General features: G+C 45.1%; 1 protein-coding gene across 1 annotated transcript; it reads left to right on the top strand.

Moving 5' to 3' along the window:
- The first annotated feature begins 28,823 nt into the window (after positions 1-28,823).
- On the top strand, positions 28,824-107,902 carry LOC110516643 (nociceptin receptor-like). The gene is made up of 4 exons (XM_036989001.2): positions 28,824-29,285; positions 33,955-34,185; positions 88,574-88,929; positions 106,309-107,902. The coding sequence occupies exons 2-4, from the start codon at positions 33,962-33,964 to the stop codon at positions 106,833-106,835; spliced, it is 1,107 nt and encodes a 368-aa protein (XP_036844896.1). The 5' UTR covers positions 28,824-29,285; positions 33,955-33,961; the 3' UTR covers positions 106,836-107,902.
- The last annotated feature ends 36,277 nt before the right edge of the window (positions 107,903-144,179 follow it).

The following is a 144,179-nucleotide window of genomic DNA, read 5'->3' as shown; positions in this document are numbered from 1 at the left end:
CTCTGTCTGTATGCTACGTCTTGCTTGTCCTATGTTGCTCTGTCTGTATGCTACGTCTTGCATGACCTATGTTGCTCTACATGTGCTCACTGCTCACTGATTGTCTATATTGTAATTGTTTTTAATAACCTGCCCAGGGACTGCGGTTGAAAATTAGCCGTCTGGCTAAAATCGCCACTTTTACTGAAACGTTGATTAATGTCCCTGTAAAAATAAACTCAAACTCAAAGGTGAATTCCTCTTCCTGTGTCTGTTGGAAAGCAGACTGAACCACTTTTTCCCTCTAGGATTTGGCCTGTGCTTAGCTCCATTCTGTTTCTTCTTATCCTGAAAAACTCCCCCAGTATTTTCCGTCACCACCATGCTTGAAGAAGAGGAGGCAGTTACTCAGTGATGTTTTGTGTTCGATTTGCCCCCCCCAAAGGCTTTGCATTTATGCCAAAAAGTATATTCCTTTTTTTTAACAGTATAACTTTAGCGGCTGATTCAAATTTCGGAATTGACGCCTTTCTTACGTACTTTTCAGTATTTGGTGTTCAGCCTTACATTACTCAGTTAGGTAACGCGCTCTGCGGGTGTGGCTACCTTGCGTGATCTGAATAAATGTAACTCAACCGCTGCTGAAAACCCTCCCACTTGCTGGCCAAAATATTTTCTCATGGGAGTTTTCATTTCATAGGGTTTTCATTACATTTATTCTTAAGGCCTAACTATAGTGGTGACTGCCTGTGAAAAGCCAGGAGAGAGCCCTCCATAACATTTCCACAAGAATCAGCTTACCAAATGTCACTCTTTTCGAGTGAAGTTCCCAGTTAATTGCAAAAATTCCTATACAGGTGCAGAGAAATGTATTTTATAAGATGTATCTGTGATGCTACCCTGATACGGGTTGCAAGTTCAAATCCCCAAGGTGACAAGGTACAACTCTGTGGTTCTGCCCCTGAACAGGCAGTTGACCCACTGTTCCCTAGGCCGTCATCGAAAATAAGAAATTGTTCTTAATTGACTTGCCTAGTTAAATAAAGGTAAAAATGTATATATATATATATACACTGGGAAACACTAAAATAACACATCCTAGATCTGAATGAATGAAATATTCTTATTAAATACTTTTTTCTTTACATGGTTGAATGTGCTGACAACAAAATCACACAAAACATTTCAATGGAAATCAAATGTATCAACCCATGGAGGTCTGGATTTGGAGTCACACTCAAAATTAAAGTGGAAAACCACACTACAGACTGATCCAACTTTGATGTAATGTCCTTAAAACAAGTCAAAATGAGGCTCAGTAGTGTGTGTGGCCTCCACGTGCCTGTATGACCTCCCTACAACGCCTGGGCATGCTCCTGATGAGGTGGCGGATGGTCTCCTGAGGGATCTCCTCCCAGATCTGGACTAAAGCATCCGCCAACTCCTGGACAGTCTGAGGTGCAACGTGGCATTGGTGGATGGAGCGAGACATGATGTCCCAAATGTGCTCAATTGGATTCATGTCTGGGGAACGGGCCGGGCCAGTCCATAGCATCAATGTCTTCCTCTTGCAGGAACTGCTGACACACTCCAGCCACATGAGGTCTTGCATGGTCTTGCATTAGGAGGAACCCAGGGCCATCCGCACCAGCATATGGTCTCACAAGGGATCGGAGGATCTCATCTCGGTACCTAATGGCAGTCAGGCTACCTCTGGCGAGCACATGGAGGGCTGTGCGCCCCCCCCAAAGAAATGCTTGACCCACTGCCAAACCGGTCATGCTGGAGGATGTTGCAGGCAGCAGAACGTTCTCCATGGCGTCTCCAGACTCTGTCACGTCTGTCAGGTGCACAATGTGAACCTGCGTTCATCTGTGAAGAGCACAGGGCGCCAGTGGCGAATTTGCCAATCTTGGTGTTCTCTGGCAAATGCCAAACGTCCTGCACGGTGTTGAGATGTAAGCACAACCCCCACCTGTGGACGTCGGGCCCTCATACCACCCTCATGGAGTCTGTTTCTGACCATTTGATCTGACACATGCACATTTGTGGCCTGCTGCAGGGCTCTGGCAGTGCTCCTCCTGCTCCTCCTTGCACAAAGGCGGAGGTAGCGGTCCTGCTGCTGGGTTGTTGCCCTCCTACGGCCTCCTCCACATCTCCTGATGTACTGGCCTGTCTCCTGGTAGCGCCTCCATGCTCTGGACACTATGCGGACAGACACAGCAAACCTTCTTGGCACAGCTCGCATTGATGTGCCATCCTGGATGAGCTGCACTACCTGAGCCACTTATGTGGGTTGTAGACTCCGTCTCATGCTACCACTAGAGTGAAAGCACCACCAGCATTCAAAAGTGACCAAATAATCAGCCAGGAAGCATAGGAACTGAGAAGTGGTCTGTGGTCACCACCTGCAGAACCACTCCTTTATTGGGGGTGTCTTGCTAATTGCCTATAATGTCCACCTGTTGTCTATTCCCTTTGCACAACAGCATGTGAAATGTATTGTCAATCAGTGTTGCTTCCTAAGTGGACAGTTTGATTTCACAGAAGTGTGATTGACTTGGAGTTACATTGTGTTGTTTAAGTGTTCCCTTTATTTTTTTGAGCAGTGTATATACACTCTATACATCTGTGCTAACACTTCCTGGTTGCCTGTGCTACCTATCTACCTAAACTATATATACAAAAGTGCCTGCCAAACACCAGTCTCAACGTCAACAGTGAAGAAGTGACCCCGGGATGCTGCCCTTCTAGGTAGAGTTTCCCTGTCCAGTGTCTGTGTTCTTTTGCCCATCTTAATCTTTTATTTTTATTGGCCAGTCTGAGATATGGCTTTTTCTTTGTAACTCCGCCTGCAAGGCCAGCATCCTGGAGTCGCTTCTTCACTGTTGACGTTGAGACTTGTGTTTTGCGGGTACTATTTAATAAAGCTGCCAGTTTGAGGACTCAAACTAGACACTCTAATGTACTTGTTCTCTTGCTCAGTTGTGCCCTGGGGCCCTCCCACTCTTCTTTCTATTCTGGTTATAGGCAGTTTGCGCTGTTCTGTGAAGGGACTAGTACACAGCGTTGTACGAGATCTTCAGTTTGTTGGCAATTTTTCGCATGGAATAGCCTTCATTTCTCAGAACAATAATAGACTGACGAGTTTCAGAAGAAAGTTCTTTGTATCTGGCCATTTTGAGCCTGTAATCGAAACCACAAATGCTGATGCTCCAGATACTCAACCAGTCTAAGGAAGGCAAGTTGTATTGCTTCTTTAATTAGCATAACCATTTTCAGCTGTGCTAACATAATTGCAAAAGGTTTTCTAATGATCTATTAGACTTTTAAAATGATAAACTTGGATTAGCTAACACAACGTGCCATTGGAACACAGGAGTGATGGTTGATGATAATGGGCCTCTGTACGCCTATGTAGATATTCCATTTAAAAAATCTGCCGTTTCCAGCTACAATAGTCATTTACAACATTAACAATGTCTACACTGTATTTCTGATCAATTTCATGTTATTTTAATGGACGAAATTTTTTATTTTCTTTCAAAAACAAGGACAATTCTAAGTGACTCCAAACTTTTTAAAGGTTGTGTATATGCATACTCGTCTCCATTTTAGCACCAATTGATAGATTGATAAATACTGTGATCTTGTACATTATTTAGGAAAGTATTTCTGAATCATTTAAAAATAAACTGGTTTGATAATAATAATATAATAATAATAATAATTTTGAATAATTTTGCACACCCAATTTTTCAGTTTTTGATTTGTTAAAAAAGTTTGAAATATCCAATAAATGTCGTTCCACTTCATGATTGTGTCCCACTTGTTGTTGATTCTTCACAAAAAAATACAGTTTTATATCTTTATGTTTGAAGCCTGAAATGTGGCAAAAGGTCGCAAAGTTCAAGGGGGCCGAATACTTTCGCAAGGCACTGTACACACACTTAACTCTTGTTGTATACAACATGTTTTGGAGTATTACGAAAGAAAGAAAATGGTTTTCAACCCATGGGAATGTTGGATGATTGGTGTACATATATTTAGAATAGGTAGAATTTTTTTATTTATCCATTATTTTACCAGGTAAGTTGACTGAGAACTCCTTCTCATTTACAGCAACAACCTGGGGAATAGTTACAGGGGAGAGGAGGAGGGATGAATGAGCCAATAGTAAACTGGGGATTATTAGGTGACCGTGATGGTTTGATGGCCAGGATTTAGCCAGGACACCGGGGGTTAACACCACTACTCTTATGATAAGTGCCATGCAATCTTAAATGTCCTCAGAGAGTCAGGACATCTGTTTAATGTCCCACCCAATAGACAACACCTTACACGGGGCAGTCTCCCAACGACTGCTCTGGGAGGCATACAACTGCTGCTGGCAGTTATTTATTTTAGACCAGAGGAAAGAGTGCCTCCTACTGGCCCTCCAACACCACTTCCAGCTGAATCTGGTCTCCCATCCAGGAACTGACCAGGACCAACCCTGCTGAGCTTTAGAAGCAAGCCAGCAGTGGTATGCAGGGTGGTATTCTTCTGGCGTAGTGTACATAGAATAGTGTACATGGAATTACAAGAGGGAGAATAGTGTACATAGAATTACAATCTCAAACGTCACATTTTGAAGTGTTTGGAGGAATTTCAAAAATGTGACGTTTGAGATTCAAGGATGAATGTTTAATTCAGACGTGATACTGTGAGAGCTTGTTGTAAATGGAACATAACTAACTTTTTATGCATTTTTCTCTCTATGCATATTCTGACCTTGAACTCATGCATAAATTCAAGGTCATAATGCCACCACTTTAAACGCATGATGGCATTAACTCCAAAATCCTAAGGTTAGGTATTAACTCTGAAGTGGTTAAGGTAAGGGTTAAGGTTTGGGATAAACTTTAAAACAAAAATCTCAAAATGTACATTCTATTACAGGATTCAAACGCGCAACCCTTGGCACCAGAGGGAGATGCTTACACCAATCCACCATCCCCAGCACCTTTGTAAAACCTAAATCTAGAAGAAAGCTGACAGCTCTCACTCTTGCCCCTGGTTGCCAGTTTACCAACATCCTCAGACATTGACGTTGAATACTGACTTGTAACAAGGGTGACCTGGCTGCCATATACACACACTTAACTCTTGTTGTATACAACATGTTTTGGAGTATTATGTATTCGATATATTTGTATTCTTCTCACTACAATGTTGTTGATCCATCCTCATTTGTTCTACCATCACAGACATTGAACTCTGTAGCTGTTTTAATTTCACCAATGTCCTCGTGGTAATGGTCCCTGTTTCATTGCTGTCCTGCAGCTCGGTTCAAAAGGACAACTTTGAGGAGTCTGGGTGGTTTAACCCATTACAGCCTAAGCTCTGTCTATCTATCTAATATGGAATTGTTTTAAGAAGGTCATACCAAAGGATCATTTTGCTATTTGATTTAGAATTTTAAGACCCCTCGAAGTATAAAAAGTATATAAATTGGTGAACATTTTATTTGGCTCTACTGCTATTAGCCCGGGACAAACACATTGAATAACACTACGACAACAACAGATAGTCCCCCAAACAAATCAAAAGGAAGTTTGTTCTGAAGTGTCTGTCCTATATATAAGATATATAATAAGGATCAGGACACATTTCATTTTTTACATGTGTCTAATCCCAGATTTCTCGCACTAAATAGTCTCCATATATACTTCCATTCATCTTTTCAACGGGTACCGGGTGACCTTCAGACGAGTCAACTGGTACCGGGTGACCTTCAGATGAGTCAACTGGTACCGGGTGACCTTCAGACGAGTCAACTGGTACCGGGTGACCTTCAGACGAGTCAACTGGTACCGGGTGACCTTCAGACGAGTCAACTGGTACCGGGTGACCTTCAGACGAGTCAACTGGTACCGGGGTAACTTCAGGCGAGTCAACTGGTACCGGGGTAACTACAGATGAGTCGACTAGTACCGGGTGACCTTCAGACGAGTCTTCTGAGGCCTGTGGGCGTCCTTGCCCAAAACATTTACTTGTTTGTGAGAGTCTCACCTCTCACATATTGATGAGTATAGTGTATATTGATGAGTATAGTGTATATTGATGTATATTGATGTGTTTAGTGTAAATTGATGTGTATAGTGTATATTGATGAGTATAGTGTATATTGATGTATATTGACGTGTTTAGTGTATATTGATGTGTATAATGTATATTGATGTGTAGCTGCTGGGATGGTGTAAATATAATTAGGCTGCATTACACATCGCAATGGATATTCCAACCCTGAGCCCTTGCCTCTCTCTCTCTCTCTCTCAGCTCAGTTCATCTCTCCATGTCTGCCTCTAGTGCTGACACAGCCCCACCCCCTCTCAGAGAGAGAGAGAGAGAGAGAGAGAGAGAGAGAGAGAGAGAGAGTGAGAGAGAGAGAGAGAGAGAGAGAGAGAGAGAGAGAGAGAGAGACCCCCCTGTCACTGGGCTCTCTAAAAATCTATCAACTGTCATGCTACTGGCCATGCAGGTAGACTATAGACTGATAGACTATTGTGGACCAGAAGTCAGGTAATACTGGAGGCCTGGATCAAAACCGATAGGTTAAAACTGTGGCTCACATACTTTTCTCTCTCCGGCTTTCCTTCCCCTTTCTCTCTGAATCAGTCTTACTTCCCCTATAACTGCCTGTTCCGGTTATCCCCTGAATTCCATTTAAACTAGAGTCATCATGGTTACTCAAACACTCCCTCTTTTTCTTATCCTTTAAGTTTCCTCTTCTCCTCCTCTCCTCCTCCTCCTCCTCGTCCTCATCTTCTCCTCCTCTCCTCCTCATCTGCTCCTCTTCCTCCTCTTCTCCTCTCCTCCTCTTCTCCTCTTCTTCCTCTTCTCCTCCTCTTCTCCTCCTCATCTCTTCTCCTCCTCCTCCTCCTCCTCTTATCCTTTTCTTCTCCTCCTCCTCCTCCTCCTCCTCCTCCTCCTCCTCCTCCTCCTCCTCCTCCTCTTATCCTTCTCTTCTCCTCCTCCTCCTCCTCCTCGTCCTCATCTTCTTCTCCTCTCCTCCTCGTCTGCTCCTCTTCCTACTCTTCTCCTCTCCTCCTCTTCTCCTCTTCTTCCGCTTCTCCTCCTCATCCTCTTCTCCTCCTCCTCCTCCTCCTCCTCTTATCCTTCTCTTCTCCTCCTCCTCCTCCTCTCATCTCATCTCCTCTCCTCTCCTCTCCTCTCCTCTCCTCTCCTCTCCTCTCCTCTCCTCTCCTCTCCTCTTTCTGTTCTCCTCCTCCTCTCCTTCTTTCCTCCTCCTGTTCATCTCTCTCAGTCTCACAGGGAATCAGAACTTCACAGCAATTACATTACCACTCCATCCTCCTCTTTCCCTCCGCCTCTCCTCTTCCCCTTCTCCCTCCCTTCCTCCTCCACCTGACCTCAACTCATCATAAAAACAACCCCCTGATTTGATTAGAAAGTGCATAAGGGCCAGACTGTGGATATAAAGTAGCCAAGGGCCGTGCGGTAGAGTCCACTATGGTGACTAAAGACTATAAGGTGAATGGTCCTTTCATTGATGGATAGAATGAAGGGCTTTCCAGCGCTGATTAGACCGAGCTATATCTAAGCTTTCTTTGTTTGATATGATTAAAGCTTTAATCAGGATTGACAATGTGTGGTGATTGCGAAATAGCATGAGGTCAGGCTCATTGTACAGACATCGAGCTGCTACTATAGCATATGCTTCGGTATGTGAGAGAGCAGATATAGGTCAGCTCACTGACTAATTGTTGCACAATCAGTTATTCGACCATGAAAGCATTGTCAAATGCCATTCTGATTCCTGACTTCCTCCCGTGTGTGTGGTCGAGCCAGCGTGAGTCATTTAGCCCAGGTCATCTAGCCTGGGTCATCAAATCAAATCAAATCAATTTTATTTATATAGCCCTTCGTACATTAGCTGATATCTCAAAGTGCTGTACAGAAACCCAGCCCAAAACCCCAAACAGCAAGCAATGCAGGTGTAGAAGCACGGTGGCTAGCAAAAACTCCATAGAAAGGCCAAAACCTAGGAAGAAACCTAGAGAGGAACCAGGCTATGTGGGGTGGCCAGTCCTCTTCTGGCTGTGTCGGGTGGAGATTATTACAGAACATGGCCAAGATGTTCAAATGTTCATAAATGACCAGCATAGTCAAATAATAATAATCACAGGCAGAACAGTTGAAACTGGAGCAGCAGCATGGCCAGGTGGACTGGGGACAGCAAGGAGTCATCATGCCAGGTAGTCCCGAGGCATGGTCCTAGGGCTCAAGTCCTCCGAGAGAGAGAAAGAAAGAGAGAAAGAGAGAATTAGAGAGAGCATACTTAAATTCACACAGGACACCGGATAGGACAGGAGAAGTACTCCAGATATAACAAACTGACCCTAGCCCCCCGACACATAAACTACTGCAGCATAAATACTGGAGGCTGAGACAGGAGGGGTCAGGAGACACTGTGGCTCCATCCGATGACACCCCCGGACAGGCCCAAACAGGAAGGATATAACCCCACCCACTTTGCCAAAGCACAGCCCACACACCACTAGAGGGATATCTTCAACCACCAACTTACCATCCTGAGACAAGGCTGAGTATAGCCCACAAAGTTCTCCGCCACGGCACAACCCAAGGGGGGGGGGGGGGGGGGGGGGTGCCAACCCAGACAGGAAGATCACATCAGTGACTCAACCCACTCAAGTGACGCACCCCTCCTAGGGACGGTATGAAAGAGCCCTAGTAAGCCAGTGACTCAGCCCCTGTAATAGGGTTAGAGGCAGAGAATCCCAGTGGAAAGAGGGGAACCGGCCAGGCAGAGACAGCAAGGGCAGTTCGTTGCTCCAGAGCCTTTCCGTTCACCTTCACACTCCTGGGCCAGACTACACTCAATCATATGACCCACTGAAGAGATGCGTCTTCAGTAAAGACTTAAAGGTTGAGACCGAATTTGCGTCTCTCACATGGGTAGGCAGACCATTCCATAAAAATTGAGCTCTATAAGAGAAAGCCCTACCTCCAGCTGTTTGCTTAGAAATTCTAGGGACAATTAGGATGCCTGCGTCTTGTGACCGTAGCGTACATGTAGGTATGTACGGCAGGACCAAATCAGAGAGATAGGTAGGAGCAAACCCATGTAATGCTTTGTAGGTTAGCAGTAAAACCTTGAAATCAACCCTTGCCTTGACAGGAAGCCAGTGTAGAGAGGCTAGCACTGGAGTAATATGATAACATTTTTTGGTTCTAGTCAGGATTCTAGCAGCCGTATTTAGCACTAACTGAAGTTTATTTAGTGCTTTATCCTGGTAGCTGGAAAGTAGAGCACTGCAGTAGTCTAACCTCGAAGTAACAAAAGCATGGATTAATTTTTCTGCATAATTTTTGGACAGAAAGTTTCTGATTTTTGCAATGTTACATAGATGGAAAAAAGCTGTCATTGAAACAGTCTTGATATGTTCTTCAAAAGAGAGATCAGGGTCCAGAGTAACGCCGAGGTCCTTCACAGTTTTATTTGAGACGGCTGTACAACCATTAAGATTAATTGTCAGATTCAACAGAAGATCTCTTTGTTTCTTGGGACCTAGAACAAGCATGTCTGTTTGTCCGAGTTTAAAAGTAGAAAGTTTGCAGCCATCCACTTCCTTATGTCTGAAACACATGCTTCTAGCGAGTGCAATTTTGGGGATTCACCATGTTTCATTGAGATGTGACAAGGCCGAGTATGTGTGTGTTATCAACATAGCAGTGAAAGTTAGCATCATGTTTTCGAATGACATCCCCAAGAGGTAAAATATATAGTGAAAACAATAGTGGTCCTAAAACGGAACCTTGAGGAACACCGAAATTTACAGTTGATTTGTCAGAGGACAAACCATTCACAGAGACAAAATGATATCTTTCCGACAGATAAGATATAAACCAGGCCAGAACTTGTTCGTGTAGACCAATTTGGGTTTCCTATCTCTCCAAAAGAATGTGGTGATCGATGGTATCAAGAGCAGCACTAAGGTCTAGGAGCACGAGGACAGATGCAGAGCCTCGGTCTGATGCCATTAAAAGGTAATTTACCACAAGTGCAGTCTCAGTGCTATGATGGGGTCTAAAACAAGACTGAAGCATTTCGTATACATTGTTTGTCTTCAGGAAGGCAGTGAGTTGCTGCGCAACAGCCTTTTCTAAAATGTAAAAAAAAATTGAGAGGAATGGAAGATTCGATATAGGCCGATAGTTTTTTATATTTTCTGGGTCAAGGTTTGGCTTTTTCAAGAGAGGCTTTATTACTGCCACTTTTAGTGAGTTTGGTACACATCCGGTGGATAGAGAGCCGTTTATTATGTTCAACATAGGAAGGCCAAGCACAGAAAGCAGCTCTTTCAGTGGTTTAGTTGGAATAGGGTCCGGTATGCAGCTTGAAGGTTTAGATACCATGATTATTTTCATCATTGTGTCAAGAGATATAGTACTAAAACACTTGAGTGTCTCTCTTGATCCTAGGTCCTGGCAGAGTTGGGCAGACTCAGGACAACTGAGCTTTGAAGGAATACGCATGCTATTTTCCTCAAAGAAGTTCATGAATTTATTACTGCTGAAGTGAAAGGCATCCTCTCTTGGGGAATGCTGCTTTTTAATTAGCTTTGCGATTTTCCTCAATTAAGTTGAAAAATAGGATGATCGAGCAGCAGTAAGGGCTCTTCGATACTGCACGGTACTGTCTTTCCAAGCTAGTCGGAAGACTTCCAGTTTGGTATGTTGCCATTTCCATTCCAATTTTCTGGAAGCTTGCTTCAGAGCTCAGGTATTTTCTGTGTACCAGGGAGCTAGTTTCTTATGAGAAATGTTTTTAGTTTTTAGGGGTGCAACTGCATCTAGGGTATTGCACAAGGTTAAATTGAGTTCCTCAGTTAGGTGGTTAACTGATTTTTGTCCTCTGGCGTCCTTGGGTAGACAGAGGGAGTCTGGAAGGACATCAAAGAATCTTTGTGTTGTCTGTGAATTTATAGCACGACTTTTGATGTTTCTTGTTTGGGGTCTGAGCAGATTATTTGTTGCAATTGCAAACGTAATAAAATGGTCGTCCGATAGTCCAGGATTATGAGGAAAAACTTTCAGATCCACAACATTTATTCTATGGGACAAAACTAGGTCCAGAGTATGACTGTGACAGTGAGTAGTTCCAGAGACATGTTGGACAAAACCCACTGAGTCGATCACTATTCCATGTGAATATTGAAGTCACCAAAGATTAGAATATTATCTGCTATGACTACAAGGTCCGATAGGAATTCAGGGAACTGAATGAGGAATGCTGTATATGGCCCAGGAGGCCTGTAAACAGTAGCTATAAAAAGTGATTGAGTAGGCTGCATAGATGTCATGACTAGAAGCTCAAAAGACGAAAACGCTATTTTTTTTTGTAAATTGAAATTTGCTATCGTAAATGTTAGCAACACCTCCGACTTTGCGGGATGCACGGGGGATATGGTCACTAGTGTAACTATAGGTCAGGCCTCATTTAACACAGTAAATTCATCAGGCTTAAGCCATGTTTCAGTCAGGCCAATCACATCAAGATTATGATCAGTGATTAGTTAATTGACTATAATTGCCTTTGAAGTAAGGGATCTAACATTAAGTAGCCCTATTTTGAGATGTGAGGTATCATGATCTCTTTCAATAATGACAGGAATGGAGGAGGTCTTTATCCTAATGATATTGCTAAGGTGAACACCGCCATGTTTAATTTTGCCCAACCTAGGACGAGGCACAGACACGGTCTCAATGGGGATAGCTGAGCTGACTACACTGACTGTGCTAGTGACAGACTCCACTATGCTGGCAGGCTGGCTAACAGCCTGCTGACTGGCCTGCACCCTATTTCATTGTGGAGCTAGAGGAGTTAGAGCCCTGTCTATGTTGGTAGATAAGATGAGAGCACCGCTCCAGCTAGGAGGGAGTCCGTCACTCCTCAGCAGGTCAGGCTTGGTCCTGTTTGTGGGTGAGTCCCAGAAAGAGGGTCAATTATCTACAAATTCTATGTTTTGGGAGGGGCAGAAAACAGTTTTCAACCAGCGATTGAGTTGTGAGACTCTGCTGTAGAGCTCATCACTCCCCCTAACTGGGAGTGGGCCAGAGACAATTCTTAGAGAAAAATGTTCCAACAGGGTTCTGCTGTTGTTCTGCTGTTGATCCTCTAGCCTTGGTCATCTAGCCTGGGTCATCTAGCCTGGGTCATCTAGCCTGGGTCATCTAGCCTTGGTCATCTAGCCTGGGTCATCTAGCCTGGGTCATCTAGCCTGGGTCATCTAGCCTTGGTCATCTAGCCTGGGTCATCTAGCCTGGCTCATCTAGCCTTGGTCATCTAGCCTGGGTCATCTAGCCTGGGTCATCTAGCCTGGCTCATCTAGCCTGGGTCATCTAGCCTGGCTCATCTAGCCTGGGTCATCTAGCCTGGCTCATCTAGCCTGGGTCAGCTAGCCTGCGTCATCTAGCCTGGGTCATCTAGCCTGGGTCATCTAGCCTGGGTCATCTAGCCTGGCTCATCTAGCCTGGGTCATCTAGCCTGGCTCATCTAGCCTGGGTCATCTAGCCTGGCTCATCTAGCCTGGGTCTGCTAGCCTGGGTCATCTAGCCTGGGTCATCTAGCCTGGCTCATCTAGCCTGGGTCATCTAGCCTGGGTCATCTAGCCTCGGTCATGTTGATGCTAGCTACCACATTACCTTGTGGAAGGACACTTCAGTACAATGGTTGACATTCTAATGCCAGCTGTCATTGTATTCCTATAAATATTGTTTGCACTGTTGTCCAAGGCACGTAGTGTGTGTCTCCCAGGCTGTCAGAATTGGAATATCGAGGTGCTAGGGTACGATGACCCCTGTCAAAGTGGTTCTGGTTCTCATCAGGATAAGTGGAACGTGGCGTTTGAGGAATCAGAGCACGTGGCTCGAGCCCAACAGTGGAGGCACGTGGTGTGCAATCAGAGTCTTATTCATTATGCATCCAACGAAGGAAAACGGATTGCAACAGGAAGGGACCACCTGAACTTGTCCAGTAAGTCACGCTCGTTTCCGTTTTCTGTTGCAAAACATTTTGTAGCGTTTTTGTTACGTGCAATAATGAATACCACCAATACTGGCATATGGTGGGAGAGCTGTCCATCTCTCTGGTGCTGCTGACAACAAACTGTCGTCAATTCAAAACCTTCTCTATTTCTGTCCGATTCTCTCTGCAGCCAATGTACTTTCAGTTGATTAGTCTTGAAATTGAAATACACAACAAGTTGAGCTGTTTAGATTTTCACCACAGAGGCCATATTTCATAAAGGATTTGAGTTCAGACATGAATCAACAAGAGGCATTGTGGAATCTGGCCTAAAGCCTTTAAATGATTTACTGCCACATTATCAGTCATAGCCTAGTCAACTGCATTATCAGTCACAGCCTAGTCATCTTCATTATCAGTCACAGCCTAGTCATCTTCATTATCAGTCACAGCCTAGTCATCTTCATTATCAGTCACAGCCTAGTCATATGCATTATTAGTCATAGCCTAGTCAGCTGGATTATCAGTCACAGCCTAGTCACCTGCATTATCAGTCACAGCCTAGTCATCTGCATTATCAGTCACAGCCTAGTCATCTTCATTATCAGTCACAGCCTAGTCATATGCATTATTAGTCATAGCCTAGTCAGCTGCATTATCAGTCACAGCCTAGGTGTCTGCATTATCAGTCACAGCCTAGTCATCTTCATGTTCAGTTATAGCCTAGTCCTCTTTATTATCAGTCACAGCCTAGTCATCTTCATGTTCAGTTATAGCCTAGTCGTCTGCATTATCAGTCATAGCCTAGTCGTCTGTATTATCAGTCACAGCCTAGTCATCTTCATTATCAGTCACAGCCTAGTCATCTTCATTATCAGTCACAGCCTAGTCATATGCATTATTAGTCATAGCCTAGTCAGCTGCATTATCAGTCACAGCCTAGTCATCTGCATTATCAGTCACAGCCTAGTCATCTTCATGTTCAGTTATAGCCTAGTCCTCTTTATTATCAGTCACAGCCTAGTCATCTTCATGTTCAGTTATAGCCTAGTCGTCTTCATGTTCAGTTATAGCCTAGTCCTCTTCATTATCAGTTATAGCCTAGTCATCTTCATGTTCAGTCATAGCCTAGTCGTCTGTATTATTTATTTTATTTATTTTTATTTCACCTTTATTTAACCAGGTAGGCAAGTTGAGAACAAGTTCTCATTTACAATTGCGACCTGGCCAAGATAAATCAAAGCAGTTCGACACATACAACGACACATGGAGTAAAACAAACATACAGTCAATAATACAGTATAAACAAGTCTATATACGATGTGAGCACATGAGGTGAGATAAGGGAGGTAAAGGCAAAAAGGCCATGGTGGCCTTTATCAGTCATAGCCTAGTCGTCTGTATTATCAGCCATAGCCTAGTTGTCTGCATTATCAGTTATAGGCTAGTCATCTGTATTATCAGTCATAGCCTAGTCGTCTGTATTATCAGTTATAGGCTAGTCAGTTATAGGCTAGTCATCTTCAATGTTAGCTTAAGTCAAATCAAAGTAACATTCTAGAGGCACATGCGCGAACCGGTTACATGCATGGAGTGTGAATAGCTCCGTTTTGTACTGACAACATTGTGGTTATATTTAGAAACCAGACAACAAAGTTTAAACTAAGCCTTTAAAATTCTTAAATCAACATATGCCTAAGCAACTGGGAGCCTCTGCACAACAGAGAACCAATCAGTTGGTAAAGCGAAGTGGCGACACAAATCCAACAAGCCATGGCTTCCCGCAGACATAAAGACTGGGGAGCAAACGAGGGTAATGAACAGCTGTAGGATATCTAGGAAAACATCGCTAAAATGCTCTCAATGCTCACCACAACCAACTAACTGCTATGATCTGTTGTTACTAAAAAAAAGTAGATTAGCTCTGAAAGAAAGTAGAGGCCATCATGTCAGATGTGCACAAACAAGGCGTTCGCCTGAACGAACAAAACATCAAAGTTAAACTTTTGGAAAGAAGATGAATTGGACCAGCATGAAAACAGAATAAAACTAAGCAACATAGGAATATTGTCCTTTAAAGATGGGGGGGGGGGGGGGAGATGAGACCTTTTACAGCTACGTTGTCAAACTAATATCAGAGGAACTTGACGTAGGTACATCGCCAGTGGATCTAGGACGATGCCATAGGATTGGTGTGAAACAGAATGCTAAATAACCCACACATGGTAAAATGGTCAAGCATGTGAAACTATCAACTATCAAAGTCAACATTCTGAAGGCACAGTGGGGGAAAGGAGATCAAAATCCACGGCCAGCCCATTTGATTCGTCCAGGACCAGTCTGCTAGGCTGAGAAAGAGATGCAAGGAATACATTCAGATCAGACAGTCAGGACTTACAGCTGCAAAAGGTGGCGCTACAAAGTATTAACTTAAGGGGGCTGAATAATTTTGCACGCCCAATTTTTCAGTTTTTGATTTGTTAAAAAAGTTTGAAATATCCAATAAATGTCGTTCCACTTCATGATTGTGTCCCACTTGTTGTTGATTCTTCACAAAAAAACAGTTTATATCTTTATGTTTGAAGCCTGAAATGTGGCAAAAGGTCGCAAAGTTCAAGGGGGCCGAATACTTTCGCAAGGCACTGTAAATACACAGGGGATAATGGACAAAATAGGAGACACAAGACAGGTGAAACAGATCAGGGTGTGGCACACACAACATATTAACTTCTTCGGGAAGGTTCGAGCTAACGTAGGCTAATGCGATTAGCATGAGGTTGTAAGTAACAAGATCATTTCACAGGACATAGACATATCTGATATTGTCAGAAAGCTTAAATTCTTGTTAATCTAACTGCACTGTCCAGTTTACAGTAGCTATTAGAGTGAAAGAATACCATGGTATTGTTTGTGGAGAGTGCACAATTTTGAACATGAAAAGTTATTAATGAACAAATTGGGCACAGTTGGGCAGTCTTGATACAAAAGTTTGAACAGAAATGCAATGGTTCATTGTATCAGTCTAGAACATTGCACATACACTGGTGCCATCTAGTGGCCAAACTCTAAATTGGACATGGGCTGGAATAATACATGATGGCCTTTCTCTTGCATTTCAAAGATGATGGTACAAAAAAATACAAAAGTTTGTTTATTCTTTGTATTATCTTTTACCAGATCTATTATGTTATATTCTACTACATTCCTTTCACATTTCCATAAACCTCAAAGTGTTTCCTTTCAAATGATACCAAGAATATGCATATCCTTGCTTCAGGGTCTGAGCTACAGGCAGTTAGATTTGAGAATGTAATTTTAGTTGAAAATTGATTTAAAAAAAAGGGCCTAATCCTTGGGATGCTTAATAAGAGACAACAAACAACAAATATATAAAGATAACTTTATCCCATTTACTCAACAATATGAAAGCGGATCTAATTAAATGGAACATTCTCCCCATAAATCATACAGGTAGAAGAAACATCTTTAGAACGGCATGGCTCACTAAGTTTCTAGATTTATTTTTGGTAATACCAATATCCTAAAGCAAAAATAAAAAAATAAAAATCTTTAAATGTTCAAGAACCTTATGCTTTTTGGGGGGCTATCAATGAAGCCTGTGCACATTCCATGTAATAAGTTGGGTTTTGTTGGCCTGTACTTATAGAATCAAAGACATTCTTTAAAAATAAATACTCAGTCATTACACACTTCATGTGGTCAAATAAAACTCCTAGATTAAATAGTTTTACACACATTATTTATTTTTTTTACCAGGGGCTCAACTTTCACTGGGATGGGGGAGGACATGTCGTGTGTGTGTGTGTCCCCCCACACACACACACATTCCGAAATTGCATTTGCACTCCTGGTTTTGGAATTGTATCAACTCACCACCCAAGGTCTTTACTTGCGATATACAGTTAAATAAACTAATGGGGAACAATGGGAACATATTGAAAATCCGTAGGATCCTCACAGAATATTTTCTAGTGTCTGTTTTTAAAAGGAATGACACTAAGAACATTAACAACTTCCTAGTTTAGAACACCATAGCAACAGGAATGAAAATAAAACAGATTCTACAAGAACCAAAATCACACCCCATAAACACACCCCTATTGAACAATCCTTGAATAGCTTTTCACAATTCACTGATCAATTGGAAATTCTAAAGGCATAGAAACCGTAAATGAAGCTTTAATAGGAAATACAATTATTTCAATGACAGAAGTAGAAAGCAATTTTGGACTGACCAATTTTATATTTTATAATGACATTTTATAATATATACAACTTAAAAGTTTTGTAATCACGAAATTTCGACCTGAAAGTTTTTGGACAGAGCAATGTTGAGGGAATCCTATTTGTGTCAGTAAAGGATACTCATATGATAGGTAAGATATACAAAACCTTACAGAGAGCATATCACACTGACAATGTCGTAGAAAAAATATGTCAACTATTTGAAAAAAAGACTTAAAAAGAACTGAAATAGGAAGAAGATGGAGGGAGTGATGGAACATATCAAACAGAATGGGAGTGTTGGAACATATCAAACAGAATGGGAGTGATGGAACATATCAAACAGAATGGGAGTGATAGAACATATCAAACAGAATGGGAGTGATAGAACATATCAAACAGAATGGGAGTGATGGAACATATCAAACAGAATGGGAGTGTTGGAACATATCAAACAGAATGGGAGTGATGGAACATATCAAACAGAATGGGAGTGTTGGAACATATCAAACAGAATGGGAGTGATAGAACATATCAAACAGAATGGGAGTGATGGAACATATCAAACAGAATGGGAGTGATAGAACATATCAAACAGAATGGGAGTGATGGAACATATCAAACAGAATGGGAGTGTTGGAACATATCAAACAGAATGGGAGTGTTGGAACATATCAAACAGAATGGGAGTGATAGAACATATCAAACAGAATGGGAGTGATGGAACATATCAAACAGAATGGGAGTGATAGAACATATCAAACAGAATGGGAGTGATGGAACATATCAAACAGAATGGGAGTGTTGGAACATATCAAACAGAATGGGAGTGATAGAACATATCAAACAGAATGGGAGTGATGGAACATATCAAACAGAATGGGAGTGATGGAACATATCAAACAGAATGGGAGTGATAGAACATATCAAACAGAATGGGAGTGATGGAACATATCAAACAGAATGGGAGTGTTGTATCATATCAAACAGAATGGGAGTGATGGAACATATCAAACAGAATGGGAGTGATGGAACATATCAAACATAATGGGAGTGATGGAACATATCAAACAGAATGGGAGTGATGGAACATATCAAACAGAATGGGAGTGATGGAACATATCAAACAGAATGGGAGTGATGGAACATATCAAACAGAATGGGAGTGTTGGAACATATCAAACAGAATGGGAGTGATGGAACATATCAAACAGAATGGGAGTGATGGAACATATCAAACAGAATGGGAGTGATAGAACATATCAAACAGAATGGGAGTGTTGGAACATATCAAACAGAATGGGAGTGATGGAACATATCAAACAGAATGGGAGTGATGGAACATATCAAACAGAATGGGAGTGATGGAACATATCAAACAGAATGGGAGTGATAGAACATATCAAACAGAATGGGAGTGATGGAACATATCAAACAGAATGGGAGTGATAGAACATATCAAACATAATGGGAGTGATAGAACATATCAAACATAATGGGAGTGATAGAACATATCAAACAGAATGGGAGTGTTGTATCATATCAAACATAATGGGAGTGATAGAACATATCAAACAGAATGGGAGTGATAGAACATATCAAACAGAATGGGAGTGATAGAACATATCAAACAGAATGGGAGTGTTGGAACATATCAAACAGAATGGGAGTGTTGTATCATATCAAACAGAATGGGAGTGATGGAACATATCAAACAGAATGGGAGTGATGGAACATATCAAACAGAATGGGAGTGATAGAACATATCAAACAGAATGGGAGTGATGGAACATATCAAACAGAATGGGAGTGATGGAACATATCAAACAGAATGGGAGTGTTGTATCATATCAAACAGAATGGGAGTGATAGAACATATCAAACAGAATGGGAGTGATAGAACATATCAAACAGAATGGGAGTGATGGAACATATCAAACAGAATGGGAGTGATAGAACATATCAAACAGAATGGGAGTGATAGAACATATCAAACAGAATGGGAGTGATGGAACATATCAAACATAATGGGAGTGATAGAACATATCAAACAGAATGGGAGTGATGGAACATATCAAACAGAATGGGAGTGTTGGAACATGTCAAACAGAATGGGAGTGTTGTATCATATCAAACAGAATGGGAGTGTTGTATCATATCAAACAGAATGGGAGTGATAGAACATATCAAACAGAATGGGAGTGATAGAACATATCAAACAGAATGGGAGTGATAGAACATATCAAACAGAATGGGAGTGATAGAACATATCAAACAGAATGGGAGTGATGGAACATATCAAACAGAATGGGAGTGATAGAATATATCAAACAGAATGGGAGTGATAGAACATATCAAACAGAATGGGAGTGATGGAACATATCAAACAGAATGGGAGTGATAGAATATATCAAACAGAATGGGAGTGATAGAACATATCAAACAGAATGGGAGTGATAGAACATATCAAACAGAATGGGAGTGATAGAACATATCAAACAGAATGGGAGTGATAGAACATATCAAACAGAATGGGAGTGATAGAACATATCAAACAGAATGGGAGTGATGGAACATATCAAACAGAATGGGAGTGATGGAACATATCAAACAGAATGGGAGTGATGGAACATATCAAACAGAATGGGAGTGATAGAACATATCAAACAGAATGGGAGTGATGGAACATATCAAACAGAATGGGAGTGTTGGAACATATCAAACAGAATGGGAGTGATGGAACATATCAAACAGAATGGGAGTGATGGAACATATCAAACAGAATGGGAGTGATAGAACATATCAAACATAATGGGAGTGATGGAACATATCAAACAGAATGGGAGTGTTGTATCATATCAAACAGAATGGGAGTGTTGGAACATATCAAACAGAATGGGAGTGATGGAACATATCAAACAGAATGGGAGTGATAGAACATATCAAACAGAATGGGAGTGTTGTATCATATCAAACAGAATGGGAGTGATAGAACATATCAAACAGAATGGGAGTGTTGGAACATATCAAACAGAATGGGAGTGATGGAACATATCAAACAGAATGGGAGTGATAGAACATATTAAACAGAATGGGAGTGATAGAACATATCAAACAGAATGGGAGTGATAGAACATATCAAACAGAATGGGAGTGTTGTATCATATCAAACAGAATGGGAGTGATGGAACATATCAAACAGAATGGGAGTGATGGAACATATCAAACAGAATGGGAGTGATGGAACATATCAAACAGAATGGGAGTGATGGAACATATCAAACAGAATGGGAGTGATAGAATATATCAAACAGAATGGGAGTGATAGAACATATCAAACAGAATGGGAGTGTTGTATCATATCAAACAGAATGGGAGTGTTGTATCATATCAAACAGAATGGGAGTGATAGAACATATCAAACAGAATGGGAGTGATGGAACATATCAAACAGAATGGGAGTGATGGAACATATCAAACAGAATGGGAGTGATAGAACATATCAAACAGAATGGGAGTGATGGAACATATCAAACAGAATGGGAGTGATAGAACATATCAAACAGAATGGGAGTGATGGAACATATCAAACAGAATGGGAGTGATGGAACATATCAAACAGAATGGGAGTGATAGAACATATCAAACAGAATGGGAGTGATGGAACATATCAAACAGAATGGGAGTGATAGAACATATCAAACAGAATGGGAGTGTTGGAACATATCAAACAGAATGGGAGTGATAGAACATATCAAACAGAATGGGAGTGATAGAACATATCAAACATAATGGGAGTGATAGAACATATCAAACAGAATGGGAGTGATAGAACATATCAAACAGAATGGGAGTGATGGAACATATCAAACAGAATGGGAGTGATGGAACATATCAAACATAATGGGAGTGATGGAACATATCAAACAGAATGGGAGTGATGGAACATATCAAACAGAATGGGAGTGATAGAACATATCAAACAGAATGGGAGTGATAGAACATATCAAACATAATGGGAGTGATAGAACATATCAAACAGAATGGGAGTGATAGAACATATCAAACAGAATGGGAGTGATGGAACATATCAAACAGAATGGGAGTGATGGAACATATCAAACATAATGGGAGTGATGGAACATATCAAACAGAATGGGAGTGATGGAACATATCAAACATAATGGGAGTGATAGAACATATCAAACAGAATGGGAGTGATGGAACATATCAAACAGAATGGGAGTGATGGAGCATATCAAACAGAATGGGAGTGATGGAACATATCAAACAGAATGGGAGTGTTGGAACATATCAAACAGAATGGGAGTGATGGAACATATCAAACAGAATGGGAGTGATGGAACATATCAAACAGAATGGGAGTGATAGAACATATCAAACAGAATGGGAGTGATGGAACATATCAAACAGAATGGGAGTGATAGAACATATCAAACAGAATGGGAGTGATGGAACATATCAAACAGAATGGGAGTGATGGAACATATCAAACAGAATGGGAGTGATAGAACATATCAAACAGAATGGGAGTGTTGGAACATATCAAACAGAATGGGAGTGATGGAACATATCAAACAGAATGGGAGTGTTGGAACATATCAAACAGAATGGGAGTGATGGAACATATCAAACAGAATGGGAGTGATGGAACATATCAAACAGAATGGGAGTGATAGAACATATCAAACAGAATGGGAGTGATAGAACATATCAAACAGAATGGGAGTGATAGAACATATCGAACAGAATGGGAGTGATAGAACATATCAAACAGAATGGGAGTGATGGAACATATCAAACAGAATGGGAGTGATAGAACATATTAAACAGAATGGGAGTGATGGAACATATCAAACAGAATGGGAGTGATGGAACATATCAAACAGAATGGGAGTGATGGAACATATCAAACAGAATGGGAGTGATGGAACATATCAAACAGAATGGGAGTGTTGTATCATATCAAACAGAATGGGAGTGTTGTATCATATCAAACAGAATGGGAGTGATAGAACATGTCAAACAGAATGGGAGTGATGGAACATATCAAACAGAATGGGAGTGATGGAACATATCAAACAGAATGGGAGTGTTGTATCATATCAAACAGAATGGGAGTGTTGTATCATATCAAACAGAATGGGAGTGATAGAACATGTCAAACAGAATGGGAGTGATAGAACATATCAAACAGAATGGGAGTGATAGAACATGTCAAACAGAATGGGAGTGATGGAACATATCAAACAGAATGGGAGTGATGGAACATATCAAACAGAATGGGAGTGATGGAACATATCAAACAGAATGGGAGTGATGGAACATATCAAACAGAATGGGAGTGATGGAACATATCAAACAGAATGGGAGTGATGGAACATATCAAACAGAATGGGAGTGATGGAACATATCAAACAGAATGGGAGTGTTGGAACATATCAAACAGAATGGGAGTGATGGAACATATCAAACAGAATGGGAGTGATGGAACATATCAAACAGAATGGGAGTGATGGAACATATCAAACAGAATGGGAGTGATAGAACATATCAAACAGAATGGGAGTAATGGAACATATCAAACAGAATGGGAGTGATAGAACATATCAAACAGAATGGGAGTGTTGGAACATATCAAACAGAATGGGAGTGATAGAACATATCAAACAGAATGGGAGTGATGGAACATATCAAACAGAATGGGAGTGTTGGAACATATCAAACAGAATGGGAGTGATGGAACATATCAAACAGAATGGGAGTGATAGAACATATCAAACAGAATGGGAGTGATGGAACATATCAAACAGAATGGGAGTGTTGTATCATATCAAACAGAATGGGAGTGTTGTATCATATCAAACAGAATGGGAGTGATGGAACATATCAAACAGAATGGGAGTGTTGTATCATATCAAACAGAATGGGAGTGATGGAACATATCAAACAGAATGGGAGTGATGGAACATATCAAACAGAATGGGAGTGATGGAACATATCAAACAGAATGGGAGTGATGGAACATATCAAACAGAATGGGAGTGTTGGAACATATCAAACAGAATGGGAGTGATAGAACATATCAAACAGAATGGGAGTGTTGGAACATATCAAACAGAATGGGAGTGATGGAACATATCAAACAGAATGGGAGTGATAGAACATATCAAACAGAATGGGAGTGTTGGAACATATCAAACAGAATGGGAGTGATAGAACATATCAAACAGAATGGGAGTGTTGTATCATATCAAACAGAATGGGAGTGATAGAACATATCAAACAGAATGGGAGTGATGGAACATATCAAACAGAATGGGAGTGATGGAACATATCAAACAGAATGGGAGTGTTGGAACATATCAAACAGAATGGGAGTGATAGAACATATCAAACAGAATGGGAGTGTTGTATCATATCAAACAGAATGGGAGTGATAGAACATGTCAAACAGAATGGGAGTGATGGAACATATCAAACAGAATGGGAGTGATGGAACATATCAAACAGAATGGGAGTGTTGTATCATATCAAACAGAATGGGAGTGTTGTATCATATCAAACAGAATGGGAGTGATAGAACATGTCAAACAGAATGGGAGTGATAGAACATATCAAACAGAATGGGAGTGATAGAACATGTCAAACAGAATGGGAGTGATGGAACATATCAAACAGAATGGGAGTGATGGAACATATCAAACAGAATGGGAGTGATGGAACATATCAAACAGAATGGGAGTGATGGAACATATCAAACAGAATGGGAGTGATGGAACATATCAAACAGAATGGGAGTGATGGAACATATCAAACAGAATGGGAGTGATGGAACATATCAAACAGAATGGGAGTGTTGGAACATATCAAACAGAATGGGAGTGATGGAACATATCAAACAGAATGGGAGTGATGGAACATATCAAACAGAATGGGAGTGATGGAACATATCAAACAGAATGGGAGTGATAGAACATATCAAACAGAATGGGAGTAATGGAACATATCAAACAGAATGGGAGTGATAGAACATATCAAACAGAATGGGAGTGTTGGAACATATCAAACAGAATGGGAGTGATAGAACATATCAAACAGAATGGGAGTGATGGAACATATCAAACAGAATGGGAGTGTTGGAACATATCAAACAGAATGGGAGTGATGGAACATATCAAACAGAATGGGAGTGATAGAACATATCAAACAGAATGGGAGTGATGGAACATATCAAACAGAATGGGAGTGTTGTATCATATCAAACAGAATGGGAGTGTTGTATCATATCAAACAGAATGGGAGTGATGGAACATATCAAACAGAATGGGAGTGTTGTATCATATCAAACAGAATGGGAGTGATGGAACATATCAAACAGAATGGGAGTGATGGAACATATCAAACAGAATGGGAGTGATGGAACATATCAAACAGAATGGGAGTGATGGAACATATCAAACAGAATGGGAGTGTTGGAACATATCAAACAGAATGGGAGTGATAGAACATATCAAACAGAATGGGAGTGTTGGAACATATCAAACAGAATGGGAGTGATGGAACATATCAAACAGAATGGGAGTGATAGAACATATCAAACAGAATGGGAGTGTTGGAACATATCAAACAGAATGGGAGTGATAGAACATATCAAACAGAATGGGAGTGTTGTATCATATCAAACAGAATGGGAGTGATAGAACATATCAAACAGAATGGGAGTGATGGAACATATCAAACAGAATGGGAGTGATGGAACATATCAAACAGAATGGGAGTGTTGGAACATATCAAACAGAATGGGAGTGATAGAACATATCAAACAGAATGGGAGTGTTGGAACATATCAAACAGAATGGGAGTGATGGAACATATCAAACAGAATGGGAGTGATAGAACATATCAAACAGAATGGGAGTGTTGGAACATATCAAACAGAATGGGAGTGATAGAACATATCAAACAGAATGGGAGTGTTGGAACATATCAAACAGAATGGGAGTGATAGAACATATCAAACAGAATGGGAGTGTTGTATCATATCAAACAGAATGGGAGTGATGGAACATATCAAACAGAATGGGAGTGATAGAACATATCAAACAGAATGGGAGTGTTGGAACATATCAAACAGAATGGGAGTGATAGAACATATCAAACAGAATGGGAGTGTTGTATCATATCAAACAGAATGGGAGTGATGGAACATATCAAACAGAATGGGAGTGATGGAACATATCAAACAGAATGGGAGTGATAGAACATATCAAACAGAATGGGAGTGATGGAACATATCAAACAGAATGGGAGTGATAGAACATATCAAACAGAATGGGAGTGTTGGAACATATCAAACAGAATGGGAGTGATAGAACATATCAAACAGAATGGGAGTGTTGGAACATATCAAACAGAATGGGAGTGTTGTATCATATCAAACAGAATGGGAGTGATGGAACATATCAAACAGAATGGGAGTGTTGTATCATATCAAACAGAATGGGAGTGATAGAACATATCAAACAGAATGGGAGTGATAGAACATATCAAACAGAATGGGAGTGATGGAACATATCAAACAGAATGGGAGTGATAGAACATATCAAACAGAATGGGAGTGATAGAACATATCAAACAGAATGGGAGTGATAGAACATATCAAACAGAATGGGAGTGATGGAACATATCAAACAGAATGGGAGTGATAGAACATATCAAACAGAATGGGAGTGATAGAACATATCAAACAGAATGGGAGTGATAGAACATATCAAACAGAATGGGAGTGATAGAACATATCAAACAGAATGGGAGTGATGGAACATATCAAACAGAATGGGAGTGATGGAGCATATCAAACAGAATGGGAGTGATGGAACATATCAAACAGAATGGGAGTGATGGAACATATCAAACAGAATGGGAGTGTTGTATCATATCAAACAGAATGGGAGTGATGGAACATATCAAACAGAATGGGAGTGATAGAACATATCAAACAGAATGGGAGTGATAGAACATATCAAACAGAATGGGAGTGATAGAACATATCAAACAGAATTTACAGCACAAAGACAAGAGTCAACGAACAATGAGTCAATAATTGATGCCTTCTGGGAGTAGTATCAAGTCCAAACTTAATGTGTAGCGTTAGAAAGATGGCTGTAAGAAGTTTTACAATGGCACTGAACGTTTTTAATTTCTCCATATTTCAAGACATGTGGAGGTGCCGTGAAATCCCCAATGAGTTGGGCAATACTATTTTCCTCATACATATTGAAAAAAGCTATTGCTTTAATACTGGATTTCAAATTATACTCCAACATTATAAGAATGGAAGAATCAAATGATTTACTATTTAATTAAATATTGAAGACAATCTAGCTACAGACAGAAACAACATGACACAAATGTGCAAATCATGTGGGGCAGAGTTTTGCAGGCATTTAGAGACGACACTGGGCGTGGATAAGAGCGGAACATGGTGGTCTGAGCAAGCGTGATGTCATTAACATTTTGTGGAAACGTATGTAACTGTTCAGTTGTCTATTGTTTTTTTGTCCATTTATGTTTTCATTTATTATTTTTAAAAATCTAAAAGTTGTAAAACATATTTTAGCTTCAACTTGTTGCAGAGGAGAGGTAACGGTAACTTACCTGTTCTGTCCAATGACAACGATGAAACCTTGTGGATTCTACCTCCTCTGAAATAATGCCGTTTTTATTAACGCTATCACACCTCTTAGACTATGAGCAATTAAATGACTACGTGTCCCAATTAAATAACACCATATTAGCTATACAGTGCACTACTTTTGAAGGGAATAGGGTATTAGCTATACAGTGCACTACTTTTGAAGGGAATAGGGTATTATCTATAGAGTGCACTGCTTTTGAATGGTGTATGGTACTATTTGGGGCGCAGCCATTCTGTTCTGGATCAATCCACTAATTGGCATTACATTAGTAACGTCCCAAGGCTATTATCTTGCATTTCATTCTGGACAGTGACTAATTTCACTGTTTTGGAATACTGTTAGACCACTGTGCTTTGACCTAGCCGAAAAAAATATATATTTAGCTCTGTTGAATCTGACAGTGTGTAGCCTAAGCCTATATCACTGACGTAATGAAATATAAAATGTCATGGCACTGATAAGTTAGGCTACCTCCAGAAATAATATATTGATTAAGTGTCCTTTGTGTCAAGAGGTTGTTATCGTTGCCTTTCTGGTGACGCACAGTGCAGAGCAGACAGACCACAGACACACAGACGGCGGCTGTTTTGAGAATCAGCACCATGGACAACGGTAGACGCGCGGCGCTCACTGGCTCCATCCGTCGTCGGATTGAAATTAGAACACTCTGTTTTATCGACAAAATTGCATCAGTGTAAAATGATCCGAATAGCCCACTTTTCAAACAAACACACCCCAAACCAACAAACAAAACCAACATCACAGGCAGGCTTTACCATATAGCATAAACGTTGGAAAGAAGAGGAGCCTAAAATAGTTGTGAAACGTACAGAGTGCCTGGTCTGCAACCAACTTTGTTTAGGTGATACAAACACGAGAACATGTGATATAAACAATATGTTAATGAAATATACATAAACAACAACAAAACCTGTAAACATTCTTTTAACCTCTCTTTAATACATTATAATGTAAACACCCCATGTATACCCCGTGGAGTGCCGGAAATAAAGCGAGAGGACTGAAGATAGCCTCATACAACATAATGGACTAAAATATAATAGAATAGGTTAATTGTACTTCCCCACAGGGAACTTCAACTATAAACTTTATACGGATACCCATGGTCTGGCCAGCCCAGCCTTTTCGGGGGCTTAAGCGAAATGTGCAGGTGCCCTGTCTACCTGGTCGGTAATTCGACTGTGACTACTACGAGTTTATATAGCTAGCTAGACTAATTTACCCATTCTAAAATATGTTAGCTGACAAGGGTTAGTTGAGTGACTGTCAGTGACTGACATAACAAGATAAAAAAAAAAGCAGATGCACAACTAAATTTAGAAATGACACCATCTATATTCTACTATTGTTACTTTCAACAGTCATGTTGTACACCCTGTCTGAGTTGTTTTTGTCGGCGGTGGTTTACGCCGCTTATGCCTACGGCCGGGCCTCAAACATGTACGTTTCAGTTACAACGGCATAGACCTGAGGAAGAGAGTAACTTCAAAATCCCCCCCAAAAAACGGCCTTGACTAAATTGTTCAAAATACTAACGAAATTGGTTAGAGGCAATGGTTGTTGTTATCTGTGTAATGTATCTCACCTTTGGTAGCCTATAGCCAGCCATTCAACCAGTTTTGAAAGGAAAAAACGGAACATTCTGCTCCATTGCATTCCATTGTATATATACTCCGATATATTTGAGATTATCTGTAAAATCACTTTTGGACTCTTGCTAACGGAATTTACATGTTTCCAGTGACCGACAGAGGTTAGCAAGACACATCATGTCGATAGGCTACAAACAATAAAACATCCGCATATCTCCAGACACACAGAGCTCGTAGCCTTACGGTGCGCGAATCTGATAGAGGACGCAGGAGGAGGGTATGGACGGAAGGAGAGAAGAGAGAGGAAGATTAAAAACAGGGTGAAGACGCCGAGAACTATATCTCCACGCCTGAGAAACGAACCTGTAACGAAAGAATCGGAGGAACCAGCTACATTTAGACCACTCCTCCGCATCTCTTCATAGTTCATCTGTTGGTTAATTAAGGGGGGGATATTTTCTCTCGTCCTAGACCTACACCAACGGAAATCTGTACCGCTGGCAACTATGGAAAACAGGACAACCAGAGACTGAGATACCTAAACATAGGAACGCAGGCAACAACCCAACAAAACCTAAATAAACAACTTTATCGGAACCGTTTGGGAATGCACAAGGGGACTGCGCTAGGAGAGACTCATAACAGACCGTTGTAATAGCGTCGTGAATAACCGTAAGGTGTTGTATGTTACATGAGGAGAGGAATGAGGAGAGGCTGTACGTGTGAGACTGCTTTCCCTGCTTATAAATGTAGCCTATTCATGGGTTCGTCACATTCCGCAGTTCAGTCTGTGTAAAAATGTATGGTGATGTTATTAAGGTAGCTTGTATGTATTATATTATTCTGCTATGATCGATCACACACATACTTTGGACATTGGAACTGTTGCGGGTAAAAAAAAAAAAAAAAAAGATTTACTAAAACCAGGCAGCCCATGTTCGCGCATCGCATCAGTATGACACAAATATTACGGAGTGTTGGCTCGTCAACAGCCGTCTGTGTGCCTGTCTGTGTGTTGTCTCTATCCACAGACATACAGACCAGACCTGTCTGCACTGAATATAACACACACAACTCACACTTCTGTCTGTGATGTCTCTCCACCTGATGAAGACATCTGTAAAGTTTAAATGATATGTTTGGGTGCACTGGGGAGCAGCAAAACTCTAGTGTGTGTGGGCCTCTCCACATGCCTCTTGTCATTCCTCTCCACCTGCCTCTTGTCATTCCCCTCCTCATTCCTGTCCTCATTCCCCTCCTCATGCCTCTCCTCATGCCTCTCCTCATTCCTCTCATCATGCCTCTCCACACGCCTCTTGTCATTACTCTCCTCATTCCTCATTCCTTTCCTCATTCCCCTCCTCATTCCTCTTCTCATGCCGCTCCTCGTTCCTCTCCTCATGCCTCTCCACATGCCTCTTGTCATTACTCTCCTCATTCCTATCCTCATTCCCCTTCTCATTCCTCTCCTCATGCCTCTCCTCATTCCCCTCCTAATTCCTCTCCTCATTCCCATCCTCATGCCTCTCCTCATTCCTCTCCTCATTCCTCATTCCCCTCCTCATGCCCCTCCTCATTCCTCTCCTCATTCCCCATTCCTCTCCTCATTGCTCTCCTCATGCCTTTCCACATGCCTCTCCTCATTCCTCTCCACATGCCTCTCCTCATTCTTCCCCTCATGCCTCCCTTCATGCCTCTCCTCATCTCATTCCTCTCCTTATTCCACATTCCTCTCCTCATTCTTATCCTCATTCTTCTCATCATGCCTCTCCTCATTCCTCTCCTCATTCCTCTCCTCATTCCCCTCCTCATTCCTCTCCTCATTACTCATTCCTTTCCTCATTTCTCTCCTCATTCCCCTTCTCATTCATCTCTTCATTCCCCTCCTCATTCCCCTCCTCATTACTCATTCCTTTCCTAATTTCTCTCCTCATTCCCCTCCTCATTCCTCTCCTCATTACTCATTCCTTTCCTCATTTCTCTCCTCATTCCTCTCCTCATTCCTCTCCACATTCTTCTCCTCATGTCTCTCCTCATGCCTCTCCTCATTCTTCTCCTCATTCTTCTCATCATGCCTCTCCTCATTCCCCTCCTCATTCCCCTTCTCATTACTCATTCCTTTCCTAATTTCTCTCCTCATTCCCCTCCTCATTCTTCTCCTCATACCCCTCCTCATTCCTCTCCTCATTACTCATTCCTTTCCTAATTTCTCTCCTCATTCCCCTCCTCATTCCTCTCCTCATTACTCATTCCTTTCCTCATTTCTCTCCTCATTCCTCTCCTCATTCCTCTCCACATTCTTCTCCTCATGTCTCTCCTCATGCCTCTCCTCATTCTTCTCCTCATTCTTCTCATCATGCCTCTCCTCATTCCCCTCCTCATTCCCCTTCTCATTACTCATTCCTTTCCTAATTTCTCTCCTCATTCCCCTCCTCATTCTTCTCCTCATACCCCTCCTCATTCCTCTCCTCATCACTCATTCCTTTCCTAATTCCTCTCCTCATTCCTCTCCTCAATCTCCTCCTCATTCCCCTCCTCATTCCCCTCCTCATTACTCATTCCTTTCCTAATTTCTCTCCTCATTCCCCTCCTCATTCCTCTCCTCATTCCCCTCCTCATTACTCATTACTTTCCTCATGCCTCTCCCCCTTCCCCTTCTCATTCCTCTCCTCATTCCCCTCCTCATTCCGCTTCTCATTCCCTTCCTCATTCCCCTCCTCATTACTCATTCCTTTCCTAATTTCTCTCCTCATTCCTCTCTTCATTCCCCTTCGCATTCCTCTCCTAATTCCCCTCCTCATTCCCCTCCTCATTCCCCTCCTCATTACTAATTCCTTTCCTAATTTCTCACCTCATTCCCCTCCTCATTCCTCTCCTCATTCCTCTCCTCATTACTCATTCCTTTCCTAATTCCTCTCCTCATTCCTCTCCTCAATCCCCTCCTCATTCCCCTCCTCATTCCCCTCCTCATTACTCATTCCTTTCCTAATTTCTCTCCTCATTCCTCTCCACATTCTTCTCCTCATGTCTCTCCTCATGCCTCTCCTCATTCTTCTCCTCATTCTTCTCATCATGCCTCTCCTCATTCCCCTCCTCATTCCCCTTCTCATTACTCATTCCTTTCCTAATTTCTCTCCTCATTCCCCTCCTCATTCTTCTCCTCATACCCCTCCTCATTCCTCTCCTCATCACTCATTCCTTTCCTAATTCCTCTCCTCATTCCTCTCCTCAATCTCCTCCTCATTCCCCTCCTCATTCCCCTCCTCATTACTCATTCCTTTCCTAATTTCTCTCCTCATTCCCCTCCTCATTCCTCTCCTCATTCCCCTCCTCATTACTCATTACTTTCCTCATGCCTCTCCCCCTTCCCCTTCTCATTCCTCTCCTCATTCCCCTCCTCATTCCGCTTCTCATTCCCTTCCTCATTCCCCTCCTCATTACTCATTCCTTTCCTAATTTCTCTCCTCATTCCTCTCTTCATTCCCCTTCGCATTCCTCTCCTAATTCCCCTCCTCATTCCCCTCCTCATTCCCCTCCTCATTACTAATTCCTTTCCTAATTTCTCACCTCATTCCCCTCCTCATTCCTCTCCTCATTCCTCTCCTCATTACTCATTCCTTTCCTAATTCCTCTCCTCATTCCTCTCCTCAATCCCCTCCTCATTCCCCTCCTCATTCCCCTCCTCATTACTCATTCCTTTCCTAATTTCTCTCCTCATTCCTCTCCACATTCTTCTCCTCATGTCTCTCCTCATGCCTCTCCTCATTCTTCTCCTCATTCTTCTCATCATGCCTCTCCTCATTCCCCTCCTCATTCCCCTTCTCATTACTCATTCCTTTCCTAATTTCTCTCCTCATTCTCCTCCTCATTCTTCTCCTCATACCCCTCCTCATTCCTCTCCTCATTACTCATTCCTTTCCTAATTCCTCTCCTCATTCCTCTCCTCAATCTCTTCCTCATTCCCCTTCTCATTCCCCTCCTCATTACTCATTCCTTTCCTAATTTCTCTCCTCATTCCCCTCCTCATTCCTCTCCTCATTCCCCTCCTCATTACTCATTACTTTCCTCATGCCTCTCCTCCTTCCCCTTCTCATTCCTCTCCTCATTCCCCTCCTCATTCCGCTTCTCATTCCCTTCCTCATTCCCCTCCTCATTACTCATTCCTTTCCTAATTTCTCTCCTCATTCCTCTCTTCATTCCCCTTCTCATTCCTCTACTAATTCCCCTCCTCATTCCCCTCCTCATTCCCCTCCTCATTATTAATTCCTTTCCTAATTTCTCACCTCATTCCCCTCCTCATTCCTCTCCTCATTCCTCTCCTCATTACTCATTCCTTTCCTAATTCCTCTCCTCATTCCTCTCCTCAATCCCCTCCTCATTCCCCTCCTCATTCCCCTCCTCATTACTCATTCCTTTCCTAATTTCTCTCCTCATTCCCCTCCTCATTCCTCTCCTCATTCCCCTCCTCATTACTCATTACTTTCCTCATGCCTCTCCTCCTTCCCCTTCTCATTCCTCTCCTCATTCCTCTCCTCATTCCCCTCCTCATTCCGCTTCTCATTCCCTTCCTCATTCCCCTCCTCATTACTCATTCCTTTCCTAATTTCTCTCCTCATTCCTCTCTTCATTCCCCTTCTCATTCCTCTCCTAATTCCCCTCCTCATTCCCCTCCTCATTACTAATTCCTTTCCTAATTTCTCACCTCATTCCCCTCCTCATTCCTCTCCTCATTCCTCTCCTCATTCCTCTCCTCATTCCTCTCCTCATTCCCCTCCTCATTCCTCTCCTCATTACTCATTCCTTTCCTCATTCCTTTCCTCATACCTCTCCTCATTCCTCTCCTCATTCCTCTCCTCATTACTCATTCCTTTCCTCATTCCTCTCCTCATTCCTCTCCTCATTACTCATTCCTTTCCTCATTCCTCTCCTCATTCCTCTCCTCATTACTCTCCTCATTCCCCTCCACATTCCTTTCCTCATTCCTCTCCTCATTCCCCTCCTCATTCCTTTCCTCATTCCTCTCCTCATTCCTCTCCTCATTCCTCTCCTCATTCCTCTCCTTATTCCTCTCCTCATTCCTTTCCTCATTCCTCTCCTCATTCCTTTCCTCATTCCACTCCTCATTCCTCTCCTCATTCCTCTCCTCATTCCTCTCCTCATTCCTTTCCTCATTCCTTTCCTCATTCCTCTCCTCATTCCTCTCCTCATTCCCCTCCTCATTCTGCTTCTCATTACTCATTCCGCTCATCATTCCTTTCTTCGCTCATCAGGTGGCACGTCACACACCTAGTGGTCTTTTCTCACGTGTCTGACTGTTAGTATCCCGTCTCTGTCACGGCAGCATTGTCATGGAGTTCCTAAACGACTCGTTGGTCGGTGGATCAGACCTGGACCTGAGAGCCCTCCACTTCTACAACGACTCTCTGCTCTTCCAGAACAACTTCAGCGGTGGGTTCAACGAGACCGACGCCTTCCTGCCTGCCGGTGTCAAGATCACCATCGTTGTGGTCTACATGATGGTCTGCGTGGTGGGGCTGATGGGTAACTGCCTGGTTATGTACGTCATCATCAGGTAAGGGTTCATGGTGGCCTCCTCCTCTCTCTACCTGGTCGGATTGGAGTCCTCACCTGTGTTGATTGGTGACACCGTAATAATGGAACAAAATGTGTATAAGGACTATAGGGGTGTGAGTGTGTGTGTGTGTGTCCATATGTGTGTCTTCCTGTCTGCACTGTGTTGGGGTTGTCTGTGCTGTTATTGCTTCAGAGTGACCGCAGGTTTCTGGTGATGCTTTAAACCAACAAGTTGTTGCCTCCATCTAGCCAGCGATTGCCTTCACTCAACATTTATGGTTAGAATAACAGTTGGCTCTCACTCAGACAAACCAAATAATTCAATCAGAAACATTTGTACAATTGTTTGTGTTTGTGTGTGTGTGTTTGTCTGTCTGACTGTGAGAGAGAGAGCACTAATTGCAATTCCTGAGTTAGAAATCAACATATATGCAGCTACCGAGTGAAGAGGTGGCAGGTGGCCTAGTGGTTAGAGTGTAGGGGTGGCAGGTGGCCTAGTGGTTAGAGTGTAGAGGTGGCAGGTAGCCTCGTGGTTAGAGTGTAGGGGTGGCAGGTGGCCTAGTGGTTAGAGTGTAGAGGAGGCAGGTAGCCTAGTGGTTAGAGTGTAGAGGAGGCAGGTGGCCTAGTGGTTAGAGTGTAGAGGGGGCAGGTGGCCTAGTGGTTAGAGTGTAGAGGAGGCAGGTAGCCTAGTGGTTAGAGTGTAGAGGGGGCAGGTAGCCTAGTGGTTAGAGTGTAGAGGAGGCAGGTAGCCTAGTGGTTAGAGTGTAGAGGTGGCAGGTGGCCTAGTGGTTAGAGTGAAGAGGTGGCAGGTGGCCTAGTGGTTAGAGTGTAGAGGAGGCAGGTAGCCTAGTGGTTAGAGTGTAGAGGGGGCAGGTAGCCTAGTGGTTAGAGTGTAGAGGAGGCAGGTAGCCTAGTGGTTAGAGTGTAGAGGGGGCAGGTAGCCTAGTGGTTAGAGTGTAGAGGTGGCAGGTGGCCTAGTGGTTAGATTGTAGAGGAGGCAGGTGGCCTAGTGGTTAGAGTGTAGAGGAGGCAGGTGGCCTAGTGGTTAGAGTGTAGAGGTGGCAGGTGGCCTAGTGGTTAGAGTGTAGAGGAGGCAGGTGGCCTAGTGGTTAGAGTGTAGAGGTGGCAGGTGGCCTAGTGGTTAGAGTGTAGAGGAGGCAGGTGGCCTAGTGGTTAGAGTGTAGAGGAGGCAGGTGGCCTAGTGGTTAGAGTGTAGAGGAGGCAGGTGGCCTAGTGGTTAGAGTGTAGAGGAGGCAGGTGGCCTAGTGGTTAGAGTGTAGAGGAGGCAGGTGGCCTAGTGGTTAGAGTGTAGAGGAGGCAGGTGGCCTAGTGGTTAGAGTGTAGAGGAGGCAGGTGGCCTAGTGGTTAGAGTGTAGAGGAGGCAGGTAGCCTAGTGGTTAGAGTGTAGAGGGGGCAGGTAGCCTAGTGGTTAGAGTGTAGAGGAGGCAGGTGGCCTAGTGCTTAGAGTGTAGAGGAGGCAGGTAGTCTAGTGGTTAGAGTGTAGAGGTGGCAGGTGGCCTAGTGGTTAGAGTGTAGAGGTGGCAGGTGGCCTAGTGGTTAGAGTGTAGGGGCGGCAGGTAGCCTAGTGGTTAGAGCAGGTAGCCTAGTGGTTAGAGTGTAGGGGTGGCAGGTGGCCTAGTGGTTAGAGTGTAGGGGTGGCAGGTAGCCTCGTGGTTAGAGTGTAGGGGCGGCAGGTAGCCTAGTAGTTAGAGTGTAGAGGTTGCAGGTGGCCTAGTGGTTAGAGCGTAGAGGTGGCAGGTAGCCTGATGGTTAGAGTGTAGAGGTGGCAGGTGGCCTAGTGGTTAGAGTGTAGAGGTGGCAGGTGGCCTAGTGGTTAGAGTGTAGAGGTGGCAGGTAGTCCAGTGGTTAGAGTGTAGGGGTGGCAGGTAGCCTCGTGGTTAGAGTGTAGAGGTGGCAGGTGGCCTAGTGGTTAGAGTGTAGAGGTGACAGGTAGCCTGGTGGTTAGAGTGTAGAGGTGGCAGGTGGCCTAGTGGTTAGAGTGTAGAGGTGGCAGGTGGCCTAGTGGTTAGAGTGTAGAGGTGGCAGGTAGTCTAGTGGTTAGAGTGTAGAGGTGGCAGGTAGCCTGGTGGTTAGAGTGTAGAGGTGGCAGGTGGCCTAGTGGTTAGAGTGTAGAGGTGGCAGGTGGCCTAGTGCTTAGAGTGTAGAGGTGGCAGGTAGCCTGGTGGTTAGAGTGTAGAGGTGGCAGGTGGCCTAGTGGTTAGAGTGTAGAGGTGGCAGGTGGCCTAGTGCTTAGAGTGTAGAGGTGGCAGGTAGCCTAGTGGTTAGAGTGTAGAGGTGGCAGGTAGCCTGGTGGTTAGAGTGTAGAGGTGGCAGGTGGCCTAGTGGTTAGAGTGTAGAGGTGGCAGGTGGCCTAGTGCTTAGAGTGTAGGGGTGGCAGGTAGCCTGGTGGTTAGAGTGTAGAGGTGGCAGGTAGCCTAGTGGTTAGAGTGTAGAGGTGACAGGTAGCCTAGTGGTTAGAGTGTAGAGGTGGCAGGTAGTCTAGTGGTTAGAGTGTAGAGGTGGCAGGTAGCCTAGTGGTTAGAGTGTAGAGGAGGCAGGTAGCCTAGTGGTTAGAGTGTAGAGGTGACAGGTAGCCTAGTGGTTAGAGTGTAGAGGTGGCAGGTGGCCTAGTGGTTAGAGCGTAGAGGTGGCAGGTAGCCTGATGGTTAGAGTGTAGAGGTGGCAGGTAGTCTAGTGGTTAGAATGTAGAGGTGGCAGGTAGCCTCGTGGTTAGAGTGTAGAGGTGGCAGGTGGCCTAGTGGTTAGAGTGTAGAGGTGGCAGGTAGTCTAGTGGTTAGAGTGTAGAGGTGGCAGGTAGCCTGGTGGTTAGAGTGTAGAGGTGGCAGGTGGCCTAGTGGTTAGAGTGTAGAGGTGGCAGGTGGCCTAGTGCTTAGAGTGTAGAGGTGGCAGGTAGCCTGGTGGTTAGAGTGTAGAGGTGGCAGGTGGCCTAGTGGTTAGAGTGTAGAGGTGGCAGGTGGCCTAGTGCTTAGAGTGTAGAGGTGGCAGGTAGCCTAGTGGTTAGAGTGTAGAGGTGGCAGGTAGCCTGGTGGTTAGAGTGTAGAGGTGGCAGGTGGCCTAGTGGTTAGAGTGTAGAGGTGGCAGGTGGCCTAGTGCTTAGAGTGTAGGGGTGGCAGGTAGCCTGGTGGTTAGAGTGTAGAGGTGGCAGGTAGCCTAGTGGTTAGAGTGTAGAGGTGACAGGTAGCCTAGTGGTTAGAGTGTAGAGGTGGCAGGTAGTCTAGTGGTTAGAGTGTAGAGGTGGCAGGTAGCCTAGTGGTTAGAGTGTAGAGGAGGCAGGTAGCCTAGTGGTTAGAGTGTAGAGGTGACAGGTAGCCTAGTGGTTAGAGTGTAGAGGTGGCAGGTGGCCTAGTGGTTAGAGCGTAGAGGTGGCAGGTAGCCTGATGGTTAGAGTGTAGAGGTGGCAGGTAGTCTAGTGGTTAGAATGTAGAGGTGGCAGGTAGCCTAGTGGTTAGAGTGTAGAGGAGGCAGGTAGCCTAGTGGTTAGAGTGTAGAGGTGACAGGTAGCCTAGTGGTTGGAGTGTAGAGGTGGCAGGTAGTCTAGTGGTTAGATTGTGGAGGTGGCAGGTAGCCTAGTGGTTAGAGTGTAGAGGTGGCAGGTGGCCTAGTGGTTAGAGCGTAGGGACGGCAGGTGGCCTAGTGGTTAGAGCGTAGGGACGGCAGGTGGCCTAGTGGTTAGAGCGTAGAGGAGGCAGGTGGCCTAGTGGTTAGAGTGTAGAGGAGGCAGGTGGCCTAGTGGTTAGAGTGTAGAGGTGGCAGGTAGCCTAGTGGTTAGAGTGTAGAGGAGGCAGGTAGCCTAGTGGTTAGAGTGTAGAGGAGGCAGGTAGTCTAGTGGTTAGAGTGTAGAGGTGGCAGGTGGCCTAGTGGTTAGAGCGTAGAGGAGGCAGGTGGCCTAGTGGTTAGAGCGTAGGGACGGCAGGTGGCCTAGTGGTTAGAGTGTAGAGGTGGCAGGTGGCCTAGTGGTTAGAGCGTAGAGGTGGCAGGTAGCCTGATGGTTAGAGTGTAGAGGTGGCAGGTAGTCTAGTGGTTAGAGTGTAGAGGTGGCAGGTAGCCTAGTGGTTAGAGTGTAGAGGAGGCAGGTAGCCTAGTGGTTAGAGTGTAGAGGTGACAGGTAGCCTAGTGGTTAGAGTGTAGAGGTGGCAGGTAGTCTAGTGGTTAGATTGTAGAGGTGGCAGGTAGCCTAGTGGTTAGAGTGTAGAGGTGGCAGGTGGCCTAGTGGTTAGAGTGTAGAGGTGGCAGGTGGCCTAGTGGTTAGAGTGTAGAGGTGGCAGGTAGTCTAGTGGTTAGATTGTAGAGGTGGCAGGTAGCCTAGTGGTTAGAGTGTAGAGGTGGCAGGTGGCCTAGTGGTTAGAGCGTAGGGACGGCAGGTGGCCTAGTGGTTAGAGCGTAGAGGAGGCAGGTGGCCTAGTGGTTAGAGTGTAGAGGTGGCAGGTGGCCTAGTGGTTAGAGCGTAGGGACGGCAGGTGGCCTAGTGGTTAGAGCGTAGAGGAGGCAGGTGGCCTAGTGGTTAGAGTGTAGAGGAGGCAGGTGGCCTAGTGGTTAGAGCGTAGGGACGGCAGGTGGCCTAGTGGTTAGAGCGTAGAGGAGGCAGGTGGCCTAGTGGTTAGAGTGTAGAGGAGGCAGGTGGCCTAGTGGTTAGAGCACTGGACTTGTAACTGAAAAGTGCCTGAACAGGCAGTTAACCCACTGTTCCCCTGAACAAGGCAGTTAACCCACTGTTCCCCTGAACAAGGCAGTTAACCCACTGTTCCCCTGAACAAGGCAGTTAACCCACTGTTCCCCTGAACAGGCAGTTAACCCACTGTTCCCCTGAACAGGCAGTTAACCCACTGTTCCCCTGAACAAGGCAGTTAACCCACTGTTCCCCTGAACAAGGCAGTTAACCCACTGTTCCCCTGAACAGGCAGTTAACCCACTGTTCCCCTGAACAAGGCAGTTAACCCACTGTTCCCCTGAACAAGACAGTTAACCCACTGTTCCCCTGAACAAGGCAGTTAACCCACTGTTCCCCTGAACAAGGCAGTTTACCCACTGTTCCCCTGAACAAGGCAGTTAACCCACTGTTCCCCAGAACAAGGCAGTTAACCCACTGTTCCCCTGAACAAGACAGTTAACCCACTGTTCCCCTGAACAAGGCAGTTAACCCACTGTTCCCCTGAACAAGGCAGTTAACCCACTGTTCCCCTGAACAAGGCAGTTAACCCACTGTTCCCCTGAACAAGGCAGTTAATCCACTGTTCCCCTGAACAAGGCAGTTAACCCACTGTTCCCCTGAACAAGGCAGTTAACCCACTGTTCCCCTGAACAAGGCAGTTAACCCACTGTTCCCCTGAACAAGGCAGTTAACCCACTGTTCCCCTGAACAAGGCAGTTAACCCACTGTTCCCCTGAACAAGGCAGTTAACCCACTGTTCCCCTGAACAAGGCAGTTAACCCACTGTTCCCCTGAACAAGGCAGTTAACCCACTGTTCCCCTGAACAAGGCAGTTAACCCACTGTTCCCCTGAACAAGGCAGTTAACCCACTGTTCCCCTGAACAAGGCAGTTAACCCACTGTTCCCCTGAACAAGGCAGTTAACCCACTGTTCCCCTGAACAATGCAGTTAACCCACTGTTCCCCTGAACAAGGCAGTTAACCCACTGTTCCCCTGAACAAGGCAGTTAACCCACTGTTCCCCTGAACAAGGCAGTTAACCCACTGTTCCCCTGAACAAGGCAGTTAACCCCACTGTACCCCTGAACAAGGCAGTTAACCCACTGTTCCCCTGAACAAGGCAGTTAACCCACTGTTCCCCTGAATAAGGCAGTTAACCCACTGTTCCCCTGAACAAGGCAGTTAACCCACTGTTCCCCTGAACAAGGCAGTTAACCCACTGTTCCCCTGAACAAGGCAGTTAACCCACTGTTCCCCTGAACAAGGCAGTTAACCCACTGTTCCCCTGAACAATGCAGTTAACCCACTGTTCCCCTGAACAAGGCAGTTAACCCACTGTTCCCCTGAACAAGGCAGTTAACCCACTGTTCCCCTGAACAAGGCAGTTAACCCACTGTTCCCCTGAACAAGGCAGTTAACCCACTGTTCCCCTGAACAAGGCAGTTAACCCACTGTTCCCCTGAACAAGGCAGTTAACCCACTGTTCCCCTGAACAAGGCAGTTAACCCACTGTTCCCCTGAACAAGGCAGTTAACCCACTGTTCCCCTGAACAAGGCAGTTAACCCACTGTTCCCCTGAACAAGGCAGTTAACCCACTGTTCCCCTGAACAAGGCAGTTAACCCACTGTTCCCCTGAACAAGGCAGTTAACCCACTGTTCCTAGGCTGTCTTTGAAAATAAGTGTTTGTTCTTAACTGACTTGCCAAGCTATTAAATAAAGGTTAAAAGTAGTTGTTTGTGTTTAGGATATGAAGATCAAAACACTTTATTGTGGCAATATGAGGGCCTGAAACACTTTATTGTGGCAATATGAGGGCCAAAACACTTTAGTGGGGCAATATGAGGGCCTGAAACACTTTAGTGGGGCAATATGAGGGCCTGAAACACTTTAGTGGGGCAATATGAGGGCCAAAACACTTTAGTGGGGCAATATGAGGGCCTGAAATACTTTAGTGGGGCAATATGAGGGCCGAAACACTTTAGTGGGGCAATATGAGGGCCGAAATACTTTAGTGTGGTAATTTGAGGCCCCAACAATTTAGTGTCACCAGGGAAGCCAAACAGCCCTTAAAATAAGTACATTTTACAACCTATGTGTTGTGATAATTGTGCTGTTTGCTCTATAACATGTTAGGTCATATGCCTTGACACTGCGATATAGAGGCCTAAAGGCCGAGACAATAAGAAGACACATTGACACCGTGATATAGAGGCCTAAAGGCTGAGACAATAAGAAGACACATTGACACCGTGATATAGAGGCCTAAAGGCCGAGACAATAAGAAGACACATTGACGCTGTGATATAGAGGCCTAAAGGCCGAGACAATAAGAAGACACATTGACACCGTGATATAGAGGCCTAAAGGCCGAGACAATAAGAAGACACATTGACACCGTGATATAGAGGCCTAAAGGCCGAGACAATAAGAAGACACATTGACACCGTGATATAGAGGCCTAAAGGCCGAGACAATAAGAAGACACATTGACACCGTGATATAGAGGCCTAAACGCCGAGACAATAAGAAGACACATTGACACCGTGATATAGAGGCCTAAAGGCCGAGACAATAAGAAGACACATTGACACTGTGATATAGAGGCCTAAAGGCCTAGACAATAAGACGACACATTGACACCGTGATATAGAGGCCTAAAGGCCGAGACAATAAGAAGACACATTGACACCGTGATATAGAGGCCTAAAGGCCGAGACAATAAGAAGACACATTGACACCGTGATATAGAGGCGTAAAGGCCGAGACAATAAGAAGACACATTGACACCGTGATATAGAGGCCTAAAGGCTGAGACAATAAGAAGACACATTGACACCGTGATATAGAGGCCTAAAGGCAATAAGAAGACACATTGACACCGTGATATAGAGGCCTAAAGGCCGAGACAATAAGAAGACACATTGACACCGTGATATAGAGGCCTAAAGGCTGAGACAATAAGAAGACACATTGACACCGTGATATAGAGGCCTAAAGGCCGAGACAATAAGAAGACACATTGACACCGTGATATAGAGGCCTAAACGCCGAGACAATAGGAAGACACATTGACACCGTGATATAGAGGCCTAAAGGCCGAGACAATAAGAAGACACATTGACACCGTGATATAGAGGCCTAAAGGCCGAGACAATAAGAAGACACATTGACACCGTGATATAGAGGCCTAAAGGCCGAGACAATAAGAAGACACATTGACACCGTGATATAGAGGCCTAAAGGCCGAGACAATAAGAAGACACATTGACACCGTGATATAGAGGCCTAAAGGCCTAGACAATAAGAAGACACATTGACACTGTGATATAGAGGCCTAAAGGCCGAGACAATAAGAAGACACATTGACACTGTGATATAGAGGCCTAAAGGCTGAGACAATAAGAAGACACATTGACACTGATATAGAGGCCTAAAGGCCGAGACAATAAGAAGACACATTAACACCGTGATATAGAGGCCTAAAGGCAATAAGAAGACACAGTGGCAAAATAAATTCAACCACACCTTTGTTTAATTTCAAAACCGGAGAGCAATCTCTTTCTGGTGAAGTCCACATAACATGTTGAGTGTATAGTAACAGACAGTTCCATGTCCTACTGCAGGGTCAAGCAAGTTCATGTTTCCGACATTTTCGGACAACTAAACAACAAGTGATTTATAACCACTGAGATTTACTGCAGGTCGCAGAGTAAACAGGAGCTGCCTTCACAATTCCAGCACCATTTCAACAACAGGAGCTGCCTCCACTATTCCAGCACCATTTCAACAACAGGAGCTGCCTCCACTATTCCAGCACCATTTCAACAACAGGAGCTGCCTCCACTATTCCAGCACCATTTCAACAACAGGAGCTGCCTCCACTATTCCAGCACCATTTCAACAACAGGAGCTGCCTCCACTATTCCAGCACCATTTCAACAACAGGAGCTGCCTCCACTATTCCAGCACCATTTCAACAACAGGAGCTGCCTCCACTATTCCAGCACCATTTCAACAACAGGAGCTGCCTCCACTATTCCAGCACCATTTCAACAACAGGAGCTGCCTCCACTATTCCAGCACCATGTCAACAACAGGAGCTGCCTCCACTATTCCAGCACCATGTCAACAACAGGAGCTGCCTCCACTATTCCAGCACCATTTCAACATCATCAAATCACCTCTGCTTTGTTTAATACAGTGACAACTAAAAGATACCAACAACTATTTAGTCCAATCAACAATAAACCAAATAGGATGTGACTGTCCATGATACTGATTTCTGTGTGCAAGTAGAAAACAACATGTTGACTCATCCTACTGGTTGAGAAACGCCAATGCCATCTTCCTCTTTCATGGTCTATGACTCTGTCATACAGTACACGCTTAGTTTTTGCTGTGCTAGGCTACCTGGCTAAAATGCTTGCTCACTAGTGTAACTTCCTTTCATGCGGCCTAAACGGTCTATGACTCATTTCAGTTAATTGCTCTAACCACTAGGCTACCTGCCACCCCTGTGATGTGGCTGTCCATGATACTGATTTCTGTGTGTGTGTGTGTGTGTGTGTGTGTGTGTGTGTGTGTGTGTGTGTGTGTGTGTGTGTGTGTGCGCACAAGTAGAAAAAAAACCATGACTCACCCTACTTGCAGAGAAACGCCAATGACATCCTCTTCTTTCATGTTTTCTAAACGATTTATGACTCTGTCATACAGTGCAGACTTCTAGTTTTTGTTGTCCAAGGCCACCTGGGTAAAATGCTTGCTCGCTATAATCACTGGCCAGGATGGAGAATTAAGTAAAACCACAAGTCCAAATCCCAGTTTACATCCATGGCTACTTTAGGAAAAGGATCATTTTATCCTGCTACCCACTGGAGGACAACAACACATTGAGATGCAACCATTCAAGTTGTTTTCTGTCAATGACGTTTGGCTTCTGATGTGATGTGATTGGTGTGAAGCCAAATCCAAACTGGCTTCCCTTGACACTTTTATTTTTTTTGGTGGGCCAGGACCAATCACAGTTGAGCTCACACAGTTTAGCAGACACGCTGATTGGCTGTTATTCATTTTTTATTTTCTATTATTCAATGCTACAGGCCGCAACAATGTCACTCTTTTTGACATCTGCTAAATATGTGTACGCAAACCAATACGATTCGATTTTATTCGCACGAATGTCAATAAACGTCATCACTATCTTTCCATTGTGGTACCTCAAACTGTCATGGTTACCAGCTGAAATGAAGTCTTATGATTTGATTTTACAGAGTTTGTCTGTGCAGTGTCCTTATCATCCTAACACCTGAGCTGAGGTGTGTTTGTTGTTGTCTCAAAACAGGATGACCTTTGACCTTTTCTGAGATGCTTTGTGGAGCCCAGATTTCACAGGTGTTTTACAAATAAAATAAAATCGAATAAAATTGTATTTGTCACAAACACTTGGTTAGCAGATGCTAATGCGAGTGTAGCGAAATGCTTGTGCTTCTAGTTCCGACAATGCAGTAATAACCAACGAGTAATCTAACCTAACAATTCCACAACTACTACCTTATACACACAAGTGTAAAGGGATAAAGAATATGTACATAAAGATATATGAATGAGTGATGGTACAGAACGGCATAGGCAAGATGCAGTAGATGGTATTGAGTACAGTATATACACATGAGATGAGTGATGTAGGGTAGATAAACATAAAGTGGAATAGTTTAAAGTGGCTAGTGAAACATGTATTACATAAAGATGGCAAGATGCAGTAGATGATATAGAGTACAGTATATGCATATGATATGAGTAATGTAGGCTATGTAAACATTATATTAAGTAGCATTGTTTAAAGTGGCTAGTGTTACTGTAATTTAAATATACCAATGTGTTTTCATTAATTTAATTCCCTTAATCTATTTTATGAGAATTTGTAAGATTCTTGTTTGCATAAAATAGACGGAGACCAGTATTATCAATAATAGGTAACAGAATGTATTCTCGGAGCGCGCTCCCACGTTACCACGAGCAACAGTTTATATACAATAACATGACGTCATTTCATTGCTTAAAAAATGAATCTCCTCCTCTCGACCGAGACAAAGGGAACTTTAAAAGTTAATTCAAAGTTCATTCTGACCCCCCTAGCACATACACAGGACACACAACAAAACTGAATTAACTTTTGACTCCTCACCATTATCGATCACCACTTAGCTGACAGTTCTAATTAACAGAAAACCTAGGAATGCACTCACTGCCTTATCTTAAACACCCCAGAGCTCAGTTTCATCGGTTCAACCATAGGTTAACTACCTTATCTGCTTACATAATCCACAACCCATTCCTTTCTTCCTAGTTGGAATGGTGTTCATTAACTTTAATTACTCCTTGTCCGTGTCACACAATCCCTTCTTATGAACTCATATTGTTAATCAGATAAAATAAAACAGAGTATAAGTTTACTTAGTTACAGTTTCATTTAAAATGAGACTATTGTTCAGTCATTTAATCATAATTTTCCTAACACTAGTGATATATTTTTACATCAATTTCCATCAATTTCCATTATTAAAGTGGCTGGAGTTGAGTCAGTATGTTGGCAGCAGCCACTCAATGTTAGTGGTGGCTGTTTAACCGTCTACTGGCCTTGAGATAGAAGCTGTTTTTCAGTCTCTCGGTCCCAGCTTTGATGCACCTGTACTGACCTCGCCTTCTGGATGATAACGGGGTGAACATGCAGTGGCTCGGTTGTTGTCCTTGATGATCTTTATGGACTTCCTGTGACATTGGGTGGTGTAGGTGTCCTGGAGGGCAAGTAGTTTGCCCCCGTTGATGCGTTGTGCAGACCTAACTACCCTCTGGAGTGCCATACTGTTGTGGGAGGAGCAGTTGCCGTACCAGGCGGTGGTGATACAGCCCGACAGGATGCTCTCGATTGTGCATCTGTTGAAGTTTTGAGTGCTTTTGGTGGCAAGCCAAATTTCTTCAGCCTCCTGAGGTTGAAGAGGCTGAAGAAAACACACCAGCCAGCTGGTCTGCGCATGCTCTGAGGTTGCAGCTGGGGATGCCGTCTGGGCCTGCAGCCTTGCGAGGGTTAACTTGTTCAAATTTTTTACTCATATCGGCTGCAGTGAAGGAGAGCCCGCGGGTTTTGGTAGCGGGCTGTGTCAGTGGCACTGTATTGTCCTCAAAGCGAGCAAAAAAGTTATTTAGTCTGTCTTTGAGCAAGACATCCTGGTCCACGACAGGGCTAGTTTTCTTTTTGTAATCCGTTATTGACTGTAGACCCTGCCACATACCTTGTGTCTGAGCCGTTGATTTGCGACTCTACTTTGTCTCTATACTGACGCTTAGCTTGTTTGATTGCGGAGGGAATGGCTACACTGTTTGTATTCGGTCATGTTTCCGGTCACCTTGCCCTGGTTAAAAGCAGTGGTTCGCGCTTTCAGTTTCGTGCGAATGCTGCCATCAATCCACGGTTTCTGGTTTGGGAATGTTTTAATCGTTGCTGTGGGTATAGCATCGCCGATGCACTTTCTAATGAACTCGCTCACCAAATCAGCGTATTCATCAATGTTGTTGTTGGACGCAATGCGGAACATATCCCAATCCACGTGATCGAAGCAGTCTTGAAGCGTGGAATCAGATTGGTCGGACCAGCGTTGAACAGACCTGAGCGCGGGAGCATCTTGTTTTAGTTTCTGTCTGTAGGCTGGAAGCAACAAAATGGGGTTGTGGTCAGCTTTTCCGAAAGGAGGGTGGGGGAGGGCCTTATATGCGTCGCGGAAGTTAGAATGACAATGATCCAGGGTTTTACCAGCCCTGGTAGCACAATCGATATGCTGATAGAATTTAGGGAGTCTTGTTTTCAGATTAGCCTTGTTAAAATCCCCAGCTACAATGAATGCAGCCTCAGGATATGTGGTTTCCAGTTTACATAGAGTCAAATATCAGCTAACCACGTCATATTATATAGCAATCTGATGCCAGATTGTCGACAGTCCAGTCGATGATGTAGCATGCAACCATTAGTTGACGAGACCAGGGATATATTCATTAGGAACCAAATAGAAACAAGCAGAAGCAATCGGAACTAAACGGGAAGGGACCTACCTGAATTTATCCGGTAAAAAAAAATAAAAAATCTGTGCAAACCGTTTTGCCACGGAAACCGACTAATAAATACAAAACAAGATCAGAGAATCGCCTGTTTAAATGTGGAATGTGCTCCATCTCCCTGCAGGAGACCATGTTGCAATAGATTACATGACGTCAGCAGCCTACAGCGTCCTCCCAAATAGAACCCTATTCTCTATATAGTCCACTAAGATGGGCCCTGGTCAAAAGTAGCTGTAGTGTTGCATCCTGGGAATTGACAGTGATGTAGGGTACTTGTGGAAAACCACCCTGACAGTAGACAGGAGAGTGGATGGGGTTTGAGGGAGAAAACAGCAAGACACTCTTATTTCACAACTGCAGTGCAATCTTTGTTTCCATTTCCCTTCAGCTCCATCTCGCTCCTCTACCTCTATCTCTCTCCTCTACCTCTACCTCCATCTCTCTCCTCTACCTCTACCTCCATCTCTCTCCTCTACCTCTACCTCCATCTCTCTCCTCTACCTCTACCTCCATCTCTCTCCTCTACCTCCATCTCTCTCCTCTACCTCTACCTCCATCTCTCTCCTCTACCTCCATCTCTCTCCTCTACCTCTATCTCTCTCCTCTACCTCTACCTCCATCTCTCTCCTCTACCTCTACCTCATCTCTCTCCTCTACCTCTACCTCCATCTCTCTCCTCTACCTCCATCTCCATCTCTCTCCTCTACCTCCATCTCTCTCCTCTACCTCCATCTCTCTCCTCTACCTCTACCTCCATCTCTCTCCTCTACCTCTATCTCTCTCCTCTACCTCTACCTCCATCTCCTCTATCTCCATCTCTCTCCTCGACCTCCATCTCTCTCTCTCCTACTCTTTCTCTCCTCTACCTCTCCTCTACCTCTCCTCTACCTCCATCTCTCTATCTCTCATATATATATACACACACACGTATATACACATATACTGTATATCAATGAATTGGCGAGGGCACAAGAGCAGGCTGCAGACCTCAACAAGACTAAAATAATGGTGTTCCAAAAAAGGTCCAGTTTCCAGGACCACAAATACAAATTCCACCGTTACCCTAGAGCGCACAAAAAACTATACATACCTCGTCCCTAAACATCAGTGCCACAGGTAACTTCCACAAAGCTGTGAATGATCTGAGAGACAAGGTAAGAAAGGCCTTCTATGCCATCAAAAGGAATTTGACATGCCAATTAGGATCTGGCTAAGAATACTTGAATCAGTTATAGAACCCTTTATAGTTGTGAGGTCTGGGGTCCGCTCACCAACCAAGACTTCACAAAATGGGACAAACACCAAATTGAGACTCTGCACGCAGAATTATGCAAAAATATCCTCCGCGTAGAACGTAAAACACCAAATTAGTGCACGCAGAGCACTAATCCAGAAAATTGCTGTTAAATTCTACAACCACCTAAAAGGAAGCGATTCCCGAACCTTCCATAACAAAGCCATCACCTACAGAGAGATGAACCTGGAGAAGAGTCCCCTAAGCAAGCTGGTCCTGGGGCTCTGTTCACAAACACAAACACACCCTACAGAGCCCCAGGACAGCAGCACAATAAGATCCAATCAAATCATGAGAAAACAAAATTATAATTACTTGATACATTGGAAAGAATCAACAAAAAAAACATAGCAAACTATAATACTATTTGGTCCTAAACAGAGAGTACACAGTGGCAGAATATCTAAATACTGTGACTGACCCAAACTTAAGGAAATCTTTGACTATGTACAGACTCAGTGAGCATAGCCTTGCTATTGAGAAAGGCCGCCGTAGGCAGACATGGCTCTCAAGAGAAGACAGGCTATGTGCTCACTGCCCACAAAATGAGGTGGAAACTGAGCTGCACTTTCAAACTCCCTTCCAAATGTATGACCTTATTAGAGACACATATTTCCCTCAGATTACACAGACCCACAAATAATTTGAAAACAAATCCAGTTTTAATTAACTCCCATATCTACTGGGTGAAATACCACAGTGTGACATCACAGCAGCAAGACGTGTGACCTGTTGCCACGAGAAAAGGGCAACCAGTGAAGAACAAACACCAACTATTTGCATATCGTTAAAACATTGTATGTAGACATAAAATTACTTTTGAAATGTCTTTATTCTTTTTGGAACTTTTGTGAGTGTAATGTTTACTGTTCATTTTGATTTTGATAGATGATGAACAAAGGGATATAAACAATTTAACTTGCTTTGACAATGTAAACATGTGTTTCCCATGTATGGTGGTTAGAGCATTGGGCCAGTAACTGAAAAGGGTCTGGATCAAATCCCAGAGCTGACGATGGAAAAAAATATGTTGTTCTACCCCCGAACAAGGCCGTTAAGCCACTGTTCACCAGGTGCTGTGGATGTCGATTAAGGCAGCTCCCTGCATCTGATTCAGAGGGGTTGGGTTAAATGTGGAAGACACATTTCAGTTGTTCAACTGACTCGGTATTTCCCTTTCCAGATTAAGCCCCTTGGAATTGAATTCAGAGAGAGAGGATCCAACAGGATGATCTTAACTCTTCAGAAACTCTTTATTTGTATATTCCTAGAGACTATCGGTAACATCTCAGCTATCGACAAACCTTAACCCTTATTCTCACCCCAAACACAACCTCAGCAAGCAGTTGCTTATCAACAGACAGTTTGTTGATAGTATGACCATCTGTGGAGCATCTGGAGTTTCCAAATAAAGTGTCACCTAATATTTTCATATTTCCTCTCAAGCTGTTATGAATGTCAAGGGAGTGGGAGTGGGAGTGGGAGTGGGAGTGGGAGCTTTTCAATGACTTGACACATTAAAATGTTTTAGAAGATCCAGCAGAGACACACACACACACACACACACACACACACACACGGATGATGCACAAACCTGGGTTGTCCGTGTCTTTATCCCTTTACAGAGGTTCTTTATTCAAAACACTGTTACCTCGGTAAAACACCGGCAGTTTCGTTCACTATTTGTAACGTGGAAGTGAGGAGTGAGACGTGGCAGGAATCAGAGTGCTGAAAGCTGAGAGGTTTATAGGAAGATTTCCCTGTCACAGTCTGCAGAGAATGCTCTTTTCAATACTGTAAACCTGGTTTACTGCAGGCTCAGAGAATGCTTTTTTCAATACTGTAAACCTGGTTTACTGCAGGCTCAGAGAATGCTCTTTTCAATACTGTAAACCTGGTTTACTGCAGACTCAGAGAATGCTCTTTTCAATACTGTAAACCTGGTTTACTGCAGGCTCAGAGAATGCTCTTTTCAATACTGTAAACCTGGTTTACTGCAGACTCAGAGAATGCTCTTTTCAATACTGTAAACCTGGTTTACTGCAGACTCAGAGAATGCTCTTTTCAATACTGTAAACCTGGTTTACTGCAGACTCAGAGAATGCTCTTTTCAATACTGTAAACCTGGTTTACTGCAGGCTCAGAGAATGCTCTTTTCAATAATGTAAACCTGGTTTACTGCAGACTCAGAGAATGCTCTTTTCAATACTGTAAACCTGGTTTACTGCAGACTCAGAGAATGCTCTTTTCAATACTGTAAACCTGGTTTACTGCAGGCTCAGAGAATGCTCTTTTCAATAATGTAAACCTGGTTTACTGCAGACTCAGAGAATGCTCTTTTCAATACTGTAAACCTGGTTTACTGCAGACTCAGAGAATGCTCTTTTCAATACTGTAAACCTGGTTTACTGCAGGCTCAGAGAATGCTCTTTTCAATACAGTAAACCTGGTTTACTGCAGGCTCAGAGAATGCTCTTTTCAATACTGTAAACCTGGTTTACTGCAGGCTCAGAGAATGCTCTTTTCAATACAGTAAACCTGGTTTACTGCAGACTCAGAGAATGCTATTTTCAATACTGTAAACCTGGTTTACTGCAGGCTCAGAGAATGCTCTTTTCAATACAGTAAACCTGGTTTACTGCAGACTCAGAGAATGCTCTTTTCAATACTGTAAACCTGGTTTACTGCAGGCTCAGAGAATGCTCTTTTCAATAATGTAAACCTGGTTTACTGCAGACTCAGAGAATGCTCTTTTCAATACTGTAAACCTGGTTTACTGCAGGCTCAGAGAATGCTCTTTTCAATACTGTAAACCTGGTTTACTGCAGGCTCAGAGAATGCTCTTTTCAATACTGTAAACCTGGTTTACTGCAGGCTCAGAGAATGCTCTTTTCAATACTGTAAACCTGGTTTACTGCAGACTCAGAGTAAGCTGTTTTATTTGCTTGTTTTGTGTATGCAGTGACTGTACCGTAGCTTGGAAAAAATAGTATGTCTGCCAACTGGCATACAGAGCATTCGGAAAGTATTCAGACCCCTTGACTTTTTACACATTTTGTTACGTTGCAGCCTTATTCTAAAATGGATTAAATAATTGTTTTTCCTCGTCAATCTACACACAATACCCCATAATGACATCACAATACCCCATAATGACATCACAATACCCCATAATGACATCACAATACCCCATAATGACATCACAATACCCCATAATGACATCACAATACCCCATGTCAAAGTGAAAACATTTTTTTCAAATGTATTAAAAATAAAAGACAGAAATACCTTATTTACATAATTATTCAGACCCTTTGCTATGAGACTTGACATTGAGCTCAAGTACATCCTGTTTCCATTGATCGTCCTTGAGATGTTTCAACAACTTGATTGGAGTCCACCTGCGGTAAATTCAATTAATTGGACATGATTTGGAAAGGCACACACCTGTCTATATATAAGGTCCCACAGTTGACAGTGCATGTCAGAACAAAAAACAAGCCATGAGGTCGATGGAGTTGTCCGTAGAGCTCCGAGACAGGATTGTGTCGAGGCAAAGATCAGGGGAAGGGTACCAAAACATGTCTGCAGCATTGAATTTCCCCAAGAACCCAGTGGTCTCCATCGTTCTTAAATGGAAGAAGTTTGGAACCACCAGGACTCTTCCTAGAGCTGGCCGCCCGGCCAAACTGAGCAATCGGGCGGGAAGGGCCTTGGTCAGGGAGGTGACCAAGAACCCGATGGTCACTCTTACAGAGCTCCAGTGTTCCTCTGTGGAGATGGGAGAACCTTCCAGAAGGACAACCATCTTAGCAGCACTCCACCAATCAGGCCTGTATGGTAGAGTGGCTAGTCGGAAGCCACTCCTCAGTAAAAGGCACATGACAGCCCTCAAACCCAAACCAGTCCGTCGAACTCCAGTGCACGCATTTTCACTGCTTCAGGGTCCAATGGCGGCGAGCTTTACACCACTCCAGCCGATGCTTGGCATTGTATATGGTAATCTTAGACTTGTGTGCAGCTGCTAGGCCATGGAAACTTCATTTCATGAAGTTCCTGATGAACAGTTATTGTGCTGACGTTGATTCCAGAGGCAGTTTGGAACTCAGTGGGGAGGGTTGCAACACCGAGGACAGGTGATTTTTAGCTTCAGCACTCGGCGGTTCCGTTCTGTTAGCTTGTGTTGCCTACCACTTCGCGGCTGAGCCGTTGTTGCTCCTAGACGTTTCCACTTCACAAAAACAGAACTAACAGTTGACCGGGGGCAACTCTAGCATGACAGAAATTTGACGAACTGACTATTTGTAAAGTTGGCATCCTATGACGGTGCAATGTTGAAATTCACTGAGCTCTTCAGTACGGCCATTCTACCGTCAATGTTTACCTGGAGATGGAGATTGCATGGCTGTGTGCTCAATTTTATACACCTGTCAGCAGCGGGTGTGGCTGAAATAGCTGAATCCACTAATTTGAAGGGGTGTCCACATACTTATGTATACATAGTGTATCTTGTGCTTGGATTGTGACTTAGTCTGGGTTTAATTCCGGTCTGCAAATTAATCATTGATATGTTGGATTCACGTCTCCATCTCAAACTAAAATCTAAGTTTAAAGAAAATGAATGCACTTTACATCAAGTTTGATTTGATTTAGCCCTATTCTTTAACTTTGATTCTTGGTGGAGATAGAGACATGAATCCCACATATCAGTTATTAATTGGTAAACAAACTGGAAATAAAGTAAGACTAAAAGTCAGTATCACAAAATATACATCTCCCTCAAATGTTTATATTTGGTTTTGTTGACAAACAAACAAATTTCAATATCACTTTTGAAATGCAGTAAAGAGCCTGTTAACGTGTCGACACGTTAACAACATGCTTGAAGCTCTTGTGGTGTGTTGTTCTGCTGTTAGTTACCATAGAAAACTGTTAGTTACCATAGAAAACTGTTAGTTAGTTACCATAGAAAACGGTTAGTTACCATAGAAAACGGTTAGTTACCATAGAAAACTGTTAGTTACCATAGAAAACGGTTAGTTACCATAGAAAACGGTTAGTTACCATAGAAAACGGTTAGTTACCATAGAAAACTGTTAGTTACCATAGAAAACTGTTAGTTACCATAGAAAACTGTTAGTTACCATAGAAAACGGTTAGTTACCATAGAAAACTGTTAGTTACCATAGAAAACTGTTAGTTACCATAGAAAACGGTTAGTTACCATAGAAAACTGTTAGTTACCATAGAAAATGGTTAGTTACCATAGAAAACGGTTAGTTACCATAGAAAACTGTTAGTTACCATAGAAAACTGTTAGTTACCATAGAAAACGGTTAGTTACCATAGAAAACTGTTAGTAAAGTTACCATAGAAAACTGTTAGTTACCATAGAAAACTGTTAGTTACCATAGAAAACTGTTAGTTACCATAGAAAACTGTTGGTTACCAGAGAAAGCTGTTAGTATAGTTACCATAGAAAACTGTTAGTTACCATAGAAAACTGTTAGTTACCATAGAAAACTGTTAGTTACCATAGAAAACTGTTAGTTACCATAGAAAACTGTTGGTTACCAGAGAAAACTGTTAGTATAGTTACCATAGAAAACTGTTAGTTACAGTTACCATAGAAAACTGTTAGTATAGTTACCATATAACACTGTTAGTACAGTTACCATAGAAAACTGTTAGTTACAGTTACCATAGAAAACTGTTAGTTACAGTTACCATAGAAAACTGTTAGTATAGTTACCATAGAAAACTGTTAGTATAGTTACCATATAACACTGTTAGTACAGTTACCATAGAAAACTGTTAGTTACAGTTACCATAGAAAACTGTTAGTTACAGTTACCATATAACACTGTTAGTACAGTTACCATAGAAAACTGTTAGTTACAGTTACCATAGAAAACTGTTAGTTACAGTTACCATAGAAAACTGTTAGTTACAGTTACCATAGAAAACTGTTAGTTACAGTTACCATAGAAAACTGTTAGTTACAGTTACCATAGAAAACTGTTAGTACAGTTACCATAGAAAACTGTTAGTATAGTTACCATAGAAAACTGTTAGTATAGTTACCATAGAAAACTGTTAGTATAGTTACCATAGAAAACTGTTAGTATAGTTACCATTGAAAACTGTTAGTTACAGTTACCATAGAAAACTGTTAGTATAGTTACCATAGAAAACTGTTAGTACAGTTACCATAGAAAACTGTTAGTATAGTTACCATAGAAAACTGTTAGTACAGTTACCATAGAAAACTGTTAGTACAGTTACCATAGAAAACTGTTAGTACAGTTACCATATAACACTGTTAGTATAGTTACCATATAACACTGTTAGTATAGTTACCATATAACACTGTTAGTTACAGTTACCATAGAAAACTGTTAGTATAGTTACCATAGAAAACTGTTAGTACAGTTACCATAGAGAACTGTTAGTATAGTTACCATAGAAAACTGTTAGTACAGTTACCATAGAGAACTGTTAGTAAAGTTACCATAGAAAACTGTTAGTACAGTTACCATATAACACTGTTAGTTACAGTTACCATAGAAAACTGTTAGTTACAGTTACCATAGAAAACTGTTAGTATAGTTACCATAGAAAACTGTTAGTTACAGTTACCATAGAAAACTGTTAGTATAGTTACCATAGAAAACTGTTAGTACAGTTACCATAGAGAACTGTTAGTAAAGTTACCATAGAAAACTGTTAGTACAGTTACCATATAACACTGTTAGTTACAGTTACCATAGAAAACTGTTAGTTACAGTTACCATAGAAAACTGTTAGTATAGTTACCATAGAAAACTGTTAGTATAGTTACCATAGAAAACTGTTAGTAAAGTTATCATAGAAAACTATTAGTTACAGTTACCATAGAAAACTGTTTGTATAGTTACCATAGAAAACTGTTAGTATAGTTACCATAGAAAACTGTTAGTTACATTTACCATAGAAAACTGTTAGTATAGTTACCATAGAAAACTGTTAGTTACAGTTACCATAGAAAACTGTTAGTATAGTTACCATAGAAAACTGTTAGTACAGTTACCATATAACACTGTTAGTTACAGTTACCATAGAAAACTGTTAGTATAGTTACCATAGAAAACTGTTAGTACAGTTACCATATAACACTGTTAGTTACAGTTACCATAGAAAACTGTTAGTTACAGTTACCATAGAAAACTGTTAGTACAGTTACCATATAACACTGTTAGTACAGTTACCATAGAAAACTGTTAGTATAGTTACCATAGAAAACTGTTTGTATAGTTACCATAGAAAACTGTTAGTTACAGTTACCATAGAAAACTGTTAGTATAGTTACCATAGAAAACTGTTAGTTACAGTTACCATAGAAAACTGTTAGTATAGTTACCATAGAAAACTGTTAGTATAGTTACCATAGAAAACTGTTAGTTACAGTTACCATAGAAAACTGTTAGTAAAGTTACCATAGAAAACTGTTAGTTACAGTTACCATAGAAAACTGTTAGTAAAGTTACCATAGAAAACTGTTAGTTACAGTTACCATAGAAAACTGTTAGTATAGTTACCATAGAAAACTGTTAGTATAGTTACCATAGAAAACTGTTTGTATAGTTACCATATAACACTGTTAGTATAGTTACCATAGAAAACTGTTAGTTACAGTTACCATAGAAAACTGTTAGTAAAGTTACCATAGAAAACTGTTAGTACAGTTACCATAGAAAACTGTTAGTAAAGTTACCACAGAAAACTGTTAGTACAGTTACCATAGAAAACTGTTAGTAAAGTTACCATAGAAAACTGTTAGTTACAGTTACCATAGAAAACTGATACACCCCCATATGCCTTCAATGTCTCCAAATATGAATCATCCAGCCCATTGTGTATCTCATTACACCACCGTATGTCATGTCTTGAATTTTGCAGGCAAAGTATGTTTACAATGTAATATTTCTGACACTTAACATTCTAACTCTGCCCGCAACCTCCGAACTTGATAGCATTGAGTCATTATTAGTTTTAAACTTAAGACATGACTATGGCGTTGTGCCTGTAGAATTTGTGAATTTTGTCTGTTGGGAGGCAGGTCTGATGGAGGGCTGTGTTTGGGGCAGGTGTGATGGGAGCGGGGGCAGGTCTGATGGAGGGCTGTGTTTGGGGCAGGTTTGATGGGAGAGAGGGAAGGAGGGAGGTTGGCAATGAGAGAGGGAAGAAGGGAGGGAAGTCCTTCTTCATTGCCATGGTTTTTAAACTTTTTCAGCTTTAGAAATTGACTTGACCTCCCGTAACCCAAATTGTCCTCCAACAACCCAAATTAAGAAGAAATAGTGTGTGATTATAGATGTGTTGTCATAACTCACGACCCACCTCTCAACTGCCCAGGGCCCGCTTTAAAGTCACTCCCAAGCCCTCGACTGTTGAATGTGCTCTGGATGTCTGATACTTGACATTTTTACCTTTAGGCAAGAGAGTTAAGAACAAATTCTTATTTTCAATGACTGCCTAGGAACAGTGGGTTAACCCGCCTGTTCAGGGGCAGAACGACAGACTGCTGCTGCCACATAAATATACTTGAGCCAAATACACCGACTTCACAAAAAGAAGGGTTGGCTGAGAGGACACAGAGATCTGTACACAGCCGGGTTTCTGTAAACGATGATGGCGTCCAAAATAGCAACATGTGGAGAGATAAGAGGATCAGATATCAGTGAATTAATGATGCGTAAAAGAAACATTATCCTGTATATTTTCAGCGTACTAATGGATAAGATGGACGGGGGGGGGGGGGGGGGGGGATGGAGCATTGGTTCACTGGGCATGACACACCTGATCCTTCTAATGAGTTTTTCCTAGCCTCTGTTCTTCTGCCTCCTCATTGGCTTGCTCTTTGAGGTTTTCGGCTGGGTATCTGTAAAGCACTTTACGAAGGGCTTCATAAAATACATGTGATTGATTTTTAAATTGGATTAATTGATCCTGGTAGGGTTGGTGTTTTGCTCCCCCTGGCTCACTGTGTGGGGCTCTGATGCCTTTAACCTAATGAGGTTTTACCAAGCATTTATGTAGGCTTTATGAAGAACCTATGTAGGCTTTATGAAGCATCTATGTAGGCTTTATGAAGCATCTATGTAGGCTTTATGAAGCATTTATGTAGGCTTTATGAAGCATCTATGTAGGCTTTATGAAGCATCTATGTAGAGTTTATGAAGCATCTATGTAGGCTTTATGAAGCATCTATATAGAGTTTATGAAGCATTTATGTAGGCTTTATGAAGCATCTATGTAGAGTTTAAATATAATGTATGTAGGCTTTATGAAGCATTTATGTAAGCTGTATGAAGCTTTTATGTAGGCCTAATGAGGCATCTATGTAGGCCTAATGAGGCATCTATGTAGGCCTAATGAGGCATCTATGTAGGCCTAATGAGGCATCTATGTAGGCCTAATGAGCCATCTATGTAGGCCCAATGAGGCATCTATATAGGCCCAATGAGGCATCTATGTTGGCGTTACCTATGGGGCTCCAGAGTGGAGAAGTGGTCTAACTACTAGAGGCCTCTGGCACTGCATCTCACTGCACGAGGCGTCAGTACAGACACCTTGGTTCGAATCCAGGCTGTATCACAACCAGCTGTGATTGGGAGTCGAATATAGGGCAGTGCACAAATGGCCCCGCGTCGTCCGGGTTTGGCCAGCGTAGTCCGTCATTGTAAATAAGAACTGGTTCTTAATAACTGACTTGCCTAGTGTAAGTAAAGGTAAAACAAATTAGACATTTATGTAGGCTTGATGAGGCACCTATATAGACTTTTGAGGTGTTCATGTAGGATTTATTTAGTGGTTGTAAAGGTGTCGTTAACCCTTCACACCAATGTCTGTTACCTTATAGGACAGGCATCATCAACTAGATTAATCGGCGGGACGATTTCTTCTGGAGCGGATGCTCGGGGGCCGTAACATAATTACAAATAATTTATAGGCCGCAAGAAGCCCAAACAGATATATTATTGAACTAAAACATAATCATTTCAAATGTTGCTTACATTTGTTGACATGTTCGTTATAAAGGGTAGACCAAGATGCAGCGTGGTATGTTTCCATCCTGGAAGAGAAACTCAAAGACAAAAACAATAAAGCATCACAATAAATTGCAATTTACAATTCATTGCAATGTCCGTACTGTGAGACGCCTAAGACAGCGCTACAAGGGGACAGGACGGACAGCTGATCGTCCTCGCAGTGGCAGACCACTTGTAACAACACCTGCACAGGATCGGTACATCCAAATATCACACCTGCGGGACAGGTACAGGATGGCAACAACAACTGCCCGAGTTACACCAGGAACGCACAATCCCTCCATCAGTGCTCAGAATGTCTACAATAGGCTGAGAGAGGCTGGACTGAGGGCTTGTAGGCCTGTTGTAAAGGCAGGTCCTCACCAGACATCACCGGTAACAACTTCGCCTATGGGCACAAACCCAGCGTCGCTCGACCAGACAGGACTGGCAAAAGGTGCTCTTCACTGATGAGTCGCGGTTTTGTCTCACCAGGGGTGATAGACAGATTTGCATTTATCTTTGAAGGAATGAGCGTTACACCGAGGCCTGTACTCAGGAGCGGGATTGAGGTGGAGGGTCCGTCATGGTCTGGGGCGGTGTGTCTCAACATCATCGGACTGAGCTTGTTGTCATTGCAGGCAATCTCAACTCTGAGGGCTTGTAGGCCTGTTGTAAGGTAGGTCCTCAACTCTGTGCGTTACAGGGGAGACATCCTTCTCCCTCCTGTGGTACCCTTCCTGCAAGCTCATCCTGACATGACCCTCCAGCATGACAATGCCACCTGCCATACTCCTTGTTCTGTGCATGATTTCCTGCAAGACAGGAATGTCAGTGTTCTGCCATGGCCAGCGAAGAGCCCGGATCCCAATCCCATTGAGCATGTCTGGGACCTGTTGGATCAGAGGGTGAGGGCTAGGGCCATTCCCACAGAAATGTCCGGGAACTTGCAGGTGCCTTGTAGGAAGAGTGGGGTAACATCTCACAGCAAAAACTGGCCATACAGAGTTGGCCTTCATCAGAATGCACTCCCAGGAATCGCAGTTCCACAATAAATGCTTGTTTTGTTCGATAATGTCCATCATTTATGTCCAAATAGCTTATTTTGTTAGGGCGTTTGGTAAACAAATCCAAACACGCTTTCAGGTCCAGTCGGACAAAAAGTTCAAAAAGTGATATTACAGGTCGAATAAACTTGTCAAACTAAGTATAGAATCAATCTTTAGGATGTTTTTATCAAAAATGTTCAATAATGTTCCAACTGGAGAATGCCATTGTCTGTAGAAAAGCAATGGAACGAGAAATACCTCTCATGTGAACGCGCGTGACTGAGAACGAGACTGCTGCCAGACCCCATAGTCAAAAAGTTCTCATTTCTCCCACTTCACAGTAGAAGCCTGAAACAACGTTCTAAAGATGGTTGACATCTAGTGGAAGCCTTAGGAAGTGCAAAATGACCCATATCCCACTGTGAATTCGATAGGGGCTGAGTTCAAAAACGTCAAAGATTTCCCACTTCCTGTTTGGATTTTCTTCTCAGGATTTTTGCCTGCCATATGAATTCTGTTATACTCATAGACATCATTCAAACAGTTTTAGAAATGTCAGAGTATTTTCTATTCAGTACTAATAATAATATGCATATATTAGCAACTGGGACTGAGTAGGTGGTAGTTTACTCTGAGCACGCTATTCATCCAAATGTGAAAATCCTGCCCATATCCCAAAGAAGTTCAAATAAAATCACTTGGAGCTGATTTCCTGGTGTTTTTACAGTCTTTTATGTCCAACAATGAAAATTCCACATTTTACATGTTTATAAAACATATTTAATTAATTAATGGATTAGACAAAAGTGTCAATGCAGACCAATCATTGAAGTTCTCTCTCGAGTACTCAATCTTCAACATTGAAGAGCCTTATTGAGGACCTGGATAATTTCTCCAGTTTATCTGGACTAAACCCCACCTATGATAAATATACTATATTACAGATTGTGTCTTTCAAAAGATACAAACTTTAAATTGTCATGTTGTCTCCTGGTTAAATGGGCAGATGGTGAAGTCGATGAGCTTGGTTTACATATCCCGGAAAAGTTGAATATTAACTTCGATAGAAAATGTAACAAAATAGCTTGAGGCAGTGGAGAGGAAAACCTCTGTCCATCTATAGGAAAATTATTAACTCTCTAGAGACATCACAGTTTACATATTTATTAATGTGTCTGCCGACTCCAAGATAATCCTTTTTTAAATCATGCAAGAAATACTAATTTAATTAAATTAATTAAGTAATATATAAATATATATATTTATTTAAGAAATATGAGTTTGGAGGGCTAAAACTATTAAAAATAAAGTATTTAAAGCTCTCTCTCTCTTAAAGAAAGGATATCTATATCCAAACTGGTTTTCTACTGAGAGAGGCACATTCCATGTTTAAGAGTGGGCTCTTTGCCTTTTACAGATAAAAACCACACAGTTCTGGTGGATTGACAATAGATCCCCTTTTTACAGTATCTTCCTTTTAAATTAAGTCATACAGAGTTGACCCCAGTCATACAGAGTTGACCCCAGTCATACAGAGTTGACCCCAGTCATACAGAGTTGACCCCAGTCATACAGAGTTCACCCCAGTCATACAGAGTTCGCCCCAGTCATAGAGTTGGCCACAGTCATAGAGTTGGCTACAGCCATACAGAGTTGACCCCAGCCATACAGAGTTGACCCCAGCCATACAGAGTTGACCCCAGTCATACAGAGTTGGCCCCAGCCATAGAGTTTGCCCCAGCCATAGAGTTGGCTACAGCCATACCGAGTTGGCTACAGTCGTATAGGGTTGGCCACAGTCGTACAGAGTTGGCTACAGTCGTATAGAGTTGGCCCCAGTCATACAGAGTTGGTTACAGCCATACAGAGTTGGCCCCAGTCGTACAGAGTTGTCTACAGTCATACAGAGTTGGCCCAAGACATAGAGTTGGCTACACTCATACAGAGTTGGCCCCAGCCATACAGAGTTGGCTGTAGCCGTACAGAGTTGGCCCCAGTCGTACAGAGTTGGCTACAGCTGTACAGAGTTGGCACCAGTCATACAGAGTTGTCTACAGCCATACAGAGTTGGCCCAAGACATAGAGTTGGCAACACTCATACAGAGTTGGCCCCAGCCATACAGAGTTGGCCCCAGCCATACAGAGTTGGCCCCAGTCGTACAGAGTTGTCTACAGCCATACAGAGTTGGCCCCAGTCGTACAGAGTTGGCCCCTGTCTTACAGAGTTGGCACCAGTCATACAGAGTTGTTTACAGTCATACAGAGTTGTCTACAGCTGTACAGAGTTGGCTATAATAGGCAGATCAAATATCACAGCAAATAATCTAACTCCAACATCATGATAGAAAATGTGTATTTTTTCTCTTGGAAGCAACTGTACAAGAAGGGTATAATATTTATGAAGGACATTGTAAACAACTCAAAGTGGCTCTGGAAGAGGCTTTTTACACTCATATTCAGACACGGGTTGAAAATGGTAGATTTGGGCTTTGATAAGTGGCGGTCCTCGTGGTCTCAACTTCCTGTTGCAATTTAGAATAGTTGGTGACAGATGCCTTAAAATAAAAAAGGTAAGGACGTGGATCAGAAAACCAGTCCGTATCTGGTGTTGATCAGAAAACCAGTCCGTATCTGGTGTTGCCACCATTAGCCTCATGCAGTGCAACACATCTCCTTCACATAGAGTTGACCAGGCTGTTGATTGGGGCCTGTGGAATGTTGTTCCACTCCTCTTCAATGGCTGTGTGAAGTTTCTGGAGATTGGAGCGAACTGGAACAAGCTGTCGTACACGACTATCCAGAGCATCCCAAACATGCTCAACGGGTCACATGTCTGGTGAGTATGCGGACCAAGGAAGAACAGGGACATTTTCAGCTTCCAGTAATTGTGTCCAGATCCATGTGACATGGGCCTGTGCATTATCATGTTGAAACATGAGGTGATGGAGGAAGATTAATGGCACCACAATGGACCTCTGGAACTCGTCATGGTATCTCTGTGCATTCAAATTGCCATCAATGAAATGTAATTGTGTTCATTGTTCATAGCTTATGCCTGCCCATTCCATAACCCCTCCGCCACCATGGGGCCCTCTGTTGTCATCAGCAAACCGCTCACCCACACGATGCCATACACACTGTCTGCCATCTGCTCGGTACAGTTGACACGGGATTCATCCTCTGTGAAGACCACACTGAAATCGGTTACAGTCAATCTGTGAAGACCACACTGAAATCGGTTACAGTCAATCTGTGAAGACCACACTGAAATCGGTTACAGTCAATCTGTGAAGACTGAAGTCAGGTCAAGAATCGAGAATCGAGGACGATGAGCTTCCCTGAGAGGGTTTCTGAAAGTTTACAGATTTCATGATCAACAAAATCAGCAAAAAGTACAGTATATGTAAAATGAAAATAAAATCAACAGTGTCATGTTTGGATTCAGTCTTGTGTCCTCAACTTTGGTCTGATCATTTTACCATTATCTCCAAACTGTTACCTTTCAATTTTTTCCACCTGCAAGAAACATTAAACATTTCAATTTAGTCCTATTCATATTTAGCCAATTGCCAAAAAGGTGTAAAGAAATTGAAGAATTAGTATGTCTGCCATTAAAAAACATGAATGGCTTAAAATGATCAGTATATATATATTTAAAAATGTATCAGTTTCACTTAAAGTCAAACTGTTTGAGGGCCGATTTAAAATGAAAGTCAATTGAGAACAGGTCTGCGATGTCCCGAAATTTTGGCAACTGTTCTATAAACCGATTATATATATATATATATATAACACAATAATGAATTAATTAATAATAAACCGATATATATATATAACACAATAATTGACACAATTTACACATACATTTAAGCTTTTATAGAAAATGCTTGTTAGAAAAGAATGCTCCATATATGGGGCCACAGAACAGTCAGCCCTGTTCAGACTCACGAGGAAACAGAATCAATAGATCATCTTGTCCATCGATGGATCTCTTGTGGAGTCAGGTCCAGGTACAACGGTTGTTGAGTCAGATTGACTGTATCAGGGTTCAGGAGGACCTGCAAACTGTATTGATAAGGGATATGGAAAAAACACGATTAGTCAATGGGAAATATCATTAAACTATTGAGTAAATTTTTTATTTTTAGGGCCGTATCGGTAGACATTTTACAAATAGGTGATGTTCAGGACCCTCGTTAGACATCACAGTAACATGGAGGAATGTAAGGGATTTCCTCCTCTTCGTCTGAAGAGGAGAGGCGAGAAGGATCGGAGGACCAATATGCGGCGTGCTAAGTGTCCATGGTTCCTTTCAATAAGAAATACTACACATAAACACGACTGAAATACAAAAACAATAAACGTGGAACAAACTAAACCCAAAACAGTACCGTGTGGTGAAAAACACAGACACGGAAACAAACACCCACCAACAAACAGTGAAACCCAGGCTACCTAAGTATGATTCTCAATCAGAGACAACTAATGACACCTGCCTCTGATTGAGAACCATACTAGGCCGAAACATAGAAATCCCCAAATCATAGAAAAACAAACATAGACTGCCCACCCCAACTCACGCCCTGACCATACTAAATAATGACAAAACAAAGGAAATAAAGGTCAGAACGTGACAAGGAATGTATTGCAAAAGGAAATAGCTAAATGTTATTATACTGGGAAAGGTGGCTTAATCTGTGTACATCGGACGGTTGGAGTTAAGATCAGAATGAATGGTGGATTGGTCTCTGTAAAGACCGTTGAACATCAAGAGGCTTTATAAAGAGTCTGTGTAGCTTCATATAGGGGCTATAATGGTGTATTACCCTTGGTTAACCTCCTGGCTGGCTGTGAGGTGTTAATTAACCGGTTGGCTACCGTCTTCACCATCGTCGGGGCCATTGAACAAAAAGAGGCCTCAGATGTTTCTTTATGGAGCCAGACATTTATTTAATCTTGGGGTAATTTCACCAGGCACACAAGGCCTCAATATGCTGCTAGTTTTATATCCCCCTCTTTTACAAGCAACCAGCCATCGCCGTCGTTTAACCCTCGAGATATCTGTCCCCTGGCTCTCAAGGAAACAGTCTGGAAGGGGAGGGAGGGAGGGAACCAACTGATCAGTAGCTGTGGTTTATTATAGGGGCTGGGAATATATGAGAGAGAGAGAGAGAGAGAGAGAGAGAGAGAGATGGCAAAGAGCTTGGTTTGCTTGATTATAATTCTGTCTCTGCATTCAGCCAAGACAAAAAAAATCAGCAATCAAATGCAATCTCTGACATTTACTGCAGTGGGTCACACATAGGGATTCCTGTTAGTCATAAACAAGTCCACTTTGAAACCAGAGTATACACCTCAAACACGTGGTTATGGGCTTAAAAAAAGAAGACACCTGTGCCATGTCAGAAACGAAGTTGACATGTATCCCAATGTGTGGTGAAGCTGAGATGGCTGCTCCTGTGGTCTAGAGGCACCTCATCAGCCAGGCGTATGTTGTAGACTCAACACCTAACAAACACTTTTAACACTTACCTCATATCCCAGTGATAATGCTATGCATTAGGCCTGGGAAGAAAACATTTCTATTGGCTCAACTTGCCATTGGCTCAACCATTGACTAAACCCTTTATCCCATGGCCATTGGCTCAACCATTGACTAAACCTTTATCCCATGGCCATTGGCTCAACCATTGACTAAACCTTTATCCCATGGCCATTGGCTCAACCATTGACTAAACCTTTATCCCATGGCCATTGGCTCAACCATTGACTAAACCTTTATCCCATGGCCATTGGCTCAACCATTGACTAAACCTTTATCCCATGGCCATTGGCTCAACCATTGACTAAACCTTTATCCCATGGCCATTGGCTCAACCATTGACTAAACCTTTATCCCATGGCCATTGGCTCAACCACTGACTAAACCTTTTATCCCATGGCCATTGGCTCAACCATTGACTAAACCTTTATCCCATGGCCATTGGCTCAACCACTGACTAAACCTTTTATCCCATGGCCATTGGCTCAACCATTGACTAAACCTTTATCCCATGGCCATTGGCTCAACCATTGACTAAACCTTTATCCCATGGCCATTGGCTCAACCATTGACTAAACCTTTATCCCATGGCCATTGGCTCAACCATTGACTAAACCTTTATCCCATGGCCATTGGCTCAACCATTGACTAAACCTTTTATCCCATGGCCATTGGCTCAACCATTGACTAAACCTTATATCCCATGGCCATTGGCTCAACTTACCCCAAGAAAAACATTTGGACTATAGTAGCCCAATCATCTACAAAGATGCACTTTCATACTAGGTTTAGGATCTCATATTGAAGCTTATAGAGACCCCAGCAAACTTAAAATGATCTACTGTGATACAGGCACCTCTAACACAATAGATTAATTTTACTTGGTGAAAATCAGTTTTCCTTACCACTTTTTCCCATGTGGTTTCTTTCTTCACGGACTCCATGACCTCTTCCTAAATATTTGGTCAAATGATTTGTGAATGGTTTCCTTGGAAACAAGGGTGGCTCAATTTACCCCTTTGGTTTTAACTTACACTACATCTCTCCTACAGTGTGTCTTTCCTGAAAAGTATTGTTTCGCTTGTTGATCTAACAGTAAATCAGGGACCAAAATGTTTATGTCCTGTATTGTCCTGTAGGTCAACGGTTTCTCCTTTTCTCTCTTCATCATCAGAACATCTGTGACCGGTTACAGGATCTAAGGTATTTGACCTACTTCAAAGTAGCATCTTTAAAAACAAATAATAATAATAATAATAATGCCTTCTTGAATGAGAGATTTATCATTATCATATTCAGCTCAGATCTACCACTTAGGGAGTGGTTTGTGGAGAATACAATGATTTTAGTTTTCAATATCTTTGTTTAGAGCTGCAGTGATTTCATGTCTGGATACCTCCGGAACATTCATTACACACACCTGGCCCCTATTCCCAGTGATTAGTATTTGTATATATGTGCCCTTGGTTCACCATTGTCCTGTCGATCACTGTTCCAATGTCCGTTGGTGCGTGTGAGTACCTGTGCTAAGTGGTTTTGGCTTTCGTGCCGCTTGTATTGCGCAGATGATTACGGGTCTCATTGTGTTACGGGTCTCGGCCCGGTGTATTTAGTCGAGGTACTCCTTTGTTTGGGTTTCAACCCTGTGTTTCGTATACGTGTTTGTGTGGTCTTCGTCCCCGTGCCTTTACACATCACGCTGTAATTTGGGTCAATAAAAAAAAACTATTACGCATTCTTGTGCCTGTCTCCCGATCCTTATTCCAACGTGACACTAGCTGTGGGAGCTGACATGTATAGTGTTGAATCATTTGTGTACATAGAAACAATGGCTTTGTTTTAAGACGAGTGATAGATCATTAATAAAAATAGAGAACAGTGAAGGGTCGAGACAGCTGCCTTGCTGTATACCACTCTTTACATGTTTTACGGATGTTCCAGAAGATTCCATTAAAGAAAGGATGCTTTACCACTCTTGGGAAAAGCGGAATAACTTTAGCTCCTCTTCAGGTTCCTGGACACTTTTCCTAAGACTCAGATTAAAGATAGAATAGGCAATATAGTTGACACGGTTTTCTTTATGTGAAAGAGAGTCAGACCAAAATGCGGCGTGGCTATTGCGATCCATGTTTAATAGGACAAAGTAAACACGATCAAATACAAAAACAATAAACGTAATGTGAAAACCGAAACAGCCTAATACTGGTGCAAAGTAACACAGCGACAGAACAAGGACACTAAGGACAATCACCCACAAAACCCAACACCAAACAGGCTACCTAAATATGGTTCCCAATCAGAGACAATGACGAACACCTGTCTCTGATTGGGAACCATATTTAGGTAGCCTGTTTGGTGTTGGTTTTGTGGGTGATTGTCCTTAGTGTCCTGATGTTCGTGTTAGGTGTTAGTTTACACAAGTATAGGCTGTTTCTGTTTTTGTTACGTTCATTACGTTTATTGTTTTTGTAGTGTTTGTGTTTAGTGTGTTTTTCATTAAACATGAATCTCAATAGCCACGCCGCATTTTGTTCCGACTCTCCTTCACATACAGAAAACAGTGAAAATAGTCCTCTTCCATCCTGAGTAGCTTTCCATCTAAGTTGTCAATACCAGGTGGTTTCTCATTATTAAAAATGTAGCATAATAGCTTGAAACCGTGGAGAGGACAACCTCTGTCTATCTATTGGACAATGACCCTGATTAACTCTCTAGAGACATCACAGTTTACATGTTTATTAATGGCTTTGCCCACTCTGAGGATTCGTTTTTCAAATCATGCAAGAAAATAGACATATTTATTTTTAAAATATATGAGTTTGGGGGGCTAAAATTATTAAATATAAAGTCATTAAAACTATCTCTCTCTTAAAGCCTCCGCTATACAGAAATTATATCTATATCCAAACTGGATTTCCAGCAGGCTACTGAGAGAGGCACATTCCATGTTTAAGAGTGGGCTCTTTGCCTGTTTTACAGATTAAAACCACACAGTTCTGGTGGATTGACAATAGATCCCCTTTTTACAGTACCTTCCTTTTTAAATGAAGTCATACAGAGTTGACCCCAGTCATACAGAGTTGGTCACAGCCATACAGAGTTGTCTACAGCCATAGAGTTGGCTACAGCCATACAGAGTTGTCTACAGCCATACAGAGTTGGCCACAGCCATAGAGTTGGCCCCAGCCATACAGAGTTGGCCACAGCCATACAGAGTTTTCCACAGCCATAGAGTTGGCCCCAGCCATAGAGTTGGCCCCAGCCATACAGAGTTGGCCCCAGCCATACAGAGTTGGCCCCAGCCATGCCGAGTTGGCCCCAGCCATAGAGTTGGCCCCAGCCATAGAGTTGGCTACACTCATACAGAGTTGGCCCCAGCCATACCGAGTTGGCCGCAGCGATATCGAGTTGGCCGCAGCGATACCGAGTTGGCCCCAGCCATACCGAATTGGCCCCAGCCATACCGAGTTGGCCCCAGTGATACAGAGTTGGCTCCGGCCATACCGAGTTGTCCCCAGCAATACAGAGTTGGCCCCAGCCATACAGAGTTGGCCGCAGCGATACCTGTACGGTGCTATTTGTAAACACTCTAGTAGGTTGATTAATAACCTGAACCAGATTACATGCACAGCTTCCTCTTGAGCAGGCAGCTCGATGAAAACCAGTCTATATTCAGGTCACCCAGAAAATAGACCTCTCTGTAACCATCACACACATATTATCAATCATTTCACACGGATTATCCAGATACTGACTGTTAGCAATTGGTGGCCTACAACAACAAGAAGAGGCTTCAGAAGAGGCAGGTGAACCTGCAACCCCCACACTTCAACAGTATTAGACACAATATCCCCTCTGAGCTTCCCAGGACTCACTCGTTACCCAACCTCTGTGTGGGTTCACGTTACATGACACTGAAGATGTCAGCGGTTGCCAAGGAACCAGACAACCTTGTAAACACTTGCTGTTTCATAACTCTCCTCAATTTATAGAATCAATGGCGAGACTGCATCAGGATATTGGCTATTTGGGTTCTGGCATTGAATGACACTGACAGTAGCTAGTTAAGTGCAACAGGCAGGATCTATTATCTATGGAGAGAGAAAGAAGAGTATGGCAGTCTACAATCTCTGACAAACCAAGGATAAAATGAGCCGCCACTGCGGTGGAGTGTCATTTACTGACACTGTGTTCCCTTTCCTCTTTTCTCCTCTGAACGGGCAAATGACTCATTCGACGATGAAGAGGAAGAGGACGGAAAATCAACGCTGCGTTTGTTCCTTTCTTCCCCTATTGATGACACAGAGCTAAAAGCTGAAGAGATGTTGGTTCTGCTGCCCAAATGACACCCTGTTCCCTGTTCCACTACATAGAAAATAGGCTGTCATTTGGGAGACATCTTTCATTTTAAAAAAAATATTATTTATATTTTTTAAAGAAGCCTTTTGTTTAGCTTTTCTCCCTCTATGTGGGGTCTCTAAGTAGGCGCTATGTTGAAGTGAGACCTGAGAGAGCCCATCCAAGAGGCGATGTGTCTTTATGAAGGAGCTTTTCTCCCTCTATGTGGGGTCTCTAAGTAGGCGCTATGTTGAAGTGAGACCTGAGAGAGCCCATCCAAGAGGCGATGTGTCTTTATGAAGGAGCTTTTCTCCCTCTATGTGGGGTCTCTAAGTAGGCGCTATGTCGATGTGAGACTGAGAGAGCCCATCCAAGAGGCGATGTGTCTTCATGAAGGAGCTTTTCTCCCTCTATGTGGGGGCTCTAAGTAGGTGCTATGTTGAAGTGAGACTGAGAGAGCCCATCCAAGAGGCGATGTGTCTTTATGAAGGAGCTTTTCTCCCTCTATGTGGGGGCTCTAAGTAGGCGCTATGTTGAAGTGAGACTGAGAGAGCCCATCCAAGAGGCGATGTGTCTTCATGAAGGAGCTTTTCTCCCTCTATGTGGGGGCTCTAAGTAGGCGCTATGTTGATGTGAGACTGAGAGAGCCCATCCAAGAGGCGATGTGTCTTTATGAAGGAGCTTTTCTCCCTCTATGTGGGGGCTCTAAGTAGGCGCTATGTTGATGTGAGACTGAGAGAGCCCATCCAAGAGGCGATGTGTCTTTATGAAGGAGCTTTTCTCCCTCTATGTGGGGGATCTAAGTAGGCGCTATGTTGATGTGAGACTGAGAGAGCCCATCCAAGAGGCGATGTGTCTTTATGAAGGAGCTTTTCTCCCTCTATGTGGGGGATCTAAGTAGGCGCTATGTTGATGTGAGACTGAGAGAGCCCATCCAAGAGGCGATGTGTCTTTATGAAGGAGCTTTTCTCCCTCTATGTGGGGGCTCTAAGTAGGCGCTATGTTGATGTGAGACTGAGAGAGCCCATCCAAGAGGCGATGTGTCTTTATGAAGGAGCTTTTCTCCCTCTATGTGGGGGCTCTAAGTAGGCGCTATGTTGATGTGAGACCTGAGAGAGCCCATCCAAGAGGCGATGTGTCTTTATGAAGGAGCTTTTCTCCCTCTATGTGGGGGATCTAAGTAGGTGCTATGTTGATGTGAGACTGAGAGAGCCCATCCAAGAGGCGATGTGTCTTTATGAAGGAGCTTTTCTCCCTCTATGTGGAAGCTCTAAGTAGGCGCTATGTTGATGTGAGACTGAGAGAGCCCATCCAAGAGGCGATGTGTCTTTATGAAGGAGCTTTACTCTCTCTCTTTGAATCATTATCTTAAAAAAAAAACACTATCATGTATTGCAGTACTCTCTAAGCAATGCGTACCTGCCTGCTTCGAAATACAGCGTTCACTTCAGCAAACTCAACTTGCTCATCTTAATTACGAAATAGAGCCTTTTACAGAAATGGCTGATGGATGGTTTGGTTCTCAGTGTAATGGATTGGATGTTTAATGACAGCGGAGCACTAGCTAGACGCTGTCGCACATCTCTGGGTGTATTGATGTCTGTTGCTGTCGATGTTGGTACCCTTTCCTCGGCTGGCAGGACACTGTGTGTGTGTGTGTGTGTGTGTGTGTGTGTGTGTGTGTGTGTGTGTGTGTGTGTGTGTGTGTGTGTGTGTGCGTGCGTGCGTGCGTGCGTGCGTGTGTGTGCGCATGTGTGTATTTCTTAGATGAAATATGGAGTCTTTTGCTGTGGATTGCCCAGCCCTGCTGTGGTATCCATGCTCATTGTCTGAATGATTAAATCTGACCGTCAGTATTTGAAGCACTACCTTGTGGGAGTGTGTGTATGTGTGTGTGCATGAGATCGTGCGTGTGTACGTGCATGCGTACATGTGTATGTGCATGCGTCTGTTAACACATTATCGTATGGACAGATGAAAGAGAATCAGTTGAACCTTTCTTCCTCCTATTTAATGAAGTGTCATGGCTTCAGGCAAGGCTGAAAAATACAGCAATTACACGAGATGCTGTAAATCACTATTTAAATGATTTCATGGCTTCAGGCAAGGCTGAAAACTACAACAATTATACAAGATACTGTAAATGACTATTTAATGGCGTTCCATTGCTCAGGCAAGGCTGAAAACTACATGAATTGTACGAGATGCTGTAAATCACTATTTAATGGATTGTCATGGCTTCAGGCAAGGCTGAAAACTACAGGGATTGTACGAGATGCTGTAAATCACTATTTAATGGATTGTCATGGCTTCAGGCAAGGCTGAAAACTACAGGGATTGTACGAGATGCTGTAAATCATTCTACGTCAAGAGATTATCATTAAATCACAATAGATCACTATACTTTGGCTTGTGAAAGCCCCTTTGTCGTTTTTCCTATTTTGTTTTTCAAATGGATTTTGTGGGGTTTGTATCGTTTGATTTACACAACACTTTGAAGATGCAAAATATTTATTATTGTGAAACAAACAAGAAATATGTCATGTATTGTCATGTTGTGTCTTTCTGTCCTTTCCTTTCACCCTGTCTCCCTCTGCTGGTCGTATTAGGTTACCTTTTCTCCCCCGCTTTCCCCCAGCTGTTCCTTGTCTCCTCTGACTACCCATTCACCCCGTTTCCCACCTGTTCCCTTTTTCCCTCTGATTAGGTCCCTATATCTCTCTCTGTTTCTGTTCCTGTCCTTGTCGGATTCTTGTTTGTTGTGTTTCATGCCTGAACCAGACTATCGTCATGTTTGCTGTAACCTTGTCCTGTCCTGTCGGAATCTGCCGGTCTATCTGAGCCTACCTATGTTTGGTTATTAAAGAAGCTCTGTTTAAGTTAATTCGCTTTTGGGTCCTCATTCACTCACCGTAACAGAAGAATCCGACCAAGAATGGACCCAGCGACTTCGGATCCTCTCCACTCAGCCGTCGAGATCCAGGGAGCGATGCTAGGCAGACACGAGCAGGAATTGTCTGCTGCTCGACATGCCGTTGAGACCCTGGCCACCCAAGTCTCCAACCTCACAGAACAGGTTCACCATCTCCGCCTCGATCCACCGGCCACTTCCAGGGCTTTCGAATCTCCGGAGCCCAGAATCAATAACCCGCCGTGTTACTCTGGGGAGCCCACTGAATGCCGCTCGTTCCTCACCCAGTGTGATATTGTGTTTTCTCTCCAGCCCAACACTTACGCCAGGAGCACTGCTCGTGTCGCCTACGTCATATCTCTCCTTACTGGACGGGCTCGTGAGTGGGGCACGGCAATCTGGGAGGCAAGGGCTGAGTGTACTAACCAGTATCAGGACTTTAAGGAGGAGATGATACGGGTTTTTGATCGATCTGTTTTTGGGGAGGAGGCTTCCAGGGCCCTGTCTTCCCTATGTCAAGGCAATCGATCCATAACAGACTACTCTATTGAGTTTCGCACTCTTGCTGCCTCCAGTGGCTGGAACGAGCCGGCTTTGCTCGCTCGTCTTCTGGAGGGTCTCCGCGCAGAGGTAAAGGATGAGATTCTCTCCCGGGAGGTTCCTTCCAGCGTGGATTCCTTGATTGAACTCGCTATTCGCATTGAGCGACGGGTTGATCTTCGTCACCGAGCTCGTGGAAAGGAGCTCGCGTTCTCCGTTGCCCCCCTCTCCGCATCACTACCATCTTCCTCTGCCGGCTCGGGAGCTGAGCCTATGCAGCTGGGAGGTATCCGCGTCTCGACTAAGGAGAGGGAACGGAGAATCACCAACCGCCTCTGTCTCTATTGCGGTTCTGCTGGTCATTTTGTCACTTCATGTCCAGTAAAAGCCAGAGCTCATCAGTAAGCGGAGGGCTACTGGTGAGCGCTACTACTCCTGTCTCTCCTTCAAGATCCTGCACTACCTTGTCGGTCCATCTACGCTGGACCGGTTCGTCAGCTTCCTGCAGTGCCTTAATAGACTCTGGGGCGGAGGGCTGTTTTATGGACGAGACCTGGGCTCGGGAACATGACATTCCTCTCAGACAGTTAAGGGAGTCCACGGCCTTGTTCGCCCTGGATGGTAGTCCTCTCCCCAGGATTCAGCGTGAGACGCTACCTTTAACCCTCACTGTTTCTGGTAATCATAGCGAAACCATTTCTTTTTTGATTCTTCATTCACCTTTTACACCTGTTGTTTTGGGCCATCCCTGGCTAGTTTGTCATAATCCTTCCATTAATTGGTCTAGTAATTCTATCCTCTCCTGGAACGTCTCTTGTCATGTGAAATGTTTAATGTCTGCTATCCCTCCTGTTTCCTCTGTCTCTTCTTCACAGGAGGAGCCTGGTGATTTGACAGGGGTGCCGGAGGAATATCACGATCTGCGCACGGTGTTCAGTCGGTCCAGGGCCACCTCTCTTCCTCCACACCGGTCGTATGATTGTAGTATTGATCTCCTCCCGGGAACCACTCCCCCCCGGGGTAGACTATACTCTCTGTCGGCTCCCGAAGGTAAGGCTCTCGAGGATTATTTGTCTGTAGCTCTTGACGCCGGTACCATAGTCCCCTCCTCCTCTCCCGCCGGAGCGGGGTTTTTTTTTGTCAAGAAGAAGGACGGGTCTCTGCGCCCCTGCATAGATTATCGAGGGCTGAATGACATAACAGTTAAGAATCGTTATCCGCTTCCTCTTATGTCTTCAGCCTTCGAGATCCTGCAGGGAGCCAGGTTTTTCACTAAGTTGGACCTTCGTAACGCTTACCATCTCGTGCGCATCAGGGAGGGGGACGAGTGGAAGACGGCGTTTAACACTCCGTTAGGGCACTTTGAATACCGGGTTCTTCCTTTCGGCCTCGCTAACGCTCCAGCTGTCTTTCAGGCATTAGTCAATGATGTCCTGAGAGACATGCTGAACATCTTTGTTTTCGTTTACCTTGACGATATCCTGATTTTTTCACCGTCACTCCAGATTCATCTTCAGCACGTTCGACGTGTCCTCCAGCGCCTTTTAGAGAATTGTCTTTTTGTGAAGGCTGAGAAGTGCACTTTTCATGCCTCCTCCGTCACATTTCTCGGTTCTGTTATTTCCGCTGAAGGCATTAAGATGGATCCCGCTAAGGTCCAAGCTGTCATTGATTGGCCCGCCCCTAAGTCACGCGTCGAGCTGCAGCGCTTTCTCGGCTTCGCGAACTTCTATCGTCGTTTCATCCGTAATTTCGGTCAGGTGGCAGCTCCTCTCACAGCCCTTACTTCTGTCAAGACGTGCTTTAAGTGGTCCGTTTCCGCCCAGGGAGCTTTTGATCTCCTCAAGAATCGTTTTACATCCGCTCCTATCCTTGTTACACCTGACGTCTCTAGACAGTTCGTTGTCGAGGTTGACGCGTCAGAGGTGGGCGTGGGAGCCATTCTTTCTCAGCGCTCCCTCTCTGACGACAAGGTCCACCCATGCGCGTATTTTTCTCATCGCCTGTCGCCGTCGGAACGTAACTATGATGTGGGAAACCGCGAACTGCTCGCCATCCGGTTAGCCCTAGGCGAATGGCGACAGTGGTTGGAGGGGGCGACCGTTCCTTTTGTCGTTTGGACTGACCATAGGAACCTTGAGTACATCCGTTCTGCCAAACGACTTAATGCGCGTCTTAATGCGACTTAATGCGCGTTTTCACTCGTTTCGAGTTCGTGATTTCTTATCGTCCGGGCTCTAAGAACACCAAGCCTGATGCTTTGTCTCGTCTCTTCAGTTCTTCAGTAGCCTCCACTGACCCCGAGGGGATTCTCCCTGAGGGGCGTGTTGTCGGGTTGACTGTCTGGGGAATTGAGAGGCAGGTAAAGCAAGCGCTCACTCACACTCCGTCGCCGCGCGCTTGTCCTAGGAACCTTCTTTTCGTTCCCGTTCCTACTCGTCTGGCCGTTCTTCAGTGGGCTCACTCTGCCAAGTTAGCCGGCCACCCTGGCGTTCGGGGTACGCTTGCTTCCATTCGCCAGCGTTTTTGGTGGCCCACCCGGGAGCATGACACGCGTCGTTTCGTGGCTGCTTGTTCGGTCTGTGCGAAGTCCGGTAACTCCCCTCCTGCCGGCCGTCTCAGGCCGCTTCCCATTCCCTCTCGACCGTGTTCTCACATCGCCTTAGATTTTGTCACCGGACTGCCTTCGTCAGCGGGGAAGACTGTTATTCTTACGGTTGTCGATAGGTTCTCTAAGGCGGCTCATTTCATTCCCCTTGCTAAGCTTCCTTCTGCTAAAGAGACGGCACAAATCATCATCGAGAATGTTTTCAGAATTCATGGCCTTCCGTCAGACGTCGTTTCGGACAGAGGTCCGCAATTCACGTCTCAATTTTGGAGGGAGTTTTGCCGTTTGATTGGGGCTTCCGTCAGTCTCTCTTCCGGCTTTCACCCCCAGTCTAACGGTCAAGCAGAACGGGCCAATCAGACTATTGGTCGCATCTTACGCAGTCTTTCTTTTCGCAACCCTGCGTCTTGGTCAGAACAGCTCCCCTGGGCAGAATACGCCCACAACTCGCTTCCTTCGTCTGCGACCGGGCTATCTCCTTTTCAGAGTAGCCTCGGGTACCAGCCTCCTCTGTTCTCATCTCAGTTCGCCGAGTCCAGCGTCCCCTCCGCTCAGGCTTTTGTCCAACGTTGCGAGCGCACCTGGAAGAAGGTCAGGTCTGCACTTTGCCGTTATAGGACGCAGACTGTGAGGGCTGCTAATAAGCGTAGAACTAAGAGTCCTAGATATTGTCGCGGTCAGAGAGTTTGGCTCTCCACTCAGAACCTTCCCCTTAAGACGGCTTCTCGCAAGTTGACCCCGCGGTTCATTGGTCCGTTCCGTATTTCTCGGGTCATTAATCCTGTCGCCGTTCGACTTCTTCTTCCGCGATACCTTCGTCGCGTCCACCCGGTCTTCCATGTCTCCTGTATTAAGCCCGTTCTTCGCGCCCCCGCTCGTCTCCCCCCCCCCCCCCCCATCCTTGTCGAGGGCGCACCCATCTACAGGGTCCGCAGGATTTTGGACATGCGTCCTCGGGGCCGTGGTCACCAGTACCTCGTTGATTGGGAGGGGTACGGTCCTGAGGAGAGGAGTTGGGTTCCCTCTCGGGACGTGCTGGACCGTGCGCTGATCGAGGATTTCCTCCGTTGCCGCCAGGTTTCCTCCTCGAGTGCGCCAGGAGGCGCTCGGTGAGTGGGGGGGTACTGTCATGTATTGTCATGTTGTGTCTTTCTGTCCTTTCCTTTCACCCTGTCTCCCTCTGCTGGTCGTATTAGGTTACCTTTTCTCCCCCGCTTTCCCCCAGCTGTTCCTTGTCTCCTCTGACTACCCATTCACCCCGTTTCCCACCTGTTCCCTTTTTCCCTCTGATTAGGTCCCTATATCTCTCTCTGTTTCTGTTCCTGTCCTTGTCGGATTCTTGTTTGTTGTGTTTCATGCCTGAACCAGACTATCGTCATGTTTGCTGTAACCTTGTCCTGTCCTGTCGGAATCTGCCGGTCTATCTGAGCCTACCTATGTTTGGTTATTAAAGAAGCTCTGTTTAAGTTAATTCGCTTTTGGGTCCTCATTCACTCACCGTAACAAAATAAGACAAAAAAAATGGAAAACTGCCTAAAGTGGTCCTATGGACAGATACTCCAATCTTCGCTGTGGAGCTGTGCAGCTCCTTCAGGGTTATCTTTGGTGTCTTTGCTGCCTATTTGATTATTGCCTTCTTTGCCTGGCCCTCCTGTCCGTGAGTTTTGGTAGGCGGCCCTCTCTTGGCAGGTTTGTTGTCGTGCCAAATTCTTTCCATTTTTTTAGGGCTAGGTGTCCCGCTAACGGGACAACTTCCGGTGAACCTGGAGGACGCGCAATTCAAATAAATAATCAAAAATAATTATGGATATTAAACATTTAGGTTGTCTTTTATCGGCTGAAAGCTTAAATACTTGTTAATCTAACTGTTCTGTCTTTCCCATAGCTATTACAGCAAAAACATGCCATGCGATTGTTTGAGAATGGGTCCCACATCAAAGCGAGCGCAAACACGAATTTCCAAGACTGTGTCCCTGTGCTAAAACTGATTTTTCTTATTCGTTTTTGAAGTTACGAGCCTGAAACCTTGAACATAGACTTCTGACACCCTGTGGAAGTCATATGAATTGCATATAGGAAGCTAATTGTCAATATGACCTTATACTTGCCATTCTAAGAGGATAGTCTCTCTCAACAAAAAATATTCAGGTTGGTTTTTCTTTTGATTTTCTCCTACTATATCTATCGTGTTATATGCTCCTACATTATTTTAACATTTCTACGAACTTCAAAGTGTTTTCTTTCCAATGGTTCCAATTACATGCATATCCTGGCTTCTGGCCTGAGCAACAGGCAGTTTACTTTGGGCACATCATTCAGGTGGAAATTTAGAAAAAAGGGGCCTAGCCCTAAGAAATAATAATGGATTTAATGGTGCTCCATGGGATGTTAAAAGTTTCAGATATTTTTTTAGAACCCAACCCTGATCTGTACTTCTCCACAACTTTGTCCTTGACCTGTTTGAAGAGCTCCTTGGTCTTCATGGCGCCACTTGCTTAATGGTGTTGCAAACTCTGACGTCTTTCAGAACAGGTGTGTATATACTGAGATCATGTGACAGATCATGTGACATCTAGATTGCACACGTGGACTTTATTTAACCTGTCTACGATACTGGTTCCCAATTGGGGATCAACCCTCCCACGTTCAGCTGAAACGGTGGCGCATGGAACGCAAAAATATTCGTAAAAATATTTAACCTCCACACATTAACAAGTCCAATAGCTCAAATGAAAGATAAACACCTTGTTCATCTAGCCAGCAAGTCAGATTTCTAAAATGTTTTACGGCGAAAACATAGCACATATATATGTAAAACCACCACCAGACACAGCTCATTTGAATAGCCAAAACATGCAATCAACAAACGCAGGATTAAAAAATAAATCGCTCACTAACCTTTTGAAAATCTTCATCAGATGACAGTAATATGACATGTTACACAGTACATGTTATTTTTTTTCAATAATATGCCATTTATATCCATAAATGTCCATTTACAGTGAGTTCACGTTCAGAAATTACTCAAAAATGCCCCAGGGTTTTTATTTGCATATATTAGCAATTTTTGACAGATTTTTTTTCCAGTTTACTAGGGGTACCCAATCTCTCCAAAGGGGGCGTATGTCTGCCATATCCTTAACAGGTTTTAACTAGTTATGTGATTTCTGAAGGTAATTGGTTGCACCAGATTGTATTTATTCATAGCAAAGGGGTGAATACATATGCACGCACCACTTTTCAGTTGATTTAAAAATATATATTTTTTGAAACAAGTTATTTTTTTCATTTCACTAGTTTGGACTATTTTGTGTACGTCCATAACATGAAATCCAAATAAAAAATCTATTTAAATTACAGGTTGTAAAGCAACAAAATAGGAAAAATGCCAAAGGGGGATTAATACTTTTGCAAGGCGCCTTAGATGTCCTCTCAGCTAGGGTGACTGCTCTACATAGTTACCATAGAGAGAAAGTCTATGGGTCTGGTGAAAAGTAGGGCACTATATAGTCAATAGGGAGCCTTTTGGGACACATCCAAGGAATCTGTCTAGCAGTTAACCAGTAAACTACCAGGAATGCATTTAAACTTGACTTGTATGGAGAAGAATGAGAATGATGAAGCTTGGAGATAGAGAAATTGCTTGGAGATAAAGGAATTGGACCTGTGGATGGTATGTCTGTCTGGAGGCAACAATAGAAAGGTCTAAACTGAGACCATCATGCAGCAAGTTGTCTGATAATATTCCAACTACATCATAATGCTGCAGCTACCACACACACACACACACACACACACACACACACACACACACACACACACACACACACACACACACACGCACCAGGGCTGGCCTCCATGGAGACAACCACTGCAGTCACTCACTGCAATCCAATGTCTCCAATGTCTCTCTCCTCTCCTCCCTCTCTCTTCTCTCCTCTCTTTTCTCTCTTCTCTCTCCTCTCTTTTCTCTCTTCTCTCTTCCTCTCTCTCCTCTATTTTCTCTCTTCTCTCTCCTCTCTTTTCTCTCTTCCTTCTCTCTCCTCTCTTCTCTCTCCTCTCTTTTCTCTCTTCTCTCTTCCTTCTCTCTCCTCTCTTCTCTCTCCTTTCTTTTCTTCCTTCTCTCTCATCCTCCTCACTGTTTGATGTCTTTGCTCTACCTGGTTGCTGAACATTTGATTTCACTATGAGAAAGAGGGAGAAAGACGGTTCAGTAGAGAATCCAATATAAATCAATGTATTTTTTTTTAAACAGGTGTCATCTATGAGTCAATGAAAAAGCCCTTCATTGGGAGAAATACTCCTAATAGGCTCATCATGGTCTCCCCTTGTCACCCTCAATACTTATTCACAGTAAAACCCCCTAGCCACTACTGAAACCACACATCTCTCTCTCCCTCGCTAACTCACTCTTTCTTCGCAGTGAAAGATTGGAGAGTTTGTGTTCGCGAAGTAGAATACGGCAAATTGTTTCCTCTGTTGAAAAAATACTGAATCTTAGGGGTAGAGGAGTCCGATTCCTAGCGGAGTCTAAGCTTGATACACAGAACTGGGGTAGAGGAGTCCGATTCCTAGCGGAGTCTAAGCTTGATACACAGAACTGGGGTAGAGGAGTCCGATTCCTAGCGGAGTCTAAGCTTGATACACAGAACTGGGGTAGAGGAGTCCGATTCCTAGCGGAGTCTAAGCTTGATACACAGAACTGGGGTAGAGGAGTCCGATTCCTAGCGGAGTCTAAGCTTGATACACAGAACTGGGGTAGAGGAGTCCGATTCCTAGCGGAGTCTAAGCTTGATACACAGAACTGGGGTAGAGGAGTCCGATTCCTAACGGAGTCTAAGCTTGATACACAGAACTGGGGTAGAGGAGTCCGATTCCTAGCGGAGTCTAAGCTTGATACACAGAACTGGGGTAGAGGAGTCCGATTCCTAGCGGAGTCTAAGCTTGATACACAGAACTGGGGTAGAGGAGTCCGATTCCTAGCGGAGACTAAGCTTGATACACAGAACTGGGGTAGAGGAGTCCGATTCCTAGCGGAGTCTAAGCTTGATACACAGAACTGGAGTAGAGGAGTCCGATTCCTAGCGGAGTCTAAGCTTGATACAAAGAACTGGGGTAGAGGAGTCCGATTCCTAGCGGAGTCTAAGCTTGATACACAGAACTGGGGTAGAGGAGTCCGATTCCTAACGGAGTCTAAGCTTGATACACAGAACTGGGGTAGAGGAGTCCGATTCCTAGCGGAGTCTAAGCTTGATACACAGAACTGGGGTAGAGGAGTCTGATTCCTAGCGGAGTCTAAGCTTGATACACAGAACTGGGGTAGAGGAGTCCGATTCCTAGCAGAGTCTAAGCTTGATACACAGAACTGGGGTAGAGGAGTCCGATTCCTAGCAGAGTCTAAGCTTGAAACACAGAACTGGGGTAGAGGAGTCCGATTCCTAGCGGAGTCTAAGCTTGATACACAGAACTGGGGTAGAGGAGTCCGATTCCTAGCGGAGTCTAAGCTTGATACACAGAACTGGGGTAGAGGAGTCCGATTCCTAACGGAGTCTAAGCTTGATACACAGAACTGGGGTAGAGGAGTCCGATTCCTAGCGGAGTCTAAGCTTGATACACAGAACTGGGGTAGAGGAGTCCGATTCCTAGCGGAGTCTAAGCTTGATACACAGAACTGGGGTAGAGGAGTCCGATTCCTAGCGGAGTCTAAGCTTGATACACAGAACTGGGGTATGGGAGTCCGATTCCTAGCGGAGTCTAAGCTTGATACACAGAACTGGGGTAGAGGAGTCCGATTCCTAGCGGAGTCTAAGCTTGATACACAGAAATGGGGTAGAGGAGTCCGATTCCTAGCGGAGTCTAAGCTTGATACACAGAACTGGGGTAGCGGAGTCCGGTTCCTAACGGAGTCTAAGCTTGATACACAGAACTGGGGTTTAGGAGTCCGATTCCTAACGGAGTCTAAGCTTGATACACAGAACTGGGGTAGAGGAGTCCAATTCCTAGCGGAGTCTTAGCTTGATACACAGAAATGCGAACCGACACCGGGAGTTGACGAGGAATGTATCATTTTGGAGTCGACTCCCCACCACTAAAAATGAGTGTATAAACAGTGTGTGGTTGAACTGACAACTGGAAAAACAAAGAAGTGAGAAGCTGTTCAGATAAAAAAAAACTAAACGAAGTTAAAGTGAGTAGTTCATTTTAGATGTTTTTTTTTGTATCGTAGTCACTAGAAGCAAGAATGCTAGCTAATTTGGCCAGCAGATAAGGGGGGGGGGGGGTTAAAAGTTAACTGGTAACGTTAGCCTGGCTAGCTAACAAATAACAAAATTGCCAATTTCCCTTCAAGGAAAAAAACATTTTTACCCCCTTATTAAACATCAAGATGACAGCTAACATTTTAAAATAGCAAGGTGTATTTTATTTGCATTACTGGTTAATGTGCTAGCTAGCTAATGGGCAACTTGGCTTTTTTTTTCTTTTTTTTAATTTTACCTTTATTTAACCAGGCAAGTCAGTTAAGAACAAATTCTTATTTTCAATGACGGCCTGGGAACAGTGGGTTAACTGCCTGTTCAGGGGCAGAACGACAGATTTGTACCTTGTCAGCTCGGGGGTTTGAACTCACAACCTTCCGGTTACTAGTCCAACGCTCTAACCACTAGGCTACCCTGCCGCCCCTACCCTGCCGCCCCCGCTTTGTTCCAGTTAGTTTCCTCGTCATGAATGAAGAAGGTAGAGTAGCTAACTTGTGGTATGGTTATGTGAAATTACAAGATTTTCTTGCAATATCGACAACATTTTTGATTCATGATTCATGCATTGATAGTTTGGAGTGGTTCACAGGACTGTGAGGGATCGCCGCTGATTACCCATTTTTACCCATTGTCCATAACAAACAAATGTCCAGCTCCCAGCTCCCAACATATGTCCAGCTCCCAGCTCCCAACATACAGTGCCTTGCGAAAGTATTTGGCCCCCTTGAACTTTGCGACCTTTTGCCACATTTCAGGCTTCAAACATAAAGATATAAAACTGTATATTTTGTGAAGAATCAACAACAAGTGGGACACAATCATGAAGTGGAACGACATTTATTGGATATTTCAAACTTTTTTAACAAATCAAAAACTGAAAAATTGGGCGTGCAAAATTATTCAGCCCCTTTACTTTCAGTGCAGCAAACTCTCTCCAGAAGTTCAGTGAGGATCTCTGAATGATCCAATGTTGACCTAAATGACTAATGATGATAAATACAATCCACCTGTGTGTAATCAAGTCTCCGTATAAATGCACCTGCACTGTGATGGTCTCAGAGGTTCGTTAAAAGCGCAGAGAGCATCATGAAGAACAAGGAACACACCAGGCAGGTCCGAGATACTGTTGTGAAGAAGTTTAAAGCCGGATTTGGATACAAAAATATTTCCCAAGCTTTAAACATCCCAAGGAGCACTGTGCAAGCGATAATATTGAAATGGAAGGAGTATCAGACCACTGCAAATCTACCAAGACCTGGCCGTCCCTCTAAACTTTCAGCTCATACAAGGAGAAGACTGATCAGAGATGCAGCCAAGAGGCCCATGATCACTCTGGATGAACTGCAGAGATCTACAGCTGAGGTGGGAGAATCTGTCCATAGGACAACAATCAGTCGTATATTGCACAAGTCTGGCCTTTATGGAAGAGTGGCAAGAAGAAAGCCATTTCTTAAAGATATCCATAAAAAGTGTCGTTTAAAGTTTGCCACAAGCCACCTGGGAGACACACCAAACATGTGGAAGAAGGTGCTCTGGTCAGATGAAACCAAAATTGAACTTTTTGGCAACAATGCAAGACGTTATGTTTGGCGTAAAAGCAACACAGCTGAACACACCATCCCCACTGTCAAACATGGTGGTGGCAGCATCATGGTTTGGGCCTGCTTTTCTTCAGCAGGGACAGGGAAGATGGTTAAAATTGATGGGAAGATGGATGAAGCCAAATACAGGACCATTCTGGAAGAAAACCTGATGGAGTCTGCAAAAGACCTGAGACTGGGACGGAGATTTGTCTTCCAACAAGACAATGATCCAAAACATAAAGCAAAATCTACAATGGAATGGTTCAAAAATAAACATATCCAGGTGTTAGAATGGCCAAGTCAAAGTCCAGACCTGAATCCAATCGAGAATCTGTGGAAAGAACTGAAAACTGCTGTTCACAAATGCTCTCCATCCAACCTCACTGAGCTCGAGCTGTTTTGCAAGGAGGAATGGGAAAAAATGTCAGTCTCTCGATGTGCAAAACTGATAGAGACATACCCCAAGCGACTTACAGCTGTAAGCAGCAAAAGGTGGCGCTACAAAGTATTAACTTAAGGGGGCTGAATAATTTTGCACGCCCAATTTTTCAGTTTTTGATTTGTTAAAAAAGTTTGAAATATCCAATAAATGTCATTCCACTTCATGATTGTGTCCCACTTGTTGTTGATTCTTCACAAAAAAATACAGTTTTATATCTTTATGTTTGAAGCCTGAAATGTGGTAAAAGGTCGCAAAGTTCAAGGGGGCCGAATACTTTCGCAAGGCACTGTATGTCCAGCTCCCAGCTCCCAACATATGTCCAGCTCCCAGCTCCCAACATATGTCCAGCTCCCAGCTCCCAACATATGTCCAGCTCCCAACATATGTCCAGCTCCCAGCTCCCAACATGTCCAGCAGCTCCCAACATATGTCCAGCTCCCAGCTCCCAACATATGTCCAGCTCCCAGCTCCCAGCTCCCAACATATGTCCAGCTCCCAACATATGTCCAGCTCCCAGCTCCCAACATATGTCCAGCTCCCAGCTCCCAAATTATTTGACCTGTTCAGGCGTTGATGGTACTTCTTCACACGAAGGTGACGTATCTGAGTTTGCATTGACACCATATTCAGTAGTAGGCTACAAACGTAGTAGGCTACGGAAAGTCCAACACTGTCATATTTTTTCCAAGTCGCTATTTCCAAAGCACATCAATACAAAACCTAGGAGGCTCGGTTGGTTCTCACCCCCTTCCATAGATTTACACAGTAATTATGACAACTTCCGGAGGACGTCCTCCAACCTATCAGAGCTCTTGCAGCATGAACTCACATGTTGTCCACCCAATCAAAGAGAATGAATCTAGTACTGAAAGCATAAGCATAAGCTAGCTAGCACTGCAGTGCATAACATGTGGTGAGTAGTTGGCTCAAAGAGAGAGAAAGACAGTAGTTGAATAGTTTTCACCAAATTAGTTTATTCAAAAAGGAAGGAGAATCAAGAGCGAGAGAGAGAGAGATTTCTCAATCTTTTCCCTTCCAGTTTCACTTACTTAACCAGCAAATGCAGCTAGCTAGTTTAGCTACTCAAACACCAGGCTTGAACAGAGGGATGCTATGTTAGCTAGCTGGCTATGACTATTCAACACAACACTGGGACTCTTCCGAGTCAAGGTAAGCTTTTGGTTTGATTAATGTATTGCCACTGAGGCTCGCCGGTCTAACTGCTTACTGACTATACAACTGTAACGTTATTATATGATTGTAGCGGGTTTACTAACGCGTTAGTTCTATTAGCTATGTTGACTAGGACGTTACATTACTAGGACGTTACTTTAGTTAATATGGTGACAACGATGTAGGCTGTGTGTAGCGGTTATGATGTGGTCTGGACAGGTTATTCCCACCTGGTCATGATGTAAGCTGTGTGTAGCGGTTATTATATGATGTGGTTTGGACAGGTTATTCCCGCCTGGTCATGATGTAAGCTGTGTGTAGCGGTTATTATATGATGTGGTTTGGACAGGTTATTCCCGCCTGGTCATGATGTAGGCTGTGTGTAGCAGTTATTATATGATGTGGTTTGGACAGGTTATTCTCGCCTGGTCATGATGTAGGCTGTGTGTAGCGGTTATTATATGATGTGGTTTGGACAGGTTATTCCCGCCTGGTCATGATGTAGGCTGTGTGTAGCGGTTATTATATGATGTGGTTTGGACAGGTTATTCCCGCTTGGTCATGATGTAGGTTGTGTGTAGCGGTTATTATGTGGTTTGGCTTGGAAAGGTTTTTTCACCTGGTCATGATGTAGGCTGACGTGTTGTTCATTGAAGTCCACAAACAAAGGGAAAAAGTGAGAGGAGGAGATAGATGCGAGAAGGAATACAACGTGGTTGCTATGAAAGTGAACTGTGTTCATGCGTGTTCAGGGGTGTATTCATTCCGGCAATTCTGTTGAAAAACGTTTCTTAAACGGAAGCAAATGAAACAGTGATAAAACAACAAAAAAACATAATTTTTGTCCAATAGAAACTCTTGTTTGCAACTGCTGGACTAATGGTTACACCCTATATCACCTAGTTGCAGACAAGAGTTTGCAAGGCGGTAATGAATGTATCACTCATTGTCTGTCCATGTGTCACTTTCTGTCACCTCAAATTTTTCTCTTAAAACCTACGTTATAAACTTTCATTCATAGGCTAGATTTTAGCAACCTCGTGATGGGTATAGGGACAACATTTTGAGTATCATGTAAATAGCCTAAACCGAACGCTGTTACATTGAGCTGAATGGAATATGAAGGACAGTCATTCAATATGGCTGCAATAGAAATAAAAGCAACAGAAGAACAGAAGAAACAAATAGTCCTCTCTCATCATAGACGTCACTGACCGTCACTATAGATAGCGTCAGCGTTATGTCCTCAGTGAACACGTTTCAGATCAATACCAGACAGGAGTACTACCTTATTCTATCACAATAGTCAGTCCTCTGGATACTGTAACAGAGAGATGCATTTTGGCCCCTCGGAGAGGGAAGGGCTGACTAGTCCTTGGGCATTGTCCTTTGTTCCTGGACCATTTCCCATGCTGCTTCCAAGAGACAGAGAACACATCAAATAGAGTTGAGCAATACAGTAGCAGGGGTCCGAGGTCTGGATTGGATGCACGTAGACACTGTCCCATCACAGAGAATATCCTAGCTCCGCATATGAAATTAAGGACATGAGTATCTGGAGCATGTCTACTCCTTATATTTAATAAAATGTCAGCTATCTGGAAATATATAGATGAAGACATCCCTTTTCGCCCAGTGCAGTGTGTACGTAGTCAGGCTGTGTAGAGACGAGACGAGACTCATTTAGATACTCTCAACAACAAAAAAGGGATGCAGAGCAGACATTAAATATTCTCTTTGTAGAAGAGACTCTCTGCAAATCTTCAAAATGTGAAGAAGTGGTGGAGAGGAGGGAGGAAGGAGAGGGTGGAGAGGAGGGAGGAAGGAGAGGGAGGAGAGGAGGGAGGAAGGAGAGGGAGGAGAGGAGGGAGGAAGGAGAGGAGGAGAGGAGGGAGGAAGGAGAGGGAGGAGAGGAGGGAGGAAGGAGAGGGGGGAGGAGGGAGGAAGGAGAGGGGGAGAGGAGGGAGGAAGGAGAGGAGGAGAGGAGGGAGGAAGGAGAGGGGGAGAGGAGGGAGGAAGGAGAGGGGGGAGGAGGGAGGAAGGAGAGGGGAAGAGGAGGGAGGAAGGAGAGGGGGAGAGGAGGGAGGAAGGAGAGGAGGAGAGGAGGGAGGAAGGAGAGGGAGGAGAGGAGGGAGGAAGGAGAGGGGGAAAGGAGGGAGGAAGAAGCGGTGGAGAGGAGGGAGGGAGGAGAGGGGGAGAGGAGGGAGGAAGAAGCGGTGGAGAGGAGGGAGGAAGGAGAGGGGGAGAGGAGGGAGGAAGGAGAGGAGGAGAGGAGGGAGGAAGGAGAGGGGGAGAGGAGGGAGGAAGGAGAGGGGGAGAGGAGGGAGGAAGGAGAGGGGGAGAGAAGGGAGGAAGGAGAGGGGGAGAGGAGGGAGGAAGGAGAGGGGGAGAGGAGGGAGGAAGGAGAGGGGGAGAGGAGGGAGGAAGGAGAGGGGGAGAGGAGGGAGGAAGGAGAGGAGGAGAGGAGGGAGGAAGGAGAGGGGGAGAGGAGGGAGGAAGGAGAGGGGGAGAGGAGGGAGGAAGGAGAGGAGGAGAGGAGTGAGGAATGAGAGGGGGAGATGAGGGAGGAAGGAGAGGAGGAGAGGAGGGAGGAAGGAGAGGGGGAGATGAGGGAGGAAGGAGAGGGGAGGAGAGAGAAGCGGGAAAGGTAGGGAGGAGAGGGGGAGGAAAGGGGGACTGGAGGAGAGGGAGAGGCAGGAGGGGGGAGAGGAGAGGGGGAGGAGAGGAGCGGAAAAGAGAGGGAGGGGAGGAGAAGAGAGGGGAGAAGAGGAGAAGAGATGGGAAAAGAGGAGAAGAGAGGAGAGGAGAGGAGAAGAGAGGGGAGAAGAGGAGAAGAGATGGGAAAAGAGGAGAAGAGAGGGGAGGAGAGGAGAAGAGAGGGGAGGAGAGGAGAAGAGAGGGGAGGAGAGGAAAATAGAGGAGAGGGAAGGGGGGGGATATTTTCACGTTATAGATTGGAAGCCACTGCAGGTTTCTGGTTTTCTGGACCAGAATTGGGAAGAACTGATCTGTCAGTGTTGACGATGCAGCACAGTGAGACCAAAGACCTACTTCCAGTGTCTGAATATTTAGTCTGACACCTTTCGTAAGGATTTCATCCTCTCTATATATTTATCTATCGATCGGTTGGTTGATCAGGGGATTTTGGCCTGCTTGGTAACACAGGGTTTAAAATAGATCCACCACTTCTTATGTAACAGGAAGCCTTGTTATAATGATATACCCACAGCATGATCCCATTGCTTCTTATTGTTGCTGTCAGAAGTAAACCTTGTAACTCTGTTCCCTTTTGAATTGAAAGCAGGAGTCGGCTGTGTGTGAGGTTTTTATCACATTGTATGAACTGATAGGAACTGAATCGAAGATTGTCAACAAGACGGTTTGAGGCTTGGACTGACTTGGACCAGCAGACCACAGCAGCAGCAGAGAACAAACTGACTTTACATTTCAACAAATCAAAGACTTTTTCACACTCTTTAAGTAGGAAAACTAGCTCAATGTGATCACATTCAATCACCGTTATGCATACCTCTCCCCCTCCCCTCTCCTCCCTCTCTTCTCCTCCCCTCTCCTCTCCTCTCCTCTCTTTCCCTCTCCTCCCCTCTTCTCCCTCTCTTCTCCTCTCCTCTCCTCTCCTCTCTTCTCCTCCCCTCTCCTCTCTTCTCTTCTCTTCTCTTCCCCTCCCCTCCCCTCCCCTCCCCTCCCCTCCCCTCCCCTCCCCTCTCTTTTCATCCCTCTCTTCTCCTCCCCTCTCCTCTCCTCTCCTCTCCCCTCTCCTCCCCTCTCTCCTCTTCTCCAGGTACACTAAGATGAAGACAGCCACCAACATCTACATATTTAACCTGGCTCTGGCTGACTCCCTAGTCCTCGCTACCTTACCCTTCCAGGGAACAGACCTGTTCCTGGGCTTCTGGCCGTTCGGCAACGCCCTCTGCAAGGCCGTGGTCTCCATCGACTACTACAACATGTTCACCAGCACCTTTACTCTGACCGTGATGAGCATGGATCGCTACGTGGCCGTGTGCCATCCGGTCAAGGCCCTGGACATGAGGACGCCCCACAAGGCCAAAGTGGTCAACATCTGCGTGTGGGTCCTGGCGTCGGCGATAGGGGTACCGGCCATGGTGTTGGGAGATGTGGAGGTTGAACATAACAGTAGGTTATATTGGGTCTGTCTGTCTGACTGTCTGACTGTCTGTCTGTCTGTCTGTCTGTCTGTCTGTCTGTCTGTCTGTCTGTCTGTCTGTCTGTCTGTCTGTCTGTAGGTGAAACAACAGAAAGTGGATTTAGTTTGGTTCATTATCAAGTCTGATTTATCTGATCTACTGTCAGATTGACCTCTAAATTAATCTATTCAGATATTCTCATCCCTCCTTCCCTCCCTCGTCTTGCTCTCCCTACCTTCCTCCTTCCCTCCCTCCCTTCCTTCCGTCCTCCCTGCCTCCCTCCATTTCTGAGTAGATAATCTACTGTACATCATTATACTGCGGTCTGGTTCCTCCTGGGTCAGCTAGAGGGAGTATCATGTGGTCTGGTTCCTCCTGGGTCAGCTAGAGGGAGTATCATGTGCTCTGGTTCCTCCTGGGTCAGCTAGAGGGAGTATCATGTGGTCTGGTTCCTCCTGGGTCAGCTAGAGGGAGTATCATGTGCTCTGGTTCCTCCTGGGTCAGCTAGAGGGAGTATCATGTGCTCTGGTTCCTCCTGGGTCAGCTAGAGGGAGTATCATGTGGTCTGGTTCCTCCTGGGTCAGCTAGAGGGAGTATCATGTGGTCTGGTTCCTCCTGGGTCAGCTAGAGGGAGTATCATGTGGTCTGGTTCCTCCTGGGTCAGCTAGAGGGAGTATCATGTGGTCTGGGTCAGCTAGAGGGAGTATCATGTGGTCTGGGTCAGCTAGAGGGAGTATCATGTGGTCTGGGTCAGCTAGAGGGAGTATCATGTGGTCTGGTTCCTCCTGGGTCAGCTAGAAGGAGTATCATGTGCTCTGGTTCCTCCTGGGTCAGCTAGAAGGAGTATCATGTGGTCTGGTTCCTCCTGGGTCAGCTAGAGGGAGTATCATGTGGTCTGGTTCCTCCTGGGTCAGCTAGAGGGAGTATCATGTGGTCTGGTTCCTCCTGGGTCAGCTAGAGGGAGTATCATGTGGTCTGGTTCCTCCTGGGTCAGCTAGAGGGAGTATCATGTGGTCTGGGTCAGCTAGAGGGAGTATCATGTGGTCTGGGTCAGCTAGAGGGAGTATCATGTGGTCTGGTTCCTCCTGGGTCAGCTAGAGGGAGTATCATGTGGTCTGGTTCCTCCTGGGTCAGCTAGAGGGAGTATCATGTGGTCTGGTTCCTCCTGGGTCAGCTAGAGGGAGTATCATGTGGTCTGGTTCCTCCTGGGTCAGCTAGAGGGAGTATCATGTGGTCTGGTTCCTCCTGGGTCAGCTAGAGGGAGTATCATGTGGTCTGGTTCCTCCTGGGTCAGCTAGAGGGAGTATCATGTGGTCTGGTTCCTCCTGGGTCAGCTAGAGGGAGTATCATGTGCTCTGGTTCCTCCTGGGTCAGCTAGAGGGAGTATCATGTGGTCTGGTTCCTCCTGGGTCAGCTAGAGGGAGTATCATGTGGTCTGGGTCAGCTAGAGGGAGTATCATGTGGTCTGGGTCAGCTAGAGGGAGTATCATGTGGTCTGGGTCAGCTAGAGGGAGTATCATGTGGTCTGGTTCCTCCTGGGTCAGCTAGAGGGAGTATCATGTGGTCTGGTTCCTCCTGGGTCAGCTAGAGGGAGTATCATGTGGTCTGGGTCAGCTAGAGGGAGTATCATGTGGTCTGGGTCAGCTAGGAGGAGAATCATGTGCTCTGGTTCCTCCTGGGTCAGCTAGAGGGAGTATCATGTGCTCTGGTTCCTCCTGGGTCAGCTAGAGGGAGTATCATGTGGTCTGGTTCCTCCTGGGTCAGCTAGAGGGAGTATCATGTGGTCTGGTTCCTCCTGGGTCAGCTAGAGGGAGTATCATGTGGTCTGGTTCCTCCTGGGTCAGCTAGAAGGAGTATCATGTGGTCTGGGTCAGCTAGAGGGAGTATCATGTGGTCTGGGTCAGCTAGAGGGAGTATCATGTGGTCTGGGTCAGCTAGAGGGAGTATCATGTGGTCTGGGTCAGCTAGAGGGAGTATCATGTGGTCTGGTTCCTCCTGGGTCAGCTAGAGGGAGTATCATGTGGTCTGGTTCCTCCTGGGTCAGCTAGAGGGAGTATCATGTGGTCTGGGTCAGCTAGAGGGAGTATCATGTGGTCTGGGTCAGCTAGGAGGAGAATCATGTGCTCTGGTTCCTCCTGGGTCAGCTAGAGGGAGTATCATGTGCTCTGGTTCCTCCTGGGTCAGCTAGAGGGAGTATCATGTGGTCTGGTTCCTCCTGGGTCAGCTAGAGGGAGTATCATGTGGTCTGGTTCCTCCTGGGTCAGCTAGAGGGAGTATCATGTGGTCTGGTTCCTCCTGGGTCAGCTAGAAGGAGTATCATGTGGTCTGGGTCAGCTAGAGGGAGTATCATGTGGTCTGGTTCCTCCTGGGTCAGCTAGAGGGAGTATCATGTGGTCTGGGTCAGCTAGAGGGAGTATCATGTGGTCTGGTTCCTCCTGGGTCAGCTAGAGGGAGTATCATGTGGTCTGGTTCCTCCTGGGTCAGCTAGAGGGAGTATCATGTGGTCTGGTTCCTCCTGGGTCAGCTAGAGGGAGTATCATGTGGTCTGGTTCCTCCTGGGTCAGCTAGAGGGAGTATCATGTGGTCTGGTTCCTCCTGGGTCAGCTAGAGGGAGTATCATGTGGTCTGGGTCAGCTAGAGGGAGTATCATGTGGTCTGGTTCCTCCTGGGTCAGCTAGAGGGAGTATCATGTGGTCTGGTTCCTCCTGGGTCAGCTAGAGGGAGTATCATGTGGTCTGGGTCAGCTAGAGGGAGTATCATGTGGTCTGGGTCAGCTAGGAGGAGAATCATGTGCTCTGGTTCCTCCTGGGTCAGCTAGAGGGAGTATCATGTGCTCTGGTTCCTCCTGGGTCAGCTAGAGGGAGTATCATGTGGTCTGGTTCCTCCTGGGTCAGCTAGAGGGAGTATCATGTGGTCTGGTTCCTCCTGGGTCAGCTAGAGGGAGTATCATGTGGTCTGGTTCCTCCTGGGTCAGCTAGAAGGAGTATCATGTGGTCTGGGTCAGCTAGAGGGAGTATCATGTGGTCTGGGTCAGCTAGAGGGAGTATCATGTGGTCTGGGTCAGCTAGAGGGAGTATCATGTGGTCTGGGTCAGCTAGAGGGAGTATCATGTGGTCTGGTTCCTCCTGGGTCAGCTAGAGGGAGTATCATGTGGTCTGGTTCCTCCTGGGTCAGCTAGAGGGAGTATCATGTGGTCTGGGTCAGCTAGAGGGAGTATCATGTGGTCTGGGTCAGCTAGGAGGAGAATCATGTGCTCTGGTTCCTCCTGGGTCAGCTAGAGGGAGTATCATGTGCTCTGGTTCCTCCTGGGTCAGCTAGAGGGAGTATCATGTGGTCTGGTTCCTCCTGGGTCAGCTAGAGGGAGTATCATGTGGTCTGGTTCCTCCTGGGTCAGCTAGAGGGAGTATCATGTGGTCTGGTTCCTCCTGGGTCAGCTAGAAGGAGTATCATGTGGTCTGGGTCAGCTAGAGGGAGTATCATGTGGTCTGGTTCCTCCTGGGTCAGCTAGAGGGAGTATCATGTGGTCTGGGTCAGCTAGAGGGAGTATCATGTGGTCTGGTTCCTCCTGGGTCAGCTAGAGGGAGTATCATGTGGTCTGGTTCCTCCTGGGTCAGCTAGAGGGAGTATCATGTGGTCTGGTTCCTCCTGGGTCAGCTAGAGGGAGTATCATGTGGTCTGGGTCAGCTAGAGGGAGTATCATGTGGTCTGGTTCCTCCTGGGTCAGCTAGAGGGAGTATCATGTGGTCTGGGTCAGCTAGAGGGAGTATCATGTGGTCTGGTTCCTCCTGGGTCAGCTAGAGGGAGTATCATGTGGTCTGGTTCCTCCTAGGTCAGCTAGAGGGAGTATCATGTGGTCTGGTTCCTCCTGGGTCAGCTAGAGGGAGTATCATGTGGTCTGGTTCCTCCTGGGTCAGCTAGAAGGAGTATCATGTGGTCTGGGTCAGCTAGAGGGAGTATCATGTGGTCTGGTTCCTCCTGGGTCAGCTAGAAGGAGTATCATGTGGTCTGGGTCAGCTAGAGGGAGTATCATGTGCTCTGGTTCCTCCTGGGTCAGCTAGAGGGAGTATCATGTGGTCTGGGTCAGCTAGAGGGAGTATCATGTGGTCTGGTTCCTCCTGGGTCAGCTAGAAGGAGTATCATGTTGTCTGGGTCAGCTAGGGGGAGAATCATGTGCTCTGGTTCGTCCTGGGTCAGCTAGAGCGAGTATCATGTGCTCTGGTTCCTCCTGGGTCAGCTAGAGCGAGTATCATGTGGTCTGGTTCCTCCTGGGTCAGCTAGAGGGAGTATCATGGGGAGTGTCATGTGGTCTGGTTACTAGGGGGAGTGTCGTGTGGTCTGGTTTCTAGGGGGAGTGTCATGTGGTTTGATTACTAGGGGGAATGTAATGCAATGTGTGTGATATGACCAGGGGAATCCAATCACAGACCTTTTCACTGTTACTGCTATATTCACTATCTCCACACACATATACACACTAAAATACACACACACGCACACACACACACACACACACACACACACACACACACACACACACACACACACACACACACACACACACACACACACACACACACACACACACACACACAGAGGAGGAGAGGCTTTAAAAATGGACAAGGCCACACTGACCAAAGTAATGGCTTTGAACAAGTGTGTGTGTGTGTGTGTGTGTGTGTGTGTGTGTGTGTGTGTGTGTGTGTGTGTGTGTGTGTGTGTGTGTGTGTGTGTGTGTGTGTGTGTATGTGTGTGGAGATAGTGAATATAGCAGTAACAGTGAAAAGGTCACTACAGCTACAGACTGTGATAAAGTCCTTACCATTAGGTCAGTGGAATTAGAGATTGTTTACAGTCTAGTTCAGTGCAACAACACCAGGACACGTGAATAGAATCACCATCTGCTCTCCTCCACTTCAAAAGCCACTACAGGATGCCGTTAACAGTTTGTCACTCTGTGCGTCTGAAATAGACCTGGAGCTCAAGTAGAAAACCCAACATCTGTCTTATAATGTTTAATAACCTCATCAGGCCCCAAGGACCCCTTAGATGATATCTGTGTTTTGTTGTTGTTGTTGTTGTTGTTCACTACTTTCATTTATCTTCATGTCCGTTCCTGAGTTTTTTTAGCCTTTTATTTTCAGGACAACCAGGTGAGGAACGGATGTAACTCAATTAGAAGCCCTGGAAAATCAATAGCACGTTCCTGATAGTATGTTCAAAACCTCAAACAGCAACAACTATTCATCATGATTCATTCATTCATAATTGCACTTCTGGGTGAGGAATTTGAATGCTTTTAAAACGTTATTCACACAGGATATTTAACAGATTCTATGTTATAATATATACATAATAGCACTGTTGCTCTGAATGCTAGAAGAGTTGTGAAGTTAGGTTCCTCGTGGACAGAGGAGGAGCAGACAGGAGAGAGGCAGAGAATGAGAAGAAAGCAAATGGGAGGGAGGGAGGGAAATGGAGAGGCAGTAGTGAGAGAGGGGGAGAGAGAGAGAGAGAGAGGCACAGAGAGAGGCACAGAGAGCGAGAGAGAGAGAGAGAGAGAGAGAGAGGCACCAAGAGAGGCACAGAGAGAGGCACAGAGAGCGAGAGAGAGAGAGAGAGAGAGAGAGAGAGAGAGAGAGGCACAGAGAGAGGCACAGAGAGCGAGAGAGAGAGAGAGAGAGAGAGAGAGAGAGAGGCACAGAGAGAGGCACAGAGAGTGAGAGAGAGAGAGAGAGAGAGAGAGAGGCACCAAGAGAGGCAGCACTGTAGGCTGAATGTGATCTCTCTATAATCTGTAGACCCTGTAGACCCAGTACCTGCAGGGCTCATAGAGAACTCATTAATGATTCACAAGCATATTTTAAGACAATGAATTAAACATCAGACTGTTAGAAGTACCAGTTTGAGGAAGCATTGCTTCACAGCTATTTTCAGGTCTCTCCAGAGATGTTAGATCTTGTTCAAGTCCAGGCTCTGGCTGGGTCACTCAAGGGCATTCTTGTCCTGAAGCCACTCCTGCATTGTCTTGGCTGTGTGCTTAGGGTCTTTGTCCTGTTAGAAGGTGAATCTTCACCTCAGTCTGAGGTCGTGAGTGCTCTGGAGCTGGTTTTCATCAAGGATCTCTATGTACTTTGCTCTGTTTAAAAAAATCCCCACAGCTGCTGATGCTACCACCACCATGCTTCACCGTAAGGATGGTGCCAGGTTCCCTCCAGACGTGACGCTTGGCATTCAGACCAAAGAGTTCAATCTTGGTTTCATCAGACCAGAGAATCTTGTTTCTCATGGTTTGAGAGTCTTTAGGTGCCTTTTGGAAAACTCCAAGCGGGCTGTCATGTGCCTTTTACTGAGAAGTGGTCTGGCCACTCTACCATAAAGGCCTGGTTGGTGGAGTGCTGCAAAGATGGTTGTCCTTCTGGAAGGTTCTCCCATCTCCACAGAGGAACTCTAGAGTTCTGTCAGAGTGACCATTGGGTTTTTGGTCACCTCCCTGACCAAGGCCCTTCTCCCCGACCGCTCAGTTTGCCCGGGCGGCCAGCTCTAGGAAGAGTCTTGGTGGTTCCAAACTTCTTCCATTTAAGAATGATGGAGGCCACTGTGTTCTTGGGGACCTTCAATGCTGCAGAAATGTTTTGGTACCCTTCCCCAGATCTGTGCCTCGACACAATCCTGTCTCGGAGCTCTACAGACAATTCCTTCGACCTCATGGCTTGGTTTTTGCTCTGACATGCAGTGTCAACTGTGGGACCTTATTTCAACAGGTGTGTGCCTTTCCAAATCATGTCCAATGAATTGAATTTGCCACAGGTGGACTCCAATCAAGTTGTTGAAACATCTCAAGGAAGATCAATGGAAACAGGATGCAGCTGATCTCAATTTAGTCTCCTAGCAAAGGGTCTGAGTACTTATGTAAATAAGGTATTTCTGTCTTTTATTTTTAATACATTTGCAAACATTTAAAAACAAAACACTTTTTGTTATAATCTGTTATAATTCTGTTATATTCTCCACCTGGCACAGCCAGAAGAGGACTGGCCACCCCTCATAGCCTGGTTCCTCTCTAGGTTTCTTCCTAGGTGTTGGCCTTTCTAGGGAGTTTTTGGCCACCTGGCCACCTGGCTCCTGCACCTGCATTGCTTGCTGTTTGGGGTTTTAGGCTGGGTTTCTGTACAGCACTTTGAGATATCAGCTGATGTACGAAGGGCTATATAAATACATTTGATTTGATTTGATTTGATTTAGAAACATCTCAAGGATGATCAATGGAAACAGGATTAACCTGAGCTCAATTTCGAGTCTCACAGCAAAGTATGCTTATGTAAATAATGTATTTCTGTTTTTGCCTTGTCATGATTGGGTATTGTGTGTAGATTTCTGAGGGATGATCAACTATAGAATAAGTCTGTAATGTAAAATGTTGAAAAAATCAACAGGTCTTGTGTCCTTTCCCAAAAGCATTGTGTCTGTGGGCTGCAGGGTAGCCTAGTGGTTAGAGCGTTGTTCAAACCCCCGAGCTGACAAGGTACACATCTGTTGTTCTAACTAAAGCGTTACCAGGCTAAGCTTCAAACCGTACATTAAACTAAAGCGTTACCAGGCTACGCCCTGGGGCGGCAGGGTAGCCTACTGGTTAGAGCGTTGGACTAGTTCAAAAGTTCAAGTCCCCGAGCTGACAAGGTAAAAATCTGTCGTTCTGCCCCTGAACAAGGCAGTTAACCCACTGTTCCTAGGCCGTCATTGAAAATAAGAATTTGTTCTTAACTGACTTGCCTAGTTAAATAAAGGTTAAAAATAATATATATATTTTTTAAATCTGCTTATTAATTTGTAGCGTTTTGGACTTCAAAACTCTTTTAAACATTGTGTGTTTGAGCTCTAGTCTGTGAGTCAGAATGGTTTTTAGCTACAAACTATTATTATGACCCAAAAGACTCCCAAACAGTACATGTTTTACTCTGTGACATCATCACAATTTACACAAGAGTCGTTTGGGATGCAGACAAGCTTTCTGTCTGTCCCAAGGGGGACATGTTTTAGTTTGGGGGTGGGGGGCACTACACAGCTGATTCAAAACATTTAACTAACCATCAAGCTTTGATCATTTGAATCAGCTGTGTAGTGTTAGGGCCAAAAACCAAAACGTGCACCCCTTGGGGAGAGGGGAGGGGAGGAGGGGAGGGGGTGGAAGAGAGGAGGGGAGGAGGGGGTGGGAGAGAGGAGGAGAGGAGGGGATGAGGGTGTGGGAGAGGGTAGGAGAGGGGGTGGGAGAGAGGAGGGGAGGGGAGGGGAGGGGAGGAGGGTGTGGGAGACTACTAGACTACTGTTATAACCCCTAACACTAGACTACTGTTATAACCCCTCACACTAGACTGTTGTTATAACCCCTCACACTAGACTACTGTTATAACCCCTCACACTAGACTGCTGTTATAACCCCTCACACTAGACTACTGACATAACCCCTCACACTAGACTACTGTTATAACCCCTCACACTAGACTGCTGTTATAACCCCTCACACTAGACTGTTGTTATAACCCCTCACACTAGACTGTTGTTATAACCCCTCACACTAGACTGTTGTTATAACCCCTCACACTAGACTGTTGTTATAACCCCTCACACTAGACTGTTGTTATAACCCCTCACACTAGACTGTTGTTATAACCCCTCACACTCGACTACTGTTATAACCCCTCACACTAGACTACTGTTATAACCCCTCACACTAGACTGTTGTTATAACCCCTCACACTAGACTACTGTTATAACCCCTCACACTAGACTGTTGTTATAACCCCTCACACTAGACTGTTGTTATAACCCCTCACACTAGACTGTTGTTATAACCCCTCACACTAGACTACTGTTATAACCCCTCACACTAGACTACTGTTATAACCCCTCACACTAGACTACTGTTATAACCCCTCACACTAGACTGTTGTTATAACCCCTCACACTAGACTACTGTTATAACCCCTCACACTAGACTACTGTTATAACCCCTCACACTAGACTGTTGTTATAACCCCTCACACTAGACTACTGTTATAACCCCTCACACTAGACTGTTGTTATAACCCCTCACACTAGACTGTTGTTATAACCCCTCACACTAGACTGTTGTTATAACCCCTCACACTAGACTACTGTTATAACCCCTCACACTAGACTGTTGTTATAACCCCTCACACTAGACTACTGTTATAACCCCTCACACTAGACTTTTTTTTATTTATTTTTTATTTTTTATTTTTTATTTCACCTTTATTTAACCAGGTAGGCTAGTTGAGAACAAGTTCTCATTTGCAACTGCGACCTGGCCAAGATAAGGCATAGCAGTGTGAACAGACAACACAGAGTTACACATGGAGTAAACAATTAACAAGTCAATAACACAGTAGAAAAAAGGGGAGTCTATATATACATTGTGTGCAAAAGGCATGAGAAGGTAGGCAAATAATTACAATTATGCAGATTAACACTGGAGTGATAAATGATCAGATGGTTATGTACAGGTAGAGATATTGGTGTGCAAAAGAGCAGAAAAATAAATAAATAAAAACAGTATGGGGATGAGGTAGGTGAAAATGGGTGGGCTATTTAACCAATAGACTATGTACAGCTGCAGCGATCGGTTAGCTGCTCAGATAGCAGATGTTTGAAGTTGGTGAGGGAGATAAAAGTCTCCAACTTCAGCGATTTTTGCAATTCGTTCCAGTCACAGGCAGCAGAGAACTGGAACGAAAGGCGGCCAAATGAGGTGTTGGCTTTAGGGATGATCAGTGAGATACACCTGCTGGAGCGCGTGCTACGGATGGGTGTTGCCATCGTAACCAGTGAACTGAGATAAGGCGGAGCTTTACCTAGCATGGACTTGTAGATGACCTGAAGCCAGTGGGTCTGGCGACGAATATGTAGCGAGGGCCAGCCGACTAGAGCATGCAAGTCGCAGTGGTGGGTGGTATAAGGTGCTTTAGTGACAAAACGGATCGCACTGTGATAAACTGCATCCAGTTTGCTGAGTAGAGTGTTGGAAGCAATTTTGTAGATGACATCGCCGAAGTCGAGGATCGGTAGGATAGTCAGATTTACTAGGGTAAGTTTGGCGGCGTGAGTGAAGGAGGCTTTGTTGCGGAATAGAAAGCCGACTCTTGATTTGATTTTCAATTGGAGATGTTTGATATGGGTCTGGAAGGAGAGTTTTGAGTCTAGCCAGACTACTGTTATAACCACTCACACTAGACTGTTGTTATAATCCCTCACACTAGACTACTGTTATAACCCCTCACACTAGACTACTGTTATAACCCCTCACACTAGACTACTGTTATAACCCCTCACACTAGACTACTGTTATAACCCCTCACTAGACTGTTGTTATAACCCCTCACACAAGACTACTGTTATAACCCCTCACACTAGACTACTGTTATAACCCCTAACACTAGACTACTGTTATAACCCCTCACACTAGACTGTTGTTATAACCCCTCACACTAGACTACTGTTATAACCCCTCACGCTAGTCTACTGTTATAACCCCTCACACTAGACTACTGTTATAACCCCTCACACTAGACTACTGTTATAACCCCTCACACTAGAGTACTGTTATAACCCCTCACACTAGACTAATGTTGGAACCACTCACACTAGACTACTGTTATAACCTCTCACACTAGACTGTTGTTATAACCCCTCACACTAGACTACTGTTATAACCCCTCACACTAGACTACTGTTATAACCCCTCACACTAGACTACTGTTATAACCCCTCACACTAGACTATTGTTATGACCCCTCACACTAGACTACTGTTATAACCCCTCACACTAGACTACTGTTATAACCCCTCACACTAGACTTCTGTTATAACCCCTCACACTAGACTACTGTTATAACCCCTCACACTAGACTGTTGTTATAACCCCTCACACTAGACTACTGTTATAACCCCTCACACTAGACTGTTGTTATAACCCCTCACACTAGACTACTGTTATAACCACTCACACTAGACTGTTGTTATAACCCCTCACACTAGACTACTGTTATAACCCCTCACACTAGACTACTGTTATAACCCCTCACACTAGACTACTGTTATAACCCCGCACACTAGACTATTGTTATAACCCCTCACACTAGACTACTGTTATAACCCCTCACACTAGACTACTGTTATAACCCCTCACATTAGACTTCTGTTATAACCCCTCACACTAGACTACTGTTATAACCCCTCACACTAGACTACTGTTATAGCCCCTAGACTACTGTTATCACCCCTCACACTAGACTATTGTTATAACCCCTCACACTAGACTACTGTTATAACCCCTAACACTAGACTACTGTTATAACCCCTCACACTAGACTGTTGTTATAACCCCTCACACTAGACTACTGTTATAACCCCTCACACTAGACTACTGTTATAACCCCTCACACTAGACTACTGTTATAACCCCTCACACTAGACTACTGTTATAACCCCTCACACTAGACTACTGTTATAACCCCTCACACTAGACTACTGTTATAACCCCTCACACTAGACTACTGGTATAACCCCTCACACTAGACTACTGTTATAACCCCTCACACTAGACTACTGGTATAACCCCTCACACTAGACTACAGTTATAACCCCTCACACTAGACTACAGTTATAACCCCTCACACTGGTGCCACAATAGAGAGAAGACGAAGAAAACGTGGTGTTTTTGGATATTGATAAGCGATTGTCAAGGATGCAGATAAATTCCAGCAGTTTGTTGTTCAGATTATTTGTTTGCAAATTGTGATCTATAGGCAAAGAGAGCTTCAAACGCTGTTTATTGATTGTGGAGTTTGAATAGTGTGAGAAGACAATATACTGTATTTGGTGAGAATCACGCCGTATGGCTTTAAGTCCATTCTTGCTCTTAAAGGGGCAGTAGCCTACCTTGGGAGTACCTTTTTCAATTGCAGCATTATTTAATCTGCAGTTATTATTCTGCTATTTATTCTGTTACCAATAATTTGTACATGTTAATAGTATCTTCTGATTACAATTAGATGAGACAATATTTGTAATCTATTAGCTTCCAAAATATAAGTATATATCTATCAGTGTGATGACAACATTCTGATGGAATGGCTCGTCCTGCACATGGTAAAACCCCCAGAATGTATTGAGTGAATGTTGGGAAAAGATCTTGGTACCTTTCTATACAAAACAATGTGAATGAAAACGGGACTCGGACCACAAAACAGATGAAGAGATCAGGCAAAAGGGTTGAGTCCTCATTCAAAGGGAACGGAGCTCTTTTGACTTTAAAAAGAGGACTTAGAGAGAACGCCAAGAGTGTGCAAAGCTGTCATCAAGGCAAATGGTGGCTGCATTGAAGAATGTCAAATATAAAATATATTTAGATTTGTTTAACACTTTTTTTGGTTACTGCATGATTCCATATGTGTCATTTCATAGTTATGATGTCTTCACTATTATTCTACAATGTAGAAAATAGTTTTAAAAAATAAAGAAAACCCTTGAATGAGCATGTGTGTCCAAACTTTTGACTGGTTGAGTTCAGCAAATAACAAAGAGAGACTCCTTGTCACGGATTGAAATTGAAGTGGATTTAACTTGCCACTTGCATCCTTTTTAGCGAGCAGAGGGACACTAGTTCACGCCGAGGTATCGACAGGGACAGTGAGAGAAGCGATACAGTGACACTGGTTACATCCGCAATCAATTTTCAACTTTGTCACCGACAAACAACAAGGGAGCATTGATCGCAGTGTGAGAATGATCTCGTCCTCATCTAGCTAGCTTGCTACTGTTGCAAGTAAGGAAGGTTTTTTTAGGGACATACAGACAGGTGTTGTACTGTACTGCAACAAGGCAAGGCTACATGATGAACAGTAAGGGACAGAGAGCCCTGGGGGACTCCTTTTGTAACTGCAGCGGAGTCTGAGATGTGACTGTTGAGGTTTGTGAGGTGTAGGGTTGTACTGTTGTTTCCTACTGTGCTGCAGCTAGGCAGGAACAGGACGTCCCATTGATCCAGCTGTCAGGAGAGGCACTTTACTGGAATAGATGTGAGGATTAATCCCAAAATGGCACCCTATTCCTTATGTAGTTCTCTACTTTTGACATAGGTCAAAAGTAGTGCACTAAATAGGGACTGGGGTGCCATTTTGGGACAACGCTAGCGTGCTCGTAATAATCCGAAAGGGTAAGAAGACATTCAGGTTCGGATGAGCTCTCAGAACTACAGAGTGGGAAGACATGTTTAATGTCATGTGGCTATGTCCCAAATGAAACCCTATTCCCTATTTAGTGCACTACTTTTGACAATGGCACTAAAGTTGTGCACATTATAGAGAATAGGGTTCAGTTTGGGATGCATCCTAGATAAAAGCTTTGAACTGGATTTGCGAGCATCTTCATAATCTCCCCCAGAGAGAGAGAGAGAGAGACAGAGAGAGAGAGAGAGAGAGAGAGAGAGAGAGAGAGACAGAGAGAGAGAGAGAGAGAGAGAGAGAGAGTTTCTTCTTCACACCAGTGACAAGTGGTTCTTTTAAAAAAAAAAATATTAACTTAGAAATCGTCTTTTGAAGTTGATTTGATTCAGGCTCCCTTCAGGCTGCCAAGTCAGGGTTCGTAAATTTGTATATATATATATATATCCCCTGAATTGTGTTTTGTATTACAGAGCTATAGGGCTGTCAAGAGTTCTCAGCTGCTTGGGTTTAGAGGCAGTTTTAAAAGGCAGGCTGTCAGAAAAGTTAAAGCAAATGTCACAGTCAAAGTGATTATACGCTGAGGAAGGGGAAAAAAATCTGAATTAAAAGCTTGTGGACAGTTCTTCAACCTCAAGGTGTTGGGTTTTGAGTGTATTTTGGATTCTGTTATGTAATTTATTCGTATGTTGATTTGTTTATTTTGTGAGTGAAAAGGCATCAACAACAGAAGAGAGTGTCTATTTGAGAGTCATTCCAGCTGTCTACGGTCAACAGCAGAAGATATAATGACTCCCAAATAGACACTCTCGTCTGTTGTCGAACGTGGACAGATACAATGAGGAATGCTTGTCCAACAGTCTTGAAGGAGTTCCCACGTATGCTGAGCACTTGTTGGCTGCTTTTTCTTCCCTCTGCGTTCCAACTCATCCCAAACCATCTCAATTGGGGTTGAGGTCATGGTGATTGTGGAGGCCAGATCATCTGATGCAGCACTCCATTACTCTCCTCGCGGTTTAGCCATAATTATGACTTTGTGGCTGTTGCAACTTAGTGACGACATTGTACACGAGCTCCAACTGATTCCTGTTCATTTTCTTATTACGCGTGACAAGCAAAGTCTAACTCTCGTGAGAAAGGACTGTCTGTCTTGGGGGGGGGGCATATAGTCGGCCTCAGAGCCAATGAGAAGAAAGAAGGGGATTTGTCAGGGAACTCCCCTGGACACTTGCTGCATTCAAACCAAATTGTCCTGAACAAGTAAAATAATTTGGGATCTGGACATTTAATGAGTTGGATTTAGCCCATTTTTTTGATTAGACATACGAGGATGAAAATTACATATCATGTAAGGATATCTATTGAAATTATAATTTTTTTGAGAAATATGAATACATACATGAACAGGTAATGACTACAGATTTTGATACGTTTCTGAAAAGATGTGTATTCCTTCATACCTTAGTGGAAAGGCTTAGATATATCAGAATGTTGACCCTTTCCAGGGTTAGAATATTAGACAAATAGACTATTACAAAAGTATGTGGACACCCCATTCAAATCTTTTGATTCCGCCATTTCATCCACACCCGTTGCTGACAGGTGTATAAAACAACCATGCAATCTCCATAGACAAACACTGGTAGGAGAATGCCTTACTAAAGAGCTGATTGACTTTCAACGTGGTGTAACGGATGTGAAATAGCTAGCTAGTTAGCGGTGGTGTGCGCTAAATAGCCTTTCATGACGTCACTTGCTCTGAGACCTTGAAGTAGTGGTTCCCCTTGCTCTGCAAGGGCCGCGGCTTTTGTGGAGCGATGGGTAACGATGCTTCAAGGGGTGACTGTTGTTGATGTGTGCAGAGGGTCCCTGGTTCACGCCCGGGTATGGGCGAGGGGACGGTCTAAAGTTATACTGTTACAGTGGCACGTTCATAGGATGCCACCTTTCCAACAAGTCAGTTTCTGCCCTGCAGGAGCTGCCCCAGTTCAACTGTAAGTGCTGTTATTGTGAAGTAGAAACGTCTAGGAGCAACAACGGCTCAGCCGTAAAGTGGTAGGCCACACAAGCTAAACCGAACGGGACCGCCGAGTGCTGAAGTGGTTAGTGCGTAAAAATCGTCTGTCCTCTGGAAGCAATGTCAGCACAAGAACTGTTCGTTGGGAGCTTCATAAAATGGGTTTCCATGGCCGAGCAGCCGCAAACAAGCCTAAGATCACCGTGCGCAATGCCAATCGTCAGTTGTGGTGTAAAGCTCGCCGCCATTGGTCTCTGGAGCAGTGGAAACGTATTCTCTGGAGTGATGCATCACGCTTCACCATCTGGCAGTCCGATGGATGAATCACAGTTTGGTGGATGCCAGGGGAACTTTGCCATGCATAGTGCCAACTGTAAAGTTTGGTGGAGGAGGAAAAATGGTCTGCGGCATGCGCATCATGTGTCTGCCTTGAACGTGTCTAACCCCAGATATCTTTTTGGACTCATGCAGTAGCAGGGAGATTTCAGAGGTCTGGATTGGATGCATGTTGAAACTGTCCCATTACAGAGAAATCCTAGCTCCGCATATTCAATGAATTAAGGACATGAGTATCTGGAGAATGGCTACTACTTCTTTCATAAAATGTCAGGTATCTGGAAATATATAGATAAAGGTAAACCCCTGATATTGACCCCTTTCGCCCAGTGGTATGTGTTTTTGAGTGATGCAAAGAGACGGACTTCCTAGCAGTGATTTGATTGATTATCCTCTCTGCTCAATCCTCCTACTGTACTAATCCCTTGGTCCTATGTACTAATCCCTTGGTCCTATGTACTAAACCCTTGGTCCTATGTACTAAACCCTTGGTCCTATGTGCTAAACCCTTGGTCCTATGTACTAAACCCTTGGTCCTATGTACTAATCCCTTGGTCCTATGTACTAATCCCTTGGTCCTATGTACTAATCCCTTGGTCCTATGTACTAATCCCTTGGCTCTATGCACTAAACCCCTCGTCCTATGTACTAAACGCTTGGTCCTATGTACTAATTCCTTGGTCCTATGTACTAAACGCTTGGTCCTATGTGCTAAACCCTTGGTCCTATGTGCTAAACCCATGGTCCTATGTACTAATTCCTTGGTCCTATATGCTAAACCCTTGTTTCTATGTACTAAACCCTTGGTTCTATGTACTAATCCCTTGGTCCTATGTACTAATTCCTTGGTCCTATGTACTAAACGCTTGGTCCTATGTACTAAACCCTTGGTCCTATGTACTAATTCCTTGGTCCTATGTGCTAAACCCTTGGTTCTATGTACTAAACCCTTGGTTCTATGTACTAATCCCTTGGTCCTATGTACTAATTCCTTGGTTCTATGTACTAAACGCTTGGTCCTATGTGCTAAACCCTTGGTCCTATGTGCTAAACCCTTGGTCCTATGTGCTAAACGCTTGGTCCTATGTGCTAAACCCTTGGTCCTATGTGCTAAACGCTTGGTCCTATGTGGAAAACACTTGGTCCTATGTGGAAAACATTTGGTCCTAGGTGTGTGTACAGGATGTGGGGTTTGGAGCCGAACACACATTTCTGTTGGACATTTGTAGATATTGGACAATTGTCTTCTTCTGTGTCCTGTCCCTGTAGGTGTGGTGTCCTAACCCCTACAGTAACCCTAACCTATGTCCTAACCCTTAACCCTTGTGTCCTAACCCCTACCCCTATAGTAACGCTAACCTATGTCCTAACCCTTAACCCTGGTGTCCTAACCCCTACCCCTACAGTAACGCTAACCTATGTCCTAACCCTTAACCCTCGTGTCCTAACCCTTGTGTCCTAACCCCTACCCTATGTCCTAACCCTTAACCCTTGTGTCCTAACCCCTACCCTATGTCCTAACCCTTAACCCTTGTGTCCTAACCCTTAACCCTTGTGTCCTAACCCTTAACCCTGGTGTCCTAACCACTACCCTATATCCTAACCCTTAACCCTCGTGTCCTAACCCCTACCCTATGTCCTAACCCTTAACCCTTGTGTCCTAACCCTTAACCCTTGTGTCCTAACCCTTAACCCTAGTGTCCTAACCACTACCCTATATCCTAACCCTTGAACCCTCGTGTCCTAACCCCTAACATATGCCCTGTCCTCCTCCTAGGTGTAGAGTGTATCGTAGTCCTCCCAGACCCTCGTAGCTACTGGGACCCGGTGTTCGGCACCTGCGTTTTCCTCTTTTCCTTCCTCATCCCAGTGGCCATCATCAGTGTCTGCTACAGCCTGATGGTGAAGCGCCTTCGCAGCGTCCGCATCCTGTCCGGCTCCAAGGAGAAGGACCGCAACCTGCACCGCATCACTCGCATGGTCCTGGTCGTAGTGGCAGCCTTCGTGGTCTGTTGGACCCCAGTCCAGATCATGGCTCTGGCCCAGTCATTGGGCTTCAACCTGAGTAGCCTCCTCACCATGGCCCTGATGCACTTCTGTATCGCGCTGGGCTACGTCAACAGCAGTCTTAACCCAGTCCTCTACGCCTTCCTGGACGAGAACTTCAAGAGGTGCTTCAGGGAGTTCTGCCACCCGGGTCCGTTCCGCCTGGACAGCCGGCAGCAGTCGGGTCGGATGAGGAGCATCGCCCGCGAGGTGGCTTACAATTGCAAGACGGCGGATGGGAATACAAATCCCGCATGACTAGGCGTGGAGCTACCCTTGGTCTGCAAGGAACCCCAGAACAACCACCACCAAAGGACAGGGAACTCCAACATGGAGCTCACCCAGATCACTACCCTCTAGCAGGATGTCGGCCCCCTGGGCTGGGGCCAAACGGGGAAAGGCCAAGGAAGAGGACCGGAGGTGGCCCAAGGCAGGGGCACTGTCCGAATGGCCTGGTTGGGGCCAAATCTGGGCCGGAGCTGTTTGGAGGCCTAACAGCAGGGTTAGGTAGTCTAACGGACCTTCTACTAGGGACTAAGGGGCTTCTCTGTGTCTTTAGGGAACATGGATGCTATTAACATGTATGTCATGTTGTCTTTATTTAATTGGTTTAATCATTTTCAGGACGATTAAGTTCAGAGTTTAGGTCTATGTGCTTCATGGACAATTTACGCGAATGTCAACAGTTTTTGCTCACACTTATCTCAACTCTGAGTGTGTTGATTGGTTGATTAATTACGTTGTCGTGGTCATCTTTTAAATGTTTGTTTTATAGATGCTTTTTTGTTTGTTTCTACGCTGTAGGTAATTACTTTAAGTGGATGTTGTTAGTTTATTTCTGTTTTATTTTGTTCGAGAGAAACAATTCGTCTGATTCCATGGCCTTAAATACCAAACAAAGTCTGTATAAATACTATCCACTATCCTGGGATAAAGAGTGTCAGTTCTTGATGGTGCTGTACTGTAACTTTCCTTGTTTGTTTTGTATCACCTTGCAGGTGTTGTGTAGGAATGCAGGTGTTGTGTAGGAACAAACAACACATCACAACAGAGACTTGCTTGTTGAAGCCTTTATTATTCATTGTTACGATGAAATAATGGCAGATGATGATGATGCTGATGCTCCGCGTATGAATATTTCTGCTTGACGTCCTGTAAAAATGAAGCAAACATATTTTGTACTATAATTTGTTTGAATCCAGGCTATATCACATCTGGCTGTGATTGGGAGTCCCATAGAACGGCCCAGCGTCGTCCAGGTTTGGACGGTGTAGGCCATCATTGTAAATAAGAATTTGTTCATAACTGACTTGCCGAGTTAAATATTTTTTTTTTTTAAAGTTACTCTGGATACTTAACACGGTGTTACCCTGGATACGTGACACGGTGTTACCCTGGATACATAACACGGTGTTACCCTGGATACATAACACGATGTTACCCTGGATACAGAACACGGTGTTACCCTGGATACATAACACGATGTTACCCTGGATACAGAACACGATGTTACCCTGGATACGTGACACGGTGTTACCCTGGATACATAACACGGTGTTACCCTGGATACATAACACGATGTTACCCTGGATACAGAACACGGTGTTACCCTGGATACATAACACGATGTTACCCTGGATACGTGACACGGTGTTACCCTGGATACATAACACGGTGTTACCCTGGATACATAACACGGTGTTACCCTGGATACATAACACGGTGTTACCCTGGATACATAACACGGTTTTCTTCTATATGCCTCCAGAAAGTATTCACACCCTTTTACTTTTTCCACACTTTGTTATGAATTGAACATTAAATTGAGATTGTTTTGTCACAAGACCCCGTAGTGTCAAAGTGGAATTATGTTTTTTGAATTAAAAAAAACAATTAAAAAAGAAAAGCTGAAACATCAATAAGTTTTCAACCGTTTTGTAATGTGCTCAAAAAGGAACATAATAAGTTGCATGGACTCACTCTGTGTGCAGTAATAGTATTTAACATGATTTTTGAATCACTACCTCGTCTTTGTACCCAACACATATAAGGTGCGTACTAGGCTGAAAAGTGCCACCGGTACCGGGTAACCCAAAGGCCCAAGAGAGAGTGGGCAACCCAGAGTCCGATATCCCAATTATCTGTAAGGTCCCTAAGTCGAGCAGTGAATTTCAAACACAGATTCAACCACAAAGACCAGAGAGGTTTCCTAAAGTGTCACGAAGACGGGCTCCTATTGGAAGAAATATAATATTCCTTAGAGCAGTAAAGCAGGTAAAGTTATTAATTACACTTTGGATGGCGTATCAATACACCCAGTCACTACAAAGATACGGCCGTGCTTCCTAACTCAGTTGCCGGAGAGGAAGGAAACCACTCAGGGATTTCACCATGAGGCCAATGGTGACTTTTAAAACAGTTAGAGTTTAATGGCTGTGATAAGAGAAAACTGAGGATGGGATCAACAACATTATAGTTTCTCCACAAAACTAACATAATTAACATAGTGAAAAGAAGGAAGTCTGTACAGAATAAAATATTCCCAAACATGCATCCTGTTTGCAACAAAGGCACTAAAGTAATACTGCAGAAATATGTGGCAAAGCAAATCACTTTTTACCCTGAATACAAAATGTTATATTTGGGGCAAGTCCAATAGATCACATTACTGAGTAACACTCTCCATATTTTCAAGCATAGTGGTGGCTGCACCATGTTATTGATATGCTTGTAGTCGAGAGAGTTTTTCAGGAAAAAAATAAATTGGGTTGAAGCTAAGCACAGGCAAATTCCTAGAGGAAAACCTGGTTCAGTCTGCTTTTCAACAGATACTGGGAGATTCCATCAACTTTCAGCAGGAAAAGAACCTAAAACATAAGGCCAAATCTACAATGGAGTTGTTTACCAAGAAGGCAGTGAATGTTCCCGAGTTGCCGAGTTACAGTTTTGACTTAAATCTGCTTGAAAATCACCTGAAAATGGTTGTTTAGCGATCATCAACAACCAATTTGACAGAGCGTGAAGAATTTTGAAAGAATAATGGGCAAAATGTTACACAATCCAGGAAGACTAACCTATAAAGACTCACAGCTGTGATCGCTGCTAAAGGTGATTCTAACATGTATTGACTTAGTGGGTTGAATACTTATCTAATCAAGATAGATTGGTGTTTAATTTTTTTATGATTTTTTTGGGGACAAATATTAGAATTTTTCTTCCAGAGTATTTTGTGTAGATAATGTACATTTAAAAAAAAAAAATTCAATTCAATCAATTTTAGTCCCTCTTTGTAACACAATGACACATGGACAAAGTCAAGGGGTGTGAATACTTTTTGGATGCACTGTATATGATGTGTATATAACATGAATAACTCTGTATATATAACCTGGTGTCACTCTGTATATATATATAATGTGTTGTTACTCTGTATACATAGACGTGCTATATAAAAGTATGTAAAAGTGTTGTTCCAATCATCTATCTAAGACACTAGTAAAACTTCTGTTTAGTAATCATGTTATTGGTGTATATTTATCACATGAGTCTGTACATGCTAACTCTACGTGTACAGGGAGAATCTTTACAAGGGTGTTACAAAATTCCGGAAGCTTTACCAAAATTCCCAGGTTTTTCGAGAATCCTGGTTGGGTATTCTGGGAATCTTATAACCAGGTTTTTCTAGAATACCAGGGATTTCAGGGAAAGTTGATGGAATTTCTGCAGCCCTAGTCCTGCCATTAGTTTCACATGTCCAGACCACTTGAATGTCAACAGAATTATATTATCAAAAATCCAAATCTAGCAAAAATAATTATTGCCATTATTATTAAAAGAGCAAAACAGTGTTTTTGCATAAATGGTTGTTGCTGTAATGAAGATTGTAACAGTACGTTTACTCGTGAACTGCATTTTACGTAGCTATTTATTATTATTCATTTGTAGCTCATTTGCTGATGATGAACTAAGTTTATATTGCTAGACCTCTTTTTGTTAATGCTAAAGACATTTTATATGCTAGCCTGCTTGTTGTTGACTCTGAAGACAGTTTATATGCTAGACAGCTTGTTTTCTATGCTAAAGACAGTTTATATGCTAGTCAGCTTGTTGTTGATGCTAAAAACAGTTTATATGCTAGTTAGCTTGTTTTCTATGCTAAAGACAGTTTATATGCTAGTCAGCTTGTTGTTGATGCTAAAAACAGTTGATATGCTAGTTAGCTTGTTTTCTATGCTAAAGAGAGTTTATATGCTAGCCAGCTTGTTGTTGATGCTAAAAACAGTTTATATGCTAGTTAGCTTGTTTTTATAATGCTAAAGACAGTTTATATGCTAGTCAGCTTGTTGTTGATGCTAAAAACAGTTTATATGCTAGTTAGCTTGTTTTTATAATGCTAAAGACAGCTTATATCCCAGCCAGCTTGTTGTTGATGCTAAAGAACATTGCAGAAGCTTGAATTTAAAATGTTATATTTTTATCTGCATATGAATAAAATGGTTTTGTTGGGAAGTATCCTTTGTTTTTGCTTTATTCTAATCAGATTACATAACCTTTATTATCATCCCAAAGCATAACCACTTAAAGGGCTAGTTCATCTAAAATAAAGTTCTACATTATATTTCGATTTACCTCATGCTTTTGAGAGCCCCGCTAGCTGCGTCCAAACTATTCCCATTAGCATTGCTACGTACTCCAAAAATGCTAGACAGGAGTACAATGCTAAATACAATGCTAAGTACAATGCTAAATACAATGCTAAATACAATGCTAAAGACAATGCTAAATACAATGCTAACGACAATGCTAAATACAATGATAAATACAATGCTAAATACAATGCTAAATGCAATGTTAACTGATATTCTAACTTGTCTGGATTAGTGTTGCAAATTTCTGGTAACTTCGTTGTCCAGAAATGCTGGTTGGAAGATTCTCGGAACCAGGAAGGAATAAGCAGGAATTCTGTGAATCCTCCAACTAGGTAGGATTTCTAGAAAACCTGTCGATTTTGGGAAAGCTACCAAAATTTTGCAACCCTCGTCTTAATTAATAAACACACCTAAATTAAGTTCAAAACGGCGTACAGCTTAAATGAGCTCCTCCTTTTCGTGTTGCTTTGAATGATGCAAGTGACGCTTTTTCAGCTGTCCCCATAGGAGAACCCTTTTTTGCTTCCAGGTAAAACCCTTTTGGGTTCCATGGCAAACCATTTTGGGTTCCAGGTAAAAACCCTTTTGGGTTCCATGTCAAACCCTTTTTGGTTCCATGTCAAACCCTTTTTGGTTCCATGTCAAACCCTTTTTGGTTCCATGTCAAACCCTTTTTGGTTCCAGGTAAATTTCTTCTGGGTTCCAGGTCAAACCCTTTTTGGATCCAGGTAAATCTCTTTTGGGTTCCATGTCAAACCCTTTTGGGTTCCAAGTCAAACCCTTTTGGGTTCCAGGTCAAACCCTTTTGGGTTCCATGTCAAACCCTTTTGGGTTCCATGTCAAACCCTTTTGGGTTCCAGGTCAAACCCTTTTGGGTTCCAGGTCAAACCCTTTTGGGTTCCATGTCAAACCCTTTTGGGTTCCATGTCAAACCCTTTCCACAGAGGGTTCTACATAGAATCCAAAAGAGATTCACCTGGAACCAAAACGGGTTTGACATGGAACCCAGAAGAAATTTACCTGGAACCAAAAAGGGTTTGACATGGAACCCAAACGAGATTCACCTGGAACCAAAAAGTGTTTGACTTGGAACCCAAAATAGATTTACCTGGAACCAAAAAGGGTTTGACCTGGAACCCAAAAGAGATTTACCTGGAACCAAAAAGGGTTTGACATGGAACCCAAAAGAGATTTACCTGGAACCAAAAAGGGTTTGACCTGGAACCCAAAAGAGATTTACCTGGAACCAAAAAGGGTTAACCTGGAACCAAAAAGGGTTCTCCTATGGGGACAGCTGATTAACCATTATGGAATCCTATTTTTCTAAGAAAGAACACCAGCAGATGAAAATGTTGGTTATTCAACACCAGTGACATATTAATAAAAAACACGATGTTTTAATAAGTGAAATAATACTTTTGTCTGAAGCAACAACAAAGAAAGGGGTATTCAAAATAGAATTTGACCTATGGGCTAACAAGACATTTTATTACTAAATATTTTCTATAAGAGCTTGTAAATAAGCATTTCACGGTAAGGTAAATACGATTTGATTTGATTTGACGCATGCTAGAGAGCACTGTAGCTTTATTGCTATTTATTACTTAATTATTCCACATTTTATTGTGTTACAGCTTGAATTTAAAATGGATTCAATTTTGTTGTGTCACTGATCTACCCAAAATACCTCCTAAATGTCAAAGTGGAATTTTGTTTGTAGAACATTTTAGAATTTATTAAAAATGTAAAGCTGAAAAATCTTCAGTCAATAAGTATTCAAGGATGGTGGTCGCTGTATCATGTTAGGGGTATGCTTGTCATCGGCAAGAAAAAGGCCGTTTTTTTACGAGATAAAGAAATGGAAAACAGCTATAAGCACTAGTTCAGTCTGCTTTCCACCAGATACTGGGAGATTAATTCACCTTTCAGCAGGACAATAACCTAAAACACAAGGCTAAATCTACACTGGAATTGCTTACCAAGACGACATTGAATATCCTGAGTGGCCTACTCACAGTTCTGACTTAAATCGGCTTGAAAATCTATGTCAAGACCAGAAAATGTCTGTCTAGCAATGATCAACAACCAACTTGACAGAGCATGAACAATAACAATGGGAAAGTATTGTAAAATCCAGATGGGGAAAAACCTATCCAGAAAGACTCTGTAATCACTCTTAGAGACTTATCCAGAAAGACTCACAGCTGTAATCACTCTTAGAGACTTATCCAGAAAGACCCACAGCTGTAATCACTTTGAGAGACTTATCCAGAAAGACTCACAGCTGTAATCACTCTGAGAGACTTATCCAGAAAGACTCACAGCTGTAATCACTCTGAGAGACTTATCCAGAAAGACTCACAGCTGTAATCACTCTTAGAGACTTATCCAGAAAGACTCACAGCTGTAATCACTCTGAGAGACTTATCCAGAAAGACTCACAGCTGTAATCACTCTTAGACTTACCCAAAAGAATCACAGCTGTAATCACTCTTAGAGACTTGTCCAGAAAGACTCACAGCTGTAATCACTCTTAGAGACTTACCCAGAAAGACTCACAGCTGTAATCACTCTTAGAGACTTATCCAGGAAGACTCACAGCTGTAATCACCGCCAAAGGTGATTCTACAAAGCATTGACTCAGGGGTTTGAATACTTATTTAAATGAGTTATTTTTATATTTAATCACAATTTGTTTGCAAACATTTATAAAAACATGTTTTCACTTTGTCGTTAGGGGGGGGGCAATTGTGTTTAGAGGGGTATTTTTTATTAATTGAATCTATTTTGAATTCAGGCTGTTGTGGTGACCATGTTACCGGCACACTGGCAGTCATGAGTAAAACTCCATGTGGTCTTTGAGTCACGGTGATCTCCTTTTATGCACTCTGGACATGCCTTGGTAGTACCCACCTTCATGCCCGTCAGGTCCTAATGACCTGGTACTCATGGTGCTCTATTGTCCCTCTAATGCAATTGCAATCGTAAAAAAAAAAAAAATCACATTTAAATATAATCTAGACAGTAAGCCTATAGTACTTTTAAAACCAACCTCACTGTGATGATCAATTTCAAGAAAGAGGTTCAAAAGCAAGTTGAAACAGTGTAAAACATGGTTGTTCTGGACATTGTTTCAGAGCCTAAAACAACGAAAAGGAAGTTCTAATATGCATATTAGAACTTATGCATATGCATTTTAGAGCTTACGCATATGCATATTAGAACTTATGCATATGCATATTAGAGCTTACGCATATGCATATAAGAGTTTATGAGCCCAAGCCCCCAAAAAAGAAATAATTAAAATGATGATAGTTGCGTTTTATAATATACTACTGCAGAAAAACAAGATGTTTTTGGCATATAATTGGTCCAGCCTATACTCCAAAATCAAACCAATTTGAGTAGTCGCCTTTGAGTGTGGACTCTATTATCATGCATACTGAAATGACTGGTTACCTGATGCTACGGTCTAAAATGTCTATCCATGAGTCTGGGAGAGAGAGAACCTATAGCCCTAGGCGATGCTGTTGGTTCAATGGTTGTGCAGGACGGTGTCACGTTGGTATGAAGGGTTCAGGAGACAGGCACAGGAACGAGTAATAGGGGGGGGTTTATTTCCCAAATGACAGCATGCCATGTAAAGGCACGGGGGCGAAGACCAAACAAACAAAACACAGGGTAGAAATCCAAAACAAAAGAGAGAGGAGTACCTCGAATAAATAACACAATGATTAACGAGACCCGTTATCGTCTGCACAATCCACAAGGGCACAAGGGAAGCCCAAAACACACAGCACAGGTACTCACTGTAACGATTCTCCTCTTCGTCTGAGGAAGAGTAGTCAAGATAGGACGTGACACCAAAGGACATTCTAATAATAATCAAACAAGACCATGGCGAACCAAGTATACAAATACTAATCAGTGGAAATAGGGGACAGGTGTGTGTAATGAAAGTTCCGGAAGGATCCGAGATAGTCGGCTTACACAATCAGTGAATTTGTATTTGATTTTTGAATAGCCTAGTAATAAGGCATGTTTTTTTTTTTATATATTTGCATAATTAAATGGGTGGCGCATTACATTTTTCTATACAGAATACAGTGTTGCGGTCTCGGTCTTGAATCGGTCTCGGACTTGTCATTTCTTTCTGAGACCAACCTAGACCAGAGGAATACAAAAATTCATAATTATCAGCTTCCATTCAGTCAGCTCATAAAAGCATTTCGCCAGAACATTTACAGTGGGGCAAAAAAAAGTATTTAGTCAGCCACCAATTGTGCAAGTTCTCCCACTTAAAAAGATGAGAGAGGCCTGTAATTTTCATCATAGGTACACTTCAACTATGACAGACAAAATGAGACAAATATATATACACTACTTCACAGGAGGTTGGTGGCACTTTAATTGTGGAGAACAGGCTCGTGGTAATGACTGGAGCGGATTCAGTGGAATGGAATCAAATACATCAAACACATTGGTTAGCAGGGGTTTATGCCATTATTATGAGCCTTTCTCCCCTCAGCATCTTACAGTGCATTTTGAAACGTTTATATCTTATGGCCTATTGAAACCTGGGTGTGGCCACCAGCTGCATTAAGTACTGCAGTGTGTCTCCTCCTCATGGACTGCACCAGATTTGCCAGTTCTTGCTGTGGGATGTTACCCCACTCTTCCACCAAGGCACCTGCAAGTTCCCGGACATTTCTGGGGGGAATGGCCCTTGCCCTCACCCTCCGATCCAACAGGTCCCAGACGTGCTCAATGGGATTGAGATCGGGGCTCTTCGCTGGCCATGGCAGAACACTGACATTCCTGTCTTGCAGAAAATCACACACAGAACGAGCAGTATAGCTGGTGGCATTGTCATGCTGGAGGGTCATGTCAGGATGAGCCTGCAGGTAGGGTACCACATGAGGGAAGAGGATGTCTTCCCTGTAACGCATAGTGTTGAGATTGCCTGCAATGACAACAAGCTCAGTCCGATGATGCTGTGACACACCGCCCCAGACATGACGGACCCTCCACCTCCAAATCGATCCCGCTCCAGAGTACAGGCCTCGGTGTAACGCTCATTCCTTCCACGATAAACGCGAATCCGACCATCACCCCTGGTGAGACAAAACCGAGACTCGTCAGTGAAGAGCACTTTTTGCCAGTCCTGTCTGGTCCAGTGACGGTGGGTTTGTGCCCATAGGTGACGTTGTTGCCGGTATTGTCTGGCGAGGACCTGCCTTACAACAGGCCTACAAGCCCTCAGTCCAGTCCAGCCTCTCTCAGCCTATTGCAGACAGTCTAAGCACTGATGGAGGGATTGCGCGTTCCTGGTGTAACTCGGGCAGTTGTTGTTGCCATCCTGTACCTGTCCCACAGGTGTGAAGTTCAGATGTATCGATCCTGTGCAGGTGTTGTTACACGTGGTCTGCCAATGCGAGGATGATCAGCTGTATGTCCTGTCTCCCTGTAGTGCTGTCTTAGGCGTCTCACAGTACGGACGTTGCAATTTATTACCCTGCCACATCTGCAGTCCTCATGCCTCCTTGGAGCATGCCTAAGGCACGTTTACGCAGATGAGCAGGGACCCTGGGCATCTTTATTTTTGTGTTTTTCAGAGTCAGTAGAAAGGCCTCTTTAGTGTCCTAAGTTTTCAGAACTGTGACCTTAATTGCCTACCGTCTGTAAGCTGTTAGTGTCTTAACGACCATTCCACAGGTGCATGTTCATTAATTGTTTATGGTTCATTGAACAAGCATGGGAAACAGTGTTTAAATGCTTAAATACAATGAAGATCTGTGAAGTTATTTGGATTTTTACGAATTATCTTTGAAAGATTGGGACCTGAAAAGGTGATGTTTCTTTTTTTGCTGTTTAGCATATACAGGTTAGTGCAGGGGTGAACCTATAGACCCTTCAGTGGTGATCCTATAGACCTTCAGTGGTGATCCTACAGACCTTCAGTGGTGAACCTATTGGACCTGCAGTGGCTCAGACAGGCTCGTAATGCTGAAAGGACAGCAAGCGTTATACCAGCGTTATACCAGCGTTATACCAGCGTTATAACCGCACACTCATGTAGGAGAGAGCATTTTTAGTACAACACAAAGGGACAGATGTGTAGTGGAGGCTATACGCAGCTAGACACAGCTATATGCGGCTCTACGCGGCTCTACACGGCTCTACGCGGCTCTTCGCGGCTCTACCCACTTCGTTTTCAGTGGCCGTTACCTATACTCATTTCTCAATCCCTTCTGTTGCGTATATCAAAGTAGTCTAGTGGAGGTATACAACTTATCGGTTATGAAATCAAGAGCAAAACACCTGAAATATATTCACATGCGAGCCACACACGTGGCCTTAGTTTCAGTGGAGTATCGTCTACAGGCAGCGGGAGAGCACAGCTCTCAACTGGTCGTCGCATGGAGCAGATCACAGAAGAATGACATCGGTAGCCGGTAGCTGGTAGCCGGTAGCCGGTAGACGGTAGCCGGTAGACGGTAGGGCAGGAAAGTCCTTTCAACTTATGAATATCTAATGTGACGTGAAAAAGTATTTGCCCCCTTTTCTAATTTTCTCTACTTCTCCATATTTTTTTTTGATACTGAATGTTTCCTCAACTAAAACCTAATATTAGATCAAGGGAAACCTGAGTGAACAAATAAAACTCTAAATAAATATTTATTTCATTAATTTCATAAACAAAGTCATGCAACACCCGATGCCCCTGTGTGAAAAAGTAATTCCCCCATTACAATCAATAACTGGTTGTTCCACCTTTAGCTGCAATGACTCCAACTAAACGCTTCCTGTAGTTGTTGATCAGTCTCTCACATCACTGTGGAGGAAGTTTGGCCCACTCTTCCTGTAGCTGTTGATCAGTCTCTCACATCAATGTGGAGGAAGTTTGGCCCACTCTTCCTGTAGCTGTTGATCAGTCTCTCACATCACTGTGGAGGAAGTTTGGCCCACTCTTCCTGTAGCTGTTGATCAGTCTCTCACATCACTGTGGAGGAAGTTTGGCCTACTCTTCCATACACAACTGCTTTAACTCAGAGACATTTGTGGGTTTTCAATCATGAGCTGCTCCCTTCAAGTCCTGCCACAACATCTCAATTGGAATTAGGTCTGGACTTTGACTAATGTCACGCCCTGCCAGGGTGTGACTAGGGTGGGCATTCTATGTTCATTTTCTATGTTTTGGATTTCTGTGTTTGTTTGGCCGGATGTGGTTTCTCAATCAGAGGCAGCTGTCTATCGTTGTCTCTGATTGAGAACCATACTTAGGTCGACGTTTCCCACCTGTGTGGTTTGGGTAGTTGCTTTCTGTTTTGTACCTGAAGGAGCTGTTTCGGTTGGTCCTTTTGTTACGTTGTATTTAGTGTTCAGGTCTGTTTAACAAATGACGAACACGTACCACGCTGCACCTTGGTCCTCACCTTCTTCCACCAACGGCCGTTACAACTAAACCATTGCAAAACCGAAAATGTGTTACTTTTTTTTAGCCATTTTCATGTAGACATGATTGTGTGTTTTGGAACATTGTCTTTCTGCATGACCCAACTGCACTTCAGGTTCAGCTCACAGACGGATGGGCCTGACATTCTCCTGTAGAATTGTCTGATACAGAGAAGAATTCATGGTTCCTTCAATCAAGGCAAGTCGTCCAGGTCCTGAGGCACCAAACCATCACACTACCACCACCATGCTTAAGGTTCTTACTGTGGAATGCAGTGTTTTGGTTTTTGCCAGGGACTCGTGTCGTTCAAGAAAACATTCTTCCGAGAGTCTTGATGATCATCCAGGTGTTTCCAGGTGCTTTTTTTGGGCAAACTTTCTGTACTTCCACTTTTTCTCACCTGGAGAAGGATGATGGTGAGAACAGGGCCGTGATCTGAGAGGGTGACCGGAACGAGAGAGAGGCTGTATCTTCCAGGTGGGTTACAAGAGGAATCAGAGACATACCTGTACATTTTGTCAACTGTATTTGTGTGCGGTTGTTTTCTCGTAGATGTAGTCTCATTTATTCATACATATGTATACATTCGCACACACACATGCACGCACACACGTACACGCACAGACACAAACTGTGCGTGGAACACACACGATGGTGGTGGTGATGCGTACCCGACGACCTACGCTGGTGGAACACGGTGGTGGTGGCGATGCGTACCCGACGACCTACGCTGGTGGAACACGGTGGTGGTGGCGATGCGTACCCGACCGACCTACGCTGGTGGAACACGGTGGTGGTGGCGATGCGTACCCGACGACCTACGCTGGTGGAACACGGTGGTGGTGGCGATGCGTACCCAACCGACCTACGCTGGTGGAACACGGTGGTGGTGGCGATGCGTACCCGACCGACCTACGCTGGTGGAACACGGTGGTGGTGGCGATGCGTACCCGACGACCTACGCTGGTGGAACACGGTGGTGGTGGCGATGCGTACCCAACCGACCTACGCTGGTGGAACACGGTGGTGGTGGCGATGCGTACCCGACGACCTACGCTGGTGGAACACGATGGTGGTGGTGATGCGTACCCGACCGACCTACGCTGGTGGAACACGGTGGTGGTGGCGATGCGTACCCGACCGACCTACGCTGGTGGAACACGGTGGTGGTGGCGATGCGTACCCGACGACCTACGCTGGTGGAACACGGTGGTGGTGGCGATGCGTACCCGACGACCTACGCTGGTGGAACACGGTGGTGGTGGCGATGCGTACCCGACCGACCTACGCTGCTGGAACACGGTGGTGGTGGCGATGCGTACCCAACCGACCTACGCTGGTGGAACACGGTGGTGGTGGGGATGCGTACCCGACCGACCTACGCTGGTGGAACACGGTGGTGGTGGGGATGCGTACCCGACGACCTACGCTGGTGGAACACGGTGGTGGTGGCGATGCGTCCCCGACCGACCTACGCTGCTGGAACACGGTGGTGGTGGGGATGCGTACCCGACCGACCTACGCTGGTGGAACACACATGGTGGTGGCGATGCGTACCCGACGACCTACGCTGGTGGAACACACATGGTGGTGGGGATGCGTACCCGACCGACCTACGCTGGTGGAACACACATGGTGGTGGCGATGCGTACCCGACCGACCTACGCTGGTGGAACACGGTGGTGGTGGGGATGCGTACCCGACCGACCTACGCTGGTGGAACACACATGGTGGTGGCGATGCGTACCCGACGACCTACGCTGGTGGAACACACATGGTGGTGGGGATGCGTACCCGACCGACCTACGCTGGTGGAACACACGGTGGTGGTGGCGATGCGTACCCGACCGACCTACGCTGGTGGAACACACATGGTGGTGGGGATGCGTACCCGACCGACCTACGCTGGTGGAACACGGTGGTGGCGATGCGTACCCGACGACCTACGCTGGTGGAACACACACGGTGGTGGCGATGCGTACCCGACGACCTACGCTGGTGGAACACACATGGTGGTGGGGATGCGTACCCAACCGACCTACGCTGGTGGAACACACATGGTGGTGGGGATGCGTACCCGACCGACCTACGCTGGTGGGACACGGTGGTGGTGGGGATGCGTACCTGACGACCTACGCTGGTGGAACACGGTGGTGGCGATGCGTACCCGACCGACCTACGCTGGTGGGACACGGTGGTGGTGGGGATGCGTACCCGACCGACCTACGCTGGTGGAACACGGTGGTGGTGGTGATGCGTACCCGACGACCTACGCTGGTGGAACACGGTGGTGGTGGTGATGCGTACCCGACGACCTACGCTGGTGGAACACGGTGGTGGTGGGGATGCGTACCCGACGACCTACGCTGGTGGAACACGGTGGTGGTGGTGGTGATGCGTACCCGACCGACCTACGCTGGTGGAACACGGTGGTGGTGGCGATGCGTACCCAACCGACCTACGCTGGTGGAACACGGTGGTGGTGGCGATGCGTACCCGACCGACCTACGCTGGTGGAACACGGTGGTGGTGGCGATGCGTACCCGACGACCTACGCTGGTGGAACACGATGGTGGTGGTGATGCGTACCCGACCGACCTACGCTGGTGGAACACGGTGGTGGTGGCGATGCGTACCCAACCGACCTACGCTGGTGGAACACGGTGGTGGTGGCGATGCGTACCCGACCGACCTACGCTGGTGGAACACGGTGGTGGTGGCGATGCGTACCCGACGACCTACGCTGGTGGAACACGGTGGTGGTGGCGATGCGTACCCGACGACCTACGCTGGTGGAACACGGTGGTGGTGGCGATGCGTACCCGACCGACCTACGCTGCTGGAACACGGTGGTGGTGGCGATGCGTACCCAACCGACCTACGCTGGTGGAACACGGTGGTGGTGGGGATGCGTACCCGACCGACCTACGCTGGTGGAACACGGTGGTGGTGGGGATGCGTACCCGACGACCTACGCTGGTGGAACACGGTGGTGGTGGCGATGCGTACCCGACCGACCTACGCTGCTGGAACACGGTGGTGGTGGGGATGCGTACCCGACCGACCTACGCTGGTGGAACACACATGGTGGTGGCGATGCGTACCCGACGACCTACGCTGGTGGAACACACATGGTGGTGGGGATGCGTACCCGACCGACCTACGCTGATGGAACACACATGGTGGTGGCGATGCGTACCCAACCGACCTACGCTGGTGGAACACGGTGGTGGTGGGGATGCGTACCCGACCGACCTACGCTGGTGGAACACACATGGTGGTGGCGATGCGTACCCGACGACCTACGCTGGTGGAACACACATGGTGGTGGGGATGCGTACCCGACCGACCTACGCTGGTGGAACACACGGTGGTGGTGGCGATGCGTACCCGACCGACCTACGCTGGTGGAACACACGGTGGTGGTGGGGATGCGTACCCGACGACCTACGCTGGTGGAACACACATGGTGGTGGGGATGCGTACCCGACGACCTACGCTGGTGGGACACGGTGGTGGCGATGCGTACCCGACGACCTACGCTGGTGGAACACACACGGTGGTGGCGATGCGTACCCGACGACCTACGCTGGTGGAACACACATGGTGGTGGGGATGCGTACCCGACCGACCTACGCTGGTGGAACACACATGGTGGTGGGGATGCGTACCCGACCGACCTACGCTGGTGGGACACGGTGGTGGTGGGGATGCGTACCTGACGACCTACGCTGGTGGAACACGGTGGTGGCGATGCGTACCCGACCGACCTACGCTGGTGGGACACGGTGGTGGTGGGGATGCGTACCCGACCGACCTACGCTGGTGGAACACGGTGGTGGTGGTGATGCGTACCCGACGACCTACGCTGGTGGAACACGGTGGTGGTGGTGATGCGTACCCGACGACCTACGCTGGTGGAACACGGTGGTGGTGGGGATGCGTACCCGACGACCTACGCTGGTGGAACACGGTGGTGGTGGTGGTGATGCGTACCCGACCGACCTACGCTGGTGGAACACGGTGGTGGTGGCGATGCGTACCCAACCGACCTACGCTGGTGGAACAAGGTGGTGGTGGCGATGCGTACCCGACCGACCTACGCTGGTGGAACACGGTGGTGGTGGCGATGCGTACCCGACGACCTACGCTGGTGGAACACGATGGTGGTGGTGATGCGTACCCGACCGACCTACGCTGGTGGAACACGGTGGTGGTGGCGATGCGTACCCAACCGACCTACGCTGGTGGAACACGGTGGTGGTGGCGATGCGTACCCGACCGACCTACGCTGGTGGAACACGGTGGTGGTGGCGATGCGTACCCGACGACCTACGCTGGTGGAACACGGTGGTGGTGGCGATGCGTACCCGACGACCTACGCTGGTGGAACACGGTGGTGGTGGCGATGCGTACCCAACCGACCTACGCTGGTGGAACACGGTGGTGGTGGGGATGCGTACCCGACCGACCTACGCTGGTGGAACACGGTGGTGGTGGGGATGCGTACCCGACGACCTACGCTGGTGGAACACGGTGGTGGTGGCGATGCGTACCCGACCGACCTACGCTGCTGGAACACGGTGGTGGTGGGGATGCGTACCCGACCGACCTACGCTGGTGGAACACACATGGTGGTGGCGATGCGTACCCGACGACCTACGCTGGTGGAACACACATGGTGGTGGGGATGCGTACCCGACCGACCTACGCTGGTGGAACACACATGGTGGTGGCGATGCGTACCCAACCGACCTACGCTGGTGGAACACGGTGGTGGTGGGGATGCGTACCCGACCGACCTACGCTGGTGGAACACACATGGTGGTGGCGATGCGTACCCGACGACCTACGCTGGTGGAACACACATGGTGGTGGGGATGCGTACCCGACCGACCTACGCTGGTGGAACACACGGTGGTGGTGGCGATGCGTACCCGACCGACCTACGCTGGTGGAACACACGGTGGTGGTGGGGATGCGTACCCGACGACCTACGCTGGTGGAACACACATGGTGGTGGGGATGCGTACCCGACGACCTACGCTGGTGGGACACGGTGGTGGCGATGCGTACCCGACGACCTACGCTGGTGGAACACACACGGTGGTGGCGATGCGTACCCGACGACCTACGCTGGTGGAACACACATGGTGGTGGGGATGCGTACCCGACCGACCTACGCTGGTGGAACACACATGGTGGTGGGGATGCGTACCCGACCGACCTACGCTGGTGGGACACGGTGGTGGTGGGGATGCGTACCTGACGACCTACGCTGGTGGAACACGGTGGTGGCGATGCGTACCCGACCGACCTACGCTGGTGGGACACGGTGGTGGTGGGGATGCGTACCCGACCGACCTACGCTGGTGGAACACGGTGGTGGTGGTGATGCGTACCCGACGACCTACGCTGGTGGAACACGGTGGTGGTGGGGATGCGTACCCGACCGACCTACGCTGGTGGAACACGGTGGTGGTGGGGATGCGTACCCGACCGACCTACGCTGGTGGAACACGGTGGTGGTGGGGATGCGTACCCGACCGACCTACGCTGGTGGAACACGGTGGTGGTGGTGATGCGTACCCGACGACCTACGCTGGTGGAACACGGTGGTGGTGGTGATGCGTACCCAACCGACTTACGCTGGTGGAACACGGTGGTGGGGATGCGTACCCGACCGACCTACGCTGGTGGAACACACACGGTGGTGGCGATGCGTACCCGACCGACCTACGCTGGTGGAACACGGTGGTGGTGGTGATGCGTACCCGACCGACCTACGCTGGTGGAACACACGGTGGTGGGGATGGTGGTGGTGGTGGCGATGCGTACCCGACCGACCTACGCTGGTGGAACACGGTGGTGGTGGCGATGCGTACCCGACCGACCTACGCTGGTGGAACACACACGGTGGTGGCGATGCGTACCCGACCGACCTACGCTGGTGGAACACGGTGGTGGGGATGCGTACCCGACGACCTACGCTGGTGGAACACGGTGGTGGTGGCAATGCGTACCCGACGACCTACGCTGGTGGAACACGGTGGTGGTGGGGATGCGTACCCGACGACCTACGCTGGTGGAACACACATGGTGGTGGGGATGCGTACCCAACGACCTACGCTGGTGGAACACGGTGGTGGTGGGGATGCGTACCCGACGACCTACGCTGGTGGAACACGGTGGTGGCGATGCGTACCCGACGACCTACGCTGGTGGAACACACACGGTGGTGGCGATGCGTACCCGACCGACCTACGCTGGTGGAACACGGTGGTGGGGATGCGTACCCAACGACCTACGCTGGTGGAACACGGTGGTGGTGGTGGGGATGCGTACCCGACCGACCTACGCTGGTGGAACACACACGGTGGTGGGGATGCGTACCCGACCGACCTACGCTGGTAGAACACGGTGGTGGTGGCGATGCGTACCCGACGACCTACGCTGGTGGAACACGGTGGTGGTGGCGATGCGTACCCAACGACCTACGCTGGTGGAACACGGTGGTGGTGGCGATGCGTACCCAACCGACCTACGCTGGTGGAACACGGTGGTGGTGGCGATGCGTACCCGACCGACCTACACTGGTGGAACACGGTGGTGGTGGCGATGCGTACCCGACCGACCTACGCTGGTGGAACACGGTGGTGGTGGCGATGCGTACCCGACGACCTACGCTGGTGGAACACACATGGTGGTGGTGGCGATGCGTACCCGACGACCTACGCTGGTGGAACACACATGGTGGTGGGGATGCGTACCCGACCGACCTACGCTGGTGGAACACGGTGGTGGTGGTGGCGATGCGTACCCGACCGACCTACACTGGTGGAACACGGTGGTGGTGATGATGCGTACCCGACCGACCTACGCTGGTGGAACACGGTGGTGGCGATGCGTACCCGACCGACCTACGCTGGTGGAACACACATGGTGGTGGTGGTGATGCGTACCTGACGACCTACGCTGGTGGAACACACGGTGGTGGGGATGGTGGTGGTGGTGGCGATGCGTACCCGACCGACCTACGCTGGTGGAACACGGTGGTGGTGATGATGCGTACCTGACGACCTACGCTGGTGGAACACGGTGGTGGTGGTGATGCGTACCCGACCGACCTACGCTGGTGGAACACGGTGGTGGTGATGATGCGTACCCGACGACCTACGCTGGTGGAACACACATGGTGGAGGCGATGCGTACCCAACGACCTATGCTGGTGGAACACGGTGGTGGTGGTGGCGATGCGTACCCGACCGACCTACGCTGGTGGAACACGGTGGTGGTGGCGATGCGTACCCGACGACCTACGCTGGTGGAACACGGTGGTGGTTTTGATGCGTACCCAACCGACCTACGCTGGTGGAACACGGTGGTGGTGGTGATGCGTACCCGACGACCTACGCTGGTGGAACACACGGTGGTGGTGGCGATGCGTACCCAACCGACCTACGCTGGTGGAACACGGTGGTGGTGGTGGTGGGGATGCGTACCCGACCGACCTACGCTGGTGGAACACACGGTGGTGGTGGCGATGCGTACCCAACCGACCTACGCTGGTGGAACACGGTGGTGGAGGTGGTGGGGATGCGTACCCGACCGACCTACGCTGGTGGAACACGGTGGTGGTGGTGGTGGGGATGCGTACCCGACCGACCTACGCTGGTGGAACACGGTGGTGGTGGTGGCGATGCGTACCCGACCGACCTACGCTGGTGGAACACGGTGGTGGTGGCGATGCGTACCCGACCGACCTACGCTGGTGGAACACGGTGGTGGTGGTGGCGATGCGTACCCGACGACCTACGCTGGTGGAACACACATGGTGGTGGGGATGCGTACCCGACGACCTACGCTGGTGGAACAAACACGGTGGTGGCGATGCGTACCCGACGACCTACGCTGGTGGAACACGGTGGTGGTGGCGATGCGTACCCGACCGACCTACGCTGGTGGAACACGGTGGTGGCGATGCGTACCCGACGACCTACACTGGTGGAACACGGTGGTGGTGGGGATGCGTACCCGACGACCTACGCTGGTGGAACACGGTGGTGGCGATGCGTACCCGACGACCTACGCTGGTGGAACACACACGGTGGTGGCGATGCGTACCCGACGACCTACGCTGGTAGAACACGGTGGTGGCGATGCGTACCCGACCGACCTACGCTGGTGGAACACGGTGGTGGCGATGCGTACCCGACGACCTACGCTGGTGGAACACACACGGTGGTGGCGATGCGTACCCGACGACCTACGCTGGTGGAACACGGTGGTGGTGGGGATGCGTACCCGACCGACCTACGCTGGTGGAACACGGTGGTGGTGGCGATGCGTACCCGACGACCTACGCTGGTGGAACACGGTGGTGGCGATGCGTACCCGACGACCTACGCTGGTGGAACACGGTGGTGGCGATGCGTACCCGACGACCTACGCTGGTGGAACACACATGGTGGTGGGGATGCGTACCCGACGACCTACGCTGGTGGAACACGGTGGTGGTGGTGATGCGTACCCGACCGACCTACGCTGGTGGAACACGGTGGTGGTGGTGGGGATGCGTACCCGACGACCTACGCTGGTGGAACACGGTGGTGGTGGTGATGCGTACCCGACCGACCTACGCTGGTGGAACACGGTGGTGGTGGGGATGCGTACCCGACGACCTACGCTGGTGGAACACGGTGGTGGCGATGCGTACCCGACGACCTACGCTGGTGGAACACACACGGTGGTGGCAATGCGTACCCGACGACCTACGCTGGTAGAACACGGTGGTGGCGATGCGTACCCGACCGACCTACGCTGGTGGAACACGGTGGTGGCGATGCGTACCCGACGACCTACGCTGGTGGAACACACACGGTGGTGGCGATGCGTACCCGACGACCTACGCTGGTGGAACACGGTGGTGGTGGGGATGCGTACCCGACCGACCTACGCTGGTGGAACACGGTGGTGGCGATGCGTACCCGACGACCTACGCTGGTGGAACACGGTGGTGGCGATGCGTACCCGACGACCTACGCTGGTGGAACACGGTGGTGGCGATGCGTACCCGACGACCTACGCTGGTGGAACACACACGGTGGTGGCGATGCGTACCCGACGACCTACGCTGGTGGAACACGGTGGTGGTGGGGATGCGTACCCGACCGACCTACGCTGGTGGAACACGGTGGTGGCGATGCGTACCCGACGGCCTACGCTGGTGGAACACGGTGGTGGCGATGCGTACCCGACGACCTACGCTGGTGGAACACGGTGGTGGCGATGCGTACCCGACGACCTACGCTGGTGGAACACACATGGTGGTGGGGATGCGTACCCGACGACCTACGCTGGTGGAACACGGTGGTGGTGGCGATGCGTACCCGACCGACCTACGCTGGTGGAACACGGTGGTGGTGGCGATGCGTACCCGACGACCTACGCTGGTGGAACACGGTGGTGGTGGTGGTGATGCGTACCCAACGACCTACGCTGGTGGAACACGGTGGTGGTGGCGATGCGTACCCGACGACCTACGCTGGTGGAACACGGTGGTGGTGGTGGCGATGCGTACCCGACGACCTACGCTGGTGGAACACGGTGGTGGTGGTGATGCGTACCCGACGACCTACGCTGGTGGAACACGGTGGTGGTGGTGGTTGCGATGCGTACCCGACCGACCTACGCTGGTGGAACACACGGTGGTGGTGGCGATGCGTACCCGACCGACCTACGCTGGTGGAACACGGTGGTGGTGGGGATGCGTACCTGACGACCTACGCTGGTGGAACACGGTGGTGGCGATGCGTACCCGACGACCTACGCTGGTGGAACACGGTGGTGGTGGTGGTGATGCGTACCCGACCGACCTACGCTGGTGGAACACGGTGGTGGTGGTGGTGATGCGTACCCGACGACCTACGCTGGTGGAACACGGTGGTGGTGGTGGTTGCGATGCGTACCCGACCGACCTACGCTGGTGGAACACACATGGTGGTGGCGATGCGTACCCGACCGACCTACGCTGGTGGAACACGGTGGTGGTGGCGATGCGTACCCGACCGACCTACGCTGGTGGAACACACGGTGGTGGTGGCGATGCGTACCCGACCGACCTACGCTGGTGGAACACACGGTGGTGGTGGGGATGCGTACCCGACGACCTACTCTGGTGGAACACACATGGTGGTGGGGATGCGTACCCGACCGACCTACGCTGGTGGAACACGGTGGTGGTGGCGATGCGTACCCGACGACCTACGCTGGTGGAACACGGTGGTGGTGGTGGCGATGCGTACCCGACGACGTACGCTGGTGGAACACGGTGGTGGTGGTGGCGATGCGTACCCGACGACCTACGCTGGTGGAACACGGTGGTGGTGGTGGCGATGCGTACCCGACCGACCTACGCTGGTGGAACACGGTGGTGGTGGTGGCGATGCGTACCCGACCGACCTACGCTGGTAGAACACGGTGGTGGTGGCGATGCGTACCCGACCGACCTACGCTGGTAGAACACAGTGGTGGTGGTGGCGATGCGTACCCGACGACCTACGCTGGTGGAACACGGTGGTGGTGGTGATGCATACCCGACGACCTACGCTGGTGGAACACGGTGGTGGTGGGGATGCGTACCCGACGACCTACGCTGGTGGAACACGGTGGTGGTGGTGGCGATGCGTACCCGACGACCTACGCTGGTGGAACACGGTGGTGGTGGTGGCGATGCGTACCCGACGACCTACCCTGGTGAACACGGTGGTGGCGATGCGTACCCGACGACCTACGCTGGTGGAACACGGTGGTGGTGGTGGCGATGCGTACCCGACCGACCTACGCTGGTAGAACACGGTGGTGGTGGCGATGCGTACCCGACCGACCTACGCTGGTAGAACACAGTGGTGGTGGTGGCGATGCGTACCCGACGACCTACGCTGGTGGAACACGGTGGTGGTGGTGATGCATACCCGACGACCTACGCTGGTGGAACACGGTGGTGGTGGGGATGCGTACCCGACGACCTACGCTGGTGGAACACGGTGGTGGTGGTGGCGATGCGTACCCGACGACCTACGCTGGTGGAACACGGTGGTGGTGGTGGCGATGCGTACCCGACGACCTACCCTGGTGAACACGGTGGTGGCGATGCGTACCCGACGACCTACGCTGGTGGAACACGGTGGTGGTGGTGGCGATGCGTACCCGACCGACCTACGCTGGTAGAACACACGGTGGTGGTGGTGGCGATGCGTACCCGACCGACCTACGCTGGTAGAACACACGGTGGTGGTGGTGGCGATGCGTACCCGACCGACCTACGCTGGTGGAACACGGTGGTGGTGGTGGCGATGCGTACCCGACGACCTACGCTGGTGGAACACGGTGGTGGTGGTGGCGATGCGTACCCGACGACCTACGCTGGTGGAACACGGTGGTGGTGGTGGCGATGCGTACCCGACCGACCTACGCTGGTGGAACACACGGTGGTGGTGGTGGCGATGCGTACCACCCGACGACCTACGCTGGTGGAACACGGTGGTGGTGATGCGTACCCGACCGACCTACGCTGGTGGAACACGGTGGTGGCGATGCGTACCCAACCGACCTAACGGACCATTAGTGGATACTCCCGGAGGGTAATATACTGGACCCATCTGCCATGCTGTTGTTCAGTGAAGTCTAATGAATCCTCTCATTCAGGAGAGGGGAGGGGCAACAGAAAATCACATTTCAACAAAGGGAAGAAAGTGGAGGAGAGCACGTCTCCATCTGTCTTCATGACCTCGTTACGACCTCATGCTACAGTACAACTCTAGCTCAGTGATGCTATGTTGATGAAGTCGTTCAGTACTCCGCTTCCCATCTCGTTACGATCAATCATCACTTCCCACCGATTGGTTTGTTAATTGTTTGTGGATAGTGTTAGTGTCTGTTTGATTTACAGTTAAAGTGTGTGGTTGATTTACAGTTAAAGTGTCTGGTTGATTTACAGTTAGTGTGTGGTTGATTTACAGTTCAAGTGTCTGGTTGATTTACAGTTAGAGCGTATGGTTGATTTACAGTTAAGGTCTATGGTTGATTTACAGTTAGTGTCTGGTTGATTTACAGTTAAAATGTGTGGTTGATTTACAGTTAGAGCGTATGGTTGATTTACAGTTAAGGTCTATGGTTGATTTACAGTTCAAGTGTCTGGTTGATTTACAGTTCAAGTGTCTGGTTGATTTACAGTTCAAGTGTCTGGTTGATTTACAGTTCAAGTGTCTGGTTGATTTACAGTTAAATTGCGTTCGGAAAGTATTCAGACAAGCAAAAACATGTTTTTAGATTTTTGTGCAAAACGTATTAACTGAAAAAATGAAATATTACATTTACATAAGTATTCAGACCCTTTACTCAGTACATCGAGTCTTCTTGGGTATGATGCTACAAGCTTGGTACACCTGTATTTGGGGAGTTTCTCCCATTCTTCTTTGCAGATCCTCTCAAGCTCTGTCAGGTTGGATGGGGAGCGTCGCTGCACAGCTATTTTCAGGTCTCTCTAGAGATAGTTAGATCGGGTTCAACTCCGGGCTCTGGCTGGGCCACTCAAGGACTTGTCCCGAAAGCACTCCTGCATTGTCTTTGCTGTGTGCTTAGAGTTGTTGTCCTGTTGGAAAGTGAACCTTCACCCCAGTCTGGGGTCCTGAGGGCGCTGGAGCAGGTTTTCATCAAGGTTCTCTATGTACTTTGCTCCGTTCATCTTTCCCTCGATCCTGACTATTCTCCCAGTCCTTGATGCTGAAAAAAATCCTGTCAGTATGATGCTGCCACCACCATGCATCACCGTAGGGATGGTTCCAGCTTCCCTCCAGACGTGACGCTTGACATTCAGGCCAAAGAGTTCAATCTTGGTTTCATCAGACCAGAGAATCTTGTGTCTCATGGTCTGAGATTCTTTAAGTGCCTTTTGGAAAACTCCAAGCGGGCTGTCATGTGCCCTTTACTGAGGAGTGGCTTCCGTCTGGCCACTCTACCATAAAGGTCTGATTGGTGGAGTGCTGCAGAGATGGTTGTCTTTCTGGAAGGTTCTCCCATCTCCACAGAGGAACTCAGGACCTCTGTCAGAGAGACAATCGGGTTCTTGGTTACCTCCCTGACCAACGCACTTCTCCCTCGATTACTCAGTTTGGCCGGGCGGCCAGTTCTAAGAAGAGTCTTGGTGGTTCCAAACTTCTTTCATTTAAGAATGATGGAGGTCACTCGGTTCTCTGGGACCTTCAATGCTGCAGAAGTTTTTTCTCCAGATCTGTGCTTTGACACAATCCTGTCTCGGAGCTCTACGGACAATTCCTTCAACCTCATGGCTTGGTTTTGGCTCTGACATGCACTGTCAACTGTGGAACCTTAAATAGACAGGTGTGTGCCTTTCCAAATCATGTGCAATCAATTGAATTTACCACAGGTGGACTCCAATCAAGTTGTAGAAACATCTCAAGAATGTTCAATGGAAACAGGATGCACCTGAGCTCAATTTCAAGTCTCATAGCAAAAGGTCTGAGTATCTACTGTATGTAAATAAGATATTGTTTATTTTATTTTTTATTTTATAAATATACAACAACCTGTTTTTGCTTTGTCATTATGGGGTATTGTGTGTATATTGCTGAGGAAAAAAATATATTTTATCAAATTTACAACAAAATGTGAAACATTTCCAAAGGCACTGCTTGTCTCTCTCTCTGTCTGTCTCTCCTCTGTCTGTCTGTGTCTCTCCTCTGTCTCTCCTCTCTGTCTCTCTTTCTGTGAGAAACTAATGGGAAGTGAGGAGTACAAATGTTATTCAAAACATTTTAGCCTTGAGTATTAAAGTGTGTGGGTGACTTTGTGTGTGTGGGTGACTTTGTGTGTGTGTGTTGGCGCATTCACTGACAAAGCGATCAGAACTGGGACAGAGGAAACAGCTTCGTTCTGGTGACAGACACAGTGAGACACAAAATCTCAAACTGTGACACAAACGCACACAAACAATCCTTCCTGTGTATCTGGTGTCTAACGCCTGAGATGTTCTCCTTCATTCAGCTCGTTATATTAGACAGGTTTGTTGAACAATCCTTCCTGTGTATCTGGTGTCTAACGCCTGAGATGTACTCCTTCATTCAGCTCGTTATATTAGACAGGTTTGTTGAACAATCCTTCCTGTGTATCTGGTGTCTAACGCCTGAGATGTTCTCCTTCATTCAGCTCGTTACATTAGACAGGTTTGTTGAACAATCCTTCGTGTGTATCTGGTGTCTAACGCCTGAGATGTACTCCTTCATTCAGCTCGTTATATTAGACAGGTTTGTTGAACAATCCTTCCTGTGTATCTGGTGTCTAACGCCTGAGATGTACTCCTTCATTCAGCTCGTTATATTAGACAGGTTTGTTGAACAATCCTTCCTGTGTATCTGGTGTCTAACGCCTGAGATGTTCTCCTTCATTCAGCTCGTTATATTAGACAGGTTTGTTGAACAATCCTTCCTGTGTATCTGGTGTCTAACGCCTGAGATGTACTCCTTCATTCAGCTCGTTATATTAGACAGGTTTGTTGAACAATCCTTCCTGTGTATCTGGTGTCTAACGCCTGAGATGTTCTCCTTCATTCAGCTCGTTATATTAGACAGGTTTGTTGAACAATCCTTCCTGTGTATCTGGTGTCTAACGCCTGAGATGTACTCCTTCATTCAGCTCGTTACATTAGACAGGTTTGTTGAACAATCCTTCCTGTGTATCTGGTGTCTAACGCCTGAGATGTTCTCCTTCATTCAGCTCGTTATATTAGACAGGTTTGTTGAACAATCCTTCCTGTGTATCTGGTGACTAACGCCTGAGATGTTCTCCTTCATTCAGCTCGTTATATTAGACAGGTTTGTTGAACAATCCTTCCTGTGTATCTGGTGTCTAACGCCTGAGATGTACTCCTTCATTCAGCTCGTTACATTAGACAGGTTTGTTGGCCTTATTTTTATTATTAGATTGATCCTTTTACTATTCAAGTCAGTTAAATTATATTATGGGCAGAAAACCCAATTAATCTCCAACGTTCATTGAAATTGATGGGTCATTTATAACAAAATCTTTTTGAGGTGTCCAGTATTTCAATTACTATTTGGTAAAGTGGACAAAGAGAAGTGAAATGACAACGGTATGAACAAGAGAACCATCATATTTGTGTATTGAAGATCTAATAATGAAAGAGAAGAATTATCATTTTAAATTTGGTCAAGTTTGTGTGGAATACGTGGAAAAACAGTTGCTATCCATCAATAATTATAAGCCACCAGACAAGCTAGATGGGACTCTGTCGAGAATGGTTGTTAACCCCTGTATTTCAAAAACCATATTCTCCATGTCTTTAACCAAAGCCTAAAGGGGTGTGGGAGGAAACTAAAGTAATTCCATTGCCTATAAATAGTAAAGCACCCTTTGCTGGCTCTAAAAGCCACCCAATCAGTTTGCTGCATGCAACATAGAGAAGGCCACTCAACTCATACTGCGCTGACTCAGATGACTGATGATTGGCTTTACAACGTGTCAGTACGTCAAATTTCTGTCCTGCTAAAGCTTACCCCGTCACCTGTAAGTGCTGTTATTGTGAAGTGAAAACGTCTGGGAGCTACAATGGCTCAGCCACGAAGTGCTAGGGGCCACACAAGCTCACAGAATGTGACCACCGAGTGCTGAAGCGTGTAGAGCGTAAAAAAATAGTCTGTCCTTGATTGCAACACTCACTACGGAGTTCCAAACTGCCTCTGGAAGCATCGTCAGCACAATAACTGTTCGTTGGGAGCTTTATGAAATGGGTTTCCATGGCCGAGCAGCCGCACACAAGCCTAAGATCACCACGCGCAATGCGTCGGCTGGAGTGGTGTAGAGCTCACCGTCATTGGACTCTGGAGCAGTGGAAACGCATTCTCTCATAGTACCAACTGTAAAGTTTGGTGGAGGGGAAATAATGATCTGGGGCTGTTTTTCAAGGTTCGGGCTAGGAAATCTTAATGCTACACCATACAAAGCCATTCTAGACGATTCTGCGCTTCCAACGTTGTGGCAACAGTTTGGGGAAGGCCTTTTCCAGTTTCAGCATTACAATGCAGGCTTGCAAAAAGCAAGGTCCATACAGAAGTGGTTTGTCGAGATCAGTTTGGAAGAACTTGACTGGCCTGTACAGAGCCCTTAATGCTCTTGTAGCTGAAAGGAAGCAAGTCCCCACAGCAATGTTCCAACATCTAGTGGGAAGCCTTCCCAGAGGAGTGGAGGCTGTTATAGCAGCAATGTTCCAACGTCTAGTGGAAAGCCTTCCCAGAAGAGTGGAGGCTGTTAATAGCAGCAATGTTCCAACATCTAGTGGGAAGCCTTCCCAGAGGAGTGGAGGTTGTTATAGCAGCTATGTTCCAACATCTAGTGAAAAGCCTTCCCAGATGAGTGGAGGCTGTTATAGCAGCAAAGGGGGGACCAACTCCATGTTAATGCCAATGAAATTGGAATGAGATGTTGGACGAGCAGCAGTCTACACACTTTTGGCCATGTAGTGTATGTTAGTGTTATATTTTTTTATCTATATATTTTCCTTTATGTTAGAATTTTTCTTAAACTTTTACATTACAGAGTATTTTGTGTAAATTGTTGACAAAAAAAATCACAATATAATCCATTTTACTTTGTAACAAAACAACATTTTGAAAAAGCCAAAGGGGTGAAAATACTTTTTGAAGGTACTGTACAACTATTTCAGTCTTTTCATATTAAAGTTCTTTGTTTACCCGTTGTTGTCTTCCCGTAAAAATTGCGTCGTACTGCAGAATTCTACGGTTATTTAGTTGTCAGCCATTGTTGCCATTCATGCTAGTTGGTGCTAGTTTGACCACCAGAGGGCATCTTTGAACAAGCATTTGATAGCCTTCAATATTGGCTGTACTAGAGAACTTCAAAACTTTTTTTTGCAAGAACATAGTATACAGGATTGATTTTAAGAAATGTAGCTTAATTCATTTTGATTAACACTATATAGTATTTATTTTCCAAGAAAAATTAAAAACGAAACCCTCAGGGTTTTCGTTAGGAAAATATGGCGCCATACAACACGACGGTCGGGAGTAGGCTACAGTAGTAAGAGCATAACATTTCCACACCCTAATTGTATAATTGTAACCAATACCCAAATGGAGATTCAGTAAAAATAATACACTGGTACAGAGAGACAGGAAACACAGAGATAAATACACTGGTACAGAGAGACAGGAAACACCGGGATAAATACACTGGTACAGAGAGACAGGAAACACAGGGATAAATACACTGGTACAGAGAGACAGGAAATACAGGGATAAATACACTGGTACAGAGAGACAGGAAACACAGGGATAAATACACTGGGGGAAATCAGCGACACCTGGAGGGGGTGGAGACAATCACAAGGACATGAAGCAGATCAGGGAGTGACACATGTACAGTGCCTTGCGAAAGTATTCGGCCCCCTTGAACTTTGCGACCTTTTGCCACATTTCAGGCTTCAAACATAAAGATATAAAACTGTATTTTTTTGTGAAGAATCAACAACAAGTGGGACACAATCATGAAGTGGAACGACATTTATTGGATATTTCAAAAAAAATTTACAAATCAAAAACTGAAAAATTGGCCGTGCAAAATTATTGATTTTTTTTTTTTATTTGATTTGATTTGATATTGTTAAAAGAACCCCGGACCAAGAATTGATCCTTGTTATGTCCAGAAAACCTGATTTAACACCGTCAATAAATACACACTGCGTTCTTTACATAATCATTTTCAAACCAACTGCATGCAGCCTGGTCCAGACCACTTTATGAAAGCCTCTGAATAAGTGAAGAAGGGTTCTAGTGACGAAGGCTTTAGACAGGTCAATAAAAAGGTGTTCCTTCCAATCCAAACAATTAGGAACATCATTTAAACCCCATAGAAGAGATGGTGACATGACCTGGTCCGAGCCCTGACTGGTGTTCATTTAGAATACATGTCATAGTTAACAAGGATGTAAATTGACTATTTAAAACGGCTTCTATCATTTGTCTCTAGTCAAAAAAAGGATAGGCATAAGAGTATATATGCTGCCTTCCGGACGGGAATTGTACCAGAAATAATCGTAAGAAAGGATCAATCAAATCAAGAAAGGATCAATCAAATCAGCCCCAGTGGATTTTTTTTTACACCAATTTTTGCACATGGCGTCTAGTACATCTCAAGTAGAAAGTTGTTGAAATTAAAACAAAGTTTCACTAGAAGCACACAGAACATCCATCCTGCCAATTAGCGGCTGGGGTAGTGAAAGAGAGGAATCTCCACGCTTCAAGTGCATGAACTGTTTTTTTTTAAATCACCAGCAGAATCTGAGATAAAACTTAGAAAATAAGCTAGATTTACCCTTTCTTGATGAAGGAAGTGCGTGTATTTCTTAATTGCCTGAGAAGCTGCCAGTCAGCTACAGAGTCAGTTTTTCTAACCTTGGCCCAGGAATGATTTCTCATCATACGATCTGAAAGTTATATAGAGAATTTGTTCTATTTATTTTTATTAAACTCTAAGGCATTTAAAGGTTGCGTGTTTGTCTGCTAGGAGAGATATCAATAGATGTGAACCATTGTAGAGCTGATTCAGGGTCGCAGCTGATGGAGGAGAAGGCAGAGTCACACATCATGAAGAAAAGCTTGTGGGGAGAAAAGTACAAAAAAAAATGTCTCTTCCCTAATTATAATAACTAATTGTACGAGGAACTGTGTTTTTCTGTTTGGTATCTCTAATACTTACAATAGGACAGTGATCACTAATTAGTGAAGTCGCCACTGGGCAAGTATTAGTGGGGGCTACTTGTCAGAATTAGGTCGATCAGAGAAGAGTTTGCAATTTAAAAAAAATATATATGTTTTTACATTAATCCATGTGCGTTTTACAATCAGTTGAGTTTAAAGGTTAAAGTCAAGACAAATATTCCTAAAAATGTAACCTTTTTCTATCATGACTAGAACAGTTTCACACTTTTTGTGTTAAATAGTGAATTGATAAATAGTTGTGGAGATAGGAAGTGCTTTATTTCCTGATTCCACGTGGCTTCCAAACAGGATGTCTGGGAAACCCTGGGAATTTTGGGGAAAAAGCTGTCAGAATTTTTGCAACCCAATACAGTATTTTTAAGTATTTTTGTTTTTGTTAATTGATTTATGTTTCTGTTTTGTAACCCTAGCAACAGTTCCATAGGTGGAAAACAGGAAATAAAAGTGTGACTAATTAAACTGATCAATGGTACAACAGTATCGGACAGCGTGTGGAGTTTATTCTCAGCAATACGTTACAGCAGTACGGGAATACATATTTTTTTTAAATGTAGAAATGAAGGAATAGGTAAAGAGTGCACCCCCTATGGAGGGGAGGCATTAATGTTTCCCTTTGATGTTTGTGATAGCAGGAATAGCCTTCGGCTGTGTGGATCTGACGCTGCCTCCCCAGTCCATAGTTCTGTGCCATTTGGAATACCATTTGAAGTCATTTCAAACCCTTTCTGTCCTTAGTTGAATTTAAAACTAAAAAAACAAACGCAGTGTGAAGTGCAGTGTAGAGGCTCTAACACTGTCTGATGGTGTAGACAAGGGCTCTCCAACCCTGTTCCTGGAGAGCTACCTTCCTGTAGGTTTTTATCTCCAACCCTGTTCCTGGAGAGCTACCTTCCTGTAGGTTGTAATTTCAACCCTGTTCCTGAAGAGCTACCTTCCTGCAGGTTTTAATTCCAACCCTGTTCCTGGAGAGCTAACTTCCTGTAGGTTTTAACTCCCACCCTGTTCCTGAAGAGCTACCTTCCTGTAGGTTGTAATTCCAACCCTGTTCCTGAAGAGCTACCTTCCTGTAGGTTTTAACTCCCTCCCTGTTCCTGAAGAGCTAACTTCCTGTAGGTTTTAACTCCCACCCTGTTCCTGAAGAGCTACCTTCCTGTAGGTTTCAATTCCAACCCTAATCTAGCTTACCTGATTCTAATAATTAGCTGGTTGATAAACTGAATCAGGTTAGTTACAACTGCGGTTAGAGTGGAAACCTACAGGAGGGTAGCTCTCCATGAACAGGGATAGAGAGCCCTGGTATAGTCTATAGTGTATCTGATATGGTAGACTGTATTGAACCTAGAACAGGAATAGAGAGCCCTGGTATAGTCTATGGTGTATCTGATATGGTAGACTGTATTAAACCTAGAACAGGAATAGAGAGCCCTGGTATAGTCTATGGTGTATCTGATATGGTAGACTGTATTGAACCTAGAACAGGAATAGAGAGCCCTGGTATAGTCTATGGTGTATCTGATACGGTAGACTGTGTTGAACATTACACAGAAACAAACTGGAATCAGACCATTAAACAAATAACAGCTCAATGAATCAAATCAAATCCTTTATAAATGTATTTGTCACGTGCTGAATACAACAGGTGTAGACCTTACAGTGAAATGCTTACTAACAGTCTCTAACCAATAGTGCAGAAAGGGTATTAGGTGAAAAATAGTTAGGTAAAGAAATAAAACAACAGTAAAAAGACAGGCTATATACAGTAGAGAGGCTATATACAGTAAAGGTTATATACAGTAGAGAGGCTATATACAGTAGCGAGGCTATAAAAGTAGCGAGGCTATATACAGACACTGGTTAGTCAGGCTGACTGAGGTAGTATGGACATGTAGATATGGTTAAAGTGACTATGCATATATGATGAACAGAGAGTAGCAGTAGCGTAAAAGAGGGGTTGGCGGGTGGTGGGTGGTGGGACACAATGCAGATAGCCTGGTTAGCCAATGTGTGGGAGCACTGGTTGGTCGGGCCAATTGAGGTAGAATGCACATGAATGTATAATTAACGTGACTATGCATATAAGATAAACAGAGAGTAGCAGTAGCGTAAAAAAGGGGTTGGGGGGGATTGGAGGGACACACAATGCAAATAGTCCGGGTAGCCATTTCATTACCTGTTCAGGAGTCTTACAGCTTGGGAGTAAAAACTGTTGAGAAGCCTTTTTGTCCTAGAAATGGCATTCCGGTACCGCTTGCCATGCGGTAGTAGAGAGAACAGTCTATGGCTGGGGACTTTGACAATTTTTAGGGCATTCATCTGACACTGCCTGGTGTAGAGGTCCTGGATGGCAGGCAGCTTTGCCCCAGTGATGTACTGGGCCGTACGCACTACCCTCTGTAGTGCCTTGCGATCAGAGGCCGAGCAATTGCCGTAGCAGGCAGTGATGCAACCCATCAGGATGCTCTCCATGTTGCAGCTGTAGAACCTTTTGAGGATCTCAGGACCCATGCCAAATCTTGTTCGTTTCCTGAGTTTCCTAATAGGCTTTGTTGTGCCCTCTTCAAGACTGTCTTGGTGTGTTTGGACCATTCTAGTTTGTTGTTGATGTGGACACCAAGGAACTTGAAGCTCTCAACCTGCTCCACCAAAGCCCCCTCGATGAGAATGGGGGCGTGCTCGATCCTCATTTTCCTGTAGTCCACAATCATCTCCTTAGCCTTGGTTACGTTGAGGGAGAGGTTGTTATTCTGGCACCACCCGGCCAGGTCTCTGACCTCCTCCCTATAGGCTGTCACGTTGTTGTTAGTGATCAGGCCTACCACTGTTGTGTCTTCTGGAAACTTATGGATGGTGTTGGAGTCGTTCCTGGCCATGCAGTCGTGGGTGAACAGGGAGTACAGGAGGGGACTGAGCACGCACCCTTGTGGAGCTCCAGTGTTGAGGATCAGCGTGGCAGATGTGTTACTACCTACCCTCACCACATGGGGGCGGCCTGTCAGGAAGTCCAGGATCCAGTTGCAAAGGGAGGTGTTTAGTACCAGGTTCCTTAGCTTAGTGATGAGCTTCGTGGGTACTATGGTTTTGAACACTGAGCTGTAGTCAATGAATAGCATTCTCACATAAGTGTTTATTTTAGTCCAGATGAGAAAGGGCAGTGTGGAGTGCAATAGAGATTGCATCATCTGTGGATCTGTTTGGGCGGTATGCAAATTGGAGTGGGTCTAGGGTTTCAGGGATAATGGTGTTGATGTGAGCCATTACCAGCCTTACAAAGCACTTCATGGCTACGGACGTGAGTGCTACGGGTCTGTAGTCATTTAGGCAGGTTGCCTTTGTGTGAACACAGGGACTATGGTGGTCTGCTTGAAACATGTTGGTATCTGAACTGGATGAAATATTGCTTCCTCCAAAGATTTTATCCAACCGTTGTTTTTGTTGTTGTTTTTGTTGTTGTGATTCTGTTTGTGATTTAGATTGTTGTTATGTATTTATAACTGTGTGTGGTGATGCTGTGCTGTTGAGTTTGACACGAGACAGATTTCCAGACACAATAAACGGTAACGCTTTACTTGACACCCAGCGTCATAACATGGTGATAATGTGTCATAATGTGTCATAACCATGATGTCATAATTTGTCATAACAATTTTATAATGTGTCATAACCATGTCATAATGTGTCATAACCATGTCATAATGTGTCAACCATGATGTCATAATGTGTCATAACCATGTCATAATGTGTCATAACCATGATGTCATAATGTGTCATAACCATGTCATAATGTGCCATAACCATGTCATAATGTGTCATAACCATGATGTCATAATGTGTCATAACCATGATGTTATAATGTGTCATAACCATGTCATAATGTGTCATAACCATGATGTCATAATGTGTCATAACCATGTCATAATGTGTCATAACCATGATGTCATAATGTGTCATAACCATGATGTTATAATGTGTCATAACCATGTCATAATGTTTCATAACCATGATGTCATAATGTGTCATAACCATGTCATAATGTGTCATAACCATGATGTCATAATGTGTCATAACCATGTCATAATGTGTCAACCATGTCATAATGTGTCATAACAGCTGACATAACATGTAATAACATGGTCATAACACTGTCTTTTGACCCATATATTTACAGGGTGTCAAAACCCACATTTATTCAAATCAGTTTTTTCCCTGCCAAGAAGTTTACCTTTCGGTTGAAAGTTTGTTTCTTAAATCCTTAGTTGTTGTTGTAATGAATTCTTTACAGTCACGTTTTTTAAATTCATATTTTAAATAACTTGTAGAAAATACACTTTATATCAGTGTCATGAAGCATTATGACATCATAATCATATAAGGCCAGAGAGGCCAATCACGTACATGTCCTTATAACAGTGTCATGAAGCATTATGACATCATAATCATATAAGGCCAGAGAGGCCAATCACGTACATGTCCTTATAACAGTGTCATGAAGCATTATGACATCATAATCATATAAGGCCAGAGAGGCCAATCACGTACATGTCCTTATAACAGTGTCATGAACCATTATGACATCATAATCATATAAGGCCAGAGAGGCCAATCACGTACATGTCCTTATAACAGTGTCATGAACCATTATGACATCATAATCATATAAGCCAGAGAGGCCAATCACGTACCTGTCCTTATAACAGTGTCATGAAGCATTATGACATCATAATCATATAAGCCAGATAGACCAATCACGTACCTGTCCTTATAACAGTGTCATGAAGCATTATGACATCATAATCATATAAGCCAGATAGACCAATCACGTACATGTCCTTATAACAGTGTCATGAAGCATTATGCCATCATAATCATATAAGGCCAGAGAGGCCAATCACGTACATGTCCTTATAACAGTCATCAGTCACACATAGGGTGTCTTGTCCTGCTCCTGAAATCATCCCAGTCATCAGCAACAGAGCATTGGGGTAGGTGCAGGTGTCGGACCTCAATGTGCCTAATTAAAATGAGAATTTAAGATGGTCAATAAAAATAAAATGTACTGTATATAACATAAATATACTGTTGACAAGTAGGCTATATGTGTACTGGAATGTTTTGCCTTGTGTGGTAGGATTTCACCATGAGGCCAATGGCGACTTCAAAACAGTTGCATAGTTTAACGGCTGTGACAGGAGAAAACTGAGGATGGATCAACAACATTGTAGTTACTCCACAATACTGACCTAATTGACAGAGTGAAAAGAAGGAAGAATAAAAATTTACAGAATAAAAATATTCCAAAACATGCATCCTGTTTGTAACGAGGCACTGTCAATGCCACTCCAACATTGCGTGATCTAGTATTTAAATATTCAAATAGTTCCAATCTTTTACTTTTAGATTTGTGTGTATTGTTGTGAATGGTTTTTAAATACTACTACACTGTTAGATACTAATGCACTGTTGCAGATAGGAACACAAGCATTTCACTACACCTGCAATACAAATCAGATCAATATGTGTATGTGACCAAGAATATTTGATTTGAAGTAATACTGTAAAAAATGTTGAACAGAGTTTGAAGAATTTTGAGAAGTATAATGGGCAAATGTTGCACAATCCAGGTGTGGAGAACTCTTAGAGACTATTATTATACTACTTACCCAGAAACACTCACAGCTGTAATCACTCTTAGAGACTTACCCAGAAACACTCACAGCTGTAATCACTCTTAGAGACTTACCCAGAAAGACTCACAACTGTAATCACTCTTAGAGACTTACCCAGAAAGACTCACAGCTGTAATCACTCTCAGAGACTTACCCAGAAAGACTCACAGCTGTAATCACACTTAGAGACTTACCCAGAAAGACTCACAGCTGTAATCACTCTTAGAGACTTACCCAGAAAGACTCACAGCTGCAATCACTCTTAGACTTACCCAGAAAGACTCACAGCTGTAATGATTCTTAGAGACTTACCCAGAAAGACTCACAGCTGTAATGACTCTTAGAGACTTACCCAGAAAGACTCACAGCTGTAATCACTCTTAGAGACTTACCCAGAAAGACTCACAGCTGTAATCACTCTTAGAGACTTACCCAGAAAGACTCACAGCTGCAATCACTCTTAGACTTACCCAGAAAGACTCACAGCTGTAATGACTCTTAGAGACTTACCCAGAAAGACTCACAGCTGTAATGACTCTTAGAGACTTACCCAGAAAGACTCACAGCTGTAATCACTCTTAGAGACTTACCCAGAAAGACTCACAGCTGTAATGACTCTTAGAGACTCACCCAGAAAGACTCACAGCTGTAATGACTCTTAGAGACTTACCCAGAAAGACTCACAGCTGTAATGACTCTTGGAGACACCCAGAAAGACTCACAGCTGTAATCACTCTTAGAGATGTATGTTGTGAATGTTGCCCTCAGTGAAAGAAAACTGAAGATGAATTGGAGGTCAAATAGAGGACGAGAGATTTTGTATCAATGACCAATCTTTTCTTTATAAAACATCTGCAGTAGGTAGTAGAGGTCTGCCGATTATGATTTTTCAACGCCGATACCGATACCGATTATTGTAGGACCAAGAAAAAGCCGATAACGATTCATCGGCCGATTTGTATTTATTTATTTGTAATAATGACAATTACAACAACACTGAA

Source organism: Oncorhynchus mykiss, chromosome 9, assembly GCF_057628025.1.
Source record: "Oncorhynchus mykiss isolate SJ-2025 chromosome 9, ASM5762802v1, whole genome shotgun sequence".
Classification (NCBI taxonomy): domain Eukaryota; kingdom Metazoa; phylum Chordata; class Actinopteri; order Salmoniformes; family Salmonidae; genus Oncorhynchus; species Oncorhynchus mykiss.
The sequence above is the reverse complement of the archived record's forward strand: the minus strand, read 5'-3'. Positions and strand labels throughout refer to the sequence as shown.

Bases quoted from the DNA above. Each gene is read 5' to 3' on its own strand.
- LOC110516643 (XM_036989001.2), top strand. From the start codon at position 33,962: ATGGAGTTCCTAAACGACTCGTTGGTCGGTGGATCAGACCTGGACCTG. The intron at 34,186-88,573 runs GTAAGGGTTCAT...CCTCTTCTCCAG, and splicing joins GTTATGTACGTCATCATCAG to GTACACTAAGATGAAGACAG. The intron at 88,930-106,308 runs GTAGGTTATATT...TCCTCCTCCTAG, and splicing joins TGTGGAGGTTGAACATAACA to GTGTAGAGTGTATCGTAGTC.